The following is a 125,572-nucleotide window of genomic DNA, read 5'->3' on the forward strand; positions in this document are numbered from 1 at the left end:
GGAGGGGGGCAAGATCTTTAGACTAGTATCCTTGGCATGGTGTCCCCACCACCAGGGGCTCACGTAGCCTGGACTGGCAAAGCCCTGGGGCCCACCTGGGTTGAAGGGTAGTGGGAGGCGGCTTGTTCAGTAACTGGCCTGGGTGTGGCAGCCTGCGGGCAGCATTGTCTCCTGGCCATGCCAAGAGCAGGCGCAGCGCTGCTCTGGGTTTAGCGATGGGGGCAGGGAGCGACCCTCCTGCCCCAGGCTGGATGGCTGAGGGAGGGGGGAGGGGCTCCTAGCCCCCTGCCCAGACTGGCTCCAGGGGGTTCATGCCGAGCTGCTCTGCCCAGCTGGTAGGTGGGGCTGTATCTGCCACGCAGGGCCCAAGGGGCCACCTCCTGCTCTGAGCAAAGGCTTTACCTGTCATCTGAGCTGGGAGGGTGGGTGAGCTGGTGGTTGGCCAGGCCAGCCCTGCACCCCAGCAGGGGCGCTGACAGGTTTGGGGGTTTGTTTTTAATTGAACTGGCCCCAGACCTGTGCCCAGCCACCCACAGGGATCAAATTTGCAGACTGAAGACTCCAGCAGCCAGTGGATGAAGTTTATTGGATGCTCCCGAGGAGGGAGCCCTCATTTCTTCCAGCTTTAGGTTGGCTGGGGGAGCCGCTGGCCCCTGCGAACAGCTCTCCCTGCCTGCTCACTCTGACTATGTACACTGCGTGCAGGGCTGGATGGCCATGACGGCGGGGGGGAGGCAGACACAGGGCAGGTTGGGGCCGGGGTCAGCACAGGCGGGGAAAGCAGCGCTCCAGTCACACCACACGTTTCCGAGCAGTCAGTCAAACAAGCCAGCCCCCTGGCAACGCAGTGCTGGGCGGCGTCCGCACGGCGGGGCTTGGCTCTCCGAGGCTGGGTGCGGTGCCAGCCTGCTTCGGAGCCGGCCCAGCCCAAGCGGCGCTCAGGCGGTGGGCAGCTGAATGCAGCAGGGCCAGCTCTGGGCCTCCTGCCACTTCAAGGTGTCGGGGCGGCTCCTCTTCTGTCCGTGCGCCTGGGGGGCTGGGCGCGTGTGGGCCCGGTGCTGGGCCAAGCCTGCTGGGCTGTTCCCTGGCGAGAGAGCACGTTCCTGGCTGAGCCGGCGATGGGACACTACCTTCCCGCCGACCCCAGGGGCAGGCAGCGCCTTGAAGGGCACCGGGCTGGAGGGCGAGCAGGGGCGCGTGGCTGTTAGGCGCTGCCTGCCGGCACGACCCACCTCTGGAGCAGGAGCCCTCCTGCTCTGCCATGTTAGACATGTCAGGCCTACCTCCAGCTTGCAGCAGCTGCGAGGCTGCGCTGGCCTGGTCTGCAGGCATCCCGCCCCCCGGGCACCGGCTAGGCCAGAGGCGCTACCCAGCCAGGGCAGCTCAGCGCTTGTCGTGCCGCGCCCTGCCCTGCCCCCATGGCCCAGCTGGCACCTGCACCCCCCCCAGGCCCTGCAAGGGGGCAGGCCCCTCCGGCCGCCGCAGAGCAGCCGTGCATTACCTGGGCCTGTAGCAGGCGAGCTGGGACAGGAGCTCTGGGGCTTGTTGTTCTGGAGAGGCTCGGGAGAGAGAAATGGGGTGAGAGAAAAGCCACCTGGGGCCAGGGTGCGACTCCCTGGGATGGGGGAGGGACCCACTGCAGGGATGGGGGAAGTATGGGACAGGCTGGGCACCCCCCCCCCCGCCCATGCTCTGCCCCCCCCCAGCCCTGCTGCCCCCGCCCCCACACACAGGATCAGCCCAGGGCTAGGACCCTCCACCTGCCCCGCTCTGCATCCTGGCACTAACTCACCTCCAGGTTTGTCCTGGCTTTTTTCAGCACCGCGTGGGTCTGAGTCACTGCAACAAAGCGGGGTGGGGGGGTCAGGAGGCGTTGCTCACACCCCCCCCCCACACACACACGAAAGGGCCCCAGGGCAGGCACGGCCCCCGCCCACCCCAACCAGGAAAGGGCCCCAGGCCAGGTGCTACTCACCCTCCCCCCGTGGGAAAGGGCCCCAGGCCGGACGCTGCCCCCCCCCACCCCCCCCCAGCAGCAGAGGATGCACCGGAACAAGTGACCTGTGCCAGGCAGCCGGGGGGGGGGCAGGTGCCACCCCCCCAGCCCCAAGGCAGCGCCCGCCCGCCACCTAGTTGGTACCTACAGTGGCTGACGAGGACGAGCTCCATGCTGGCCTTCAGGTGCTGGGCACGCTGCAGGCGCGCGGCTCCGCTTCGGAGCAGCTCCTCCTGCTCCGCTACCCGGGCCCGGAGGGTCTGCAGCTCCTCCTGGCAGAAAGGGCCAGCTCAGCCGGGGCTGGGGGCCTCTGCCAGCCTCACCGGAAGCCCCCACCCACTGCCTGGGGCTGCCGCTCCCTGCCCGAGGGAGGTGGCTTGGGGGAGCCCCAGCTGGAGGACAGGTGGTGCCCTAGGGCACACACAGGGAGCCTCCACAGCAGCCCCCAGCAGTGGGCAGCAGCGGGCTGCAGGCCCATCTGGGGAGGCTTCAGTGTGCGAGAGGGCGGGTGCTACCCATGCCAGGGAACCCACCCAGTCCCCGGGCCCAGGAACACCCTGTCCTCATCCCCCTGGGCTGCCAGGTGCCTGGCTGAGCCCTCCTTGCCCTGCGGGAGAGCAGAGCTGCCTGGGCACCTGCAGGCGGGAGCAGCATGCGCACCGAGGCACCACTCACCGCAGGCTGGCACGGGGCTGTCCTCCAGGTGGCAAGCAGGGCAGCGCTCTGCTCCAGGAGCCGGTGCAGTGTGGCCGTGCCGCTGTGGAGCTGCCGGACGCTGCCTGGCGGCAGGGCCTGCTAGAGGAGAGGAGACGCTGGCCTGTGCCTGGGAGATGGCAGCAATGCACCACCTGGGCATCCCACCTGCTTCCCTGGGAGGGCACTGCCAGCGCCACGGCCCGGGCTCCCGCCTGCCTGCCCCTGGCCTGGCTGGCGCCTGCGCTTGCTCTGCAGTCGGCCCTGGCAGCGATGGGGAGGGGGGGTCCCCACCCAGCACCCTGCAGTGCACCTCCATGCTCCGGCCAGCCAGGCGGGGACAGCCCTGAGCCCCTCAGGCAGGAGCTGGGCTGCCATGCACACAGCTCAGGACAGCCCCCCCGCCCCCCGGGCTCCCCAGGGCCAGCGTACCCCGAACCGCCAGCCTGCCACGCTGGCCCCCGGCTGGGCATTACGCAGCTCTGCCCACAGCGCCCCGCCCTTCCTCCTCGTCAGAGGGCTGGGAGGAGCCTGGGCCAGCCGGGGCTCAGGGGTGATTACCTCTGTGCCATGGGTGGCTAGAGCTGGCCGCAGGGCAGAGGCCATCTGCTGCACCAGCGTTCTGCCCTCCTGGATTTGCTGCTTCAGGGCACGATAGTCATCCAGGTGGCCGATGACCTGGCACCTGCCTTCGCTGGCAGACAGGCTGCTCAGGGGGTCTCCTGCCAACGCAGGGGCGCGTCTCCTTGCCAGGGCATCGGCCGCAGGCAGCTCTGGAGCAAAGAAGGGGCGCACTGTGGGGTGCCTGCGAGCCCAGGAGGGGTTCAGCACCAGCGGGCACCTCCCCTGGGCTGGCGGCTCCCGAGCCCCCCTCCGCCCTGCAACCAACAGCCCGGGCTGGCAGAGCACCAGGCTGGGAGTCCCCAGGCTTGAAGCTCAACGTGAGCCACCTGAGGGGGGCTGAGTGCAGCCAGCGACAGGCCTGGCCCTCCTGAAGCCAGTAGCACCTGCAGGCATGGGAGCCAATCCCCCGCACCCGGGGCCAGCTCCCAGGCCGGCTGGAGGTTTATACTGGATACGGGAGCCGTTTTACGTGCCCAGCGTATCCGTGTAACAAGCAGGGTGAGGTCTAGGAGGCCCTGAAGCTGTTGTTTGTCTGGCTGTGCCATGCGTGTAGGTACAGCCGGCGATTGCAGCTCTGCGACAGTATTAAAACTGGTCAAGCCAAGGGGGCATGAAGAGAGCCGTGGGGGTGACCTCTCCAGCCACCAAAGGGACAGATTCCCAGCTGTCACTACACGTCTCGGGCAGTTGGGACTGTCTCCCGGGATGCATCCAATGGCGGTTTCCACAACAGCCCACCAGCTGGGAGAAACCCGCCGGGCTCCCACACAGCTTGACATGGCTGGCCAGGTCCCCAGGTCCCACTAGTGCCCTGACACCTGGTTCCCAGCTCCCCGCCACTCTGGGAGCCAGGAAAGTGACCAGCCCCGGTGCTGGTCCATGTCCCAGCTCCTGCAAGCCCAAGGGAGCCAGGCACCAGGCTGGAGGGAACACAAGCCCCCCGCAACTCAGGGGTCTACTCTATAGAGTGACCGGGACTGTGGCTGGACCCTTTGGGGCCCGGGTGAATCTGTGGGGAGCTGGTGAAATAGGTTTATGAACCTCTCACCTGAGTTGGGGTTGGGGTTGTTGGTCTGGGCTGGTAGAGCAGCCGGGAAGTCTGGGGGTTTGCCTGTGTGGCTTCTGGCTGCCCAGTGGGGCTGGCAGAGGTGCTTTTGTGGCTGGTTGGACTTGCCTTAGTGAGAAGGAAATCCCAGCCTGGGGCTGTAAGTGGCCCATTGTTATGCAAAGATACCCTGGCTTGATTTCCTTAGCTGTGCCCAGAAACCCCATCCTATCACACTGGCATTGGCCTCTCTACTCCCCACAGAGGCTGCCTAAGGTCCAGGTCACTCTACCTCAGCAGGTTTCAACCCACGGCCCCAGGGAGCCCCAGGCTGGCTATGCCTTCCCAGGTGCCTGGCACCTGCCAGAACTCGGTAGGGGCTCTACCGATGCATGGAGGGGGAAGCCCTAGGCTAGCTCAGGCGGGATCCCCAAGGAGGGACAATATGGTTCCTTCCAGCCTGGCACCTCTGAGTGAGACCCAGCACGTCCCTCTGTGGGCTCCCAGCACCACAGTGCCCTGCCCTGACTGTCCACAGGGCCCCCCTCCCCAGGCTTCCAGACCCCACCCAGAGGGAGGGGCGCATCAGTTACCTCTCATGGGGTGGGCAGGCGAGGCCAGGGCACTGACCGGGGGGAGCGAGGCTGGGCAGCCCATGCCAACATCCCGAACCGGAGGAGACGGGCTGGAGTCTGCAAGGGCGAGAGGTGCTGCAGCCAGACGCGGGGCCCGTGCGGGGTCCATGCAGGGCCCGGGGCGGCGTGGCTGCGCGGCGCTTACCTTGGAAGGGTGCAGAGCTCCCCGGCGGCTGCAGCTGGGGCTGGGGCTGGGTCAGCTGCTGCCTCAGCGTGCTGTTCAGCTGGACGCCGTGCAGCAGCTGCCGGCGCAGGGCTCGCACCTCGGCCAGGAGGGCATCCAGGGCACTGCCGGCGGGCGGCCCAGGAGGCACGGCCCTGCTGCAGGCTGCCAACGTGCACAGACACTCAATTGCCAGCTACCCTGCGCCCTCCACCCCTGGGGCCCCATGGCTGCTCTGGGGGAAGCCCAGGGCCCAGGCAGCGCAGGAAGCATCTTCCCCCCCGACACCCTCTGTGCCTGGTGCCCCTACCTGAGGGCCTGTCTCTGGGGCTCCCCACGGCAGGAGCACACCATGGGAGAGGACACCCCACCCAGGTCTGGTTGGCTGGTGGCCCAGCAGAGCCCAGGGAGGCCTGAGGAGGGCAGCTGGGGATGTTACCCCAGCACCACACCCGGTAGGCCCAAGGGGACAGCGGGCAGGACAGGACGGGCAGACCCACGGACACAGCTGAGGTCCAGGGCAGGCCGTCCATGCGTTCCCAGGACAGGCCAGCCCCGCAGTGCCAGCCCGCGTGCAGCCCTGCTGCTGGGCAAGGCTGGGCCGGTGCCCCTGCCCTCAGCGCTGTGGGGCCGGCCTGGGCTGGGGTAGGGATTGGACAGGCGGCCCGTGCAGCCTGCAGAGACACGGCACCACACTCGAACCAGTAGGAGGCACTGCCCCTGCGGCACTGTGAGGCGCTGGACGGGCTTCCCGGTGCCGGGGGCCTGGGCCCTCAGGAGGGTGGGGCTGCCCCAGCCCAGCAGCTGGCAGGGCCAGGGGGCTGAGGGAGGGACGTACCTGACGGAGCCACCGGGGAGGAGCCGGCGAGGGTCTCCTGGACACGCAGCTCGGTGCACAGGGCTTGGCAGAGCCGTTGGCTCTCCTCACATTGCTGCTCCAGGAGCCGCACCGTGCGCGCCAGCCTGTGCAGACAGACAGACAGACAGACAGATGGGCTGTGGGGCGCGGCCAGGTGACTGACAGGCTGTGGGGCACGGCCAGGTGACTGACAGGCTGTGGGGCATGGCTGGAGGACAGCTGCCCCCTCCTTTGCCGCCCGCCCTCCACTGCTATCCCCCGACTGCCACCCCCCCAGAGCTATCCCCCCTCACTGTGCTGCTCCGCTGCTGCCCCCCAGGATGGCACCCCCAGCCCCACCTGCGGTTGTTCTGCTCCAGATCCAGCTGCTCCTCCTGCAGTCGACGGCTGCTCTGCCGCTGCCCAGCCAGCTCTTCTGCCAGCCTCTGCCTCTCCGCCTCGGCCTCACGCAGCCGCTCCAGCTCTGCGGGGAGACACCTGTTATCCGCCTCCCAGGGAGACCCCATTACCCACCTGGGGGAGCCACACTGGCCAGCGACAGAGCCGAGCTTCCCCTGGTCGGGGGCCAGCGCCGGCACTGAGCGTGTTTCCCCTGGTCGGGGGCCAGCGCCGGCACTGAGCGCACTGCCCATAGGCCACCCCCTTTGACATTACTGGATTTTTTAACTGAATATTAAAGCCATTTCTGTCTCCATTGTCTATAGTGGCACCAAATCTTGTGCCGGGGGCCAAGTGAGAGGTCTGCTGCAAGCTGGCAATGCCCTGAATCTGTTTGTGCTACTTGTATGGCAGTGCCAAGTTTGTGTGTGAAGTTGTAGATTTTGGCTCGATAGCCATGTTAGAAATGTTGTAGAGGTGAAATTCACAACAGGAGGTGTGAGCCCCACCCCAGCCAGGACGATGGAGTAAACAAGGGCTCAGACGTCCAACATGCATCTGAGGAATTTCAGACTTGTCATCTGAAATGCAGCCAATGGCCAAGTCCCGCAGCCGCCCATCTGATCAGGTGACCTGGGCTGAGCCATGGGCCTGAGATCAGATGTCCCGACATCCATTCCACACGCCATGTGAGTTTTTCAAGAATGAGTGTAGAACATCGCTGGCCGTAACTGGCGCATGGACTCCAGCGCTGCAGCAATGTTTCTCCCTAACCCCTTCCCTCCTTCTTAACAACCCTTCACCTTGAGAGCTGCAGGGTTGGTGACCGTGTGGTTTTGGGTAAGATCCAAGTGTAGATTGACCAGGGACTGTGGCTGGACCCTTTGGGGCCCGGGCGAATCTGTGGGGAGCTGGTGAAATAGGTTTTAAGAGCCGCTCACCTGAGCTGGGGTTGTTGGTCTGGGCGGGTAGAGCGGCTGGGAAGTCTGGGGGTTTGCCTGTGTGGCTTCTGGCTGCCCAGTGGGGCTGGCAGAGGTGCTTTTGTGGCTGGTTGGATTTGCCTTAGTGAGAAGGAAATCCCAGCCTGGGGCTGCAAGTGGCCCGGTTTTAAGCCAAGGGGCCCTGGGTTGATTTCTCCAGCTGTGCCCAGAACCCCGTCACATTACACACGCCCCGACCCAGAGAGTCCCACGCAGGGCAGCGTGCTGCCCTACCCCTGGAGAGGCACGTGAGCTGGAGCTGCAGGCTGTGGTTCTCCTCCCGCAGGGCTCGCGTCTCGCTGCTCTGGGCAGGGGCAGCCTCCTGCCCCAGGACACAGAAGTTGCTCGGAGACCCTGGAACAGGAGCAGCCATGAGGGCCGAGGCAATGCCCCCGGGCACATCCCCCCCCACCAGCTGGCCACCTGCCCCCAGCGCTGAGCAAGGACAGCAGACGTGCAGACAGGACTGCTGGGGCCCAAGCTCAGGGCCTGGGAAACGGAATGGCAGTAGTGCCGAGAGCTGAGCCCAGCCTGGCCCTTGCCAGGTGCCCCCACCCTCCCAGAGCTAGAGCAGACAACAGCACCCCCTCTCTGCCCCCAGCTGAGCCCCCTGCCCCAGCACATCTGACCTCCCCAAAGGACGAGGACAGGGCCCCGGCCCTAGCAGCCGTACCCCCAGCAGCTGGGGCATGAGCAGACCGAGGGGCGCCCAGCCCTGCCCCATGGATTGCCAGGCTCCTTGTCCTGTGATTTTGGGACAGAGGGGTCACTGAGTCCCTCCCTGCACCCTCTGGCCATGGGTGATGAGTGCTCTTGGCCGGCTGCCCGCTTGCTGCCCACCCTGGGGCCCCAGACACCCAGCAGCCCCGGCCCGCACCATTGCCCTTGGTGGTGACGGCGAGGCGGTTCTCCAGCTGCACCCGCAGCCGGTCGTTGGTGCCGATGGACTCCTCTAGGCGCTGGCGCAGGCCACGGATTTCTGCCAGGTGTCCTTCCAGCAGATCAGCACCTGCACCCCCGGCCAGGGAACAGAGAGCTGGGTGGGCTGCGGGCTCGGTCCGGTCTGCGCCATGCCCAGTGCCCGGGGCCAGAGCTCCTGCCCTGCTCCGCCCCACCCCCTGGCCCTACCCCTCTCACCTGTCAGCTTGTGGCTGGCTGGACACGCAGAGGGCAGGTGCTGGTCCAGGGCGCTGGGGTGAGGCTGGGCCCAGAGGGGGTGGAAGGCGGCCCCGGCTGTGCTGTCCAGCGGGCCAGGCTGTGGGCCAAGATGGGGAGCATGCAGGCAGTGAGAGGAGGGGGCACTGGCTGCCCTGAAGTCGCTGGCCAGGGGCATGGGCTTGCCCGATGGTGCTGCCAGAGGTCCACCTAGACAGACACGGAAAAGGTGGCTTGGGGGCCCCAGGAGGGCAGAGCCCCAGGAAGCCCCTGAGAGCACAGGCCCAGCTCTGAGTGGCTGGAGGCTCCGCTGAGCGCCAGGTGGCTGGGCACTGGCAGCCCAGAACACGCACCACAGGGCACCCTGGCCCAGGAGCACAGACAGACAGAGCCCCCAGCCCGGCAGTACGGACAGACAGACAGAGCCCCGGGCCCAGCAGCGCAGACAGACAGACAGACAGACAGACAGAGCCCCCAGCTTGGCAGACAGACAGAGCCCCTGCCCAGGCTCACCAGTTTGAAGGCCAGTAAGGATGACTGCCACCCCCCCCGTGCCCCACTCGGTAACCAGGCTGGAGTGCCCCCCTGTCCCCTGGGGTGCCCTGTTTGCAGGACAGCCCACTGGCACTGGAGGGCCGCACCCACGCCCCAGATGGGCAGCCAAGGCCCACGCTGTGGAGCACTGCAAGCAGCACTGAGCCGTGGCACCGAGCCGAGCCGTGGCACCGAGCCGAGCCAAGCCGAGCCGAGCCCAGCCGTGGCGCCGAGTCGAGCCGTGGCACCGAGCCGAGCCGAGCCGAGCCGAGCCGAGCCGTGGCACCGAGCCGAGCCGAGCCGAGCCGAGCCATGCAGCGCGTGCCGGAGCAAGCAGCAGACACAGGCCGGGGACTGGGCCCTCAAGCCACGAGCAGGAAGGAGCCCAGCCCCTTCCCAGGCAGGCGGCAGCGAGCTGCATCAGGGCTGGGCTACGGCAGGGGAAACGAGTCAGGGGGCCTGGATTCCACCAACCCCTGCCAGCCTCACCCGGCCAGCTCAGCGGAGGGGCCAGGCTCCGGCGCATGCCAGGGCTGTCACGCTGCCCCCTGCCTGCGTCCGGGGTACCCCCTCACTCTCTGGGGCTGGGGGATCCCTCGCTCAGCTCCTACCCTCCAGCTCAGCGCTGCAGCTCTGAAAGGGAGGGCCCCCTCTCGAGCGCCACAGGCGGGACCCCCTCCTCCTCGTCCCCAGCCTGCTCCTGCCGTCCGGCAGCCGGGAATGCCTCTGCCGGGCTCGCCGCCCAGCCACCCTCCCATGGCCTTCGCAGCCCTCCCGGGCCTGGGCCTGGCCCCGGCCCCGGCCCCGTGGGGGCAGCAGAGCGGTGTGCAGGACAGACGGCAGGCGGGGGGCTGCGAAAGCCATGCACAGCTGCACGCCGAGCCCCAGGCGCTCACTTTCTCCCAGCTGCCTCTGCAGCATGTGCAGCTCCTGCTGCACCTCGGCCAGGGAGAAGCCGGGCCGCCCGCAGCAGCCCAGAAGTGCCGAGGGGGCAGCAGCGGGAGGGCCACAGGGCAGGAAGGAGCACGGCCCAGGGGCAGGGGGCACAGGGACGCTCAGCGGCTTGGCCAGCGGATCGAACTGTAACCCTGGAGGGGGAGAGAGCGGAGAGAGATTAGCTGGGCTCAGCTCAGCTCAGCAGGGCGGCTGGACAATCCAGCCAGCCGGGCGAGGCCCTACCAGACCCCCACGTCTGCACCGGGTCCCCCATGGCCTCACTGGGTCCCCCACAGCCACACCTGGCCCCCCATGTCTGCACCGGGTCCCCCATGGCCTCACCAGGACCCCATGGACATACCAGCCCCCCCACAGCCACACCTGGCCCCCCATGTCTGCACAGTGTCCCCCATGGCCTCACCAGGCCCCCCACGGACATACCAGACCCCCCCATGTCTGCACCAGGCCCCCCACAGCCACACTGGTCCCTGACAGCTGGGCATGCCTGCACCAGGCTCCCCAGCCACTGCACAGGCGCTTGACATCTGGGCCAGGTCACGCTGGGCCCTGCCCCCTGGGATGAGGCTGTGCCTGACCCCACGGCCTGTGGGCCCCTGAGAGCTGGGGCACGGCCACAGCATGGCTCTTAGGGCTGCACCAGCTCCCCGATACCTGGGGGGAGGCCTCACCATACTGACGGCTGGGGAGGCCACACCAGGTTCCCCCACAGACAGCACAGCCCGCCCAGGGCCAGAGCATACAGCACCACCCCACTCAACAACGGGGAGGCCACGGCACCCCACGGGCATCCCCCTCCCTCCAGCCCAGGAGCCAGGGCACAGCCACACACCCCGGCGGGACGGCCCCAGTGCCGGGGCAAAGCCAAGCTCTGCCTTTGAACCGCTGGGCCCGGGGGCGACTGTCCTCCCCCTCCCACCCGCACCCTGCCAGTGCCTGGCTGTATCTATCCCCTGCCCGCAGCCACGCTGCCCCCCGTCCCTGCCACTTCCCCCACAGCCCCCCCCCTGGCTGCCCCTCCGGCCCCGGGAACCCCTGCAGCACTTGCCCTGCTCCAGGGGTGCCAGGGAGCTGCCTGGGTGGAGCCCCCTCTGCACGCCTGAGGGACCAGCAGCACCCGCCCTCCAGTGCTGGCCCCTGAGCAGCCCACAGCGGCTGTGTCTGCTGCAGCCTGGGCTCCGTACCTGTGCGTGGCTGCCTGTCGTCGGGGGTCTGGTGCTGTGAACACGGCCTGGAGGGGTCGCCTCTGCCAGACTCGGCCGGAGCCGGGGCAGGTGCCAGGGCGGCCGTGCGAGGGAGCACGTCTGGAGAGATAAAGGGTCAGGCCCCGAGCCGAGGTCATGGTGCAGGCACCTGCTGGCGGCTGGGACTGGGGTGCTGCAGCTGAGGCAGGCCCTGGGGTGCTGGAGGGGCAGGGGGGAGGCTCGGGGCAGCCCCAGCGCAGGCAGAGGGCCCATCTTTACCTGCCAGGTGGCAGGCCGGCTGCTCGCTGGGCTCCCCCTGCAGCTGGCTGCACTCGCTGGCCAGGTCCCCGTCGGAGCCGGCCTCCGAGCCGTCGGACAGGAAGGAGGCGCTGCTGGCGGAGCGGGGAGACTCGGAGAGCGCCCGGCTGCTGGCCGGGGTTTCGCAGCGTGCCCGAAGCTTTGCCTCCAGGCTCTCGATCAGCCTCTCCTTCTCCCGGAGCTCCTTGCTCAGCCTGGGGAGAGCAGGCGTCAGCCTCACCCAGCACGCGGACCCCTGGCAGCCATCCCGACAGCCTGGTCCCAGCTTCCCACTCCCCCAGCAGCCAGGCCCTCCGCCCTGCTCCCCACAGCCCGCAGCCAACAGCTTCAGTGCCCTGCCCCAGGCACCATGCCCAGCGCATGGAGGTACTCGCCCACGTTGCCAGCCCGGGGCCAGGAACGGGGTCTGCCAGCCTCTGCTCAGCCGTGCCGGGTCAGGGCCAGAGGGGCAGCCACAGAGCCACCTGACTCCTCCTTGCCAGCAGCCGTTTGGCCAGGGCAGCAGGAGCCCTTTTGCTCTGCCAGGCAGCCTGAGCCCTGGGCCCTGTGGCAGGTATCCCCAGGCCCCTCGGATCACCTGCTTACCTAAGCACCACGGACTCCTGGCCAGCCTTGTCCTCCGAGTCCCAGCCATCCCCTGGGAGTGAAGCACAGGGGCCTGCTCAGGGCGGAGGGCAGCACAGAGCCAGGTCCCCTCAAACCCGTTCCAGACCACAGTGCCCAATGCCAGAGCACAGCCCCCGCCCGGCCCTGCCGCCGACAGACTGTCTGGGGCAGTGGGCGGGTGCGGGATAATCAGCCCCAGGGGGACTCTGCCCTCCCCCTCGCTGCCCCGGGCAGGCCTGCGTCCCGGCCCAGACACACGGAGGAGCCCATGGCTGGGGCTGATCTCTTGCCGTGTGTATGAGCTGTGCCCTTTGGGGACGCTCCTGAGCCATCGGCCGGTGACTTCCACTGGCAGCGCTGCCCTCCGGCCCCTCCCGCCCTGCCCCACGGCCACGCACGGCTGCTCAGCTTGCTGCTCAGCCGCTCGGCCAGCTGGCTGCCCTGGGCCAGGTGCTCCCGGAAGCCTTGGCCCATGTAGTAGTCGATTTCGGTGCCTCGGAGCAGCTCCTCGAAGGACTTGACGGTGTCCCGGAGGTGCTGGGCGAGCAGGTGGCCCACGCCGCGCCCCTCCCGCATCGTCTGGCGCAGGTGGGAGAGCTCCCTGGCTTGGGCCTGGATCAGCGAGTCGTACTTCCTGCGGGGAGAGGGCAGGGTCAGCCACACCCAGAGCCTGAACAGCCAAGGCTGGCCAAGCGAGGTGCCCGGCCCCTCCGCTTCCCGCCGGCCCCTGCTCTCTGACCCCGAGAGACGGGCCCAGCTGGGGTGGCGGTGAAGGACCCAGCACCAGCTGCAGACGGTGCTGTCTCCAGGCACAGGGCCAAGCATGGCACAGGGGGCAGGCTGTGGGGCCCAGAGCCAAGTGCCCACAGAGGGGCTCACTGACCCACTGGCTCTGGCCAGGTTGTGCCCCTCCCCCCCCCACCCTGGGTCTTTCCCTGACCGCCTGCTCCGGGGAAGATGCCAGCATTAACTGGCCCCTGTCCTGGGTGCAGGGCCAACATAAGCAGAGCCTCAGCTGCAGCGTGAGCCACGCAGCCACGGCCATCTCCCCCCCACTGAGGCACTGTACCACAGCCACGCAGCCACGGCCAGCTCCCCCCACTGAGGCACTGTACCACAGCCACGCAGCCACGGCCAGCTCCCCCCCACTGAGGCACTGTACCACAGCCACGCAGCCACGGCCAGCTCCCCCCACTGAGGCACTGTACCACAGCCACGGCCATCTCCCCCCCACTGAGGCACTGTACCGCAGCCACGCAGCCACGGCCAGCTCCCTCACTGAGGCACTGTACCACAGCCACGGCCAGCTCCTCCCCACTGAGGCACTGTACCACAGCCACGGCCAGCTCCCCCCACTGAGGCACTGTACCACAGCCACGCAGCCACGGCCAGCTCCCCCCACTGAGGCACTGAACCGCAGCCACGCAGCCACGGCCAGCTCCCCCCACTGAGGCACTGTACCGCAGCCACGCAGCCACGGCCAGCTCCCCCCCACTGAGGCACTGAACCGCAGCCACGGCCAGCTCCCCCCACTGAGGCACTGTACCGCAGCCACGCAGCCACGGCCAGCTCCCCCCACTGAGGCACTGTACCACAGCCACGGCCATCTCCCCCCCCACTGAGGCACTGTACCGCAGCCACGCAGCCACGGCCAGCTCCCCCCACTGAGGCACTGTACCGCAGCCACGCAGCCACGGCCAGCTCCCCCCACTGAGGCACTGTACCGCAGCCACGCAGCCACAGCCAGCTCCCCCCCACTGAGGCACTGTACCACAGCCACGCAGCCACGGCCAGCTCCCCCCACTGAGGCACTGTACCACAGCCACGGCCATCTCCCCCCCCACTGAGGCACTGTACCGCAGCCACGCAGCCACGGCCAGCTCCCCCCACTGAGGCACTGTACCGCAGCCACGCAGCCACAGCCAGCTCCCCCCCACTGAGGCACTGTACCACAGCCACGCAGCCACGGCCAGCTCCCCCCACTGAGGCACTGTACCGCAGCCACGCAGCCACAGCCAGCTCCCCCCCACTGAGGCACTGAACCGCAGCCACGCAGCCACGGCCAGCTCCCCCCCACTGAGGCACTGAACCGCAGCCACGCAGCCACGGCCAGCTCCCCCCCACTGAGGCACTGTACCGCAGCAACGCAGCCACGTCCAGCTCCCTCCCACTGAGGCACTGTACCGCAGCCACAGCCAGCTCCTCCCCACTGAGGCACTGTACCACAGCCACGCAGCCACGTCCAGCTCCCCCCCACTGAGGCACTCTACCGCAGCCACAGCCAGCTCCTCCCCACTGAGGCACTGTACCACAGCCACACAGCCACGGCCAGCTCCCCCCCACTGAGGCACTGTACCACAGCCACAGCCAGCTCCTCCCCACTGAGGCACTGTACCACAGCCACGCAGCCACGTCCAGCTCCCCCCCACTGAGGCACTCTACCGCAGCCACGGCCAGCTCCTCCCCACTGAGGCACTGTACCACAGCCACACAGCCACGGCCAGCTCCCCCCCACTGAGGCACTGTACCACAGCCACAGCCAGCTCCTCCCCACTGAGGCACTGTACCGCAGCCACAGCCAGCTCCCCCCCACTGAGGCACTCTACCGCAGCCACAGCCAGCTCCTCCCCACTGAGGCACTGTACCGCAGCCACGCAGCCACGGCCAGCTCCCCCCCACTGAGGCACTGAACCGCAGCCACAGCCACGGCCAGCTCCCCCCCACTGAGGCACTGTACCACAGCCACGCAGCCACGGCCAGCTCCCCCCCACTGAGGCACTGTACCGCAGCCACGCAGCCACGGCCAGCTCCCCCCCACTGAGGCACTGAACCGCAGCCACAGCCACGGCCAGCTCCCCCGCACTGAGGCACTGTACCGCAGCCACGCAGCCACGGCCAGCTCCCCCCCACTGAGGCACTGTACCACAGCCACGGCCAGCTCCCCCCCACTGAGGCACTGTACCGCAGCCACAGCCACGGCCAGCTCCCTCCCACTGAGGCACTGTACCACAGCCACGCAGCCACGGCCAGCTCCCTCCCACTGAGGCACTGTACCGCAGCCACAGCCACGGCCAGCTCCCTCCCACTGAGGCACTGAACCGCAGCCACGTCCAGCTCCCCCCCACTGAGGCACTGTACCGCAGCCACAGCCACGGCCAGCTCCCTCCCACTGAGGCACTGAACCGCAGCCACGTCCAGCTCCCCCCCACTGAGGCACTGTACCGCAGCCACAGCCACGGCCAGCTCCCTCCCACTGAGGCACTGAACCGCAGCCACGGCCAGCTCCCTCCCACTGAGGCACTGAACCGCAGCCACGGCCAGCTCCCTCCCACTGAGGCACTGTACCGCAGCCACAGCCACGGCCAGCTCCCTCCCACTGAGGCACTGAACCGCAGCCACGTCCAGCTCCCCCCCACTGAGGCACTGTACCGCAGCCACAGCCACGGCCAGCTCCCCCCCACTGAGGCACTGTACCACAGCCACAGCCAGCTCCCCCCCAACTGAGGCACTGAACCGCAGCCACGCAGCCACAGCCAGCTCCCCCACTGCAGCACTGTACTGCAGCCACGGCCAGCTCCCCCCCACTGAGGCACTGTACCGCAGCCACGTCCAGCTCCCCCCCACTGAGGCACTGAACCGCAGCCACGCAGCCACGGCCATCTCCCCCCCACTGAGGCACTGTACCGCAGCCACGGCCAGCTCCCTCCCACTGAGGCACTGTACCGCAGCCACAGCCAGCTCCCCCCCACTGAGGCACTGTACCGCAGCCACGCAGCCACAGCCAGCTCCCTCCCACTGAGGCACTGTACCGCAGCCACAGCCAGCTCCCCCCCCCACTGAGGCACTGTACCGCAGCCACGCAGCCACGGCCAGCTCCCTCCCACTGAGGCACTGAACCACAGCCACGCAGCCACGACCAGCTCCCCCCCACTGAGGCACTGTACCGCAGCCACGCAGCCACGGCCAGCTCCCTCCCACTGAGGCACTGAACCGCAGCCACAGCCAGTTCCCCCCCACTGAGGCACTGAACCGCAGCCACGGCCAGCTCCCCCCCACTGAGGCACTGAACCGCAGCCACGGCCAGCTCCCCCCCACTGAGGCACTGTACCGCAGCCACAGCCAGCTCCCCCCCACTGAGGCACTGTACCGCAGCCACAGCCAGCTCCCCCCCACTGAGGCACTGTACCGCAGCCACAGCCAGCTCCCCCCCACTGAGGCACTGAACCGCAGCCACGCAGCCACAGCCAGCTCCCCCCCACTGAGGCACTGAACCGCAGCCACGCAGCCACAGCCAGCTCCCCCCCACTGAGGCACTGAACCGCAGCCACGCAGCCACAGCCAGCTCCCCCCCACTGAGGCACTGAACCGCAGCCACGCAGCCACAGCCAGCTCCCCCCCACTGAGGCACTGTACCACAGCCACGCAGCCACAGCCAGCTCCCCCCCACTGAGGCACTGTACCGCAGCCACAGCCACAGCCAGCTCCCCCCCACTGAGGCACTGAACCGCAGCCACGGCCAGCTCCCCCCCACTGAGGCACTGAACCGCAGCCACGGCCAGCTCCCCCCCACTGAGGCACTGTACCGCAGCCACGGCCAGCTCCCTCCCACTGAGGCACTGAACCGCAGCCATGGCCAGCTCCCCACCGCTGAGGCACTGTACCGCAGCCACGCAGCCACGGCCAGCTCCCCCCCACTGAGGCACTGAACCGCAGCCACGGCCAGCTCCCCCCCACTGAGGCACTGTACCGCAGCCACGGCCAGCTCCCTCCCACTGAGGCACTGAACCGCAGCCACGGCCAGCTCCCCCCCTCTGAGGCACTGTACCGCAGCCACACAGCCACGGCCAGCTCCCCCCCACTGAGGCACTGTACCACAGCCACACAGCCACGGCCAGCTCCCTCCCACTGAGGCACTGTACCGCAGCCACGGCCAGCTCCTCCCCACTGAGGCACTGTACCGCAGCCACGCAGCCACGGCCAGCTGCCCCCCACTGAGGCACTGTACCGCAGCCACGGCCAGCTCCCTCCCACTGAGGCACTGAACCGCAGCCACGGCCAGCTCCCTCCCACTGAGGCACTGTACCGCAGCCACGGCCAGCTCCCCACCGCTGAGGCACTGTACCGCAGCCACGCAGCCACGGCCAGCTCCCCCCCTCTGAGGCACTGTACCGCAGCCACGCAGCCACGGCCAGCTCCCCCCCCCTGAGGCACTGTACCGCAGCCACACAGCCACGGCCAGCTCCCCCCCACTGAGGCACTGTACCGCAGCCACGCAGCCACGGCCAGCTCCCCCCCTCTGAGGCACTGTACCGCAGCCACGCAGCCACGGCCAGCTCCCCCCCTCTGAGGCACTGTACCGCAGCCACACAGCCACGGCCAGCTCCCTCCCACTGAGGCACTGAACCGCAGCCACGGCCAGCTCCCCACCGCTGAGGCACTGTACCGCAGCCACGCAGCCACGGCCAGCTCCCCCCCTCTGAGGCACTGTACCACAGCCACACAGCCACGGCCAGCTCCCTCCCACTGAGGCACTGTACCGCAGCCACGCAGCCACAGCCAGCCCCCTGCCCCTGAAGCTCTGCCTCCCACCCCCCTGGCTTTGACTCCCCTGTGCTCCTTACCTCGGCCAGGTGGCAGCCTGCAGCTCCTCGGGCAGCACCGTCCCTGCCCCAGGCCCTGGCAGCTGGGCCTCCAGCAGGGCCACCCGGTGGACGAGGCGCTGGAGGTCGCGGCTGGCCTGCAGAGCAGGCGGGCAGACGGCCCCGACGCTGTCGGACTGCCAGCCCTCGTCCTCCTCGGCCGCGGTCTTGCCAAGCCGCTCGGCGCCCGAGGCGTAGTCGCTGGTGCTGGAGAAGGAGCGGGTGCGGTGCTGCAGCCTGTGGAGTGCCTTGTTCGAGCGCTGCAGCTGCTCCGTCAGCTCCCGTACACGCTGCTGCAGAGCAGCGACCGCGGCCGGCTGGCCCCAGCCCAGGCCCCCCCACGGCCCCGGAGCCTCCAGCAGCCCGGACTTGCTGAACACCTCCAGCTCCTCGCACTCTGGGGAGAGAAGAGAGGGCTCAGGGCTCGCCCGCGCCCGAGGGATCCGGGGAGCAGGCCTGGCCGCAGGCTCTGGCACGGGCCGGCAGCGCTCCAAAGGGCCCCGCTGCAGGCCTGGAAACGAGCAGCTTGCAGCACGAAGGGCCAGTGCTGGGCACGGGATAAGGCCGGGGTAGAGCCCAGAGCCGGCTGCCTCCCCACTTGCTCCTTACCGGGGCTGGGGGTCCCCTCCCGGTCGGCTTCGTTTTCACTCTTCCCACACGTCTCGTAGCCCAGGTCCTGCAGATCCACCTGCACCTGCTTGCTGTGCTGCTGCACCACCGGCTCCCCTGCGGCAAAGAGCCACGGTAACCCCGACGGCCCGAGCCCGAGCCTGAGCCCAGCTGGCGCTCAGCCGCGGCGGCACAGGAGCACCAGTCTCTCCCCGGGCATGGGGCTGGGTGCCGCGCCCAGCAGGTGCGTGGGTCACACCGGCCTGGCGGCCTGGGCATCCGGCAGGTGGGGACCCCACCGGGCAGCAGTGGGGCAGGAGTCGCAACTCAGCTCCCACGGGAGGGGCTGCGTGTGGGTGTTTGCACAGGGACCAGTGCAGCCGGGCCCCCGCCGACACCCGCCCCCACCTCCCTGGGCACAGCAGGGATCCTGCCCGCCCCCACCCCCCGGGTGCAGCCGGGCCCCTGCCCACACCCACCCCCACCCCCACCCCCACCCCTCTTGGGCGCAGCAGGGACCTGGCCCTCCCCCACCCCACCGGGCACAACAGGGTCCCCGCCCATGCCCATGCCCATGCCCACCCCCACCCCACTGGGTGCAGCAGGGACCATGGCCTGGCCCCTCCATCGGCACAGCGGGGCCCCCGCCCAGCACAGTCCCACCAAGCGAGGTTCCCGCCTGGCCTCCCTTGGCCCCAGCCAGGCCAGTGCGGCTCTGCCCACAACAGCTCCCTTCCAAGGTGTGTCTGGCTCTGGAGTCCCCCCCACCTCCTGGTCCTGGGGCCCCAGCCGTCTCCCTTCCCAGCACAGCCCCCGGCTCCCGCGGATGCAAGGGGACTCACCCAGCAGGGTCCTGCACCTCTCCAGCCGCTCTGCCTGGGCCCGCACGGTGGCCTCCGACTCCGCCAGCTTGTTCTGCAGCTCCTGGGAGCACTGCTGGGAGTGAGCCGACGGCCCTGCCCCAGGCTGCTGCCAGCTGCCCCCCGCCTGCGGGAAGGGAGCAGTGACACAGCCCCTCAGCCAGAATAACGAGCCTGGGGGTCACCTCAGGCTGCCAGGGGCAGGGAGAGCCACACACGGCCTCAGCGCCCACCTCCCCTCACCTGCCCAGCTGGGCGGCTCTCTGTGCCAGCCACAGGGGTGTCAGCAGGCAGGGGCAAGCTGTGTCCAGAGCCACCGCGTGAGACGGAGAACCGTGGGCGCAGGCAGACGGCAGGGACGGGCTGGGGCACAGACAGACAGACAGAGGATGGGGCACTGACTGGCAGACGCACACGGGGCAGAGCGCAGACACGGACGCAGGCAGGGCGGGGCGCAGAGAGACGGACACACAGACAGGGCGGGGCGCAGAGAAACAGACAGACACACAGACGAGGTGGGGCGCAGAGACAGACACACAGATGGGGGAGGGTGCAGACAGACACACACACGCACAGACGGGGCGGGGCGCAACGAGACAGGCAGACAGACAGACACACAGACGGGACCAGCCTCCCCGGAAAAGCCTGCTGCCTTGGGGGATGCAGATGGGGAGCCGCCCTGTGGCAGCTCTGAGCTCGACCAGCCAGTGGTGCCCGATAACTGGCAAGGAGCCCAGGCTGTCTCAGGCGCTGCACTGCCCTCCCTTCCCCTAGCTGGGCTGGCCGGGGAAGCTCAGGGGTACACAGGACTGGCTCCATCCCTCTCCCGGCATGGGGAGCCACCAGGCAACCAGGGAAGTCCTGCCCAAGCCAAGGGAGTTACCTGGCTCATGCCCCTTGGATCTTGGGCTGGGCCTAACGTCACCGCCTGGGACCCAGGGCAGGGTCTCTTTGCTGGGTCCTCCTGGAGCTGCCCCTCCAGGGCTGGGCGTTTCCCAGGTGCCAGCCCCACCTCTGCCCGCAGTCGGTCCATCTCCACGGTGGCCGGGCCAGCGACGAGCTGGGGGCGGGATGTGCTCTCGCCCTCTGGGCAGTTCAGCACCAGCTGCTCCTTGAGAAGGGTGGCACCTGCCTGCGAGCTCTGCAGCAACCTGTTCTGGGAGCGCAAGGTCCCCCCGGCCGCCACCTCGGCCTCCCCGCGCTCTGACGATGTGCCTGCTCGCAGCCGCTCCTGCAGCTCCGCGCTCTCCTGGGCTGTCCTGCAGAGGTACAGGGCAGCCGTCAGCGTGGGGAAGCTGCAGCGCCCTGCCCAGGGGCAGCCCCTCGGGCCAGAGGGCTTCTCTCGCCCTGCCCTCCCCAGCCTGTCGACCACCCCCTGCTGCCTCGGAGCAGCTGGCAGGGCCCTGTCCCGACGAACAACGAATACAATTTTGAGTTTAGGTGCTACTGGAAGGCTTGTTCTTCTGCGGCACTCCAGAGTCACACGGCCACCCCTCCCAGACGGCGAGCACAGGGGCAGGCGTGCCAGTCCCAAGCCCCATGAGTTGTCCAGCTGCACCAGAGACTGCCGGCAGGGCAGACCCCCCGGAACCTGGGCATGGCCCCCAGGCTGAGGCCACTGCACTAGCGTGTGGGGGTAACCGGGTCCGGGCTCCCTCCGTGCCTGCAGCCCGATGCCCTCCTGCATGCTCCTGGCCGCAGGCACCGGTCCTGGTCCGTCCTACCTGACAGGGGAGAGAGCCAAGATGCCGGCTTCCTCCGCCAGCACCCGCTGCTCCCCTTCCACGGTCGCCTTCGGCTCCCGGCGCTGCTCCGCCTGCAGGCTGCTCTCCTCCAGTGGGGCTGGGGCCAGGGCCACCGGGCTGTTCTCAGGCAGCCCTGGGCTGGGCTGGGGAAGGGCGGTGCCAAAGAAGAGTTTAGTGCCCAGGGTTAGTGTGTGGTGGCCACCCAGCTGCCCAGGGACGCCACATGGGGACAGCACTTGCAAGGCCAGGGGGAGCAGCGTGCTCCCTGCAAGCAGCACCCACAGGCCTTGGGTTCCTGCTGGGTTTCTCCGCCCGCCTGGTGCTAAGCCCTGGCCAGAGCCGCCAGCCTGCCCCCCACCCCGCTGCTGCACAGGGAGCCACAGGCCAGCGCTGGGATGGTGCTGGGGTTGAGCTGAACATGCAGCCATGTCTGTTTGCCCCAGACCCTGTGCCAAGTGGGCCCAGGGCGCGGTCTCTGGAAAGCTGGCGGTTCACTGAGGCTGGTTAGCACTCCTGTGCCGGGACCATGGCTAGATGGGGAGTGAGAGGCGCTGGCGCTGGGCTGCCGCTGGGCAGTTTCACTCCTGGGGCACCTCGCCAGGAGGCCCAGCGCCTACCGTGAAGGGTTGCTAGCCGGGGAGGCGGCACGCGACCAAGAGCAGCAGCAGGCGCCAATCCAACCCCGGGGGTGGGGGGGACGACTCTTCCGGGTAGGTGCAGCCCAGCAGGGAGGCGATGCGGATTGCCTAGCATGGCCTTGGACAGGCGACCTGCCCATCTGAGGGGCGCCATTGCAGACGTGCTTCCACACAGAACAACGGGCTTTCCTCTGCGTGGCCAGGGGCTCAAGGGGCCCCGAACGCCCCTCCCCTGGCCGGCACGCCAGCCGCTCGCTTCGGAAGTGCCGCGGCTGTGAACTGAGCCCAGGAGCCCAGCTGGCACCAAGCACGGGCTGTCTGGTGGGTGCACTTCCACTGCTGCGGCAATTTCACTCTCGCCCGCCTCTGCCTTTCCGGTGTGCACCTTGAGCTGTTAGTGCTCGCCGGGGTCAGAGCAGAGGGACACGTTGCCCTGGGGCTGGGCTGGGAGCAGAACCACCCGTTTGGAGCTGAGCAGGGCGGCGTGAGGAGGGGGTGGCTGTGGCCCAAGGGAAGCTGGCGTGTCAGAGGGAGCTGCTGGTGTGAGGCTCGGCTGCGCAGTGTGGAACAGCCGTGCTCTGTGTGACGGCTTTGGTGCATGAGGCGCCCCAGCCCGGGGCTGTCAGTAGCCCTGTTTTCAGCCACTTGCCCCGGTTCGGCCAGGAGACCAGGCTGTGCCGGAAATCTCTAATGCTACCGGCGATGCGCCCAGGGCCTTGCAGGCGCTCCTCAGCCCCTGCTGTGCCTCCGGACGAGCTCCGACAGCTCTTGGACTCACCTGCTGGCTGGCGGCTCCAGGTATCGCTCCCCTCTCTGGGCTGGCAGCGCTGGCATCCGCGGTGTTCTCCCACCCAGGCCGACCTGGCAGAGACAGCAGCCATGAAGCACTCGGCGTGTGACCAGCCCGGCTCCCCCAGGCCCGCCGGGGTTCCCTCTAGCCCAGGGTGGGGAACCCGGCCAAGAGACCGGAGTCAGGCACAGCCTGGGGGCAGCACAGTCCCAGCTGGGGCGGCACATGCTACACCTCCCCACTGCTCTGGGCCCAGAGAGGCAGGCAGTGAGACTGGAGAGTACCCAACCAGCAACCCACACCCTGCAGGGCCCTCGCCCAGCCAGAGCTCGGCCCAGTCACCCACTCCCAGGGACACAGGCCCCACAGCTGGGAACCCCCACCCTGCCCTTTCCCAGGGAGAGCTGCACGCGCCTCCCCCCGCCAGGCACAAGGACCGTTTCCGCCTGCTCCCTGGTGCTAGGCTGAGACGCCCACGTGCCCCGTCCTGGTTACGGTGCAGCCCAAACCCCAGCCGAAGGAGGGTGCAACCCCCCAGGCCAGGCTTGGCACTGGCAGCCCTGGTAGATGACAGGTGTGTTATGAGCTCTGCTCCCCTGTGCCCTCGCCTCGGCCATCTCACTGCACAGCCAGGGGCTTCCTTGGCCTCCAAGCACCCACGTCCTGCCCCAGGACCACGGGCTCTGCTACACCTGCCACTGGAGGTGCCCAGAGCTCAGCAAGATCCCACCAGGCAGGACGGGAGAAGCCAGGAGCCGCCAGGTCCCCCAGCCAGTCCCAGGACAGTGCGGAGGCCAGCGATGGGAGTCAGCCGCAGCATACAGCAGCCCTGGGGCCACCCTCAACGGGTGCAAATTAGCAGCCCTCCACTGCCTTCGACACAGCCATGCCAGCTCCCGCCTGACCCATGCCCACAAGCCGCCCTGGCCCCGGCTGGCTAGCAAAGCCAGCAGCCCCTGCGGCCTGACCCGCCACGCTGCTGGCTGCCCACTGGCCACCCTTAACACGCACGGGGCTGTGGGCAGCGCGTGGCAGGGGCACCGATCTCCTTCCCGAGCCGGGGGCTGGATGCTCTGTTAGTCCTGTTGGCTCAGCCCGGCCCAGGACCACGGCAGCCTCAGCTGCTCAAGGGTGTCACTGCCAGGGGCAGGGTCCTCGGCCTCCCCAGGGCCTTGCAAGGTACCAGGTGTACTGGGGCTCCCACCCGGCCTCACCTGGGGGGGCCTTGCTTTTGGGGTGGGGCAGAGCAGGGCAGCTGCTCCAAGGCTGCTGGAGCAGGTTGTGCTCCCACCCGCCTGCCCCTCAGGGGCTGCACCCAGAGCTGAGCACTCAGGTAGTCTGCAGGCTGTCCCCACAACCGTTGCTCTGGCTCCTGGAGGAGGAAGCGGGCCCGAGGCTCCTATGGCCCAGGCAGTGCCGCCTCTCCCCCGGGGGTGCAGGAGGCGGCATGCGGTGTGTCCCACATGGAGGGCCCAGGGGCAGAGCTGAGCCTGGCTGGCGGCTGTGTTAATGCCCAAGAAGAGCCAGCAGCCTGCACTGCCCCGCCCCGCCCCACCTGGGAGAGCACGAAGCACTTCCACTATGGGGAGCAGCTGGGCAGAGCTGCCCCCACTGGCCGCAGCCACCCTTGCTGACCACGGTGTGCCACGCGCTCCCCAGCTGGCCTGCAGACCAAGGCTGGGCTGCACCCTCGGCCATTACCCCCCCACAGGGAACGCCTCTGGGTTAGCGCCGGGCTGACTGCAAAGCCCCACATGGGCAGAACACGTCTGGCCTCAGCAGCGGCCAGCCTGACCCCAGAGGTGTGAGACTGAACGGTGTCCATAAACTGACTCCAGCGCACCAGGGCTGCACCGCTGGCCTCAGCACGGAGCCGGCTCTCTCTCCCCCTGCTCCGTCTGAACGCGGCCGTGGGCAGAGCCCTGCCTGGATGGAGCTTTCCCAGCCCGGGGTAAGTGACACACACTGTTCAGACTTGAGTCCAGCTGCGACTGCGGGAATGAACAGAACAGGGCCGCTTGCGGAGCGGGCCACCCCCAGCGGTCCGGCCCCGCTGCTGGCAGGCAGAGGGGTCAGCAGTCTCTCGGGAGAGCGCGGCTGGTTGGTTTGAAGCAGGCTCCAGCAGCCAGCGCCCAGCTCTGGGCGGCTGACGATGGATGGGCCGTGGGTGCTGCATAGGCTGAGCCTAGTTCTGGGAAGAGCGATGCCAAGACAAGGCGATTTTTATCCTCCTGTGCTGAAGCGCACACCCGTGTCCGCACGGAGCAGCTGACGTGGTTTGGGCAGGGGTCCCTCTGCAGCAGGGCAGGTGCCTGGTGCATTCCAGCTCTCTCCTGCCTCAGGCCTGCTCTGACTTACCCAGCCCCTCGACTGCCTGGGGGCTGCTCTGCTCCCCACTTCCAACCGGCCTGAGCTCAGGGCTCTCTCGCCCCCCGAGCCCCTCATGTTCTTCTCCCTCCCCGAAGCTGGGGGCTGAGGAGGACACAGAGGGGCCCCTGGCTCTGCCTGGAAGGATCCCCTGGGGATGTTCTGCCTGCTTTCAGGCGCAGCAGGGCCCATGGGAGTGCCGCTCCAGGGCTACAGCAGGGGTCCTGAACCAAGCACAGGAGTCCTGCAGCTGTCTCAGGGTGGAGCTGGTACAGAGGGACCATCTTCTCTCGCCCGTGCTACGAGCAGTGCTCTTCGCCAGCTCGAGCCTGTTTAAAACTGGCCGGTCTGCAGTTCAGGCAGCTCTCTGCAGGGCCTTCCACGGCGCAGCTCGAGGCCAGCTCCTTCGTAAAACCAGCCCTGGCCCTGCTCTGACTGCCAGACGACGCCCCGCGCTAGGGTCTGTCTGGCTCAGCAGCTCTCACCCAGGGGAGCGGGAAGCAGCAGGACACTGCTGCGTTCTTTCTGGCACACCCCGCTGCAGGCGGCGGCCCCAGAGCATTCACTCCTTGCAGCGCCTCGGGTGGCTTATTGCACCTGGCTCCAGTTTCCCTTCCGTGTTTACACCCCCCATCCCGCTCGGGCTAGACGCTGAACTTACCGGCTGGTGCTCGGCCAGGCTCTTTCCCTGCCTGGAGCCTGGGTCCAGAGGGGTTTCCCCCATGACTAGGCTGGAGGGGAGCAGGCCTCCCTGGGGTACTCTCCCTGGCAGTGCAGCCATCACTGACTGTCAAAGGGATTCCTGCCCCGCGGCACAGGACAACCGAGCTCGTTGTGAGATTTCAAAGGGCACTTCCCTGGCCCTGACTCGGTGCCTTTGGCTTCTCGGGTCTGGGCTCTGATTTACTTCCCCCCCTCCCCCAGCTGTTAGCAGTGTCCTGCTCTGGCTGGCCTGGCACTGCTCTGCCCTCTGCCAGCTGGGGAGAACCCCGGCTGTCTGAACCTCACTCCTGGTTCCTGTGCCTTGCTGCAGGCTGGCGCTTGGTACGATCCCTGGCAGGTTCCCCGAGCCCCTGCAGCACAGGTAGGTTAGGCTCTACCACTGCCCTGGGCTTGCTGGAGGAGGCCCTATCCCCATGTTTGCGCTCATGCGGAGTGGCTGTCACACATGCACCTAGAGACCTGCCCTTAGGCAGTGCTCCAGGGCCACCCTTGGTTTGCAGCTACGCAGAAATAGAACCTGCCTCTGCCACGGCTCCCATGTCCCCCCAGGAGCAGCTCGAGGTCACTGCCGGCTGCCACGAATTCCAGTTCTGACCAATTCAAAAAATGGGGAGGGACCAGAGAAGTGGAGAAATCAAATGCCCTGCTCCGCCCCCACCAGAAAAAGCAGGGCCCTGGCCCTTCGCCTTCTGCGTGTAGCGTCGGGCAGCCCGCGGGGAACACGGCCCGCCGCCCAGCTAGCGCTGTCAGGACCCAGGAGGGGGCCGGCCCAGGTTTTGCTGCACAAAGCGGCATGCTCCTTCCACTAGGCTCGGTGCCCCAAGGGGACGGAGGGGACATGCGGTGTTCGGGCTTCCTAGAGCGTGGGATATGCAGGCGCCAGGCAGGGCTCCGCCGGGAGAGCTATGCCAGCCCGCAGCAGAGCAGTGGGGGCCGAGGGCGCTGCAGGACTAGCCTTACTCTGGCCTCTCGTGGGTGATGCTGGCGAGGGGGGCGGGCACAGAGCGCACACGAGTGAAATTCAGATGAGACTAACACGGCGGGAGACATGCCGGAGGAGAGAACATGAGGCTCAGAGGATGGACGGCTCACTGGTTAGGGCTGCTCCCCAGTCTGCCTGACCTTGGGCAAACCTCTTCACCCGTCAGTACCCAGCCAAGCGCTGCCGGCCCTTGCAGGGGTTCAGAGGGGAGCTCAGAAGATGACAACCCTTCCCCTCGGGCTGGGGAAGAGCAGGTAACTCAGGTGCCGAAAAGCATCCGAACCCCAGCTCCAGGCAGCCCGAGGCCAGGGTGCTGAAAGCAGCAAATCCAACACAAGCTGCAGCAAGAACACGCTGCACGGACAGCTCCGGCTGGGGCTGTAGAAGCATCACCTGTGCGTTAGGCCAGGCTGACAGGGCTGCAGTCTGGGCTGGGCAGGTTAGCAGATGCTGATGGGGGAGAAGGTCCCAGTCCAATGAACAGGGGACTAGACTTAAAGAAAGATTAAGAGCTCCATCTGCACAGGATGGCTAAGAGGGAAGGCAAGAGGCTAACGGTGCAGTGTGAAGAGCAGCAAGAGGAGACAGTGACAGGTGTGACTAGGTGAGATGAGTGAAATTAAGGGAAGGAAAACCTAGAGCCTACAGCGAAGAGAAACCTGCTGGAAGTGAAATGGCTGAGGCTGCAGAAGCAGCCCTCCGCACACAAAGGGAAGGGCAGGCACTCAGCACCTTCCAGCAGCAGCCCAGGCGCACTGGGAAACAGCCTGCACTGGCTCAAGACGGCCCAGCCACGCCTAGTTAGGGCTGCCCCATCCTTGCCCAGAACTCCAGCACAGAGGAGACAGGAGGGGAGGTTAGGGCACACGAAAGGTTTGGTCTCCTGCTGAGAGATGCCCCCTCCACCCCCGAGGCAGCGTGTGGCCAAACGAGGACGCTGACGTGCCCTGGCTGCCAGCTTCTCACTGTTGAGAGGCTGGGCCAGACAGCAGGTGGGTAAGTGAGGCAGTGGATCTATGTCCCCTCGTCCCCAATGCTCGTAGAGACAGCAAGAAGCGGTAGATTTCCCCTCGGCCACCAAGGGATTCTCAGCAAGAGGCTGGTGAGGCTCTCACACCACAACTGGCAGCAGAACGCCTTTCCGAGAGGGAACCCTGGAGCCCAGCAGGATCCTACAGCCTGGCCTCAAGCATCCAACGGTGTCCTCAGCCTGCCCAGACATGTCCCCCGCCAGCCTGAAAGGAGCATGTGCTGCCGGTCTCTCCTAACCCAGCTCAGCCTGCCTGGCTCTCATCCCAAGGGGGTGGGAACTCTCCCTTCTGCTGCACAGCAGAACCAACGTGCCCATCACTGCAACCCCGTGGCCAAGCTCAGAACACCCCAAGGTGGGCAGAAAAGATCCGAGTCTCAGCTCCTGGAGGAGCTGACTGGGCTGCAGCATGAAAGGGGCCATTTCTTTGGTGGCCAAGAGTAAAAGTTGGTGGTACAACAGCTACTAAAACCACACACTGCCTGGCCAGGGAGCTGGTCACAAAATGACCATCACCTCTCCTGGCTGCCACTGCTCCGGTCAAAGACCACAGCTCTGCCGGCAAGATGGACCCTGCTTTGCCTTCACTGTCACAGAGCCCAGTGCTAAGGGCAGGGCTTCACCGCTGGGACACCCAGGCCTCTGCGAGACAGTACAGAACCTTTAGACTGGCTTTCAAGGGAGGGAGTCTTTATTTGGCCTGAGGGAGAGGAACATGGGGAAGAGGGGCAGGAAGATGGAGGGGGAAAATCAACTAAAATGGAATGACTCGGATGTGCAAATACGTTTCGTAACCTTCACTGCAGCGTGAGAGCTGGGAACGGAGACGAGACACAGGTGGGCAGTACCAATGACCACCTCCGCACTCGCTCGACATGTAGCGCTCCTATCGGATCATTAGTAACGAGTCAGCCCGCCCCAGTCATCAGCCAGGCTTGCTCTGTTAGTGAGCAGATGCGTCCAGGGCAGGTGGCAGGGTGCAGGCCAGAGCTCAGGAGGCATGCTGGGGTAGGACTCTCACACGCTCCTGCTCCCCACCTCCAAAGGCGCCCAGGGTCTCCAGCCTGCGCAAACGTTCCATGCTTCTGCCCAGAGCCTCTTCCAGTCGTCCACGGAGCGCCTGGGCCTCCTCCAGCTCCGCCTGCAGAGACTGGCCTCTCTCAGGGCTAGTTAGATACGTTACACAGAAAGGGAAGAGGTTAGACGGGAACGTCCAGACCAGTAAACACACACAGCTGCATCAGCTCGTGTCCCAGCACAGCTCATCAGTGCTCAAGGGCAGAGCCAGGATCAGCTCCTGCTCCTTCTCCACTAACCCCTACCTCAGGCAGCCGCGGGTGCCAGGCCCAGCACCCACGTGGGTCAGGGAGAGGTGTATGCTCCCAGAGCAGGTCACCAGACTCGCCCCCAGAAGGCGGTGCGGGACAGTGGCTTCCTGGCCATTGCTGGCTATCCCCCCGACCCACTTGGAAACAAAGTCCCCGAGCATGCTCTCCTGCTCAGCTCCCTGACACTGCTGCGGTTGGCCCAGGGGTCACCTGGCAGAGGAGAGCAACACCACCACGCTAGGAGGGAAGGGAATGAACTGAACTGCACAAGCCACTAGCAGCCCCCCTTCCCCGCAAGGGATTGTAAGAGCGATGACTGAACACAGGGACGGCAGCTCGGAGGGGTGGCAGGAGGGGGGTGCGTGGGCCTCCCTACCTGTCAGGGTGAGCGTGGAACTTCACCAGACTGCTGTACAGCTGCCTTTCTGCCTGCAGGGCCTCATTCAGACGGCTCTGCTCTGCCACCAGCCCCTCGAGCAGCAGCAGCAGCTGGGAAGAGCAGAGGCAGAAAGCAAGAGCTGACAAGGCAGGAGCTGAGCAAGGCCTCAGGCCTGGCTAGACGGAGTCCAGCCTGCAGACTGGAGTTGGTCAATCCCCCCATCTCCATGCCCTGACATGGCCTCTGGCCTCCCCGTGCCATACGGAGTCAGAGCCCCTTGCAGGCGCACAGGCCTTCCCTCCCTCCCTCCCATGGGAGCACATTACAGAGCGGAACTGGCAACAGAAGACGATTGTAATGGCAGGAACCGGCCCCAGGCCTGAGCCTGCACCCCACGAGCGATCCCCCAGCAGGAGACTCCCTGGAGCGAGCACTACCTGCTGTCTTGTGCTTTCTGTCGCTTTCTGTCCCCGCGACTCTGCTGCAGTGACTTTCTCCCGAAGCACTAGCACTTCCCGGGTAAGTCGCTCCATGGCTGGGACTTCCTCGGGGTCCACCAGCTGCATCTGCAGGTCCTGAAAGCCAAGGAGAGCGAGGCTGGCTGAAGCCCAGGAACCAGAGGCACATGAAGCTCATACAAACCAGCACCAGCTGGCATTGCAAAGTTCCTCAGACACACACAACGGGTGCATCTGGGCAGAACGCCAGGAGTTGCCTGCCAGATGGAGCCCTGGGTTCCCAACTCTGTGTTTTACAGGAACCACAGCGCAAGGCACAGGGTTCCAGGGCCCAGATGTCACCAGAGCCATTCACAAGGCCTTGAGTACAGCTCAGGCATCTCCACATGCATCCGTCTCATTGCTGAGCTAGATGGACACACAGCTTCCTGCCGCTGACATGATAAGGTTCATTGCAAGCGAAATAGAGGCCTCAAGGCGGGGGGAACCGGAGGTTCTCCGCCAGCATCCCTCGGCAGCGCTTATCACACAGTATGTCAGGAGACGGGCAGGGACCCCACCTTTACAAGGTCCTCTTTGCTCTGGATGTTCCTGGTCAGCGACTCAATATCGGAGGCCCGCACCTGCAGCTCCTTCTCCTGCGCAGCCACCACAGACTGAAGAGCCGAGAGCTGCAACTACAGAGCAGAGGCAACGGGGTCAGCGGAGGCTCGGCACCCCAGACATGTGCCATAAACACTCCACGCCAGCTAGCTGGTGCTGCCCCAGCCATCCCAGCCCACACCCTACGGGGTGCGCTGGCTGGAGTTGGGAGGGGCCTCTTTCACTCAGCAAAGCATGCGGCACACTGCCCCTGTCCGAGGCCAACAGCGGCACTTCCGAGCCCGGCGGAGGAGGGCCAGACGGGGCCCCAGGAAGGAAACTCCTTCAGCCTCGTCAAGGCAGCATGGCAGCTCCACAACCAGACCCTTTGTTTACCTCTCCACCGAGAGAGGCGCTGGCGGAGCTGGTGGCCCCGTTGCCGTAGAGACGAGGGTTGCCAGTTTGACGCCTATGATGCTACCTGGGATCAGCGCTGAGGCATACAGGTCACCGGCCTGGAAACCAGGGCATCCCCAGGTAAAGCGCAGGCCAGTGCTCACCGAGGTCACAACCTAAACGCTTTCCGTTTAGGCAATACGCTGCCACTGGCGGGGAGCGTGGCAGCGAACACAGACCAGCCGCAGGCAGTGCGCTGCTCCGGACAGGACCCGGACAACGAGACCAATCTGCCCCAAGAAAGCAAGAGGCCGTTGAGAGGCTGCATGTCACTGCCAGGACAGGAACCTGAGCAGGACTCCAGGGCTGGCAGCCTCCATCCCCTCACCAGAGAGCAGGCAGTACCAGTGCCTGCAGACTGTGCTGTGCTGGGTCCCGTACAGACTGGGAGGGGTCGGGAACACAGGCTGCTCTGCAGCACGAGTGACGACAGCCTCCCGCTGTGGATGCTCTAGGTCCGGCCACAGACTCACCCTGCTTTCCCTTTCCTTTCTCGTCATTAGCACCAGCTCCTCCTGGGCACTGACGAGCTCCTTCTCCAGCTCCGCCGCCGCCGTCTCCAACAGGCCTGCAGAGGAAGTCACAGCCGCAGGGGCGGGAGTCACTTGCCAGACATGCGCTGGTTGGCCGAGTGCAAGCATCCTCTCTTCCCAAGCTACAGCCTGAACCCTGCACACGCCGACGACATTCGCACCCCATCCCTCCCCTTTCCAAGGCGCCTGTTCCCACAGCAATCCTCAGCTACCAGCCCCGCCAGAGCCCACTGCCAACCCCTCCCCTCCAGAGGCCACAACCAAGCAGCCCCAGCCCTCGGAAGTTGCAGGTATCACCCCTAGCCCCACCCCCAGCTAACTGCACTCCGAGCAGTGGAGGGAGGGCCGGCCATTGGGATTAGCCTGGTGGTCAGCAGACACCAGCTCCCTGTCCTGCACCACCTTCCTCCACTCAGCACCGGAGTCCAGAACCAGTCAGTGACTCCAGAGCACACCTCCCGCGGCCAGTGCATAGAACTGGGGAAGGAGGGCTCTGACCAGCACTCCTGGTTAGCGTTCCCTGGCCCTCCACAGGACGCTTGTCACAGAGACAGCTCTCCGCTGGTGCAACTGGGCGGAAGCTGCCACTGCACTGACCTCTCTCCACCCTGTCTTTGCTGTCCTCTCCCTTGGGGATCTCGCTGGGGGCGATGTCTCCACCACCTCCCGGAAGCAATTCCTGAGAACACAAAGTGATCAGAAATGGCCCTGCACAGCCCAGAGCCACCCACCCAGCTCCAGGGCTCACGGCCCCGTGCCAAGCCTGGACACCTGCCAGCGTTCCACCACAGGCCGAAACGGGGTTTTCAGCGACAGGGAAGCTGAGCAGAGGACAGAACCCAGAGGCGCACACATGGGCTGAGACACAAGCACAGGGAGCCAGGACGGACTCTGAAGAGACGCGCCCAGAGCAGGAAAAGCGGTCCTGGCCCACGTGCCTGGGTTGCACCAAGCGGGACTAAGAAGTGGCGGCAGCAGAGGAGAGACGGTCAGAGACTGGCCTAGGGCTTTGACAGCTAGACCGAAGAGGAGAGGATGAGTGGGAGCAGCTGTCACCAGAGCGCGGCAGGTCTGGGTGCAGGCGGCACCGCCAGGCTGTGTGCATGGGTGACAGCGCCGGGCAGCACCTGCTGTCAGTGCCTCGCCTTCTTCCAGACGCCCGCTGGGGGCAGCAGCGGCGAGCAGGACGGGGAAGGTTACAAAGCTGCTGCCCAGTCAGCCCTGTTGTAACCCGCAGAGCCCCCAGAGGAGCTCAGTGCGCTAGCTAGCCGAGGCAGGTCTCGGATGCCGCTCTGCGTCGACATTCCCGCGCTAATGGGCGCTCAGCCCGACGCTGGACAGCTAAGCAAAGCCTCCCCCGCTCACGGTGAGCGACCTGGACGCGGAGACAAGCTGCTGCCCGTCCAGCCCAGCACCGGGCCACCTTTCAGCTTCAAGTGAAAGCTGGCTGCTTGTTCGCCACGGAAGCGTTAAAATGCTCAGCGACAAAGGGCTTCCAAGCAACGCTTCGCACTCCGCATGAAAGGCAGGTACACGCGACAGGTCAGCTAAGCAGTAACAGTCGCCCTTCCTGCTCCCACCCCAGGCCAGGCCATTCTAGGAGACTGGGTCTCCCTGAGCTCTCTTCCCAGGGCTTCCACACGATCTGCAGAGAAGGAGCCACGGAGCGACTGAGAAAGCTGCTGGGCTCAGAGGAGCATGTTTGGACCCCAGCTGGACTCCCCTGAGCAGGAAGAGTCGTTCTGGCCACGCCTGGGCTCCGAGGCACTGCAGCCACATGACGAGCCGTCTGAACAGCTGTCGAGAGCACCCATGCCCTGAGCCCAACCGTGGTACAGCTGTCCTCACTCCGCTCTCCTCCCCCATCCCCCTCCCGTCTGCAGCAGCACGCGAGTCCTACGGGAAAGGGAGGTTTGTCCTCAGTCGCTGACTTCCTCCTCGGCTCCTTCCCCACCAGCTGCTGGCGCAGGAACTGCACCTCGGCGCTCTTCTCCGTCAGAGCCTGCGCCATCCTCTCAGCAGCCACCTGATGCAGCGGGAGAGCAAGGGAGAAGCAGATGACAAAGTCAGGTCTCCGTTGGCCACTGGCACAAAGGCTGGCCCCGCTCCTTGCTCTGGTGACAAGGACGAGCTGGGGCTGCTGGAGAGGCGATCGGGAGGGCTCCTTTCCAACACCTTGCAGGGCCTTTGCGGCAGTGCACGAGTCAGTCCGTGCTCTAGCTCTGCCATCACAGCCCACGGCTTCTCTTGGCCATCCTTTGCTGAAAGCCTCTTCTGCAGCGCCACAGCTCTCTGGCTGGGACAATGAAACTCGCCTGGGCGTGGGGGCTGCCAAGGACAGCCATGCGGGAGAAGAGGAGCACAGGGACAGGAGCGGGAGGGGAGGGAGGCTGTTCGACCCTGTCAGAAAGGAAAGTGACTGCCAAACCCCAGCGGTTTAAAGCTTCAGTTGCAGCGCACAGGCCATGCAGAGGTAAGACGACTGTGGCGACAGTCAGACAAGAGCCCGCAGTACTGGTCTGTGAAATCCAGCTAGCGTGCCGCAGCCAGGGCTGCCTCCACCCCTCTGATTCTGTGCTGGGGACGCACCTCTACCTGGCTGCGAGGTTTGTGTCACCACAGCGGGGAAGGGCTCCAAGCCTCACCCTCCCCATGGCAGCCGGACAGGCAGCGGTGCAGCGAACCGCCCACGTTCCTCCCCCCACTGCACCCGGGCAAAGCCTGACCAGGTTTGATAACACTGGCCCATGTGACACGCGGACAAGTGAACTGTGCTCTCTCAGCGTATTGCCACAGAGCCTCCCCCAGCCAACGTAACCTTATTCCGCATTAACCCAAGGTGGGAGCTCACCGGCGAGGGGTTCTGAAACGGGAGATGTGTCCTGTGCACACACTGCCCCCCCACCCCCCCCCGGGGCCTTGGAGGCTGGAGACCAGTTTCCATGCTGGCCAGCAGCTGCTCTGAGCACCACTCACTCGGCCTCGCTGCTCCCGGGCGCCCATGGCTTGAAGCAGCTCCCGCAGCTCGGTCTCATGCTGCCCAGCCTGGCTGCTTCTGTCGTTCAGCAGCTCCTGCAGCATCCTCTCCTTCCGCTGGAGGCGCACACACAGCTCCTCCGCGATCTCACTCTGCCCTGGGCCCAGCTTGCAGAGCAAGGTTGCTGTGAGCTCCTGAGGAAAGAGGAGGCGGTTGAGCTGTTCTACTTACATGCTCAGAGAAGTCTGGCAGCTGGGGGTGATGGCTGTGCAGCCTGGGACTGCCCCATGGCCACAGGTAGCCAGTCAGCAGCAGAGATTTCACACACAGCCAGCATTTATGCCACCCAGTGCCACCAGGGCCTGCCAGGACCCCAGGGGGCAGCTCTCCTGGCTCACTCTCCTGTTTCCTGCAACACATATGGAAGGGGCCAGGCCATGCATGTCACTGATGCTGACGCAGGGCTGGCAGTTGGTGCTTCCAAACTCAGGACTAAGCTGGGGAGATATTTTTACAGCCAAGCCTCTGCACAGCATGATGCAGAGGGAGGGTGCGGATGGAGGCACGGCAGCAGGGGGGCATGAGCCTTACTTCCACTTCCTTGTTCCTGTCGTGCAGAGAGGTCTGCAGCTGCTGTATTATCCCCTCCTGCTCCTTCTGCCAGCAGCTGGATTTCACCTCCACTTCCTCTTTCAGCCACTGCAGGTTCTGGCAGGCTGCTGCCGCCTGCTCCAGTTCCAGGGTCTTGGCTTTCAGCAGGCTCTCCATGCTCTAGGGACCAGGAACACACAGAGGCTCATGTGATTTCTTGTGTGCTTATTGAACTCCTCGGTGCAGCCCCAGGCAGCCCTTACCCTCACTCCCTGAGGAAAGTGTCTCCTCCTAGCCCACCCAGCAACGACACACGGAGTGGAGCTATTCCGGACTGGCTGGGCCGGGCGGCTGCCAGCAGAGTGCCTGGTGGGGAGGGGTGAGGATGTACACCAAGTGCCACACCGAGGAAGCACTCGCCAAAGAGCCAAAGACTAAAGAATTGGCAAAGCTGCCTCTCAGAGACGGCCCAAGGAGGTCAGTCTATTCAGCTTAACAAAGAGAAGGACTTGACCACAGTCCGCATGTCCTCCCATGGGCCAAATGCTTAATTCCAACCCAGCTGAGAAAGGTGCACCACCATCCCGCGGCTGGAAGCGGCGCTCCCCTTAATCCTGTCCGTCCACGGGCAGAATAAATTCTGTTACGGGCACCAAGGCCCACATGGCTGTGCATTACCAACAGACACATCGCTGCCTGTGGACGCTCTGCCGGTCAGCTGTGCAGCCCCTGAATTGCTCCTGGGCAGCTCCCAGGGAGCAGTAGCTGGAAGCTAACGCTAGACAAAGTTCAGTCTGGCAATAAGATGTAACAAGGAAGCTAGTTAACCGCTGGAACAACCTCTGCAGGCTCCCGGCAGATTCGCCATCAGCCACCACTCTAAATGAGCATCTTCTCAAAGCCGACTGCAGGGCAGGTCACTGGCCTGTGGCGTACGAGAGGTCAGACCGGGTGATCACCTTGATCCCCTCTGGTGGAGGAAGGGAGCAGACGGCTGAAGCACTAACGAAAAGGCAGGCCCCAGCCACGCTGCCCCACGGTCGGCCGGGTGCTCTGGGGACCACCCACACCACCGGTGCACTCTCACAGGGACGTGAGGCTAGGGAGCGGCTCCCACTTACGTGAACAGTGGCCTCGCTGCTGGACAGGGCGCTGCGCAGTCTCTCCAGGTCGTGCTCCTGCGCTCTCACACCCAGCTGGAGCTGCCGCAGCTCTTGCTCCTTCTCCTCCAGGGCACAGAATTTCTCATCGATTGCTCGCTACCAGCAGAGAAAGGGCAAGGCAGAGGTCACAGACTCTTGTGCAGGGACAGCAGCCAGCGCTATTGGCCCGCAGCCCTCTTCACTCTAGGTGGGACAACTCAGCTCAGCCTGCGGGGAACAGTGGGGACGGCCCCAGGAGGGCAGATATGCCATGGGCAGGGAAGGGCAAGCCAAGCACAAGGGAGCTGTACCTACCAGCCCTGCAGGAGGAAAGGACGGGGAGGCTTTGCTGGAAGGCCCTGCACTTACCTCCAGAGCAGCATCTCGGTCCCTGACTCGCTGTTGCAGCTTCTCCAGCATAGCGTCAGTCAACGCCGGGCTCTTCTCTGAGCTCTGCCAATGGTGAAGAAGCTCCCTGGATTCCTGAAGGGGCCAGAAGCACATGTCAGCACAAACCTGGACATAACCGAGCCAGCGCAGGGAGTTGCGAGGCCAGAGAATGGCGAGGCCAGATACCAGCTCTCTCTGAGCCCTCTCCCGACTCTCCTGCCCCAAAGGATGGCAGAGTCTGACCAGCTCACCAGGAACTACCTCAGGCTGAGCTGTACTGCCATCGGCCACAGCACCAGGGCCCTCCTTGTGGCTGCAGCCTGATGGTCACCAGCAGACTCCAGGCCCCAGAGAGCTGCATGCAGCCGTGTGGTTGCTGGCACCCAAATACCAAGGGAGGTTACTCCCAGACACACATCACTTCTCCTCTCACCTGCAGAAGCTGCTCTTTGTGAGCCAGCCTCTGGCTCAGACGCTGGATACACTGCTCCTGGGTCCGGATCTTCCGGCACCTCTCCCCTTCCAGAGCCTGCAGCCGCTGCACCTTGTCCTGCAGCTCTGCCTGTACCTGCTGCACAACAGCACGCAGCTCCTGAAAGGAAACGCACATCTCGTCTCTTTTCCAAAAGGCTAACAGGAAGCCGGTCAGTCCCTCACATCTGAGACAGACACATCCTTAGAACCGCTGCTACCCTGTGACTCAGAAGGTAACGGGCAGGCTGGGCTGAGAGCCTGACTCCTCCTGCAAGAGAAAGGGGCACGAACCCTTCAGCAAGCACGCAGCTAGCACATGGGGTTCAGCTTACGGAAGCTCAGCTCTGTCCACGTGTGACACACGTATGGACGGAGACAGGCTTCCACAGCTCATGGACGGATGTCCGTAGGCATCTGCTCCCGTTACAAGATACCAGTAAGTGATGCTACTGATCCACTGTGTCCCACCCCAGCGCTGATCGTGTGCCTGCACTTTCCAGCGTAAGCTAAGGGGGACGGCAGAAGGCACAGCACAGAACACACTGGAGACGTTCCGCTAACACAAGTATTATGGAGGTAAATGGGTTGCTTTCGTCGTATGCAGAGAAAACACGCTTCCTATCGCCTGCACATGGCATCAGGCTGTACCTGATTGTGTTTCCATGACATCCCTTTCAGCTGCTGTTCCTCCTCCACAGCTGCCTGTAAGAGCTGAGCAGCTCTCCTGGCTTCCGCTAGCTGGTGCTCCTTCTGCAGCTGAGCCCTCTTCAGCTTCTGCACCTCCAGCTGGGCGCTGAAGAGCGTGTTCTGCAGATCTAGCAGTGCTACCTGCTGCTGCTGGGAAGAGGACGGCACCTCCACGGTCTTACAGGAGAGAAGAGCAGAAACGTGAGCGTTAAGCCTGAGCTCATGAGCGTTGTTCAGAAGGACGCAGAGGACCAAGACACAGAAACATCCAGGGCTTTTCAGTTAAAGGCAAAGGTCCCTCACATCTGCAGGACGGAGGAGCCCAAAGGGACATACCTGCACTTGTCCAAGCTGGCTCCTATTTAACATGTCTTGTAGTTTGGCTATGGTCTCATTCTGCCCTTCAATCACCTGATGCAGCTCCTCTGTCTGCAAGAAGAGAGCCAACTGTCAGCTAGCCCCAGGAGTCTGGGACGCTGCCTGCCTCTGCCTCATTTAAGTGCTTTACGAAGAAACTAGTCACAGGCAAAATTAGCCAAGTTCCCTGTGCTGCGGGCTGGCTGAAGGATTCCCTCCCAGTTGCTGCCTTGAATGGCCTGCTTCCCTGCACCCACATTTCCTATGCAAGGGCACAGCTCCGCCCTCCCCGGCCCAGTTACCTCACTCTCTTTGCTCTTCAAGGCCTCGTTCAGACTCCGGATTGTAGACTCTTGTCTCTGCGATGCTTCCTGGGCTGATTTGAACTCAAAATTCACCTCGTTCAGCTTTTCCTGCAGAAACTGAGCACAGAGCACAACAGTTTAGCTACCCAGCCCATTGCTTCACTGAACTACCCGTAAGAATCCCCCCACTCCATACTGGGTCCACAGGGCCTGGAGGTTCCTCTTTACTTCTCCAGATCAGGACCACTGCTGCTCCAAGGAGCTGGCAAGTGAGGGACAGGCAGAGGGTGGAGCTAGGGAGCACAGGCGTCTTTCCGCCAGTGGCTCTATGGAGGCCCCTGACCCAGGGGAAGGCTTTAGAACTGGCCTAAGGAAGGAAGTGGCACGGTGTAGCTACAAGAAGGAAGCTGTTCCTCGCCTGGTTGTAGGCCAACAGCACCAGCTCAGGCTGAGCAACTTCCAGGCACCTGCAGTGCCACTTCAGGACCATTGCTAATTAAGGGAAACGGGAATCCTCAAGGAGCTGGATGCACTGCTAGGGATCCAATACCCTGTTGGTGGCCTCGTACTGCTGGATTTTGTCCTGCAGCGCAGACGCACGCGACTCAGACACACGCCCTCTTGCTGCAGGGTCGCACTGAGTCAGCTGCTCGTCATCTCCAAGCAGATTCTGGGGACACAGAAGAGAAGACAGGTGGCCTCAGTCCTGGTTCGGTTTCCATTCCGCTCTCAAAGACGTGGTGGCTTCTCTAATGCTGATTTCAAAACCTGGGCTCCTCAGAGCTGCTAGCCACACCTCCAGCCCTTCTTGCTACATGCCTGGCAGAGCCCTCGGGGACCCTCACACCCAAGGCTCTGCTCTTAGCCCACCCTTCCTCCTTTGCACCCGCACACGGGGTGATCTGCCCTATTCTTATCGCGTCTTCCACCTCTCCAGGCCAGCAGCTGATCAACCTACATCCCCTGCGCCAACCCACTCGGCCCATCTGTCCTGGGGTCAGCTTCTTCTGACAACAGCCAAACTCAGCTTCCTTTGGAAACACCCTGCACCTTCCACATTCTAGCCCCGTCATCTACCACCAGTTCCCACCAGCCCCTAATGCAGGACCATTGCTGCCTCGCCGTCGCACCCAGCCTCTACGTCCTTACACTTCTGCCTTCACATCGCCTCCACGGCCCAACCTTTCCATCCTACCCGCCAGAAAACATTCTTCTTCAGCCCTGACCTCCTACCCTAGTACTGCAACCTCGTTCTTGGGGGCCCCCCAGCACCCACATCACCCCCTCCAGTCCACGCAACACACTGCTGCTACAATCACCTTCCCGGCCACAGGACTGGGACACCTTTCCTACCCTCTTGGAATCATTCAGCTGGCTTCATCGCTCTCTGTAACGCATCTAACCTGCTCCTGTGCTGCGCCCTGCTCCTCCCCTCCACCAGCGATGCCCACCGCAGGGCCCTACTTTAGACACAATCATAAGAACATAAGAACGGCCATACTGTGTCAGACCAAAGGTCCATCCAGCCCAGCATCCCATCTGCCGACGGTGGCCAATGCCAGGTGCCCCAGAGAAGGAGAACAGAAGACAATGATCAAGTGGTTTATCTCCTGCCATCCATCTCCTGCCCTTGTTCAGAAGGCTAGGGCACCATACTTTATCCCTGGCTAATAGCCATTTATGGACCTAACCTGCAAAAATTTATCAAGCTCTTTTTTAAACCCTAATAGAGTCCTGGCCTTCACAGCCTCCTCGGGCAAGGAGGTCCACAGGTTGACTGTGCGCTGTGTGAAGAAAAATTTCCTTTTATTAGTTTTGAACCTACTACCCATCAATTTCATTTGGTGTCCCCTAGTTCTTGTATTATGGGAAAAGGTAAATAATTTTTCTATATTCACTTTCTCCACACCATTCATGATTTTATATACCTCTATCATATCGCCCCTCAATCGCCTCTTTTCCAAACTGAAAAGTCCCAGTCTCTCTAGCCTTTCCCCATATGGGACCTGTTCCAAGCCCCTAATCATCTTAGTTGCCCTTTTCTGAACCTTTTCTAATGCCAATATATCTTTTTTGAGGTGAGGAGACCACATCTGCACGCAGTACTCAAGATGTGGGCGTACCATAGTTTTATATAGGGGAAGTATGATATCTTTTGTCTTATTATCGATCCCTTTTTTAATAATTCCTAACATCCTATTTGCCTTACTAACTGCCGCTGCACACTGCGTGGATGTCTTCAGAGAACTATCCACTATAACTCCAAGATCCCTTTCCTGATCTGTCGTAGCTAAATTTGACCCCATCATGTAGTACGTGTAATTTGGGTTATTTTTTCCAACATGCATTACCTTACACTTACCCACATTAAATTTCATATGCCATTTTGCTGCCCAATCACTCAGTTTGCTGAGATCTTTTTGTAGTTCTTCACAATCCCTTTTGGTTTTGACTGTCCTGAACAACTTGGTGTCATCTGCAAACTTTGCCACCTCACTGCTTACCTCATTTTCTAGATCATTGATGAACAAGTTGAACAGGATCGGTCCCAGGACTGACCCCTGGGGAACACCACTAGTTACCCTCCTCCATTGTGAAAATTTACCATTTATTCCCACCCTTTGTTTTCTGTCTTTTAACCAATTCCCGATCCATGAAAGGATCTTTCCTCCTATCCCATGACCACCTAATTTACATAAAAGCCTTTGGTGTGGGACCGTGTCAAAGGCTTTCTGGAAATCTAGGTATATTATGTCCACTGGGTGCCCCTTGTCCGCATGTTTATTAACCCCTTCAAAGAATTCTAATAGATTAGACAGACACGACTTCCCTCTGCAGAAACCATGCTGACTTTTGCCCAACAACTCGTGCTCTTCTACATGCCTTGCAATTTTGTTCTTTACTAGTGTTTCTACTAATTTGCCTGGTACTGATGTTAAACTTATCGGTCTATAATTGCCAGGGTCTCCTCTAGAGCCTTTTTTAAATATTGGCGTTATATTGGCTGTCTTCCAGTCATTTGGTACCAAAGTGGATTTAAAGGATAGGTTACAAACCACTGTTAATAACTCCGCAATTTCACATTTGAGTTCTTTCAGAACCCTTGGGTGAATGCCGTCTGGTCCTGGAGACTTGTTACTATTCAGCTTATCAATTAACTCCAAAACCTCCTCTAATGTCACTTCAATCTGAGTGAGTTCCTCAGATTTGTCACCTAAAAAGGCTGGCTCAAATTTAGGAACCTCTGTAACATCCTCAGCCGTGAAGACTGAAGCAAAGAAATCATTTAATCGCTCCGCAATGGCACTGTCTTCCTTGATCGCTCCTTTTATATCTTTATCGTCCAAGGGCCCCACTGCTTTTTTAGCGGGCTTCCTGCTTCTAATGTATTTAAAAAACATTTTACTATCAGCATATGCCTGCTCCCCCAACATGCATGGAACGCCCTTTGTCAACGCTTCTTGTTCACACACGCTGCCCTCTCCCCCCTCGCTCCGGCACTAGGCCTGAAAAAGTTAGCCAAGACAGACATCTGTTTACCCGGAAAGCAAAGAAACACCACACCTTCCTTGACACAGTAAGCTGTGTGCCAGCACCAGCTGGGTAATCACACAATGCTCTGGTTGAGGTTTCTGGCATCAGCCCCCCTTGGGTCTCTAACTAGGCCCGGCAGCTCTCTGGGGCTGCAAGGTGCGCAGCACTCTTGGGGAGGGGGGAATCAGCAGCGATACTCAGCTGTGGTTCTCAGGGCAATAACACCACCACCCAGCTTCACAACTGGAGGAGCCAGGAGAGAAAGCCTGCTCCAGCATGCCTGGGCACAGCTCAGGCGGCAGCTCACTTTGTTCAGGCCTGTCGCCCCGAGTTCTCCTCTCTTCGACCATAGGAAACGGGTCCCTCTATGCGGCAGGCCTCCCCCCAGCAACAGCAACAGCAACAGCAACAGCAAGGACTTGTGAGCCCTGACTGCCTGGGGGCAGCCCACTGCCCTTCACCCTTCGGAGCCAAGAATCAGCAGAGAGTAAAGAGCCAGCGTTCAGCCTCCTCCTGCTTCCTCATGCTCCCCATCACGGGCAGCTGCAGCAGAGGCCACCTTTGCACAGCTTGGCCACTTTCACCTCTCTTTGCCCCCACGTAGTCTAGGCCTGCTGAGAACAGGTTCACACAGCACAGTGCTGGAAGTCCCACTCCTGTCACCGTCTCCATCTCCATGTTTTGAAGAAGACGCCAGTACCAACCATGGCCAAGCAGTCATCTGCCTCACAAACCATACTGCTCTGAGACATCGTAATCGTCAGGCAGAAGCCTAAAAGGACTGCAGACGCGCACCAGCATTTTATGGAAAGGCAGCACTTTGATCAGCAGATTTCCACGTTAATGGAAAGGGCACATTGCTGTCTGGTTCTTCAAGAGTCGTTTTCGCACTGGGCCAAAAAAGGGCACAAATGTTTCTATAAAAAATATTTACTTAGCTGACAACTGCCTGAGTTTCTGTTTTTAGCATTACAGTGATCTAGAGCGTGATTAAGAGCTTTTCCCTTCTGCCAGATCATCGTGTGCTGGTGAGAACATTTTGATGCCATGGAAAGAAACAGAAAATTGCAAAATCAACACAAATTCATGGCAGAAGCAGACATGTGACAGAGACTGGAGTTTGGAAAAGCCTTTGTAAGTAGCTCTGAGATGCAGCACAGATGGTAAGACACAAGAGAAAGCCAAGGGAATTAAAGCCACTTACAAATTAATGTTGGTTGCACTCTGAAAGACGTGCATCAAGAAAATGAGATCCTCTACCAGGTCCCCAGCAAGGAAAGGAGAGCAGACACACAAACTAGGGCAGAGCACCAGCTGCTGCACTGGCCCTCACTAGAAAGGTTTTCGGAGAACCCACGGTGGCGTCAGCCAATCTTCAAACACAAGCTACAAGTGGACTGGCAGGCTCAGCCCTGAACTTGTTCTTTTGACTGTGCTGTGGAGGAGCACAATTTCTAATGGAACAACAGAGCCACATCAGAGCTGAAGCAGAAAGGGTACACGCCCCTGGAAAACACAGGACTACAGAAACACTCGGCAGTACTCACTCAACAGGAAACATAGCCAATGGCTACGGTTGCCATAGTAATAAACAAGAATCTTTCTAGTCCTGGAGGCTAGCTGGCACGAGACGGCACGAAGACTGCTAATGTGAATGCAGTTAGACTGACACGGATATTCCTGAATTGAAGCTGACTGAAGCTTTCTATTCATTAACAAAAAAGTTACAATAGAGGAAGGTGATGTCTTCTGGCCACAAATTAATCAGGATTTTAAAGCCTGGCAAAGCAGAGAAAATCCGGAGCTATACACGGACTGGAATCTACACCGTGGGGAAGACACCTGGAATTCTTCTGCAAGTCAAATCTCCAACTCGCAAGACCACGTTCACACCTACTCAAGTGGACTTTTTTAGAAGGACTAGGAGGCGACCCATATACCTAGAATGCTAGCCCTAAAATCATCCACTGGAGCAAATCCATCTCCAAAAGGCATCGTCTCTCTCGGTAACATACCCCAGGGTGCCGTGCACACCTAAGAAGTGTTTTACAGAGTGCGGATCAGCTTCGGCCCTGAGAGGAAGAAGGCTACTTCAGAGCAAAGCAGTTAGAAAGGGCAAAAGAAAACAGCATGTGTAACAGCAAACGTCTCTGAGAGCTAAAAATGTTCCTTTTGGTGGAACTTAATTTAAATCAACTCAGACAGTCGCAAGGAAAAATAAAGAAAGAGCATCTGCTTGGTAGGAAACTAGATGCAAACCCAAACTCAGAGCACAGGAGTATACAGCCATAGCGGAGAGAGAAGTGAAGGGTGGGGAGAGAAACGCGAAGGCACAAAACTGCACAAGGCTCCTTTCTTCAAACAGAGCATGAAGACACACCTGGCAAGGGAAAAGGAATGGGCTGCACGGAGGGAGCACAGTTAAAAGGGCGCAACTATGTAGTCCTGATCTGAGTTTGGCTATATTTTAACCACCCATTTCATCTCAGCACATCTGAATCCAAACTGGTCTCTGGGCCAGTATTTGGTTAATCTAACATTGCAAACTGATCTCTACCTGTACCCGAAGTGGCATATAATCTTCACAGAGCTCATCCCATAGCTCCTGCAGGTCACAGAGCTCCACAGGAGAGGGTTTTGTAGCTGCACTGAGGAAGCCAGAATCAGCATTCAGCGAGCCAGGAGGAGCACTTCCATCCACCAGGTGATGGCTAGGCTTGGAACACTGCAGGATGGATTTCACTGGAATAGGTAACCTGCTCCCTTTGGGACTCTGAACTGGCTTGTAGTCAAAGGCTTTGATCAGGCTCAGGGCTAGCTCCACCTTATTCCCACACAAGGATGAGTTTGGAGTGGTACGGTCATCTGAGTAACCATCACACTTCCCACCCCCCGTTACGCTTTTGTCCGCTTCCTCGTCCTTCTGTCGTGGAGGGCTGATCTCCACGGTTTTGTCCAAGGATTCAACAGAGGAGCCAGGAGTCTCCTCTTCCATACTCTCTTCTTCCACAGGCATCTTGGCGCTAGCCAAGTCAACAATTACAGGTTCACACACAGAGGAGTCCTCATTGCATAGGCTAGCAGACCACCTGGTGGAAGGACCACCAGAGATACTCCTGGCCACCTTTCGTGGGACTCTGCAGATTGCTTCATAGTCAGCATCTGCAACACGTAACGCAGTACAGCCATGGCACCGCCTGGGGCGGTGACCCGCACTCTCCGAAGAGTGGCAGCTGTGAGGTTCCAGGGTCAGTTCTTCATGTTCTGTCCAGCATTCAAATCCAGAATAGGCAAAGTCCTCCTGAAGAAGGGCTGTGTATCTGACATCAGGCAGGCCAGACATGTCCACAGTCACATCCCCAGCACCTTTGTCATCACTGGCGGCATCCTCATTATTTCTCCTATACATGCTGGCAATGCAAAACTTGAGGCGATCCTTCTCCAGCAGCAGCTTCTGCAGACGCTCGATGGAGAGGGCTTCGATGCGGGCGATGACCGTGTCGAACCGGTAGACGCGGTCCAGCATGAACGCACACTTGCTGCAGGCAAACTCCGCTTTGCCATCTCGGCAGACCTCCCTGCCCAGGACGTGGGACAGCAGCACCTGCAAGTTCAGCTTGGCAGCGGTGTGGAATATCCAGCGTCTCTGGTTGCCACAGAGCTCCCGGGCACAAATGCGGCAGATCTCCCGCATCTTCCTCTCCTGCGCCCAGACCCACCCTGGGTCTGCTGGGGGAGTCCTCGGAGACGGTGCCCAGACCCTGTTCACTTAGTGTATCTCGTGGGGGTGCTCCCTGGGACCCTGAGGGCTCCCCCTCAACATCCTTCAGTCTGTCCCCTGCCCTACGGCCCCCCCCCCCCACAGGCTCCCACCTGCCCCAGAGGGGTCCCCTCAACTCCTCAGGCTGCCCCTCGCCCTGGGACCCCCGAGTCCTCACAGACAGACCCCCCACTCACCCTGGGACCCCCCAGTCCCTACAGACAGCCCCCCAACTCTGGGACACCACAGACGGACCCCCACTCACCCTGGGACCCCCCAGTCCCTACAGACAGCCCCCCAATTCTGGGACACCACAGACAGCCCCCCACTCACCCTGGGACCCCCCAGTCCTTACAGACAGCCCCCCACTCACCCTGGGACCCCCCAGTCCTTACAGACAGCCCCCCAATTCTGGGACACCACAGACGGACCCCCACTCACCCTGGGACCCCCCGTCCCAACAGACAGCCCCCCACTCACCCTGGGGACCCCCCCGTCCCTACAGACAGCCCCCCAACTCTGGGACACCACAGACGGACCCCCACTCACCCTGGGGACCCCCCCGTCCCTACAGACAGCCCCCCAACTCTGGGACACCACAGACGGACCCCCACTCACCCTGGGGACCCCCCTAGAGGCTGCGGCTGCCCCCGCCCCGGGGCCCCCCACCAGCGGTCACCTCCCCCTCGCCCGCAGAGGGCTCCCAGGGGCCGAGGCCGGGAGCCGCCACGACACGTCGCTCCCGCCGCCCGGGAAGCGCCCGGTGCCTCCGAGGCTTTGATTACGGCTCAGATTGCAAGATGGCCACGCCGCGCATGCGCGCCCGGCCGGGCATTCTGGGAGTTGTAGTTCCCGCCCATCGCCTCGCGGCGCATGCGCGCGGCGCTGGCCCAGGGCCACAGGACGGGGCAGGCCCCTCTCCCAGCTGTCGGGGGCGGCTCAGCACGAGCCCCGCCCGGGCAGCAGCAGCCGCGCTGGGTCCTCAGCGCCATGCAACCTGGCAGCCCGCCTGGGCAATGCCCCGTGCACACCAGTGCCTCCCTCCCACCGACTGCCCTGCACCCGCCACCCCGTTCCGCGCCGCACTGCCCAGCACCAGCCGCATCTGCCCACGGGCTGCGCCCCTGTGCAGCCAGGGCCACCCCACCGCGCTCAGCCCCAGCGCTGCCAACCGCCACCGGCCCCCTCCTCCCAGGGCTGCTGCCAACACATCGCAGGCCCTGTGGCGGCCAGCACCACCCGCCATGCACAATAGCACCCACACAGCTCCCAAGGGTGCTGGTCTGACACTAGTGAGAACAGGAGCGAGCCTCTGCCATGCAAGCTCCTCTCAGATCACAGCTCAGCCCCAGGCTGGGGAGCCCACGCCCAGCTAGGCAAGAGAGGGGTGTTCAACAGCCACAGTCCTTTCAGCCTGCTAGCAAGAGGTGCAGTACTGCCAACAGAAGAGCCAATCAATGCCCATTGTCGTATCGGTGATGACTTGCATTACAGGAGCACTGAGGGGTCAGGGACTCATTCTGTACAACACAGAGACAGTCCTGCCCTGAGATGCTCACAGGAGGGAACAGGCAGATAGACGCAGCAAACAAAGGGGACCGTGTGACCAGGGATCTGTTGATGCCAACTGGCAGCGGGCAGAGGGAACACACTAGACAGGGCACATGCACAACAATTCAGTCGGGGCGGTTCAGGAGCGCTCGCTCGCTCGCTCTCCCCCAAGAGTCATGGCAGAATGTGAGGACGGATGTTTAAGGAGTTTGGTAACTGTACCGAAAACTGTTCTTAAAACGAGGGCGGTGCGGCAGGTCAGCAGAAGGTGACGTGTTTCTCACGAGCAGGAAGTGACACAGGCTGATCTCCGCGTCTGGTCAGGGATGTATGGCGGGTTCCTGGTGTACGCCTGTTCGCCGGCCGAAGCAAATGCCAGCCTACAGCTTGCACAATCTCCGCCAAAGGAGAGCTGCAGGCTGGCAGTGGCTTGTGGGGTACAGCTGAGACACCCGTGGCCTTTCACACCGGAGGCCAGCTGACAAGCGACGTCCTATAAACAGGAGAGCGGGGCCAGCCCCAGCAGTAACAGCAGCGAGGGCTGTGCTCTGCCAGGCATGGCAGCCACTTGCTGCACACACCACAGGGTGTTTTCAGTGGGCAGAGGCACTGACTGCCTGGGGGGCTGGCAGAAGATGTGCAGCCTGTGCCCTGCCGTGGCATCCCAGCTTGGCACTATGACCCAGGCTTTATGCTGCGGCTCTCATAACCCTTTTGCTTGCACAGGAACCCTCCCCACGTAAGCCCAGCGAAGTGGGGCCCCTGAACTGGGCCAGGTTCGTACACAGCCAGCGCCTATCGCCGAGAGGCAGATGCTTTCGGGCTGTAGACAGTGTCGGATCCAGGGCACCCTGGACCCAAAGCTCTCAGTGCAGCAGGCCTCGAGGCATGGCCCTTATCTAGCTAGGGTTTTCCACAGCCCCCATCAGCATCCTAATGCACGCAGCGAACACCCACAGGCTTGGCCCAGAACCTGAAAGGGGCAGGGGACTGGTGCAGAACAAGTCTGCTCTTGAGAGACAAGAAGAAACTACATGGTTCAAATTGAGCCCGGTTGCCGTGGGCCAGTGGTAGCCAATACAGTGGCCCCAGGGAAGCAACTTCCCTGACAGCGATCCATGGGGACAGGCTGCTGCAGCAGCAGGGAAGTGCCAGTGTTGCAGGGCAAGGATTGGCATGAGACCCCCCATCTGCCACCCCACTACGAACCAAAACCGGGAACCTGCTTTGCCTATGTGCAGGAGCCCCAGCCCCCAAAGCAGGGATCTGTTGCAACTAGGATCTCCCCAGAGAATACATCCACTTCCGCGCAAGCACCATTTCAGCTGAGCTTCCAGGTATCCTGACATCAGCAGGAGCACTTCAGACCAAAGGCCACCGGTGGGTCAATTCCCCACAACAGAATCAAGTGTCTCCGCGCTCACCAGTAGATTTCTGGGGACCACCCTCATATCCTGTCCAGGAACACAAGTCAAGCAGGCTGACGAGAGTGCCGCCCTTGCAGGCATTGCAGAGCTCCAAGGGCGTTACGGACTGTCCCTTCAGCTCCAAGTCCGATGTAAAATCTAATCACGTCCTTTCCCCCAGCCACCACCACCAGGAAGCTCTGCCACTTAGCAGCAGCCGTTCTGTGCATGTGCATGTCCACACATCCAGGCTCACCGTCCCGCCACTTTGGTGTCTCTGTGCTCTCCAAAGAGCCTGGACCCTCTTCATCATCACTGGAGCTTATGCTCAGTTCCCACAGTCTCTGCACCACAGGATGCAGGTAGCGAAGCCAGAACTGTGCAGCGTGAGCCTCCAGGAATGTGGCTTTGTGGAGACAGTATATCCAGAGAACCCCCAGCTGCTGGCACTAATCAACCTTGATCCCTCCCTTGATCCCACTGGAAGTCTTACTGACACTTGGAGCTAGATTTTCAGAGGATATTTTAAGACCTCAGTTTACAATTGCACAAGCAGGTGATGGTTAGGAAGAACAAGAACCATTACAAGACTCGCCCACAATTCTCTACATATTGTGGCCTAATTCTGTAATTTTTCCTTTAGCTTTTCCTAACAGCGAATGAGCCACAACACGGCAGGCCAACAAAGATGCCCTAGGGACTGGAAAATGTGCAGGTAGTACCAGCTCATTAGCTGTTTGCAGGCTGGAGTGATTAGCATCAGGGTGGAGAGCCAGGGTTCAGAGACTGAATCCTGCCCTCGGTTACATCTGAGCAGTCGTAGATTTGGGTTCCAAAGGGCAGACGGCATGGCTGGCCTCTGACTGAATTCCCATACTCAGGGGTGAGGCACCGTTTGGTGCCAAGCAGGGGAATCTACAGGCTACATTTGAGGAGGTCACGGAGCAGCTTCCAAGCCGGACAGTTGTGTGCATTTCACTTGTGCACTGGAGGGACGGGGGTCGGTGGGCTGTCACTTATTCGCCAAATCGTCCTCTTTTTCTTTTCTGCTTGTCAGTTTGAATTTTGGGTGGGTGAGTCATTTATTGCCTAAACATGCCTGGCAAAGAGTAACCCTCCAGAAAGCTGATGTCTTTGGAAACTGGGCCCAGCCCTCCTACCAGGAAGTCCCAAAGCATTGCTACCCTAGATCCTGCACCGTGTCTGGAGAGTCACAGGTGTAACCTTTACTCTTACTGCTCTGAATGTTTGTTCATGAAAATACGCCCAGGGCTCCGCCTAGTTCCATCTCCGCCAGGAACTGGGGTCGGCCACTGTGGGGCAATTTTACGGGCTGGTGCAGCACAGAGACAGGGCCTAGCTGGATCCGTCAGAGGCTGGCCTATGTCCCGAGGCAGGAGAGGTTGTGCCCTTTGTACAGTGCATGTCAGGAGAGGTCTGGAGGCAGAGAGGTGCTGCCAGAGCCACACCAGTGTTCTGCTACTTAATCACGCTCAGCTCTGGGCCTGGGTGAGATTCTGAGGCAGTGAGTGGCAGACGTTAACTCTGCAGTCTGCAAAACAGTGTAGCCTCATGTAGGCTTCATTACTGCCTCGGTTGCCCTGAATCCCCTTCAGTCTTGGACGAAAGGAGGCAGGGCTGGGGACAGAAAGGCCAGACTCCTGGGAAAGGTGGGGGCCCAGCTCCAGACCCTGCTGTAGGTAGAGGGGGACAGGCAGAAGGGGCCAGCAGGGGGCTAGCCTCCCCCCGCCAGCCCTTCTGCACTGACTGGTCCGCGTGGCCAGGGGCTCTGGCAGACTAAAAGGCCCCAGAGCCCTGGCTGCCGCTGCGGCTGCAGTAAGGGCTGCCAGGAGCCCCAGGGCCTTTTAAATCGCCGGGCCCTGGGACAGCCACCCCCTTTGTCCTCCTGCCCCCCATTGGCAGCCCTGGCAAGAGATGCACCAGTTTCTCTCCTTCCCCTGCACCCCTCACTTCCAGCCACAGCCCCTGTCCCTTTCTCCGGAGAGTCTCCCTCTACCGTCTATCCCAGGCACCTCCCCAGCACTCAGGAAAGCAGGGAGCTTCCCCTCCAAGGTCCCATCTGGGGCATTATTGGACTAAGGTAGGACCATGCACACCACTGCTGCAAACCTCACTAGCTACTTGCAACAAATCTGGTACAAAATGTGCCCTGGGAGGCGTCAGGGTAATACCTCCGATCATGCTGCTCGTAGGCATGTGGCACTTGCGTGTTTGACATTGTGTGTATTGGCTCTGTACATGGATTGCAAATGTTTGCTTTAGGGAGACACCAGCCGGAGGTGTGGACAACGCATTGTGAAGAGACTACTCAAGCTGAAGGGAAGTACTGGTCTGACCATGGGCCAGGGGAGGTGCCAGTCCACCGCTGATGAGACTTCCTCTGAACGTTCAGACTAGAACAGGAGCAATGGCCTCCACCTGTAAACAGCTGAGTCACACACAGACTGGCGACTTGCCCATGTGACTCCAAACACCATCTCGTTGCTTTACTTTTCCACTGCAACACCCAAGGGATTCTCTGCACGTGGCAGGAGACAGCCCTGAAAACCACTCCCTTTTGTCTTTAATTCTGCTTCTTACCTCTGGAAGATCTTTGCTACTACCTGAAGCTCTAAACCAAAGACTGAACGACCCATCCAAGCTGCAAATGCACTCCAGAGGCTTGACTTAAGCCAGCAGCTTATTCCATCACTGCTACAACCCTGAGCCAAGAACCTGGCAATCCTTGTATGCAGTGCTTTCTTTCTAGGAAAAGAGGTCCCGAAACTCTGCCCCCCACAAGGCTTAAACCCAACTGCGGCCCCAACCTTCCATCATGCTTAACACACCTGCCCCCAACCCACCTTAGCTTTAATTGCCCCCCATCCTCCCATGGCCCCAGCCTGCTGCCAGACTTTAACCCCCCACCACCCTGTGGCCCCAACCCACCACCTGCCTTAATCTCCCACCCTACCCGTAGCCAGGCTTGACCCCCCGCCCCTCCCCCAGCTGCTATGTTCCCTCCTCCAGCCCTCCAGCACCCCCACATACAGCGCAGCGGGGGCAGCTCCCTGGCCTGCCGCGCTGAAAGAGCAGCACCCAACGTAACCGGTGTAACAGCTGGTGCTGGCCGCTAACCCAGTGAAACTGAGCCCTGCCCTTTTTTCGGCAGGCAGGGAGCCAGAGGCGAAGCGGCAGGCGTTGCAAGTGGCCGCTTAAAGAGCCACATGCAGCTTGGAGGGGCCCAGCCACTTTGAAAATGGTGGCCCCAGGGAAAACAGTGGTGGAACACAGCTCCGCTGCAGTGTGCCGGAAAACCAGCCCAGGCGGTATGTACTTGAGTCCTTTAGCACTTTTAAGCTTTCCTCCCTCCCGCCCTACGCGCAGATTTTGGATGCTGACGTATTGGCAAGAGTCTGATTCTAGGGCAAGATCTGAGTTACAGACTGAGGCAGGTGTGTGGTGGTCCTTGGGGACCGGAAGAACTTTTTAGTTGATGAGACCGGCTTTCATAACCGCTCACCTGCACGAGGCAGGTACCGGTGGGGACACAGCAGAACGACTCTCTGCCCTGTGCTCCCCAAAGACCCCTCGGCTACACCATCACAGGCGCTGAACAAAGGCAGCTGGTTGGGTTGGCTTCCAGCTGCCTTCCCATGACCTCCTGCTCATCCGGCTCATCTGGGAGGGGCTAGCACTGGCTCCAGAGGTTTCCCAGCCAGTGCCCCACGCCAGCCCAAGCCCCTATCCCGGAGGCAGGGCCAAGCCCCATTGTCCTCTCTCCGGATGAGTGCTAGACAGTAAATCCTCACAGACTCCTGCCCCAGGCAAGCCCAGGGCAGCCCTGACCAGACACACTGGGCCAGCTCCCTGCTGGTGCCACTCCACTGACTTCTCAGCAGGACACATGGCCCAATGCCCCCACCAAGGTCAAGCTGGTTGTACAGCAGTCTCCTAACGGGTAAAGCCTCAGTGGGGGCAAGGAGAGACTGGGAGAAAAGGCTGCAGAGCTTACTAAACCAGAGCTGCAGCTGCTGCTACTACACCCACCTAGGCCCCCACACCCAGCCTACTGAGTGACTTGCAAATTGGGGCCCCACATGTGACCAGGGCCCCAGTGCCACAAACTCCATTGGGCTCCCATGGGGTGAGAACAATACTACAGAACACAGGGCCACCTGGCCTTCATCAGCCCACAACTGCAATGTTCTTTACACAGGAGGCCCTTACCCCCATTTCACAGATGGGGAAACTGAGGGACTGGGCAGGGAAAGGACTTGCCCCAGTCACCCACCAGCAAAACAGGGACGAGAACCCTAGGAGTGGCCCACCTTCAGATGTACGAGGGGCAAGCTGGGAGGCCTCGGACTACGCTCTGCACAGCTCCTCTCTTACCTTCACCTCCATTTCCCTGGGCCCCTCCTGCCTCTGCAACAGGTTCTGCTTCTCCAGGCCCAGCTGCTCCTGGGCTGGCTCTTCAACCCGTCTGTCAAGGAGAAAATGGCTGGTTACCCTGACGAGAAGAGGAGAATCTCCGCTACAGGGCTCTGTGCTCAGCACAGGACCTAAGATGGCAGCACATCGCCTTTGCAGAACTGATCCTGGGGCCAGCCAGAGCATGGGTCAGTCATCAGGATACATTAGAGCAGCCCTGGGGCTGCTCTAACTTCCAACTTACAGCTCAGAGCAGCTGTTGCTGCAACAGTCCGCAGCACAGCGACCGGCCAGCCACACCCCTTCCCCTCTCACGCCCATGCTGGAGGCGCTGCGAGAGGCTGGGCTGTGCATGATCACCGTGTTGGCTGCACAGAACCCAGGGAGTCCCCTATGTGGCTAATCCCATCCAAGCCACTCTGCAACCACCGCTCCCCAGCAGAATCCTCCCGGGGGCTCCCTGAGCCCTGACACTGCTGGGGGCCAACCCCCCCTGGAAACCGAGGCAGTGGCAGTAGCCAGCAAGCTCCGCTCCAGACTCTCTGTGCCAAGGGCCCCTTTCTGCTCCTGGGGCAAGAGGCCAGCAGCATTGGCATGCCCCTGGCTACCTACCTGTCCTTCGCGGCCTGTGCAGCACAGGGATCGTCACCCAGGGCCTGGGCTCCTCCCTTGGCAGCGAGCTCCTTCAGCTTCTGGGTGAGCACCCGGCAGCGCCCCGCCTCAGCCTCTGCTAGGGCTGCTGCCCTCTCGGCCTCACTCTTCGCCAGCCTGGCCTCCTGGGGAGGGGAGGCGTCAGGAGGCCAGCGTGAGCAAAGGGGGCTGGGGAGCACCTCTGGACGCTTCTCCCCAGGGCCATGCCGCCCAGCCCTGCCCCGCTCACCTCCTGCAGCAGATGAATCTTGTTCTCCAGCAGCTCTGACACATGCTCCGTCTCCTGCTGCCGCTCCTCGTCACGGTGCCGCAGCTCTGCCTCATTGCGGCTGGTCAGGCTCTCTGCAGCCGCCCTGCAAGACACGGCCCCTACCCATCAGAGCAAGGGGCAGCCGCCAGCGCGCACCGGGGCTGTCTCCTCGCGGCTGCCTCGGTATCCGCCGTGCAGGCAGGGTCAGGACCTGGGGTTCGGGCCTGGCTCCCCCAGAATGGAGAGCTGCAGAATGCGGCTGGCTGAGCGTGGCCAGCTGGTCCCAGTACACCCAGAGAAACAGCTGGGGCCACGAAGGCAGCTCTCAAAGGGGCCCCTGCAAAGGCACCTGCCAACCAGGCGGACAGTTTCCCGGCTCAGGGAGCCGGTTCTGCACCGGGTGGTGCAGCTCCCCTCGCGCGGAGGCTCTCCAGGTACTGCATACGCCCAGGCTGCCCACCGCATCCTCCTCCCTGGAGCAGCCGTGCACCCGTGCTCACTGCTCCCACGCCAGAAGGGCCCCCGGCGCGTGGCAGCTGGAGGCTCACCAGGCACTCCAGGGCAAGCTCCCTGGGGAGGGGGCCGCCCGTCCCTTCTGTGATCACACAGGAAACAACGGACCCAACCAGGGCTGCCCTGGTCCCTTCCTCTGCCCAGCTCCTGTGTGGAGATACACATCTCCCAGAGCTGGAAGGGACCTCGGGAGGCCGTCGAGTCCAGACCCCTGCACGCACTGCAGGGCCAAGCACCATACCCGCCACAGATCCCTAAACGGCCCCTCAAGGGCTGAACACACAAGCCTGGGTTTAGCAGGCCAGTGTCAAACCAGGGAGCGGCATCTTCACGTGTACATGCTGCTGTGACATGACTGAACAGGAAAGCCATTTCTGTGAGTACCGTACTGGGTTGCACCAAACCTGGGGCCAGGTGAGGTGTCTACTGAATGCTGGTGATGCGCTGAATCTGGTCACGCAACTTGTGTATCTGCGCCGGGGGTGTGCGCAAGGCTTTAGATATTGGCTGTGTGCCTGTATGAGAGATGTTCTAGTGCTGAGATTCACAGCAGGGGCAGTCGGGCGACATGGGCTAAACAAAGGGACGGATGCCCAGAGGTCGAATCCATCTTTTGTGGAAATGGACCGGGACGTGCTGGCTAACACAGTGGCCAACGGCAAAATGCCATAGCAGGCCACCTGCTCAGGTGCTACTCCGGTGCCTATGGCAGAGGAAGGGGATTTTTCCCTCCACACGGCAAGCTGTAAGACGGCCCTGACGGGACGGGCTTGGTTCTCCAGAATTCACGAACTGAACCTATGTGACCTGGGGTCCCACCCCTCATGGGCTGTATGAGGGGAGACTTTCAGGAAATCAGCATAGAACATGGCCGTGTCCTGCATCGATAGCTGTAACCGATGTGTGTAATGCACCACTTTAACACTGTCTCTCTCACCTTGCTCTTTCTTTCTCTGCTAATAACCCTTTCCATTGCAGACCCTAAGGGACTGGCCCAGCGTGCTGCTTGGGTGAGATCTAAGTATATATTGACCTGGGACTGTGGCTGGACTCTCTGGGGCCTGGACGAATCCCTGTGGAGTTGGTGAAATAGGTTTTCATCGCCCCTCTCCTGAGTAAGGAGAGTTAATGGCCTGGGCAGTAGGAGCGGCTGGAGAATCCAGGGGTTTGCTTGTGCAGCTCCTGGCTGGCCAGTGGGGCTGGCAGAGGTGCTGCTGAGGCTGGTCGGATTTGCCTTTGTGAGAAGGAGACGCCAGGTTGGGCTGTAAGTGGCCTGGTTTTAAGCCGTTTACCCAGCATTGCATCCCTCAGCTGTGCCCAGAACCTGCTTGTACTGTTACAGCAGCACCCAGCCCAACAGGGCCCAGCGACCGCCTGGGTGACTCTGGACGCCACTTGGAGATGGCCATTCCATGGCAACAAAATATTTCCCCCATCTGCCTCGCTCTAAATTCACCATTTCTGGTGCCCGCCGCCCTCTCCATCACCGTCAGAGCCCCCAGCCCGACGTGCCCATTACGTTTTCCCATCCATGTGCAGAAGTCATTCGGTCATGGACACTCAGGCGTGTGTGCCGCCAGTCGTAACACAGGCTGCCGGCTGTGGGCGCTGCGTGGCACCTGCATCTCTCCTGGGCGGTCACCCAAGCACTCAGCTTCCAGGAAATGCTGCTCCACCCTGCTCACAGGGACTGGGACACCAGCCACAGTCCCAGGGCATGCAGCGCCCAGAGCGTGGCAGACCACAGCGGGGAGGGCACATTTCAAACGGGGAAGGCGGCTGTCACGTCAGCAGCTCCTCACCCAGCGGCTCTATTCCTGCTTTCCAGGCTCCTATGACGCCGGCTGTTGTTTTTAATGCGAAAGCTCTGTGAAGGGGCAGGGGTGGGGGAGAGATGGACATGCTGAAAGCCAGGGGGTTCCCTCCTGTTTGCAAACAGACCGCGCCTCCCCTCCGAGCAGTGGGTGACATGGCCCCAGCCAGCACGGGCATCACCCCTCCCTTTGGGAAACAGGTGGGCCCTGTTATTTTTAGCTCACAAACAGCTGCGCTGGCTCATGCTGCGCCTAGAGTGTTCACTGAGATCAGCCCCGAAGCCGGCAGGCTCCCTGCCTCCACTGAGATGCGCAGGTCCTGTTCAGCCGCTTGCCAGCACAGAGACCTCGGGGGGCTGTGGAGGGAGCCGGTGCAGGCAGGACGGAGATGTGTCGTTAAGTCCCAGCTCCTGCAGGAGGGTTGCAGACTTTTTAACAGCACAAAACAACACCCTAGCGCCGCCCCCTTCACTGCCCCTGCCCCAGCCCTTCTTTGAGGCTCACTCCCCCGCCCCCACTGTCACCAGGCTCAGGCAGGAGGTTGGGTGCAGGCTCTGGCAGGGACTCTGGGTGTGGAAGGGGGCTCTGGGCTGGGGCAGGGGGTTGGGGTGCAGCATGCAAGCTCTGGCCAGATGGCGTTAACCTCAGGTGGCTCCCAGAGGCAACCAGCATATCTGGCTCCTAAGCACAGGAGAGGCCGGGAGGCTCTGCCCCCACAGGGACTGCCTTCCCAGTTCCCAGCCAATGGAAGCTGCAGAGCCGGTGCTTAGGGCAGGGGCAGCGTGCAGAGATCCCCTGTGCTTAGGGGCTGGAGAGGCCGCCCATCTCCAGGACCTGCGCGGAGCTGGGGTGGGAGCCTGCCAGCCCTGTTACACCGACACCAGGAGGTTTAACAGCCCAGTTGAAAACCAGACGACCTGCAACCCTATCCCGGAGTCATGTGGCTTCCCGACACCCTCAGCTTTCACACAGATGACAAAGTGTGTTTCACGTGTGCTGGCTTGTGGAGAAAAACACAAGAACATGGCTTGAGTCAACCCTGGAGGCCCAGAGAGTGGAACGGGAAGGAAACCGATCCAATACGTCTCATGAGAACGGCAGTTTTCTGTGCCACCACGGCAGCACCAGGGGTGGGGAGGGGAGGGTTACATGATTTTTCAGTGCCTGGCACTGGCGACACTGCTTTGCTCCACCCGTTCTCCTCGTCCTCCCCGGCAAGCAAGGGGAGCCCTGGGGGACACGCTCTTCCAAGGCCAAAGCCCCGCTCGGCAGGCAGGGCGATTAGCAGGGTGCACTAAAAATCCAACCTCTGTTGACTGAACAGTTTGCACCATGAGCAGGGTCTAAGCCTGGGCGATAGTGCTGGGAGCCCGATGGCCCTTCGTCTGCATTGCTCCAAGAGCCTGGCCTGTGCTGGGGAGGAAAGCTAGAGCTGTGAGTAAGAGCTCTCTGCACAGAGCACCTCCAGCGGAGGCTTAAGAGCTGCTGTCTTCCGGCACACGACCCCTGCGACAGGTCCCAGATCAACAGGGCCCTCGCTAGAGGTGCCCTCCTTCCCCACACACAGCTTTCCTGGCATCGGTAAGTGCCCGTGGATGCCTGAGCTCCTCAGCAGATCTCCCTGGCTGTACAGAAGCATGTGGGCTTCCGCTCAGAGAACCAGAGCCAGCCTCTGGCTGGGGAACAAGCAGGGCCTGAGAAGCTCCTGCCAGGTCTCCCTGGGGCTAAGGCACTTCCACTGGCCAGCCCTTCCAGGCAGCACCTCGCCCTGACCTTCCCTGGACGGAGCCGGGCTCTCAAACAGCAGCTCTCAGCCCTCGGCAGGAGCTGGTGAATCACAGACTCGGAGAAGATGAGAGTTGGAAGGGACCTCAGGAGGTCATCAAGTCTAACCACCAGGTCAGAGCAGGACCAGCCTCCACCACCCCTTCCAGCCAGGGCTTTGTCAAGCTGGGACCTAGAAACTTCCAGGGATGGAGATCCCACCACCTCTGTAGGTAACACATCCCAGTGCCTCACCGCCCTTCTGGGGATACAGTTTTTCCTAATGTCCAACCTAGACCTCCTGCTCTGTAACTTCAGACCATTGCTCCTTGTTCTGCCATCGGTCACCACTGAGAACAGCCTCTCTCCATCCTCTTTAGAGCCTCCTTCAGGAAGCTGACGGCTGCTATCAAATCGCCCCTCACTCTTCTCTTCTGCAAACTAAATAAGCCCAAATCCCTCAGCCTCTCCTCACAGGTGCAGCCCCCTCATCATTTTCATTGCCCTCCGCTGCACCTGCTCCAGTGCGTCCACATCCTTTCTGCACTGGGGGGCCCAGAACTGGATGCGATACTCCAGGTGCGGTGCCTAATGAAGCCCAATACGCCGTTAGCCTTCTTGGCTGCGGAGGGACACTGTCAGTTCACATCCAGCTTCTCATTCACCACAATCCCTGGGTCCTTTTCTGCAGCGGAGCTTGGGATCCTTATGTCCCAAGTGCAGGACTCTGCACTCATCCTCACTGAACCGCATTTGATTTCTTTTGGCCCAGTCCTCCAGTTTGTCTCCCTGGGCCCTATTCCTTCTCTCCCCACAGCTGAGTGTCATCCGTGAACTCACTGCAGGGCAATCCACCCCCTCACCACATCATAAAGGAAGCTGTTGAACCAAACCAGCCCCAGATTCTCCTTCTCCCCTTTGTTTAAAGATGGGCACCACATTTGCCTCCTTCCAATTGTCCGAGACCTCCCACGCTCACCACGACTTCTCAGAGACAACGGCCAATGGCTCTGCAGTCACATCAGCCTCAGCACCCAGGGATCTCTGCTTTTCTGAAGAGTCCTTACCCTGTTCCCTCCCCGCAGGGGCTGCCCTGTGCAGCAGCCTGGGAGCTGACTTGTCTGCAAGGACCGAGGCAAGGAAAGCATGAAGTACCCAGCGTTTTCCACATCCTCTGCCACGAGGCTGCCTCCCCCATTGAGTAATGGCTCCGCACGCTCCCCTTTGTGCCTAGCCACTGCAGAAAAGGCCCCACTCCTCCCAGCTCGTGCCCTGGGCTTCCCACCAGGCAGCTGCCCTTGGCTACCAGCCTGGGCCAGTAGCTGTGGACTTTGGCTGGCAGCCTCTGGTTCAGGTCACACACTGAGATCCAGCCCTGCGTGGTGAACAAGGGGTTAAGAGATGGCTGCGGGGAGGCCTAGGGAGGTGCCCCAGGGATGTTTCTGAGCCATTTGACACCTGCTTCCTGCTGCAGGGGCAGGGCAGGCCCAGAGGGCACCAGAGGAGTCTGCTGGGACGGGTAATGCAGTCGCTAGACACCTGAGCTGGCAATCAAAGAGGGGATCTGGCTGCAGCAGGACAGCTAATGTCAGCTGGGGAAATGAGCAGAGCCTGGTGGAGAGAGACTCCAGGGAGGAGACCAGGCTGAGGCCAGAGCCTCAGGGGGCACTTTGCTATGGCCCCCGAGAAGCCAGTGCTGGAGACAGCCCAGTCCAGCCCATCAGGCTTTGCAGGGCCAGGCCAGTACAGCACACCAGCTTCGGCCCTCGGCATCCGCCACTGCGGGACACGGCTGGGCTGGGCTGGGCGCCACGCAGGGGTCTCTTCGCAGCGCTGGCAGCTGGGATCCAGACATACCCGCGTGGGCTCTGCTCCCGCTAAGGCCTAGGAACAGCAGGGTGGCGGCCTGGGCAGCAGCGTGGGTTGGCCACTTGTGGGCACGCCACTGGCCTCTGACAGCTCAGCAGGGCGCCAGGAGCTGTGTCCTGCCCGCAGCAGGCTCCAGTTCCTCTCCTCCTGTGCCCTGCTCCCCAGCAGCCGGGGGCTGGGGGCCGAGGGTCACAGGGCTGAGAGTTCGCTGAGCAGGCAGCCCACGGGCAGCTGTGGGGAGCGGGAGGCTCTGTCCTGCAGGCGGGAGCCCCGCTCGGGCAGGCTGCTGCTTCACACAGGGAGCGAGCGCTTGGGCTGCACAAGGGCACGGTTCTGTGTTCTGCACAGTGGCACCAAGAGCAGCCAGGCCCCAGCACGGCCCAGCCCGCCCCCCAACACGGAGACCGTGCCCTGCAGCCCACTCCCTTGCACAGGGACGCCCTGAGAACAGGGCTGGGCTGGCTGGAGAAGGGTGGAGTTAGCTCCCCTCTCCGTCCCTGAGCATCACGCCCTGACGGGGACACGTGCAGGGCTGCGGGGATGTGCCGGCTGCCTGCAGACAGCGTCGCTTACCAAGCCTGCTCCAGGGCCTGCTGCTTCTCCTGGAGCTCCCGCTTCAGACTCTCCACTTCCACCTTTAGCTCGATGTTCTGGGGGGAGGACAGACAGGTCTTTAGCCTCCCGCCCTGGTGCCCCAGTCCCTGCCCGCGCATCCGCCGAGCCAGCCGCACGGTGCCCCCATAGGCAGCTCCTCTCAGAGACGCTGCGCCGCCCTGGGCAGGCCGCTGGCTCGCAGCTCCATGTGCCCCTGTTCCCAGCAGCCTGGAGAGAAGCTTCTCACCGTGTGCCCTGGCTGCTGGGCACAGCCTGTAGTAAAGCTACCGCCTTCTCCCTGGCTGCCCTGGGGTACGTCTGAACCCAGCCAACCAGCGAGCCCGCAATGCTGACTTCCCTCATGCCCCAGCGGGCGCGCCAAGCCCAACGCCCCTCAGCGAGTACTTATCCCAGGCTCCACACTGCCACCGCCAACCGGGGCCGGCTCCGGGACAACGCACGGCCCTCGAGAGCCAGCGTGTCCCTGCCTGCGTGCCCACCCTCCGGGCGCTGCTCACAGCAGGGCAGCCGAGCCAGCGCCAAGAGAGGCCCATACACGAGAGAGTTGTTCCTGCGCTAGGGTGGCCGGCCCACGTCCGCATGGGTTGGACATACCCCAGCAGAGAGGCCCCAGGCGGCCAGGGAAGGGGGCAGACCGCGGGAAGGTGGGCTGCTCCTACAGAGCATTGCTTTGTGCTCCGGTTGGCCCCTTCGCTCACAGCCACCGGGGCTGCCTCCGGCTTGTCCCTCCGGGGCGGAACACACGTTGTGCTGCGCACTGAGGCCGGAGCAGTGTGCACCACCCACAGACGCACCCGCTGCCGGCTGTGGATGGGGAGGGTGGATTTGGGGGGCCCGGAAGCGCTGCTGTGAGCCAGGGTGAGACCCGCATGCCCACAGAGCAGCACCACCTGAAGGCACCCAGGGCTCCAGGGCAGGCGGCTGTGGGGGCTCCCCACTGCCCCCCAGCAGGAGCAGCACTCCTGCCAGCAGCGGCAGCGCTATGCCCAAATTTAGGCACCTAACTATGTGGCTGGCTTAAGAGCAGGGCCCAGCCGCCCCCCGTGCAGCAGGTCTCTGATGCAAGTGCCTAAATTTAGCTGCCGCGGCGCTGATCAGCCCCATGGCTCTGGGGCCGGCTGTGAGACAGGCAGGAAGAGAAAAGCTCTCTGGGGAGGTGGGAGAGGGGAGGGGAACAAGAGGCTCTGTGCTCGAGCTGCTTCCTGCCCACTGCCCAGCCAAGCACTCCCCAGCGGGGCTCTGGAGGGGAGACAGGGGACACCCAGGCTGGGGCGATCACCCCCAGCCCCTCCGGCTACGGCTCTCGGGCACAAGCTCCCGTGGCAATGCAGAAGTGCGGCCAGGCACAGACACCTAGGGGTGATGGGGGAGCGACACCCAGTGGGTCCTGCCCCCAGCCCGAGCAAGGCCCCAGCCCCTGGCTTGGACACAGGGCCGGCCTGGGGGCCCTACGCTGGCCCCACATGGCACTGCTGCCTCTAGCCCCGGGGAGCTGCCCGAAGCCTCTGCCGGTGACTCAGGAGCCAGCTAAGCCGAGCTGCGGCGCCAGCAGAGAGGAATGCAGAAAGGGCGGCCGCTGGCAGGAGGGGACGAGGGGGTGGCTCTTCCCAGCCTGTCCCCGGGCTCTGGGGAGGGGAAGTGGCTGGCTCCCTTGCACACACTCAGCACCGGGGGCCAACGAAGGGCTGCGTGCGCCTGAGCAGGAGCATCGACCCCCACCCGCAGCTCCGCACCCCAGCACGACAGTTTGCTCCCTCCTGCCTGTCTCCCCAGCTCTGGCTGAGCCACAGTTTGGTCACGCCCCGCACACACACAGGCCAGCCAGACGTGGGAAGCCAGGACGCAGCACAACCTCACTTCTTGCAATTCAGAAAAAGGACACGTCAGACCACCTCTCTGTACCCCCGTGAGCCCCCACCCCCTCACTGAGGCCCTGCCAGCCGTGCCCTCAGCCCCTCCACTGGCCCACCACCTCCACAGGCCTCCTGCCAGGCCCCACGCTGAGCCTCAGCCAACTTCACCTGGCTCTGCCTGTGGAGTCCCGCCGCCCCGGCACCCTACCAAGGCCTTGTGCATCCAGGTCCCCTGAGACCCGGCCCCCACCAAGCTGCTGCACCCCTCTGCACTGGGATCCTGCCGGGCACGACTCACTGGGGGCCAGGGCAGGTGGCCGGGCACCACTCCGACCCTCTTGCTCGCTAGCTCCATGTCCCTGCTTCAGCTCAGAGCTGGGATCTGCATGGCAGTCTGCCCCGCGGGAGCCAGCTGAGCACCTTGACCCCGGGCGCCTCTTCCCCCCACCCACAGACTCCCTTTCCCAGGGGTTCTCTCAGACCTGGTACCTTCCACTGGGCTTTGGCAAATCCCCACTGACCCGCGAGTGCCATTAAAAGGCTCCTGCCGGTTCCAGGAGCGCTGAGCTTACGCCAGCCCCTTTGGCACAGGGCGGGAGCCCTGCAGCCGGAGGCGGCCCAGGCAGCATGAAGTGCCCCACATTCGCTACAGCACAGTAAAGGTCAGGCCATTTCATCGCATGGGGGACAGCTTGGGGTGCAGGGTCCCCCTGCACAAGGGCACGGCGTGCTTCTCCTCGTGCCCAGGGCACAAGCTGGCTCTGCACACCCAGCATACGGGGTCTGCTGTGCAAGGGAGAACTTGGACCCGTCGTCCGGGCAGGGCAATGCACTGGCATGCGAACCCCAGCTCACGCCGAGCCCTACCAGCTGCCCTGCCGCAGGCTGGGGTAACACACCAGCCCTTCCGCTACAGCTCTATTTATAACGCCAGCTACCTGGGAACAGCAGGAGGCTCCCACCCCATTGGCTGGCAGGGCCCGGCCCCTCTCACCTTCCCTCCGCTGCTCACACACTGGAGGCAGGGAGAGCTGTCAGCACTGGGTCAAGCTGCCCCACTGTGCCGTGCGTACGTGTATGTGCACGTGGGCAGGGGAGTGTGTGTGCGTGTGCGCTTGCAAATCACTGCTCACGGACCACGCGTGGGGGGTTGAGCCAGAGCCAGAGCCGTGCGCGGGTGGTGAGCCGGGTGGTGGGGTGAACCAGGGCCACGCGTGGGGGGTTGAGCTGGAGCCAGAGCCGTGCGCGGGTGGTGAGCCGGGCGGTGGGGTGAACCAGGGCCACACGTGGGGGGTTGAGCTGGAGCCAGAGCCGTGCACGGGTGGTGAGCAGGGTGGTGGGGTGAACCAGGGCCACGCGTGGGGGGTTCAGCCAGAGCCAGAGCCGTGCGCGGGTGGTGAGCAGGGTGGTGGGGTGAACCAGGGCCACGCGTGGGGGGTTGCGCCAGAGCCAGAGCCATGCGTGGGTGGTGAGCAGGGCGGTGGGGTGAACCAGGGCCACGCGTGGGGGGTTGCACCAGAGCCAGAGCCGTGCGTGGGTGGTGAGCCGGGCGGTGGGGTGAACCAGGGCCACGCGTGGGGGGTTGCACCAGAGCCAGAGCCGTGCGTGGGTGGTGAGCCGGGCGGTGGGGTGAACCAGGGCCGGGGGCAGCGGGAGTTTGAGTTGTGTTTAACTCATGCTAATGTGAGTTAAGCACAACTGGAAATAGTGTGTTTTGAGGATTTGCTGTAATAACTTCTGTAGATCTGCTGGAAATGCTTCTCCTAACACACCCCAATACACCATTAGCCTCCTTGGCTACAGGGGCAGGCTGCTGACTCATATCCAGCCTCTCATCCACTGTAATCCCCAAGTCCTTTTCTGCTGCCCTGACACTTAGCCAGTCGGTCCCCAGCCTGTAACAGTGTTTGGGAGTCTTCCATCCCACATGCAAGGATCCCCCTTGCTGCAAGCATGCAAAGACTTAAGGGGACATTTATCTGCACCGGGTGTAGCATACAGACGGGCAGGAGTGCGTGAAGCTGAGTGTGACTGACTGTACTTACACACCTGCACACACTCGAGGGCACATGCACAACAGGGAAGCGTGTGAGCAGACAAACGTGCAAGCGTGTGAAATCAGAACAATTACAGCCGCCACAGCGCCAGCTTTGCTAGCCTGTGTGAGCCGGTCTGCGTTCTCACCCCCTGGTTCCAGGGCGCACACCTCCCTCCACAGAACCGTGTGCCCTGCCCGGGCTCAGACCAGTGGGGAAGGTCCCAGACACCCCTTGCTCTGCTGCTGTGCAAGCGGGGAAAGGAGCCTTCTCCATGTGCCACAGGAGACGGCCCCACTGCAAGCGCCAGGCTGAACCTTTCAAACGCTTTGGGGCTCTGGGAGAGCAGGTGAGACGACCAGTGCTCTCTGAGCCCTTGGGCACTGCCCGCAGCCACTCGGGTGCAGCTCCGCTGCTCACAGCGCCCAGCCGGCAGCGTGTGTGTCTCCTGGGGCGCACGTCCCTGCACGCCGCAGTGCACAGAAGAAAACGCATTCGGCCCCCGGAGGGAAGAACGAGAGGAGCCCGGAACCGACCCCAGCCCAAGGGCAGCCAGAGCCGTTATTTCCACCCCCGGCTCCTCTGAGGTCCCCAGCCCCTTCCCCTGGAGGGTCTGTGCACTGGGCTGGAGCGCACAGGCCTCCCTGAGTACGCTGGCTTGGCAGGGCTGCAGGGGTAGAGGGGAGTCACTGGCTGGTAGCGCCCTGGGCCAGTTACCCTCCCACCCACGGCAGGGATGTGTCTGTGCCACCAGGGGAGGGGAAGGGTCCCTGTGCCAGACTGGGGGATGGATGAGCACCTGCCTCCCACACCTGGGCCCTCCCAGGCCCTAGCCCAGGCAGCGAGAGGCTGAGGAAGCTCTGCCCCAGGAGAGAGGTGGGGGGTCACCGTGTGGAGGAGAGACACCATCCCCTGGCTCGCACCGCGCCTCTCCCTATGGCGTCGGGCGCCCGCAGAGTCCCCTGGCTGGCCAGGGCCCCTCTCCAATGCCCCAGCACTCTGACCCCTGGGGCCAACCCGACTCCAAAGGCGTCTCTCCTGCGCATCGGCCCCCCTTCCCGACCACCCCAACGGCTGGGACAGAGCGGGGGGCGGGGGGCCGGGCGAGGACGAACTCAGCGAGAAAAGGGGGGGCTGGCGCAGAGACACCGACTCGTGCCATAGCTGGGGTTGTTCCTCCAGCCCAGCTCCAGGAGTCCTGTGCTTAGGGCAGACCTCCGCTTCCACTCTCAAACATAAGTGCTCAGCCTCGGCGCTTGTGGCATCAACCCCCCCAGCGCCCCTCCAGGCTTAATCTGGGTTGTTTCTCATTAGCACTGGGATGAGGGGCCTCCCTGGGGGGCCCCTGCCCAGGCGTCCCCTCACCTCAGGTGCTAACTGGAAGCAAATCAGGATTAGGGAACTGCTGGGTGGGGCAGGCTCATGATTTGCCACCCCTTGGGGTGCCCAGTGGCGGCGGAGGATGGCTCGGGGTGGGCAGCCGCACGGGCTGCTGAAAGACACGGGCAGAGAGTCAGTGGGGCGGGGCTGGGGGTCAGTGGGGCAGGCCGTAGTGAGGCTGGGGGAGGGTACGCCTAGGCCTGCCCCCCACCACAGAGACCGCTGAGGGTGGGGCTGAGGAGAGGCTGTGTGGGGAGTCCCGGAGCCACCAGCCCCAGGCCTTATTCACTGGCTGCCCCCCTGCCGGGCCGGGGGATTCCCACAGCAATCCAGACGGAGCCGTGTGGGCGTCAGTGCTGAGTGGCTGACATCTCCGACCCCCACCCGCCGCCCAGGCTGAGACCTGCCCCCCCGGCGCTGGGCCGAGGGCATCGCATGAACCCCCCACAGCAACTGCACTGCCCCTCAGGACACAGCAGCTGAACCCCTACGCACCCCCCAGCCTCAGTGCGGCTCAGCGACGCACCCCCGTCTGCAAGCACCCCAATGCGCCCAGCCCAGCCCCCTCCTCCCTCCGTGCCCGCGGGGGCCAGCCCCTCGCACACACCAACCCCCGCCAGGCCTGCAGCCCCGTAACCAAGAGCCACGCCTGCCCTCCTGCAACCCACTGAGTGACATGCCCTCACCTGGCTCCCGCCACCCCCTGGGACACCCCATCCCCCCACGATGCCCCGGGTGTCCCTCCCCGGCACGGCCAGCCAGCACCTGGCTCCCACCACCCCTGGGACACCCCATCCCCCCGCGATGCCCCGGGTGTCCCTCCCCGGCACGGCCAGCCAGCACCCGGCTCCCACCACAGCCGTGCCCCCCAGCCCGCCGCGCTCACCCTCCCGTAGACGTCGTCCGGGCTGGCCGCATGCTTCTGCTGCACGCGCTCCTCCAGGAAGTAGATGCGCAGCTTGAGGCTGAAGTTCTCCTTCTTCAGGTCGTGGAGGTGCTGGGACAGCGTGCGGTAGCCGTGAGACATGGCGGGCGACCCCGGGATGGGGGCATCTCGACACCGCCCTCACTCGGGGGACATGGGAACGGCGAGCGCACGAGCCTGGCCCCTGGGAAGCTGCCCCAGCCCACGGCGGCCTATGGAGCCATGGCGGGGAGGCAGCTCGCACTGGGCGCAGGCGGGCGGCTGCTTTCCTTTTTTACCTCCAGGAGCTATCTGTGGCATCCCGGGCCGGGCCGGGCTGTCCCGCACGGACAGACACAAGTGGTGTAACCTGAGCCGCCCGCCCGCCCCAGCCACTCTGCAGCCATCGGCGGGCGGCTGGGGCTGGGGCTGGGGCTGGCCGGCAGAGGAGGGGAGGGGAGAGGGCAGCTAGGAACCGGGATGGAGACACAGCTGGGAAGGGAGAAATGAGGATTCCCCTCAGAGCCCTCAGCACCTGCCCCAGATCCAATATCCACCAGCTGAGCCCCTCGGGCTGCCCGGCCCTCTCCAGAGCCCAGGGTGAAGCCCAGGGCAGGTGCTAACTGGTGCCCTGTGACCTCTCTTGTGCGTGGTGCATAGTGGGAGAGGAAGGGGCCATTTACCCCGGCTGACAGCCGTGCACACAACAGCTGCCCGGGGGGCACAAAATGGGCCTGGCCCAGAGAGCGCTCCAGGGCTGAAGGACACAGATCAAGGCCCGTATTCTGAGCCTCCAGTGAAGATGAAGATACCAGCCAGAGGCAGGTAGAGCCAAACCAAAGGGCAGGAGTTTAAAGTTGCCTGTAATCCTGGGTTGGCCCCTAAAATCTGGCGAAAACCCCTTCGTGGAGCTGCAGAGAAGCGGTTCTGAGAGGGACCTGACTCACCTCTCTGCAGTAAGCTGATGACTCGGAGGTTGTTTCTCTGAGGCTAAGAGAGTGATTTGCTGTTTTATTGATGCCTTAGGGGCACACTGGGGGGTTCCGCTTACAACAGCTGAAGTGTGCTAATGCCCTCAGGAAGATACAGCTGACGCAATCCGTCCCCTGTGCTACAGCAGCATTTCTTTGAGCATTCCCACAACACCACATGGGGCGCTGCCAACCTTTCCTTCCGTCTCCCAAGTATCATTTCCTTCAAGCTCCACAGCCCAAGGGACTCAGTGGAAATCTCAGCTGCCTTTTTTTAAGGTAAGTGTCTAGGGCTCCTGGCTGCGGAGAAAATGGGGCCTATATGCTCCCCAAAGGCACAGAAACCAGTTGGCAGAGAAAAATAACTCCATTTTCTTTCTAATTTCTTAAGTTTTTAAGACCGTCTCCACAAAGGAGTGAGGGCCCTGCTGGCAATAGACATCTCCTTGTTTCCTTTTGCCTCCCTTATCGATGTTCTGTAATTTCTAGTTTATGGTTTATATCCATCTCTATCAACTTCCCCTCTAGTCTGGGTAGGACAGAAGCACAGAGCAGCTCTGTGGGAGTTCTGAAAGCTACAGAGAGCACTTAGCTCTGTCCAAGAGGTGTACATTCAACTACATCCATCTCAATTCACTTCTCCCCCATAAGGAAATAACCCTCCTGTAGCCCAGTCTCCTCAGATCAGCTGGAAGCCACAACTCTGCTCTCGGAGCTGGCATTGGCAAAGGCAAAGAAAGGCCACAGACTTCCGAGAAGACCAGGAGCACTAAATGTTGATGCTGCAGTCTCAGCCAGTCCATCACGGCATTCTCCATCTGAGGACTACTTGGCAAGCTGCACGTGAGTCCCGGAGGCACTTCAGTGCAAAACCAAGCTGCTAGGGGCTGGGAGGATAAGGCTTAGTGTGGTTGGGACTCCTCAGAACCACTGTTACAAGATTCTAGCAATGGAGGATGGCAGAAAACAAGAGGGGCTCATGGAGATGCAGAGGGAACTGGGCCAGGCCCTAAACAAATAACCTGAGCGAGCAGACAAAGAGCAAGGAATACGGCCCTCTGAGCTGTTCTGTTTGCACTGGGACTAACCAGGCGGGTCTGCAGTTCCCCACGTTAGCCAGCCCTCGTGCAAGCAAAGTCCCCATTAACCTCAGGACAAGTTTGACCCCAGGGAGGGACTTACCTTCTCAAAGTCTCGGAGGGTTTGGGTCTGCACTGTTGGGCCCCTCTCCAGGCCAGTGAGGGCCTGAGTCTGCATCAGAGGCCTCTGCTCAAGGCCTGGTGGGGTGTGAGTGGGCGCCAGGTGATGGGCCATCTCCAAGTCTCCCAGTGTGGGCACCTGCCTCTGGGGGTCCTCATCAGAGATGTCGAAGGTCCCCGCCCAGGACACTGCAGAGAACAGCTGGAAAGGGGGCACAGAGGAAACGCAGCTCAGGGGCGTGACGGGTCTGGTTCATACACTCGTACGGGCAGCAAAACTCCAGACTGACGCTGCATCAAGCCGGAGTTAAAACATGTATCTCCCTAAGCGACGAGTAACTCGCCCACATCTGAGGTAAGACTGCTGTCCAGGACTGCTGTTGTCATCCCCAGCAACAGCTCAGGAGATTCAGAGTCAAGGGGCAATTACTAAGGCTAACATAGCAAATTATGGAAATGTCCCAGTCGGGGGCCCTGCTCTCCCCAGTAAGCACTGCCAGGACCCCGCACCCTCTCCCCTTCTCTTTGTTACCACACCAATCCTTTGTGCTCCCCACAAAAGTGCCATAATACCATGATTTGGGGCTGGAAGTCCAGTCTCTAGAGAGACAGTATTTGCTGATACCCTGTGTAACTGGGGCCTTAATGAAGAATCGGGAGCTACAGCCTTCAGGGCACTGCTGAGGACAAATCAGGGATTTAGAAAGTAGTGTACAAGTCAGTGTAATTTATTGTAATGCTGGAGGATGCTGGTAACTGCCAGAAAGCAGCTTTTTGCTCTATGGAGTCGCAGAGCTTACCAAACCTGATGGCTATTCTGGCTAAACGACACAATTAAGCTTCTGCCTGGAGTTAAGGCAGCAGAACGAATAAGCGCCATCATCTGAGGAGGAACTAACTCAGGGACCACAAGGCTTTGTCCACACTAGAGCATAAAGTCGCTTTAAAGGCCCTTGGCGCGATTTTGCAAGGTGACTGTCCTCACGGCAGATGCCATTCAAGGGGCACTAAGGTCGACCTTCTCCCCGCGCTCCCCGGCGGCGGCGTAACACCAAGTTGGAACTGAGAAGGTGGAGCTCATGCTAGCGTGTAACTTTCAATCGCTGTTATTGGCCTCTGGGGTATCCGCTGTGGCCACTTTCCCCTCCTCCCGCTCTGCCCGGGGACGCCTGGAGCGCCCAGTCCCTCCCGAGAGAGGGAGGCGCAAACAGCACGGAGCTCCCAGCAGACAACAGCCCCAGCCTGAGCCGGGAGCAGGCCCGTGCTCTTTACCTGTCACCTGATGGGCTCCGGGCAGCAGCTCTTCCCGGTGGCCATGGCAGTGATCCCTGCAGGGAAGGACGTGGGGCAACGTCAATGGACAGCACAGCAGGGCTGGGGCCCAAGGCAGAAGCTTCCCCTCGTGTACTGACAGAGACCCCCCTACTGACCCATGGCCCTGTCCGGTACCACCCAATCCACCCGACATGGAAAGCCCAGCATCAGCCCTCAGTGGCCTTGCCACAGGGCCTCCGTGCGGCCCCCCCAGCGCTAGCAGAGCGGCGCTGCCCCACGGCTCTCTCGAGCACTCAGAGTGGGGAGCTCTGGCTGGGGTCAGGGACACTTACCAGCCACCTCCTCTGGGCCTGTCCCCCTGGGGGCTGGGGGAAGCTCCAGTGGAGCCGTGACGTGGCTGCATTTAATGGTGGATATGGAAGCCGTTTAGGCGTCCAGCCCATCTGTGGGCCCCAAAGATTTTGCTAGGGGGCCGCGGGAGGTGTCTGCTGAAAGCAGAGGTGCCCTGAATCTGTGTGTGCTGCTTACACATCTGCGCTGTGCTTACATATCGCTCTGTAGCTGTGGTAGAAATGTTTCAGGCTAAGATTCCCAGTGGGAGGTGGATCTCCACCCCAGCCAGGACAAGGGACTAAGCGAAGGCCCAGACGGCCAATGCGCATTTCGTGATGGTGGGACTTTCCTTCTGGGGCTGCAGCGAATGGCAACGCAGGGCGATGACCCACTGGGTCAGGTGGCAAGCCAAGACCTAGGGCAGAAGAATGGACTTTTCCCTCCGCATAGAAAAACAATCAGATGGGCCCTGGCAGGGACGTTCTTTGTTCTTCAGTCCTCACAAGCTAAGCCGGTCCAGTCTAGGGGCCCGTCCCTCAAAAGGATGCTAGCAAAGATTTTAAAAGAATCAGCGTAGAACATCGCTGGCTGCATCAGTAGCTGTGATTGATGCATGTAAAGTATCGCTTTAACGATTCTTCTCTCTAACCCTGTTCTTTCCTTTTTGTTAATAGACCTTTAGATATTTAGATCTGAAGGATTGGTGAGCGTGATGATTTGGTTAAGATCCAAGTACAGCGAGAGAGCTGGAGGAGTCCTCTTTCCTCATGGTATCATAAGAATAGCCATACTGGGACAGACCATAGGTTCATCAAGCCCAGTATCCTGTCTGCCAACAGTGGCCAATGGCAGGTGCCCCCGAGGGAAGGCACAGAACAGGGCATCATCAAGTCATCTATTCCCTATCGCCCATTTCCAGCCTCCGGCAAACAGAGACTAGGAACAGCCTCCATGCCCATCCTGGCTAATAGCCATTGATGGACCTATCCCCCATGAATTTATCTAGTTCTTTTTAAACTCTCCTATAGTCTTGGCCTTCACAACATCCTCTGGCAAGGAGTTCCACAGGTTAACTGTGCGTCATGTGAAAAAATATTTCCCATTGTTTGTTTTAAACCTGCTGCCTATTAATTTCATTTGGTGACCTCTAGTTCATGTGTTGTGAGAAGGAGTAAATAACATTTCCTTATTTACTTTCTCCACACCAGTCATGATTTTATATACTTCTATCATATCCCTCCCTAATCCTCTTTTTTCCAAGCTAAAAATTCGGGGTGTGTCTACACTTGCATTCCTCTTTCGAAAGAGGTATGCAAATGAGGGAAATTGAAAATGCAAATGAGGTGCATATTTGCATATCTGGCACCTCATTTGTATGTTCATCTTTCCAAAGAGCTTCTTTCAAAAGAAGAAAACCAGTGTAGACGCGGCTCTTTCGAAAGTAAACCCCATCTTCAAAATAATCCTTCTTCCCATTAAATAAAAGGCAGAAGGATACTTTCGAAGATGGGTTTTACTTTTGAAAGAGCAGCGTCTACACTGGCTTTCATCTTTCGAAAGAAGCTCTTTCAAAATAAGAATATGCAAATGAGGTGTCAACTATGCAAATATACACCTCATTGGCATTTTCAATTTCCCTCATTTGCATGCCTCTTTCGAAAGAGGAATGCAAGTGTAGACACACCCTCCCAGTCTTATTAATCTCTCCTCATATGGCAGATAGTCCGTACCCTTAATCACTTTTGTTGCCCTTTTCTGAACCTTTTCCAATTTCAATATATTTTTTTGAGATGGGGTGACCACATCTGTGCACAGTATTCAGTATTCCAGATGTGGATGTACCATGGATTTATATAGAGGTAATATGACATTTTCTGTCTTATTATCCATTCCTTTCTTAATGATTCCCAACATTTTGTTAGCTTTTTTGACTGCCGCTGAACATCGAGTGGATGTTTTTCAGAGACCTAGCCACAGTGACTCCAAGATCTCTTTCTTGAGTGGTATCAGCTAAGTCAGACCCCATCATTTTATATGTATAGTTGGGATTATATTTTCCAAAGTGCATTACTTTGCATTTATCAACATTGAATTTCATCTGCCACTTTGTTACCCCATCACCCAATTTACTAAGATCCTTTTGTAGCTTTTCACAATCTGCTTGGGACTTAACTATTTGGAGCAGTTTTGCATCATCTGCAAATTTTGCCACCTCAGTGTTCACCCCTTTTTCTAGATCATTTATAAATACGTTGAATAGGACTGGCCCCAGGACAGAGCCCTGGGGAGCAACACTATTTACCTCTCTCCATTCTGAAAACTGACCATTTACTCCTACCCTTTGTTTCCTTCTCTCTTATCCCAGGACAGTTAACTTTGCTTAAGAGCCTTTGGTGAGGGACCTGGTCAAAGGCTTTCTAAAAATCTAAATACACTACATCCAGAAGATCCCCCTTGTCCACATGCTTGTTGACCTTTTCAAAAAATTCTAATAGATTGGCGAGGCATGACTTCCCTTTACAAAAGTCCTGTTGACTCTTCCCCGACAAATTATGTTCATCAACATGTCTGACAATTCTGTTCTTTATACTAGAGTTTCAACCAGTTTGCCCTGTACTGAAGTCAGACTGACTGGCCTGTAGTTGCCAGGATCACCTCTGGAGCCCTTTTTAAATATTGGCATCACATTAGCTATCCTCCAGTCATCTGGAACAGAATCTGATTTAAATGACAGATTACAAAGTACAGCTAGTAGTTCTGCAATTTCACTTTTGAGTTCCTTCAGAACTCTTGGGTGAATGCCATCTGGTCCTGGTGACTTGTTACTATTTAGTTTATCAGTTTGTTCCAATACCTCTTCTCATGACACCTCAATTTGAGACAGTTCATCAGATTTGTTACCTGAAAAGAATTGGTCAGATTTGGGAATCTCACTCACATCCTCAGCCGTGAAGACTGATGCAAAGAAATCTTTTAGTTTCTCTGCAATGGCCTTTTCACCTTCTCCTGCACCCTGACCCCCCACTCCCAGCCCCACCCTCAGCCAGTCCTCACTCCCCGCAACCCCTGTCCAGCCCAGAGCTCACTCCTGCACCCGACCCCCATTCCCAGCCCCACCCACAGCCCACCCCTGCAGCCCAACCCCTGCCCCAGCCCGGCCAAAGCGAGTGGACGTGGAGAAAGGGGGCGGGGGCAGGGCCAAAGGGAAGGGGCTGGCAGTGGGGGTTCAGCTTTGTGTTGTTAGAAAAGTGGAACCCTGTCCCGCAACCCTGCCCTGCGCCCCAGTGGGGAGAGAGAGGTCATACAGCAGATCTGGGGCTGAGGGAGCACCTGCTCCTCCTGGCAAGTGCAGGGTGGGACACGGGGAACGCCAGGCCCGAGAAGACCGGCACACGCCTCTCTGGGCGGCCTGGCTGTGCATCGCCACTCGGAAAGACAGACTGCTGCCCCAGCGCCAGAGACAGCAGCAGCCTGCCGGCGTTGGCGCGAGGCACCCCGGCTGCAGGAGGGAAGGGTGAGGTGGACGCAGTGCCCATGGTTGGCAGGCAGGCTGCAGCCACAACACCTCTGTAAATAGGTCTCTTGTTCAGAGCCTGTTTCGCGTCAGAAACAGGGAGTCCTTTCATGCTGCCCAGCAGGGAGGGTGTCAGACGGACTCCCCCCCGCCACACACACACACACCCTGCTCTGGCTCAGCCCTGCCTTGACCTGCTTTAGCCTTGCAGCCCTCACACTCCGCTATCAGCCTCCCCCAGCTCTGTGGGCCGGCACTGGCCCAGCTGCCCCAGAGAGCCCTTCTCTAGGCAGGCCCAGATCCTCTCCGACTGAGACACTGCCAACACCAACACAGCCTGGGGACGCTGCTCTAGTCCAGTAGCACCTTGACTTGCTTGTGCACAGCTGTCAGTGACTCTGCAGGGCGGGGGCAAGCGGGCCAGGTCAGAACTGCCCCGTGCACCCCCGGAAACCACAGGACAGCTGGTCTCCCACAGGAGTTCGGAGCTGCAAGGCAGGAGCTCAGCTCACGCAGGGCCCTGCTTCCCTTCCCCGCCCCCCGCCCCCCGCCCCTCAGAGCGCAATCTGCCCAAGGGCCTGCACAATTCATGAGCTGAGAAAGCAATCTCCACACCAGGGGAACAGCACAGGCACTATGCTCAGAGAACACACACGGGCTATTGATGTACCCCGTTATTCCCCAGTTCAGTAGCTACACCCGCCGCTCCCCACACAGACGGGAACAGTCACCACTTTGCACAGTAAAAGAGAAGTACAAAGGCAATGAAGTCGCAGCAGGACAAACAGCATCCAACTTACGAAGCTAAAGCACATTAATATGGGAATAAAACAACAGAAGTTTTGGCTTGGCAGCTTCTGAAGGAAGAAACTGGAATGAAACTAAAATGAAATTCACCCTCCTGTTCAAGCAGCCAGACCATGCACCTCCACTCAAGCCAGGGCTGACGTAATGCACGGACCTCATGTGGGGCCCCTGCACTGGGACTGTCTTACTTTCACAGACACAGAGAGAAGTTGGCATATTTTATGCCTTTATCTTTCAGGAAAGCTTCCATGACTTCACTGCTTAGCATCCAGAACCACAACGTGCAAGAACAAAAACAGAGAGAGACAAAGCAGGCTGCTCCCTAAGGCAGAGCTGCACAACTCACCCACCTGGCTCTCCTTGCTCCTTGCAGACAGCCTGCTGATGACCCAGATCACACACTTCTATACAGAGCCCACTACCCTGCAAGCAGGACCTGGAAACCCCTCACATCTCAAAGTGGTAGGCTGCAACTTCAACCCCATTTTCAATGTGCCCTTACTGAACTATTAGATGAATCAAGAAATTAAGACTGCATTTCCCCATGTTGTACTGCACTCTCCAAAGTGCAACACAAGAACTCACAGAGACGCAGAAGATCATACGCCACTGAGACCAGTTCCCATCCAGGGTGAGGGAGAGTAACAGAGGAGGCAAAATGCTAATGTTTGCATGTTTGCAAAGCTACATTCACCCTCACTCAGGGAAGCACCAAATGTCAGGAGCCTCTTAGACCTAGCCCACTGCTGCACTGGCCAGAGCATCGAGCACTGACTGAAAAAGGAAACCACAACGTCAATTTCTGGACAGCAGTTAATAACCTTATCGGAAGATATTTCATTTAAAAATAAAAGTGGATTACAAATTTGCCATTTATTTAAAACTTTTTTTCCTATGATCATTTTTTATTTCCCTTTTATTTTTTTCACAGACCCCAGCAATGCCCTGGCGAACCAGCAGGAGTCCACAGACCCCAGGCTGGGAACCACTGGTCTATGCGCTCAAGCCGAGCCTCATCCAGCCCCTACCAGAACGTGTCCACGCTGGTTCCTCGTGCTGTCTTCACTCCTGCAAATCCACCTTCGCAGGAGCTCTCTCCCCTGTGGCCCCCCTCAGGCCTGCTCCCAGGCTGCCACTCCTCCCGGGAGCACGTAACAGATCAGTGCCAACCTGGGACACCCCATGCAATGCGACAGGTCTCACCAAACCAGAGCAAATGCTTCCCTGGGGCCCTTCCTGTGCCGCCCAACACAGCACAGGCTAACACTGCAGTTACACTGCCGGCCCCTCCCAGGCCAAGAAAACGTCCACAAAATTTACACCAGGGTGGCTACCCCATCACTGAAACCAGCCAGATGTCAGCCAGCCTGGCCCCTCCTGCAGCACCCAGAGCTCCTTAGGTCACCCACCAGCTGAGCCACAGCAGCCCAGAGGGATCTGACTGTCTCACAGCTTGAAATGTGGCTCCAGGTGCCACTGGATCTGGCCTGGGGGAGAAAGGCTGCGTTCGGGGAGAGGAGCTGTGCCAGGCTACGTCTACACGTGAAGCCTACATCGAAGTAGCCTATTTTGATGTGGCAACATCAAAATAGGCTATTTCGATGAATAACGTCTACACGTCCTCCAGGGCTGGCAACGTCGATGTTCAACTTCGACGTTGCGCAGCACCACATCGAAATAGGCGCAGCGAGGGAACGTCTACACGCCAAAGTAGCACACATCGAAATAAGGGTGCCAGGCACAGCTGCAGACAGGGTCACAGGGCGGACTCAACAGCCAGCCGCTCCCTTAAAGGGCCCCTCCCAGACACATTTGCACTAAACAGCACAAGATCCACAGAGCCGACAACGAGTTGCAGACCCTGTGCATGCAGCATGAATCCCCCGCTGCAGCAGCAGCAGCCAGAAGCCCTGGGCTAAGGGCTGCTGCACACGGTGACCATAAAGCCCCGCACAGGCTGGAGAGGCAGCGTCTCTCAACCCCCCAGCTGATGGCTGCCATGGAGGACCCCACAATTTCGAAGTTGCGGGAAGCGGATCGTCTACACGGTCCCTACTTCGACGTTGAACGTCGAAGTAGGGCGCTATTCCGATCCCCTCATGGGGTTAGCGACTTCGACGTCTCGCCGCCTAACGTTGAAGGTAACTTCGAAATAGCGCCCGACGTGTGTAGCCGCGACGGGCGCTATTTCGAAGTTGGCGCCGCTACTTCGGAGTAGCGTGCACGTGTAGACGCGGCTCCAGTGATACGAAGAGGCCTACCCAGCCTGGCATGCTCGCCCTCTGCCTGTGGGCTCAGCTGCCACAGGCCCCGCCTTCCACAGAGGGGCAGTTTAACCTCCTGCAGTCACATTCGAACCCGGCACCTGGGGAACTCAGTGCAGGAACCTCTACAGTCGGAAGGCGAAGGCAGCTGGCTCTCAGCTGAGGCTGCACAGGAGACGCCATCTCTCTCTCTGTGCGTGGCCTGGGTGGCACTGCGAGGGACAGTGACCCACCCCCGGAGGGCAGGGCGAGAGAGGGATCGGTCACTAGGAAGGCCCCGGGCTGGCACAGGACAGTCCCACTTACAGCCGCTCTGTGCTACAGCAGCTCAGCCAGCCAGAGGGAGAAGGGAGACCCCGGCACTTACCACGTCCTGGCCGCAGCCCCTGCGCCTGCTCCTGGGCACAGCCCCTCACCGCCCGTCGACGGCCCCAGCGTCTCCAGAGAAAAGCACAGCCCCTCCCTGCAGAGCAGCCTGTCTCCCGCCTGCCTCCTGCGGCCCAGAGCCTGCGGCTGAGCCGCCGGGCACAGGCTGGCCCAGAGCAGCACACCCCGCAGCCGGCAGGAGGCTCAGCTGACTGGCTCGCACGGGTTCCTCACCACAGGCTGAGCTGTCAGCCCTGCCGGAGGTGGAGCCGGGACAGTCATCACACACCCGCAGCGGCAGGCAGCCTGCTGTGCACGGCAGCCCCTGGCCGGCGCGGCGCAACAAGGGTTCCATTGAGGGGAGCAGGGCCCACCCCGGTGCCTGGAGCCCGCCGCGCGAGGGGAAGGGAGGGGGGGCACAGCCGCCAGGCCCCGCGCGCTGCCAGCTGAGGAGCGAGACAGCCAGCCTATTTCTAAGCCCCCCGGCCCGCACACGTCACACACCAGGAGAGCCGCCCAGTGGGTCCCTGCCTGACCCATCGGCCTCCCAGCCTGTGCTCCGGGGGGCCACGCGCACGCTCGGGTCACACCAGCACCACCGCTCCGTGGAAACCCTTCCGGGGGCTCCACACCTCAACCGTGCAGGGGAGCAGAGCGGGCAGCGTCCCCCCCCCACGCCCCACGCCGCACGTCCCAGCGCTCCGGGTAGCTATTCCTGGCCCGCTCTCGGCCGACGGGCCTGCAGCAGAGTCTGGAATCAGCCCAAGGACGGCTGCAGAAGCTGCCGCCCCCGGGAGGGGCTGTGCAGACGCAGGCAGCGGAGAGCTTTCTCTGCTCCCCCATGTCACGGAGGGGGGTCCCCAGGCCCTGCTATCCATTGTAACCTCGGCAACCAGGGGACACCTTTCTTCCCGCCTGGAAACGGGACCGAGAGGGAGGAGGGGCCTGGCTGGTTTGAACTGGAACAGGACTGTTGGGTGGGGTGGTCTCATCTGGCTGGAGAGGGTGGAGGGCGGGGGGGCCAGGCCCAGGCTTGGGGACCCCTCTGGGCGCCCTCCCCAAAATGGGTTGTACCAACGGCTTCTTGTTCCTGTGCTGCCAATTCTGTTCTACGCTGTGTCCCTGTCACCTAAGAACCCGCCTGCTCTCCCGCATCTGCCTGTGGCTGGGGACAGGGCCTGGGGTCCCCCGCACGCAGTAACACCCCTCAATCTGCCCACGGGCTCAGGCCTGCTGCTCCCAGCTTCACGGGAGGGAGCATCAGCATTCAGCCCTTCCTGGGCCCTGCTGCCAGAGGGGGAGCTCTGGGTTTTGCACCGTGTCTTGGGGCTTCTCCCAGCTGCAGCCCTGCAGGAGGAGTGATGCTGAGGCTTGAGGCACCTGGGTTCGGTCGCAGGGCTCCGGGGCTCCCCTGAAAGGGCTCGCGGACCTGGGGGGACATGGACCCCTTTGGGAACCACAGCTCTGGACTTTTAATCCTTTTTGCTGCTCTACTTTGGACCTTCTCCAGTCTCTCTGCATCTTTCCTGACATGTGGCACCCAGAGCTGGACGCAGTATTCCAGCTGAGGCCGCATCAGCGCTGAGCAGAGCAGGAGAATTTGCCCACAACACTCCTGTGATCACCGCCCAGAATGAGGTTTGCTTTTTTTGCAACAGCATCACACTGTTGACTCATTTACCTTGTGACCCACTGTGAGTCCCAGCTCCCTTTCTGCAGTACTTCTTCCCGGCAGTCACTTCCCATTCTGATTGTTCCTTCCTGGGTGAAGCATTTTGCATTTGTCCTTATTGAATTTCATCCCATTTCCCTCAGACCATTTCTCCAGTTTGTCCAGAGCATTTTGAATTCTAACCCTGTCCTCCAAAGCAGTTGCAACCCCTCCCAGCTTTATGACTAGGACCCACAGTCCATTTGGGTATCTTTCATGTCATAGTCTTTTAAAAAATCTTGAATTTCACAGCTTCAGGTAGTTAAATCGTCTATGACCTGGTGACCTCACAAAGCATGACTATACACTGAAAAATGTAAAGCCCCTAAGTCACCATTTTTCAAATGGGGGTCCTGACCCAAAAGGAGGTCAGCAAGGTCCTTGTGGAGGGGAGCAGTACTGCCATCCTTACTTCCGCACTGCCTTCAGAGCTGGGCAGCCAGAGAGCAGCAGCTGCTGACCAGCCACCCAGCTCTGATGGCAGCACCCTCCCAGCAGTGGTGCGAAGGAAGGGTGGCAATAGTGCGACTCCCTCACAATAGACAGATTTCCCCAGGGATATGAGACGTCACTTCCACAATGCATTGTTCACAGCTATGAGTTTGGCAGGGCCTTTTGACACGTGTCTGATCTGTGGCAAGACTGAAATCCTCAATGACGATATTGAACAGAACCGAACCTGGGCAAGAGCCCTTCGGGACCTGACTTGGTATGCCCTCCCATCTTGACTGTGAGCTCCTGAGAATGACTCTTTGGGAAAGGTTTTCAAACCTGTTACGCACCCACCTCCTAAGACCTCCATATAGGCTGTTTTCCCCTAGTTTGTTCATGAGCTGGTCATGGGAAAAAGTATCAAAAGTCAAGATATTCCACATCTACTGCTGCCCCATGGCCCCCTAGGCTTGTTACCATGTCAAAGAAAGCTCTTAGGCTGGTTTAACATGATTTATTGGTGACAAATCCACACTGTTCCTAATCATCTGATTATCATCGAGGTGTTTGCAAATTCCTTATTTGCTACGGTATCTCTCCGGGTACTGAAGTTGAAGTAATTGGTCTGTAATCCCCAGGTTACCCTTCTCCCCTGTTATATAGATGGGCATTATATTTGCCCTCTTCTAGGCCTCTGGACTCTTACCTGGCTTCCATAACTCAGACATCTCCTCAGTCAGCTCCTTGAGCCGTTGAGGAGGCATTACATCAGGCACTGGTGACTTTTCACTGATTTTCACTATACAAATCACCTCTAACACTTTTTGGTGAAATGTGAAACTAAAAAAGGCCAGTGAGTGCTGCTGCCATTTTCTGTCATTCTCCCATGCCCCCGAATGAATAATGGGCCCACCCTGATCTTGGTCTTCCTCCTGATCTCTTTGTAGACTTGCCCTTTACGTCTCTATGTCCAGTTTAATCTCCCCTTGTGCCTTAGTCTTTCTTGTTTTGCCCCTTCGTGACTGGGTTGTGTGTTTCCATTCATGCTTCAAAATTTGACCTAGTTCCCATTTTTTACAAGATTCTCTTTCGAGTGTCAGATCATTGACGGTGTCCTGGCTAAGCTCGTAGCAGAGAGGTGCTACTTGCCTGCTTTTTTGTCTGGCTAAGCTAGTGTGCTCTGCTGCCACAGAACTACAGAACTGCAAGAACTCTTGAGAGGTTGTTGAGTCTAGCCCCCTGCACTCGAGGTGCGAACGAGCACCATCTAGACACAGCCTCACACAGCTCCCGTTGGCCGTACTTGCAGAGCTGCAGGAAAGCACGGCAGTGGCAGCCCAGCAGGGTAACTCTGGTAAATAGAGCCTGGCTATTGGTGTGGGGGGCTTTTTAATTGTGACCAGGTATTGCCCACCACTGTCTAGACCACCCCTGGCAGGCGTCTGTCTAACCTGCTTTAAATATCTCCAACAATGGAGCTTCCACCACCTCCCCAGGCAATGCGTTCCAGTGTTTGACCACCCTGGCAGTTAGGAGGTTTTTCCTAATGTCCAACCTAAACCTCCCTTGCTGCACTTTAAGCCCATTGCTCCTTGTCCCGTCCTCAGAGGCCCAGAATGATTTTTCTCCCTTCCCTTTGTCACCTTTTAAGTACTCAGAAGCCACGATCATGTCCCCTCTCAGCCTTCTCTCTTCCAGACCAAACAAAGCCAACTTTTTCAAGCCTTCCTTTCTCATGCTGGGCAAGACACTCTGCTAGTTCCCCTTGTTCCAACGACATTTCAGCACGCCCATTTAACTACCCGTGGATCTCCTGAAACGGTTTTCTTCAGTGTTGTCTTGACTCTGCTGCCAGGGAGCCAGCTGCAAAACTCGCCAAGTTCGAAGGAAATGGGCTCAGGAGTTTTGAAGCTCACCAGCCAGTTGTCCTGCTGCCCACAAAAGCACCACCGAGCTGCTTGTAAGTGCACTGCTACTGACAAGCGAAATGTACACGTGGGCTCTGTAAATCACCTTCAAACTGTCACTGGCCCAGCTGCCTCCCCTGTGCCTCCTCACAGCCTAGGTTTTGCTACAGGAGACCTGCCTCAGTTTTCCCCCTTGGACTGTTCAAATAAACTTCACTTGAAGTTTTTGCCTGTTCTGAACATATCCCGCCTTGAGAACCAGGCTTGTGAATATACAATAAACAATAAATAAAACTCAAAACATCAACGCCAAGTCCATGCATAGATGCATACCACCCACGATTTCTCTTCCTCCTCCCACGACTTTCTGTCAGGGGCTTCTGCTCTGCTCTGCTCTGCTCCGCTCTGCTTGGTTGGGGTGGCACACAGAGAGGCGGGACAGAGGCCGGCTGAAGGGAGAACCAACCGGTGGGTCCCAGCAGCCAAGGGCTTGGTCCTGAGCCTGCACACCATGCAGCCGTGTGAGAGGAGTCCCACCCAAGGCTCCCTGTAAGCTGAGCGCTTGGGCAGCCACCTAGGGGAGATTCAGGGGCTGCCCAGCTGATTGGCAGAGCGCCCGCAGCCGGCAGTAGGTGTTTCTATGGGGGGTGCACAACACACATGCCTCGGCGCCCAGAACAAAATGTGTTCTGCGTGTGGTGGGAAGAAATTAGAGGGACGCCGCTCCCAGGGGTACTACATCTGGGCACTTGGCTACTCACCAGCACTCCCCCCCAACTCCTCGCCCTGCTGCATGGCTCAGGCTGGCCCATGCTGCTTAGGGCAAGCCCCGTTGCCACGCCACCTTTGCAGGCTTCCGCCTGGTGTCGTGACACAGGGAGCCCCCAGCACAGGCTAGCACCAACTGGGGAGCAGGGACCCCAGTCTAGGGGGGTCGTGCCAGATCCAGCTGGTGCCAGTGCTGCTGAGAGCAGAGCGGGACTCCAACCAGAAATGGGGCAGGAACGGTGGCCTGGCCTGGCCCCCACTGGCCAGGAGGCCTGAGAGGTGGTGGAAGGACTTCGCCCCTTACCCCAGGGTGCAGGGCAGCAGCAGAGGGCCTGGTGCATGCGGCCCCGGCATCACCCTGCTGGCCGCCTGCCCCGCCACCCCCAGAATGGCCCGGGTGGGAAGGGCTGGCTGGCTCTGCCGACAGGGACTGTCCCAGGAGCAGATACTGCAGCCAGGGACCCCCACGACGCCCCATGCACCCCAGATTACACTGCCCCCGCATCACACCCTGTGAGCCCAGGCTCCTGCCGCAGATTCCTCCAGCATCAGCACCGCCTGCCTGCCTGCGGAAGGGCCCCTCTGCCCCGCTCATGCACAGCCCTGGCTCCAATTGCTGCAGGCCAGGCGCTCGCGGGCTCCCCGGGGCCCATCGCACCCCCCACCGCTGGGTCCCGCTGCCCTGCCCCCATCACACTGCTCCCCGCCCCCCGGATCTCCCTGACCCCATCACCCTGCCCCCATCACACTGCCCCTCGCCCCTCGGATCGCCCTGCCCCCATCACACTGCCCCCCCACCCCCAGGATCTCCCTGACCCCATCACACTGCCCCCCCCGGCTCTCTCTGCCCCCATCACACTGCCCCCTCGCCCCTCGGATCGCCCTGACCCCATCACACTGCCCCCCCGCCCCCCGGATCTCCCTGACCCCATCACACTGCCCCCCCACCCCCCGGATCTCCCTGCCCCCATCACACTGCCCCCTCGCCCCTCGGATCGCCCTGCCCCCATCACACTGCCCCCCCACCCCCAGGATCTCCCTGACCCCATCACGCTGCCCCCCCGGCTCTCTCTGCCCCATCACACTGCCCCCTCGCCCCTCGGATAGCCCTGACCCCATCACACTGCCTCCCCGCCCCCCGGATCTCCCTGACCGCATCACCCTGCCCCCCCACCCTCCGGATCTCCCTGACCCCATCACACTGCCCCCCCACCCCCAGGATCTCCCTGCCCCCATCACACTGCCCCCCCATTGCACTGCCCCCTCGCCCCTCGGATCACCCTGCCCCCATCACACTGCTCCCCCCGCCCCCTGGATCTCCCTGCCCCCATCACACTGCCCCCCATTGCACTGCCCCCTCACCCCTCAGATCGCCCTGTCCCCAGACCCCCCGGATCGCCCTGCCCCCATCACACTGCCCCCTCGCCCCTCGGATCGCCCTGCCCCCATCACACTGCCCTCCCACCCCCAGGATCTCCCTGACCCCATCACACTGCCCCCCCCGGCTCTCTCTGCCCCCATCACACTGCCCCCTCGCCCCTCGGATAGCCCTGACCCCATCACCCTGCCCCCCCACCCCCCCAGATCTCCCTGATCCCATCACACTGCCCCCCCACCCCCAGGATCTCCCTGCCCCCATCACACTGTCCCCCCATTGCACTGCCCCCTCGCCCCTCAGATCGCCCTGTCCCCAGGCCCCCCGGATCGCCCTGCCCCCATCACACTGCCCCCTCGCCCCTCGGATCGCCCTGCCCCCATCACACTGCCCTCCCACCCCCAGGATCTCCCTGACCCCATCACACTGCCCCCCCCGGCTCTCTCTGCCCCCATCACCCTGCCCCCCCACCCCCCGGATCTCCCTGACCCCATCACACTGCCCCCCCATTGCACTGCCCCCTCGCCCCTCGGATCGCCCTGCCCCCATCACACTGCTCCCCCCGGCTCTCCCTGCCCCCATCACACTGCTCCCCCCGCCCCCTGGATCTCCCTGCCCCCATCACACTGCTCCCCCCGCCCCCTGGATCTCCCTGCCCCCATCACACTGCCCCCTCGCCCCTCGGATCTCCCTGCCCCCATCACACTGCCCCCCCCGCCCCCAGGATCTCCCTGCCCCCATCACACTGCCCCCCCGCCCCCCGGATCTCCCTGCCCCCATCACACTGCCCCCCCCGCCCCCAGGATCTCCCTGCCCCCATCACCCTGCCCCCCCACCCCCAGGATCTCCCTGCCCCCATCACCCTGCCCCCTCGCCCCTCGGATCTCCCTGCCCCCATCACACTGCCCCTCCACCCCCCCGATCGCCCTGCCTCCATCACACTGCCCCCCATTGCACTGCCCCCTCGCCCCTCAGATCGCCCTGTCCCCAGGCCCCTCGGATCTCCCTGCCCCCATCACACTGCCCCCCCGCTCCCAATCGAATCATGTCGCTCGGCCCCTCCCCGACCCATCGCTCACCGGCCCGGAGTCCGCGGCTCGGCCAGCTCCAGCGCAGGCGCTTCGCGGGCTGTGCCGGGGCCATGCGGGGAGGGAGGCCGGGCCCGACCCCGCTCCGCCCCGGCAGCCGCGCTCCGCAGCGTCCCGCAGCCCCGGCCTGGCCCCCCCCATCGCCCCCGCATCCCTGTGCACCCCTCCCCCCGCTGCACCCTCCCCCTCCCCCGCAGCCCCCCATCGCCCCCGCATCCCGCATCCCGCATCCCTGTGCACCCCTCCCCCCCGCGTCTCACCCTACCCCTCCCCCGCAGCCCCCCATCGCCCCCGCATCCCGCATCCCTGTGCACCCCTCCCCCCGCCTCACCCTACCCCTCCCCCGCAGCCCCCCATCGCCCCCGCATCCCGCATCCCTGTGCACCCCTCCCCCCCGCCTCACCCTACCCCTCCCCCGCAGCCCCCCATCGCCCCCGCATCCCGCATCCCTGTGCACCCCTCCCCCCGCCTCACCCTACCCCTCCCCCGCAGCCCCCCATCGCCCCCGCATCCCGCATCCCTGTGCACCCCTCCCCCCGCCTCACCCTACCCCTCCCCCGCAGCCCCCCATCGCCCCCGCATCCCGCATCCCTGTGCACACCTCCCCCCGCCTCACCCTACCCCTCCCCCGCAGCCCCCCATCGCCCCCGCATCCCGCATCCCTGTGCACCCCTCCCCCCCGCGTCTCACCCTCCCCCTCCCCCGCAGCCCCCCATCGCCCCCGCATCCCGCATCCCTGTGCACCCCTCCCCCCGCCTCACCCTACCCCTCCCCCGCAGCCCCCCATCGCCCCCGTATCCCGCATCCCTGTGCACACCTCCCCCCGCCTCACCCTACCCCTCCCCCGCAGCCCCCTATCGCCCCCGCATCCCGCATCCCTGTGCACCCCTCCCCCCCGCGTCTCACCCTACCCCTCCCCCGCAGCCCCCCATCGCCCCCGCATCCCGCATCCCTGTGCACCCCTCCCCCCGCCGCACCCTCCCCCTCCCCCGCAGCCCCCCATCGCCCCCGCATCCCGCATCCCTGTGCACCCCTCCCCCCCCGCCTCACCCTACCCCTCCCCCCGCAGCCCCCCATCGCCCCCGCATCCCTGTGCACCCTCCCCCCCGCGTCTCACCCTACCCCACCCCCGCAGCCCCCATCGCCCCCGCACCTCGCATCCCTGTGCACCCCTCCCCCCGCGTCTCACCCTACCCCACCCCCGCAACTCCCATCGCCCCCGCACCTAGCATCCCTGTGCACCCCTCCCCCCGCGTCTCACCCTACCCCACCCCCGCAACCCCCATCGCCCCCGCACCCCGCATCCCTGTGCACTCCTCCCCCCGCATCTCACCCTACCCCTCCCCCGCAACCCCCCATCGCCCCCGCATCTCACCCTACCCCTCCCCCTGCAGCCCCCCCATCGCCCCTGCATCCTGCATCCCTGTGCACCCCTCCCACCGTGTCTCACCCTCTCCCTCCCCCGCAGCCCCCCTCGCCCCCGCATCTCACCCTACCCCTCCCCTCGCAACCCACCATCGCCCCTGCATCCTGCATCCCTGTGCACACCTCCCCCCGCGTCTCACCCTACCCCTCCCCCGCAGCCCCCATCACCCCCGCAGCCCCCCATCGCCCCCTCACCCCGCATCCCTGTGCATCCCCTTGCCCCGCGTCTCACCCTACCCCTCCCCCGCAACCCCCCATCACCCCCGCATCCCTGTGCACCCTTCCCCCCACGTCTCACCCTACCCCTCCCCCACAGCCCCCCATCGCCCCCGCATCCCTGTGCATCCCCTCCCCCCGCTGCACCCTCCCCCTCCCCCGCAGCCCCCCATCGCCCCCGCATCCCGCATCCCGCATCCCTGTGCACCCCTCCCCCCCGCGTCTCACCCTACCCCTCCCCCGCAGCCCCCCATCGCCCCCGCATCCCGCATCCCTGTGCACCCCTCCCCCCGCCTCACCCTACCCCTCCCCCGCAGCCCCCCATCGCCCCCGCATCCCGCATCCCTGTGCACCCCTCCCCCCCGCCTCACCCTACCCCTCCCCCGCAGCCCCCCATCGCCCCCGCATCCCGCATCCCTGTGCACCCCTCCCCCCGCCTCACCCTACCCCTCCCCCGCAGCCCCCCATCGCCCCCGCATCCCGCATCCCTGTGCACCCCTCCCCCCGCCTCACCCTACCCCTCCCCCGCAGCCCCCCATCGCCCCCGCATCCCGCATCCCTGTGCACACCTCCCCCCGCCTCACCCTACCCCTCCCCCGCAGCCCCCCATCGCCCCCGCATCCCGCATCCCTGTGCACCCCTCCCCCCCGCGTCTCACCCTCCCCCTCCCCCGCAGCCCCCCATCGCCCCCGCATCCCGCATCCCTGTGCACCCCTCCCCCCGCCTCACCCTACCCCTCCCCCGCAGCCCCCCATCGCCCCCGTATCCCGCATCCCTGTGCACACCTCCCCCCGCCTCACCCTACCCCTCCCCCGCAGCCCCCTATCGCCCCCGCATCCCGCATCCCTGTGCACCCCTCCCCCCCGCGTCTCACCCTACCCCTCCCCCGCAGCCCCCCATCGCCCCCGCATCCCGCATCCCTGTGCACCCCTCCCCCCGCCGCACCCTCCCCCTCCCCCGCAGCCCCCCATCGCCCCCGCATCCCGCATCCCTGTGCACCCCTCCCCCCCCGCCTCACCCTACCCCTCCCCCCGCAGCCCCCCATCGCCCCCGCATCCCTGTGCACCCTCCCCCCCGCGTCTCACCCTACCCCACCCCCGCAGCCCCCATCGCCCCCGCACCTCGCATCCCTGTGCACCCCTCCCCCCGCGTCTCACCCTACCCCACCCCCGCAACTCCCATCGCCCCCGCACCTAGCATCCCTGTGCACCCCTCCCCCCGCGTCTCACCCTACCCCACCCCCGCAACCCCCATCGCCCCCGCACCCCGCATCCCTGTGCACTCCTCCCCCCGCATCTCACCCTACCCCTCCCCCGCAACCCCCCATCGCCCCCGCATCTCACCCTACCCCTCCCCCTGCAGCCCCCCCATCGCCCCTGCATCCTGCATCCCTGTGCACCCCTCCCACCGTGTCTCACCCTCTCCCTCCCCCGCAGCCCCCCTCGCCCCCGCATCTCACCCTACCCCTCCCCTCGCAACCCACCATCGCCCCTGCATCCTGCATCCCTGTGCACACCTCCCCCCGCGTCTCACCCTACCCCTCCCCCGCAGCCCCCATCACCCCCGCAGCCCCCCATCGCCCCCTCACCCCGCATCCCTGTGCATCCCCTTGCCCCGCGTCTCACCCTACCCCTCCCCCGCAACCCCCCATCACCCCCGCATCCCTGTGCACCCTTCCCCCCACGTCTCACCCTACCCCTCCCCCACAGCCCCCCATCGCCCCCGCATCCCTGTGCATCCCCTCCCCCCCGCGTCTCACCCTACCCCGCCCCCGCATCCCTCCCCCGCAGCCTGCACATCGCATCCGACCCAGCATCCCCCCATTGCCCCTGCATCCCCACCACGTCTCACCCCACCCCCTCCCCCGCAGCCCCCCACATCGCATCCGACCCAGCATCCCCCCCCCACATCGCATCCGACCCAGCATCCCCCCCCCACATCTCACCCCACCCCCTCCCCCGCAGCCCCCCACATCGCATCCGACCCAGCACCCCCCATCACTCCTGCAGCCCTCCTCCCCCCATGTCTCACCATATCCCCTCCCCCACAGCCCCCACATCGCATCTGACCCAGCATCCCTCCCCCATCAGTCCTGCCCACCCCCCTGCATCTCTCCACCCTCCCCATCCCCCACATCCCCTCCCAGCCCCCAGCACTCTTGCACCCCCACTGTCCCTCTCCCTACATCCCCAGCCCCCCAGCCACTGCCCCAACTGTGGTAGCCCAGCCGCCGCAACCCCCCCCCCCGCCTACTGCTCAGGCTTCACGGCCCACAGAGCTGGGCTGTCTGCACTGCCAGTCCAGTCCCAGCCCCAGAGCAGCCACAACAGTCCTCTGGATGGGGGGGACTGGGGGGCCTGGCCCAGGGCTGCAGCTGCGCTCGCCGTCCCCCCACTTGCCACACAGGCAGTGGGAGCCAGAGCAGCCTGGCAGCCTTCCCCACCCCACAGCGCTACCCTCTGCCTCTCAGTGGTGGCAGGAAGCAGAGTGCCCCATGCCTGGCCTGGGGCTCCCGCTGCCCACGTGGACCTTGCCGCTGCCGTGCCCAGCCCCGTAATCCCCTGGGCTGCACAGCTCAGAGGCGGGAAAGGGAGAGGGCAGGGGGAGGGGGGCAGGGCCCCTGGGGCATTCAGGGAGGGTTGTCCCAGGCCTTGCACCTGACTCGGGACGGTCCTACACAACCCCAGGGAATCGGTGCCGGCGCTCACTGGTCTCAGCTCACCCCACGTGAGCATGGCTGCCCCTTTGTGACGGGGCTTATATCCTCCTGGTTCGGTCGCTGTCCTGCAGTAACCCAAGGTGGGTGCCTCAGTTTCCCTAGGCACCGCATCTGTGGTGATGGGAGTGGCAGTGTGATAATTTCTCACACGTAGACAATGGCCCCCCCGGCTCTTTGGGAACTAGGCAACCAGGTGACCCCTTCCTCCCCCACCCCCGGCACACAGGACCAGGGCTGGAGGAGGGGCCTGGCTGGTGTGACTTGGAACTGGGCTGTGGGGTGGGGCAGATTGGTCTGGCTGGAGAAGGTGGAAGGGGGGGGCCAGGCCCTGGCTCAGGGACCCCTCTGGGCTCCTGTCCCCAGGCTGGATTGTACTGACGGCTTCTGGTTTCTGCACTGCCAAGTCTGTTCCACACTGTGTCCCTGGGGCCTGGGAACCCATCTGTGCCCCCTGCTGAGCGAGAGTCACGTCTGCCTGTGGCTGGGGGCAGGGCCTGGGGACCCCGCGCTCCGTGACACCCTTACAACCTTCCTGCACCAGAAGGGTGGCACTCGGGGCCATGGGGGGTGGCACAGGTGGGACGCAGAGCCCTGGACTGCAGAACGCGCAGCTGGACGGGGAGCGAGTTTGCGAGGGCAGTAAACGCACCAGTCAGCGCAGAGCCTCAGCTCTCTGCAAACACGCACACAAGCCCTAGAACCTGGCCTGGCTGTTTCTGCTGCCAGCTGGGACGGCAGAGAAGAGAGTGATGCTGGTACTTCTGTTCTACCAGGCGTGGCTGGTGTCCGGTGCCGGGCAGAGGGCAGGGGCATGACAGAGACAGACGTTGCATCCACAAGCACCAGGCTGTGAATGCAGTCAGCGCCTGGGCAGCCAGCAGGGATCCGTACAGGAACATGGGGTTACAGCCATCATGTTATTTACATCTCATTCCCACCTTTGAGACAGCTGGTCTCAAAGTCCTGCCCGGGGGCTGTGCAGCAGGACCAGCCAGGGAGAAGCCAGCCTCTGCCCCAGCACCCAAGGGCCAGTGGAGCTCGGCTGGGGCATTTCTTCCAAGGTTGCACAGGAGGGAGCTGTTGGCTTCAGAAGTGGCCTGGCCCAGTGGTTAGGCCATGAGCCTGGGACACCAGAGTGCTGGATTCAAGTCCTGTCTCTGCCACAGAGTCCCTGGGCAAGTCAGGTTGCCTGCCCGTGCCTCAGTTTCCCCTGCACCACAGGGCTAATGAGACAGCCCTGCCTCGCTGAGGGGCTGTGCCAGGGATAAGGGCAGTCAGGAGCGTGAGGCACTCACCCGGGTGATGCAGGGGGGCTCATCCCTCAGCCAGAGCCGGGGCACCAGGCCCAGTCCTGCAGCCTGCCCACCCGCTCAGCCCTGCTGGGAAGGGCCCGCTGGGCGCTTGGGCTGCAACATTCCAGCAGCCTGTGCCGCCCTCTAGGGGCTAGACCAGGCAGCGCGCTCCCGACCACAGCGCTGCCGGGCGCTGGACAGGAGGGGAGCAGAGCCCCGCTTGCCCTAGGGAGCCGGCTCCAGAGGAGCAGCCAGGCCCCTGTGGCTCACCCGGCCCTTTGCACAGAGGCGCTCTGGGCTGCTCCCTGGCTGCTGCTGCTGCCCCCAGGGTCGAGCACTTGCATCCTGCCCCTCACACTGTGCACGGCCCACCCTTGGCACAGCTGGGCCGGCTCCCCTCCTGCTGCACCGGTGGGAATTCAGCACGAGGCTGGCTCCTGCTACAGGCCTGGAGGCACTGCAGTCCTGACCCCAGGAGGAGGCTGAGAACTGCAGGGCACTCGCACTTTTCACTACAGACCCTCGTGCGACATTCTGCCTGCACCCTGGGTGAGACAGGGACCTCTGGAAACACTGGCACGAGACACTCGAACTGGGCACCAGGTCCTAAGGTGCAGAAGCGGGGCAGGTGCCATCTAGCTGCAGCATTTCCCAGCCTGGCAAGCTCCCCTCCTCACCCCGGAGGCGCCAGAGAGAGGCTTTTTTAAGCATGCTTTTCTTAACAACCCCTGGCCTGCCCTGGGATGAAAGGCTCCCCCCTCAGGAAGGCCGCACCCCCCCAGAGGCGTGTGCACCTCCAGCACATGCCTGAGCCCACAGGATACTCACCCCTGCAACGGGGATTGGTTGAGGCCACAGCCCTCAGTGAGACCAGGCCCAGGCCAGGAGTCCAGTGTCGGGGGCACCTGTGCAGGATTCCTGCTGAAAAGGAACAGGTGAGACTGGGTTTTTTTCATGAAGAAGGTGGATTCCTGCTCCCTGCCCTGACACGCGTGACCACCTGGGCTCCTTCGCCCCCATGACCAGTGACCAATCGCCCTCCAGTTGCCTGTGAACACCTGCCAAGCCTGCTGCTCTAGCCTTTTCCTGGGGAGTGCCCACGACACCCCAGGGACGTGCGGCTTCAATCCAGGGGAGAGGGAACTTTAAAGGCCAATGCAGGGGGTCTTGCTGGGGAGCCCCACCCCAGCTTTGCCTGAAATTGCCCTAGTTCCTGCTCCTACCCTGATGGGCTAATCTGTGCCCACAGCAGTTCACTGTGGGGCCAGACAATCCCATCAAACCCTGCCACCCCCGTGCACAGCACCTGCTGTAATAAACCTGGCTGGCACCTCTCCTAGGCACCAGCAACTCATCACAAACAGTCTGTGACTGGATCCCATGCATATGAGCGACCTAGTGCTTCGTGACTTCGTTTGGTATTCGGGCATGTGTGGGGCCTCAGGTCTCCAGCCAAGGCCATGCAGTCCCTGAGGCTGGGCCTGTACAGCCCCCACATGGCCCTGCCCTGCCCCCGGCCGCTCAGCGACAGGCCCTGCCTGCAGCTGAAGCAGCGGAGTGAGGGCGGTCAGGCCAGGGACCTTGCCCCCAGCAAGAATTCGCAGGAGTCGCTCTCACAACACACAGGTCAATGACCAAGGGGCTCAGGCATCTCTGACCCCACCTCAGAGGGATCCCCCCACAGCCTCTCTCCTGCACCGAGTCCCCTCTGCACAGGCCAGGTGTGCCTCTGAGCAGCACCCCTTGCACTGAGAGAGAGGCCTTCACCTCTTGCAGCCTCCTGCCCCACAGTCGGAGAGCGGGGCTGATTTCAGCCCTGCAGAGCCCAGCCTCACTCACTGCTTCCCCACACCAATCTCCTGCCCCTGCAGCCAAGGTCCCTTCCTCTGACAGCGCAGGTGCAGGGCCAGACTGCCAGCACGTGGCTGAGGGGGCAGAGTCCAGCGAGCCCTCCCCGCAGGGGGCTATGCTGACAGAGGGTGCCCCTTGAACAGGGTTGCTCAAGATAGAGCCTTTGACATAGTTTATTGTCCCGTTCCCGCTGTCCTGGACTTGTGCCCAGCTCTGAGGTCAGTGCAGGTAGCCCTGGCCATTGCAAAGGGGTCCCAGCAGGGGCTCTGCCTGCCTGCCCACCTTCCTGCCCCAGGGGAAGGGAACCTGCAGTTTGCCCTTCCCTTTGGCAGCCACCTTCCAGCAGGCCTAACAAGCTCAGGCCCGCCCATCTGCCCACCAGGAGCTGACGGCTCCAGGCACCGGGACTCAGGGTTTGCCAGAGCCAGGCCAGGGCCATGGGGAGCCCATAGGGTCTCTGCACCACCTTGTGCAGAAAGGCTGATTCCTGGTATCCATTGCCTGGGCAGGGAAGGTGTTGGGGCTAGAGGCCCAGGTGGACACTGCTCCTTACCCTGCTCTGCACTCAGATCTGGTGAGGCTTGGGCCTTGCTCTGCCCCTGACCCCTGCAGGCACAAATAGCTCAGTTTGGGTGCCCCTTCCCCAAGCAGGATCAGCCCAGGGGGGCCAGCCTCCTCTCCCTGCGGGTAGCCAGCCCACCGCTTCCAAGGCCAGAGAGGGAGGGAGGTGTTCCTCCTGCCCCCTGCTGAATGCCCAGCCCATTCAGGTCAAGGTCCCGGTCCCGGTCCAAGGACTCGCTGCTACTGACTTCTGACCTGTCTGAGTCTTGGGATTGTAAAGTCCTGACCCAGAAAAGAGGGGGAAGGCAGTGTCGTGAAGTTATTGTGTGTGCGTGGTGGGGGAAAGGGTGGCACTGCTAGCTCTACCATGGCACAGCTGCTGGCTGTGGTGCTGCCTTCAGAACTGGCTAGCCCGAGAGTGGTGGCTGCTGGGCTGGAGCCCAGCTCTAAAGGCAGCACCCTGCCAGCAGCGGCGCAGCAGGATGGCAATACTATGCCATGCCACCCTCCGGCATGGGGGCTGCTGGCGCTGAGCATCTCTCCACAAGGCCAGCAACCTCTTTCTGAAAAACAAAAGCCAAGACTCGCTGGCACAGCTCCGGGCTTTCCGACGACCCCAGCGGGGCAGGTGAAACTTGCAATCCGATTCCCAGGCCAGTCACACCCCGTCAGAAGCTGTTTCCACATACAGATGTAAAAACAGACGCACTACGAGCGTCTTTCCTTTAAGGCCCAGATCTGATGGTTAGGAGTGACACTGGGCACAGCAATACCTGCAGCAAGCTGATCTGCGCTCACTTTAAAAGCCAACAGGAACCTGCAGCTGCCTCCCCACCCACAGGTGCTACGCCCCCACTGTCCAGTCAACAAGCCCCAGGCTCTGACCCTGCAAATGCTTTGTGCATGGGAGTAACTGTACAGATGTGGGCGAGCTGCCTTGAGCGGGACTGGGCCCACTAGCTTCCCAGGGGACCTGCTGATGCACAGATGTGGTTGCAGGCTCAGGGCCTGGGCTTCTGGATCTGCTCCTGCTGAAGTCAGTGGTGCCCAGACCAGAGCTCCCTCTAGTTTTTCTCCATCCGTGTGCAGCATAAATCTTGTTCTGTACACTGAGACGTGCCAACATGCACCCCCAGTAGAACCACACGCTGCCGGCTGTGGGCGCTGTGCCGATCAGCTGGGTGGCACCTGAATCTCTCCGGGGGGGGGGGGGCACCCAGGTGCTCCGCTTCCAGGGAGCCCTGCCCCAGACCCTCCTGGGATTTCCACACTGCTGAGGAGCTGAGCCTGGGTGTTTTCACCACTGGTTTCCACGAGGGCAGGACCTGATTTGACATGTAAATAGACATCGTACTTGGTTGCAGTCCAGTTAAAGAAACGGATGCTAATGTTAACCGTCACCAGCAGGGCTCCCGGTAAGATGGTGCTCGGGCAGCCGCCCAGGCGAGGGTCAGGTGCCACCCACCTGATCGGCAGAGCCCCCCCAGCCACCCCCAGCCGGCAGCCTGTGTTTCTGTTGGTGGTGCTCAGCCTCACGTGCCTCGGTGCAGTTCAGATTTACCAGAATTCACCCCAGCGTGTTCTGCACACAGGCGGAAGGAAAACGAGAGGGAACTTTGTGCACCAGTCATGGTTTTGGCTGTTCACAGACTCCGAGGCCGGAAGGGCCCTTTGGGTTCCAGGAGTCCAAGCTCCGGGGGAAGCCTGTTGAAAACCCTCTTTCCTCCCAGCCAGCCCCTCTGGGGCCATAGGGAAGCTCCTGGCCTGGAGCTATCAAAGGGGACTTTGTATTTCCCAGCGCGGTTGCTGGGCGTGACTGGCTGGACATGCGCGCCCTGCCCAGTCGAAGAGGCTCGTGCAGGGAAACAGAAGTGGCCAAGGGCCAGTGGTGAGCAGTGGTGGGTGGGAGGACGAATCGTGTGGATTCTTCTCTGGAAGGCAGCAACTCCCCCGGCCAGTGCTCCCTTTGCAATGGCAGGGACGGCGGACAATGCGCCTGTCCTGGGGATGTCTTCTCACCACTCCCAGCATGTGCCCTGGTCACACGCGCCAGGGGCTGAGCCTGGCGACGGGTGTGGAGGAGAAAGGAGCTTTGGGAACCTGCTCTGGCCCCTGGGAAGCAGAGGAGGACGTCCAACCACCCCTAGAAACGCTCAGCCGTGAGAGGGACACTGGCTGCTAATCCACAGGGACCCCGACCTCAGCTCCACCCAGGCACCCCCCCGACAGAATCTGGCCCTGGGCACCGGCTGTCAGAGCATTCCCCTCTCCCAGGCGGCTTTCCCACTCGCTCGGCAAGAACGGGCAGGTGAGGGGTGTGCCGCAGGTGGAGGGGAGGGGCTGGCTAGTGGGAAGCTGCCCCCCCAGGAGGAGCATTGCATCAGCCCAGTGCCTGCTGGGGCTTGAACCCCGCTGCTGTGCAGGGGCTGGTTTTCAGCCAGGGAAGCCAGTCCTGGGAAGCTCCCTGGGAGCAGGGCTCAGCCAGTAACACTCCCACAGCCCCCGGGCAGTGGCCCTGCCACGGGCACTCCCTACAGGCCCTGGGCCTGTGGGGGAGCAGGGAACCCCACTTTGCGCTGAGACCCACCCAGGGTCTGGAGCTGAGCTGTGGGCTGGGCGCTCCGGGAGCCAGCCCATGGTCGCTGCCGCCCTCCTGCCGCAGGCTGCGCGCCGGGGGAAAGGGAAGGGTCCTGGGGGGAGAAGGGGGGCGGAGCCGAGAAAGTTGCAGCGGGGGGCTGGGGGCGGGACTCGGCGGATGTGCGGCCCAGGGAGCCAATGAGCGGCGCGCAGCCCGCTAGCCGCCCAGCCCGCAGGCGGGCGGCCCCGCAGAGCCCCGCTGGCCGCTCCCGCGCCCCATGGCCTCCGCCGGGCTGGGCAAGGTGCTGCTCAGCGACAGCCTGGACCCCTGCTGCGGGCAGCTGCTGCGGGCCGCCGGCATCCGGGCGCTGGAGCTGCCCGGCCTGAGCCACGAGCAGCTGCTGGCCGAGATCCGGGTGGGCGCTGCTCGGGGGGGCCCCAGCCGGGGGCGCAGCCTGTGCGGGGGGCGCTGCTCCCGGCTGGCGCAGGAGGGGGGAAGGTGGGGGGGCTGCTCCCGGGAGGTGCGGGGAGGGGGCGGGGCTGCTCTGGGGGGGGCGCAGGCAGGGCGGGGGGACGGGGGTCTGTTCCCGGGGGCTCAGGCAGGGCAGGCGGGGCTGCTCCCGGGGGGCGCAGGCGAGGGGGACGGTGAGACGGGGGTCCGTTCCCGGGAGCGCAGGCGGGGGGGCAGGGGAGGCGGGAGGGGTCTGCTCCCGTGGGACGCAGGCGGGGGTGGCGGGAGCTGCAAGCGAGGGGGGCGGGGCTGCTCCCGGGGGCGCAGGCGGGGCGGGGGGAGCTGCTCCCGGGGGGCGCAAGCGAGGGGGGCGGGGGTCTGCTCCCGGGGGGCGCAAGCGAGGGGGGCGGGGGTCTGTTCCCGGGGGGCGCAAGCGAGGGGGGCGGGGGGAGCTGCTCCCGGGGGCGCAGGCAGGGCGGGGGGAGCTGCTCCCGGGGGGCGCAGGCGAGGGGGGCGGGGGCTGCTCCCGGGGGGCGCAGGCAGGGCGAGGGGGGCGGCGCTGCTCTCCTGGGCACCAGCCCATGCCCCGCCGGCTCGCGCCTGATGCAAGAGTGGCGGCCGCTTGCGCTGCGCTGCGCTGCGCGGCCGGGAGGGGCAGGAGCTGAGCCCGGAGCCCGGCCCCGCTGCAGGGTGGGATCGGGTCCAGGCTCCTCTGGGGAGCCCCGTTCCCCAGCCCGCCGCAGCCAGCACCCCGGCCCCCCACCTCCAGCTGGCATGGGCGGGGAGGGGGTGGGGTGGAGGAGGGGGAGCTACCCCCGGGGGGTGGGGGGCGGGTCATGGCCTGCGGAGGCAGCCCCGGTGCTTCCAGGCAGCACCCCATGGCCCCAGCCAACCCTGGGGGCAGAGCCCGGCTGCCCAGGGCCAAGGCTGCCGTTGCTTTGCAGCCGGGCCGGCACGCCGGCTGAGGGCCCCAGTGGCCGTACCCTCCAGCTGGCGTGGGGCAGGCGAGCTCTGACCGCCCCATCCCATCGGTTCTCGCCACCCCAGGACTGCGATGGGCTCATCGTCCGCTCGGCTACCAAGGTGACGGCAGAGGTCATCGAGGCGGCGGGGAGGCTGCGGGTGATCGGGCGGGCCGGCACCGGTGTGGACAATGTGGACGTGGAGGCAGCCACGCGGAAGGGCATCCTGGTGCTGAAGTAAGAGCCGTCTGGCCCCAGGGCAGAGCTGCTACTTTCCCCGCCCCCCACGGCTGCACTGGCCCTGCTGCGTGAGGCCTGGCAATAGGTGGATGCTGGGGGACCGAGGTCAGCACTTGCTGCACCCACACCCACATACAGCAGGCATCTGTGCAGGGCCAGGGTGCACACCTGTGGGGGTGGGTGTGTGGGCCTCTCCTGCCACCCCACTCCTTAGGAAGGGGGCCAGGACTTGGGGGAGGGATTTGCTGGTACAGGACCAGGTCCTGCAGGGTGAAGCGGGCGGGGGACCAGGTCCCGGAGGGTTGGCAGGCACGCAGCCAGGTCCCAGAGGGTTAAGCAGGTGGGGAACCAGGTCCTGGAGGGTTAACCAGGCATAAGACCAGGTCCCGGAGGGTTGGCAGGTGCACTGGGCACCGACGGCGTGCCGGGATGTCCCCACTAGAGCCACGCAAGCTTTGCTGTACTTACAGTTTTTGCGGAAATAATGCAGTCTGACCAACTGCATTCAGCCAGCAATGGAGAGAAAATTCCAAAATGCTTCCCCGGAGAAGCCTTCCGCTCCCTGTCGGAAACGAGCTCCACGTCCGGCTGGAGCACGGCAAAGCGAAGCCTCAACAGACCCTTTCGAATTGAACGATTGGGTTGTTTTTGAGTCAAACACACCATTTGGTTCTTCTGGGGTTCTTGTGTTAGCCACGAAGCCGGCAGGTCTGTTATTCACTTAACTCCTGTGGGGCAGATCCCCTCGTGTGAACAGGCTGCGTGGGTCCCCCAGGAGCCCATCACAGGGGGTGCAGCCAGCAGGGGGGCACTCCTGAGCACACAGGCTGGGCCAGGGGTGCTGCTCCCCAGGAGGTGCTTCTCCAGGGGCTGCAGGCTGGGCTGGGGGGGGGTGCCTCTGAGGGCAGAGGCTGGCCGGTTGGGGGCTGCTCCCAGGGGCCGAAGCTGGGTGTGGGGGGCTGCTCACATCCCTGCTCCCAGGGGCTTCAGGCTGGGCCGGGGGGCTGTTCCTGGGGGCTGCAGGTTGGGTGGGGGGGACTGCTGCTGGGAGGGCAGAGCCTGGGTGGGGGTCTGCTCCCAGGGGGGCAGAGGCTGGGCAGGGGGGGCGCATTTTGAGCTGCAGCAGGGGAAACACAGCTACTGCAGGAGGGGCATGGAATCACCCCAGCCCCTCCCCTGGCTGGCTGGGAGGCAGCGGGAGCAGCGTGGCTGAAGGAGGCCCAGAGCAGCAGGCTCCAAGTTGCAGGCTGACGCGCCAGCAGCAGACGGGGCCAGCGAAGCAGCTCTGGGTCTGTGCCGTGGGCCCTGCCATGGAGAGAAGGCAGAGTCCCTGCAGCCAGCTCAGAACAGCCCAGCCGGGGCGCTGGTGTGGCACAGGCGGGCTAGCAGCAGCCCCGGGGAGCTGGGCGGGGGGTCCTGCCAGATGGCAGAGCTCTGAGAAGGTGGCTGCAAGGAGCACTCGCTCCCAGAGCTCCGCAGGGCTCCCCTGTGCCTGGAGTCTGTGCTAACCCCAGTGCCCTCTGCCCTCAGCACGCCCACTGGGAACAGCCTGAGTGCAGCCGAGCTCACCTGCGGGATGATCCTGAGCCTGGCCAGGTGAGCACGCCTGCCCCACCTGGCTGCCCCAGCTCCTCTGCGCTCTGCCCCAGGCATCCTGCGTGTGCCCAGGCCCCTGCTCTCAGCATCCAGCTCCCCACGGCCCCCTTGCCAGGGCCTCCAGCTCTGACCTGTCCCAGCCTAAAGCCAAGGCCCCAGCCCCGCCACTGACCCATAGCCTCATCCCCCAGTGCCCCCCACACAGGCTCCCACCCATCCCCTGGTACTGGCCACCACCCTGCGCAGAGCCCCCCGACTTCCACCAGCTGCTGCTCCCAGCTGCCTGTGCCCCATGGCCCTGCACTGCTGCTGGCACTGGGCTTGGAGCCCTTCTGCAAGGCCTGCAGAGCTCACGCTGCCCCCAGCGCTGAACCCGCCAACAAACCCACCAACCCCCCAGCACTAAACTCGCCATTCCCGGCACTGAACCCGCCAACAAACCCACCAACCCCCCAGCACTAAACTCGCCATTCCCGGCGCTGAACCCGCCAACAAACCCACCAACCCCCCAGCACTAAACTCGCCATTCCCGGCGCTGAACCCGCCAACAAACCCACCAACCCCCTGGCGCTGAACCCGCCAACAAACCCACCAACCCCCCAGCACTAAACTCGCCAACAAACCCACCAACCCCCCAGCACTAAACTCGCCATTCCCGGCGCTGAACCCGCCAACAAACCCACCAACCCCCTGGCGCTGAACCCGCCAACAAACCCACCAACCCCCCCAGCACTGAACCTGCCAACAAACCCACCAAACCCCCCAGCACTAAACTCGCCAACAAACCCACCAAACCCCCAGCGCTGAACCCGCCAACAAACCCACCAACCCCCCAGCACTAAACTTGCCATTCCCGGCACTGAACCCGCCAACAAACCCACCAACCCCCTGGCGCTGAACCCGCCAACAAACCCACCAACCCCCCCAGCACTAAACTCGCCAACAAACCCACCAACCCCCCAGCACTAAACTCTCCATTCCTGGCACTGAACCCGCCAACAAACCCACCAACCCCCTGGCGCTGAACCCGCCAACAAACCCACCAACCCCCCCAGCACTAAACTCGCCAACAAACCCACCAACCCCCCAGCACTAAACTCTCCATTCCCGGCACTGAACCCGCCAACAAACCCACCAACCCCCTGGCGCTGAACCCGCCAACAAACCCACCAACCCCCTCAGCACTAAACTCGCCAACAAACCCACCAACCCCCCAGCGCTGAACCCGCCAACAAACCCACCAACCCCCCAGTGCTGAACCCGCCATCCCCCAGCACTGAACCCACCATCCCCGGTGCTGCATCTGACCTCCCAGCCAAAGCCCCTCTCTCCCATCCACATAGAGCCCCTGGGGCACTGCCCCCCAGTGCCAGCAGTGACCCTCCCCCACCCACACGGGGCCCCCTCTCCAGGGCCCCTCACCCCCAGTGCTGGCAGTGCCCCTCCCCTGCCCACACAGCCCCCCTGCCCAATCTGTGCAGGGCACTGACCTCCCCGTGAGTATGTCCCAGGCCGAGGGCACTGAGGCCAGGGGCGCCCCTGCCAGGCCCCAGAGGTGCTGGCTGCTGCATGGGGATGGGGCAGCCCCGAGGGGCTCAGCCAGAGGCTCTGCTGACTGCAAGGCTGTTGGTGTTCCAGGCAAATCCCGCAAGCAGCCGCCTCCATGAAAGACAGGAAATGGGACCGCAAGAAGGTGAGAGTCCAGGGCCACCTGCATGCGGCACCGGGGGCTGCTGACAGCCGGAGCCCACGGCCCTGCCTGCCCTCCGCTCCGCGGCGGCGCCCACGGCCCTGCCTGCCCTCCGCTCCGCAGTGGCGCCAGGGGCTGCCTGGCAGCTGGTGCTCACAGCCTTGTCTGCCCTCCACTCTAGTTCCTGGGAATGGAACTGCATGGGAAAACCCTGGGCATCCTGGGCCTGGGCCGCATTGGGCGCGAGGTGGCCACCAGGATGCAGGCCTTCGGGATGAAGGTAGGGAAGGGAAGGGAAGTGGGGGGAGTCAGTTGCCTGGGAGCTCTGTCCCCCAGCATACCCAGGCATGGGGAGCAGGGGGTTAAGCTGCTTCAGGCGGCTGCAGCCCTTAGGCGTGCTGGGGGTCTGCTGTGGAGCCTCAGGGCCCATGGGCGTCTCTTGCGCCCCAGCCTGGCCCAGCAGGAAAGGGGCCCGAGCAGCGGGGAGGGCAGAGGCTGGCCCTACTAGGGAGCAGCTGGGCATTGGTAGCTCCTCCTTCGCCAGCGCACAGATGGGGCCCTGCCCCAGCCCCTTGTTCCGTGCTGCGCCCGGGAGCAGAGGGCTGGGGCTGTGAGCGGCTCTGGCTGTGCTTAGACCATAGGCTACGATCCCATCGTCTCGCCCGAGGACTCGGCTGCCTTCGGCGTGCAGCAGCTGCCCTTGGAGCAGATCTGGCCCCTGTGTGACTTCATCACGGTGCACACCCCACTGCTGCCCTCCACCACGGGTAGGGGGTCCCAGCCCAGAGCCACCCTGCCTGCTCCACAGCTGCTCTCCGCTGGCAGGGGGCCCATAGCAGGAGAGCTGGAGCCAGGGAGGGGAGCTGCCTCTCTCTGTGTCAGTCGGGCTACCTGGGAATGCCTGGCAGCTGGGGGGCAGCCCTGGGAGCAGGGCACCCTAAGCGGACGGGGGTGTGCGAGTGCCACGGGCGGGGCTGTGATGGGCCTCCCCTGCCTTGGGTATGGAGCCAGGACCTGCTTCCCAGAGGTAACTGGGATTCCAGGGGTCCGGGGCAGCCCATGCCGGACGGAGGGGGCAGGGGGTCCGGGGCAGCCCATGCTGGAGGGAGGGGGCTGGGGGTCCGGGGCAGCCCATGCCGGACGGAGGGGGCAGGGGGTCCGGGGCAGACCTTGCCGGAGAGAGGGGGCTGGGGGTCCGGGGCAGCCCTCGCAGGGCGGGGGGCAGGGGCAGGGGCAGGGCTGACAAGCTGGCTTGCCCACATCTCCTCCCCGGTCCCGCTCCCCAGGGTTACTGAATGACAGCACCTTCGCCAAGTGCCGGCCAGGGGTGCAGGTGGTGAACTGTGCCCGCGGGGGCATTGTGGACGAGGGGGCGCTGCTGCGGGCATTGCAGTCCGGCCAGTGCGGGGGGGCTGCCTTGGATGTCTTCACTCAGGCAAGTGAATGGGGCCGGGCAAATGGGGCTCTGGGGAGGCCTCAGAAATGGCACCGCTAGAAACCGCATAATGGTCCCAACTCACCCTTAACTCTGCCCTCGGCGTAGGAGCGAAGCCTCCTCCAGCCCGTGCAGGGCACAGGGCCGGAACCCCTGAGAGCCCCCATGCTGGGCCCCTTGCCTCCTGCTGGGTACCACCTGCCCCCGCCCCATCAGCTGTCCGATGCTGGGGGGGGAGGGGGGCTGGGTGGCCCTGGCTGTGGGACTGAATCTCGGCCCAGGAGCTGCGCCCACCTCTCGGCCGTGCCTGGCTGCCGTGCCCCTTTGGACAGGCCTGCGTCCGGGGGGAGCAGCTCGGGCTGATGGGACAAGCTGTGTCTGCAGGAGCCGCCCCAGGACCGTGCCCTGGTGAACCACCCCAACGTGATCAGCTGCCCCCACCTGGGTGCCAGCACCCGGGAAGCCCAGAGCCGTTGCGGCAGAGAAATCGCCCTCCAGTTTGTGGACCTGGCACAGGGCAAGGCCCCAGCTGGTGTGGTGAGTGAGGCAGGGGACACGCAGGCTGCGGGTGGGGATGGGTGCAGCCCCAGCAGGGCTCCCGGGGAGCGGCCTGCCTGGACAGCCGTGAGCAGCTCCTGCTGCCTCTGCTCTGCAGCTCAGGCTGGGTGGCCTAGTGGCTACAACCCAGGACTGGGCTCCAGCAGATCTGCGCTCAAGTCCTGGCGTGGGGTGACCTTGGGTGAGTCACGGCCTGGCTGGGTGCCTCAGTTTCCCCATCTGCGTGACTAGGGCGATGCTAAACCCTCCTGCTGTGACGGGCTGGGAGCGTGCAGCTGAGGCGCTTCCCAGGAGCCAGCGGGTGGTCCTGTCCGCACCCACCAGCCTCCTCCCTCCCTGTGCCCCCAGGTGAACAGCCAGGCACTCAGCAGTGCCCTGCAACCTCACTGCCAGCCCTGGATTGCCCTGGCGGAAGCCCTCGGCCTGCTGCTGCAGACGTTGGCCGGCCCGGTGAAGGGGAGCGTGCAGGTCTCCACGCTTGGTGAGTTGGCAGGGCTAGGGGCAGCGAACGGGCTGGCTCAGCTGGGCCCTCCAGGAGCTCGGGGCAGAGCGTTGCCCTGGCCATGCCCCTGTGCTCACCCCGCAGCACCGCAGACGGGGCTGTGCAGGGCCGGGGCTGCCTTGGAGGAGGCATGACAAGGCACAGGGCCGGCCCGTGTACGTCCACCCTGCACTCAAGCTGCATGGCCAGCTGCTGGAGCTGGGGATCACACCGAGGCCAACCTGGTCACCCCGCACCCCCCGGCCCAGGCCATGCCCCCACGCCAGCCTGCCCCCCCCGGCCCAGGCCCCTCACCCATGCCAGCCTGGTCACCCCCGCAGCGCCCCCCCCCGCCCAGGCCCCGCACCCACGCCAGCCTGGTCACCCCCGCACTGCCCCCCCCGGCCCAGGCCCCGCACCCACGCCAGCCTGGTCACCCCCGCAGCGCCCCCCCCGCCCACCCGGCCCAGGCCCCGCACCCACGCCAGCCTGGTCGCCCCCACACTGCCCCCCCCAGCCCAGGCCATGCCCCCACGCCAGCCTGGTCACCCCCGCAGCGCCCCCCCCACCCACCCGGCCCAGGCCCCGCACCCATGCCAGCCTGGTCACCCCCGCACTGCCCCCCCCGGCCCAGGCCATGCCCCCACGCCAGCCTGGTCACCCCCGCAGCGCCCCCCCCCCCCCGCCCACCCGGCCCAGGTCACGCACCCACGCCAGCCTGGTCGCCCCCGCACTGCCCCCCCCCAGCCCAGGCCCCGCACCCACGCCAGCCTGCCCCCCCCGGCCCAGGCCCCACACCCATGCCAGCCTGGTCACCCCCGCAGCGCCCCACCCGGCCCAGGCCCCGCACCCACGCCAGCCTGGTCACCCCTGCAGCGCGCCCCCCCACCCACCCGGCCCAGGCCCCGCACCCACGCCAGCCTGGTCACCCCCGCAGCGCCCCCCCTGGCCCAGGCCCCGCACCCACGCCAGCCTGGTCACCCCCGCAGCGCCACCCGGCCCAGGCCCCGCACCCACGCCAGCCTGGTCACCCCCGCAGCGCCCCCCGCCACCCGGCCCAGGCCCCGCACCCACGCCAGCCTGGTCACCCCCGCAGCGCCCCCCGCCACCCGGCCCAGGCCCCGCACCCACGCCAGCCTGGTCACCCCCGCAGCGCCCCCCGCCACCCGGCCCAGGTCACGCACCCACGCCAGCCTGGTCACCCCACCCCCCCCGCCAGCCCAGGCTCAGGCCACACCCCCCCACGCCAGCCTGGTCACCCCGCACGGTGGAAGCGAGTGACCTGTGGCGCTGGCTGCGCCGGTCCATTCCTCACCCTTGTGGAGCTGAGTGGGCATTGCTGACGCGCAGGGCTGGGCCAGGCTGATGGGCGGAGGACTCGTGTTAGAAGGTGCCTGTGGCAGGGATGGGGCCCGCAGCCCCTGGGGGTCAGCTAGCACTGCCCTGAGCCCCTGTCCCCCCCCAGGCGCGCCCCTGCAGAAGGCTGGGACATACCTGAGCCCTGCCGTGGCGACGGGCCTGCTGGACGGAGCAGGGCACAAGCACGTGAACCTGGTGAACGGGCTGCTGCTGGCCCAGGAGGCTGGCGTGCAGGTAGGCGGCTGCCCGGGGCCCTGCTGCAGAGCCAGGAGTCAGTGCACATGGAGGCCTCTTTCTGCGCCACCTGGCCAGGGGCAAATTCTCCTGCCCCCTGCTGGCACCTGAGCTCACCCCTGCCCCCCGCAGGGCAACCCTCGTGCCCCTGACACCTAGGCAGGACCACCGGCATCGGCACGCTGGCTTCGCCCTGCGCCCTAACTCAGGGTAGCACTGGCTGGGGGTCTGCTGAGGGGGAAGGATGGCCCAGTGGCTAGTGCGCCAGAGAGCCAGGTTCAATTCTCTGTGCTGCCACAGACTTACTGGGAGGCCTTGGTCAAGTCCCTTTGCCTCCCAGTGCTCAGTCCCAGCTCTAACCTGGGGATAGGCGTGCCTCCAGGAGGAGGGTCCCCATAGCTGTCATGGGGCTGCTGAGCGGTCATCTCTCCTCCCCCTTGCAGCTCACAGCCACGCACAGCGCCATGGTGCCGGAGTCGTACAGGGGTGCCAGCCTCCTGCAGCTCGCTTTGCCAGGGACCTCCACCAGGCTGGTGGGCTCGGTCCAAGGCAGCACCCCCGTCCTGCAGGAGCTCAACGGAGCCACCTTCCGGCAGCCGGTTCCCCTCACCGGCCCCCTGCTGCTCTACAGAGCCGGAGCCGCTGATGCCAGCCCGCTGCCTGCAGTGCTCGGTGAGGCTGAAGCCCCCAGCCTGGCTGTGCCACCCGACAGCCAGGCCCTGAATGTCCCACCTCAGTGAGGGGTGAGATTCCCCCTCTCGCCGCCGCTGCGCCTCTGGGGCCAGTGTGCTGTGGGCCTCAGGGCAGGGGCTGCCCCCCCAGGAGTCCCGGGTCAGAAAAACCCTCAGCTCTGAGAAGTGGGACACCAGGGGTCTGCAGGGGCAGCCTGGGATGCACCTGCTCCCAGCCGGGCTCCAGCCTGCTTGGGGCCCCATGTGTTCCCGGAGGACCACTTGGTTGGGGAGCTACAGGGGGTTCCCAGTTGTCATTTGGGGGGGGCGCCTGGGGCAGGGTTCTGAGAAGTTGTCCCAAGGGCGTGAGGCTGCCAGGCTCTGGCAACCCAGGGTGGGGGCGTGAAGGTTTCTGATGGCAGGCTGGGCCCAGCTGCTGCTTGGCCATTAAATCACCTTGGGCCCGAAGCAGGGTGGGACAAACGAGGGGCCTGGCAGCCCAGAGGGTCTGCTTACCACAGCCTGGGCTAGCCACAAGGAACCCAACCGGGACCCCCAGCCTCCGCCTGCCTCCCCAGGGCCCGTCAGCGGGGGGCCGAGCCCAGGGCGCGTGTGGCTGGCACCCAGCCTGAGCGCTCTGTGCTCTCTCTCTCTCTGCAGGGCTGCTGGGGAAGGCTGGGGCCGAGCTCCATTCCTACCACGGCTCCTGCCCTGTGGGGGGGAGCGTGTGGAGCGTCCTGGGGCTCTCGGCGGCTGGCGTGGCCCTGGGGGAGGTGAAGCAGCACGTGGCAGAGGCCTTCCAGCTCACGCTCTAACCCCAGGCAGCCGCTCCTGGGGGAGCTGCTCTCCCACGCAGCTGGGCCAGGACGGAGCCCAGCGGGCCCTCTCCCCGGGCAGAGCCGCGCTCATGGGGGCTGGGCACGGGCGGTTGTACCAGCACCATCAATACAGCCTGCAGAGGAGCGCGAGAGCCTGAGTTTGTTCGGGGCAGGAGGGCGCAGGGGCTGTGGGGGAAGCAGGCGTTTTGCCACCGCTGGGAAGCCTTTGCTCCTATTCCCCAGCCAGGTCACCACTGCCTGCCAGGGCGAGGCTGGTCCCTCCGCCCTGCCACGGCACCACGGGCTCGGTGCCCCTCTCCAGCTGCTCACGCGTACCCAGAACCCCTCCAGCGCAGCCCATGCCCCAGCCGTGGGGCTGTATGAGGGGCAGCTGCCGCCCAGGCATCCCCTCCTGGCTGGGTCTCCTTACAGCAGCCGCCCTCTGCCAGGTGCCAGGCTCCCTCCCGAAACGCCCCAGGGCCGGCCCATAACACACAGCCGGCTGACACATCCCCCCCAGCACACAGACAGGGGGGCGCCCAGCTTCCCCTCCTCCTCCCTGCCTGGGGCTGGAGTGCTGGGCCCCTGCAGCTTCCCTTCCTGCTGGCGCAGGCCCCGGGTGGCCAGCAGGGGCTCAGCCCCTGGCACAGGACCCTGCCCCCTCCCGCTGCCCTGCAACAAGGCCTTGCAGCCACCAGTCCAGCCCTGGCACCGCTGCTCAGCCTGTGGGACGCGCTGCTCAGGCGGGGGCTGAGCTCTGGCTGGTGCTGCTGGCTGGCTGGTTCCAGGCCCTGTCAAGGCCGGGGCGGCCAGAGGGAGCGCCCGGTGCTAGCGGCCAAGGCAGGAAGGTTCGTTCCCCTGCACGCCCAGCGCGCACAGCTGGCAGAGCCCAGAAGCCGCCACTTAGCCCCACTGTCTTCCAGAGCGTGCGCGGCGCGGCCGGCAGTAGCCCAACTCCCGCGTCTCCGGCTGCACAATGGGGCGCAGTTAACCAGCACTCAGAGGCCGTGTCTAACCACTAGGCACCCCCCCAGCACCAGCGATTCCGCTTCCCCATCCTGCTGCTCAGCGCAGAGCCCTGCGCCCCTGGGGCCAGGCTCACGCACACGACTCAAGCTTGCCAATGCTGGGGGGCGAGCAGCCTGCCCCAGGGCCATGACACCCCGGGGACTGCCATGCCCGGCGCACACACGGGAACCGGGCACCGCCCTCATTGCAGCTTCACGGCACGTTTATTGCCCCGACCGGTTCCGCAGCGCCGTCCCTGCCAAAGCAGCGGGGTGAGCGGGGCTCGCAGAGCTGCAGCCGAGTGCCGGGCTCACCCCCGCCGTGCACACTGGCTTTATTTCGGCATAGGCCAGGGAACGCCTGGGCCACAGCGCAGTCCACAGGCCAGGGCCGGCCCTGGGGGGAGCCCCGAGGAACAGAGGGGAAGGGCTCTCGCCCGGAGTGCGGAAAGGAGAATTTCAGCCACGAGCTGCTCAGTGATGTGCTGGGGGCCGAGGAGGTTCCTTTGCTCTCCCGCCCTTGCGGCGTGAGCCCCCCGGAGGTCTCCTGGAGGGGCCACCAGTCCTCCCACCCCACATCTCCCCCCGGGGCTGTCACCGTGATGGGAGGGGACGGAACCAGGGCTGGCAGCAGGGAGCGGCCTAGGCCCAGCCCCACAAGGCAGGCGGGGGCTCGCAGCCAGGCACACGGGGCTGCGGGGTCCGTTGGCCCGGTGTGCACCAAGTCTCTGCGTTGCTGTTTGCGGCCGGGGCGAGGGGGGCGCGTTGCCTCTGCGTCGGCGGTTCGGCAGGCACCTCAGGGCTGCAGGGACAGAGCCAGGGGCTGGATGAGGGCGCTGGTCCCTACAGGCCCCGCCAGCCAGGCTGCTTGCTCGGACAGGAAGGGCAGCCTGGGTAGCGCTCCCAGCTCCCCACCCGGGCAGCAGCCCGTAAGTGCAGGCCCTGGCTGGCAGCAGCCACCACCAGAGGGGAGCCAACCCCTCGGGAAACCTGCCAGTCCCCTCGCCCCGGCGGCGCTCCTGCAGCAGGGTGGGGGACCCCAGGGCGCCTGCAGCTGGGCAGCACTCGAGGGACCGAGCCCAGGCTCCACGTACTGAGCAAGGCAGCAGGGGAGCCAAAGCCAGCAATGACAGCGAGGGGTCAGCGCCCCGAGGCCTGGACGTAGGCGTGCAGCCGGGGAGAAGAACCCACAGCGCCCCAGGGCCGGTCCCCCTCTGTGCCTCTTGCCAAGGCCATGGCCGGACTCGGGCGGGACTGGAGCGGGCGCTGGCTAGGGGGTAACCAGATTCAGGAAGCAGGGCCAAGCCGCCTGCCTCGGGCTGCAGGCCAGGAGGGGACCCGTCCAGCAGGGAGGCTGCACCAGCCCTGCCTGGCCCGAGGGTCTGACACCCTCCGAGCCCCGGGCTCTGGCTGCTGTGCGAGCAGGAGGCTGGACCAGGGCTCCAGCCGTTCCAGTCCTCCTCCCAGGTGCTGGCTGGCCCCAGAGCCCCCGAGCCCAGCGGAACTGCCCTTCCCCTGCGGGCATCCCCCACGCGCCCGCTCTGCCCAAGAGCCGGGGGAAGGGGCACAGGCAGGCAGCCCCTCCCCGCCCTGCCCTGCCATCCCAGGCCCCAGGGAGGGTCAGACCCACCTGGCACCTGTGCCCCTAGAGCGGCCTCCTGGCGTAGCGCCGGCGGTGCTTGTCATCCACGTGCTCCAGGTACCAGGTGCCTGGGAAGAGGTCCTCCTTGGAGCCCTGGGGCGAGTGGTTCACTGCAGAGAGGAGCGGGGCTGAGGGGGGCTGCTCCCGGGCTCTGCAGCGGGGGGGGGGGGGTGCGCGGTCCCCTGGCAACTGGCGAGCCCGCGACACGTCTCTGCAGCACCCGGGGGAGGGGGTGGCTGCTGGAGGTCTGACCCTGAGGTCAGGCCAGCACCGGGAGCTGCAGGCAGCAGCTAGGACAAGATCCCAGGTCACCCGAGCGCCAGGCCTGGGCTGCCGCCACCGCCCTGCACATGTGCCACGGGGAGCCCGAAGGCTCTGGCCTGGCCAGACCAGCTCTGCGGCGCCCCCGGAAAAGACACCCGGAAGGGACACGGCCCCTCCGAGCTCCAAGGGGCCCCAGCAGGGGAGGACCCCTTCCCACGCTGGGCTGGTCTCAGCTCGGCGGCGGTGGTGGAGAGGGGTCCCGTGCAGCGGGGGAGATGGGACCTTCTTTCCCCAGACTGGGGGCCCGCGGAACGGGTGCACTGGCAGGGAGTTAGCAAAGGGGCCTGCCCGGGACACCGAGACACCAGCAGGCTGGGCAGGGGCCTGCCCTTCTCCGACCGGCCCGGGTGTGGCTCTGTGGCTGGGATGCCAACTGCCACTGGGGGCGTTTGCTGACTGGCCGCCATGCAGACCCCACTCGGATACACCCCCAGAGCAGGGGCGCCCCAGTGGTTGGTGCCAGGGGCCCGATCCTGCACCCTCCTCCTCTCCCACCCCCGGCGAGAGGCGCTGGGTGTGCGCTGTGACTGAGGTGCCCGCACGAGGCGCTGGCCCTGTTCCCGCGCTCCCTCACCCAGGTGATGAGTTTCCTCCCTCTGCTTCATGATCGCCGCAAACTCCTCGGGGGGGACGCGCTTCCGGGCAGCCAGGCGCAGCGGCAGGTCAGAGAGGCTGGAGACCAGCTTATCCAGGGGGGAGCCTGGCAAGGCAGGACCCGCCCAGTGAATGAGGGAGCGGTCAGGGCCAGGGGAGCAGCAGCCTGCGGACACGACCCCACCAGCTCGGGGGGCCGGGGCAGGCCCAGCGCTGGCACATCCTCTGCCTCCATCCCCACATGGCAGCGCCATTCAGTGCCACGGGTAGCACTTCCCAGAGCTGCCCAGGAGGCCGGCAGCCAGTGAGCGAGGGGGCCCGAGGAAGAGACTCACCTGGGGCTGCATCCTGCGCGACGCGCATGGAAAACAAGCTTGCCGCCAATCCCGAGCCATAGGAGAAGGCCCCGATCCTGGAGCCAGCCAGCTGCTGAGCCGAGTGCCTGCAATTCAAACCAAGCTGTCAGGCTGGAGCGTCCATGCCAAAGGCCGGCCAGCCCAAAGCCTGGGAGCTGCCCATACCTCCTGGCAAGCTGACACCCCAGGGCTGGGGGGCTGTAGGTGAGCTGCTCTGAGCCGGGCCAGGCTGGGAATCGGAGATCTTAGTGCACGTTACTGGGAGTGACCAGAAACGGCCAGGCACAGGCAGGCTGCCCAAAGCCCCACTAACCCGGGAGTCCTTGCCGTGCCCCCACCCCAGGCTCAGCCCCCAGCCGCTGGCCAGCTCAGTGCAGGAGGGCGCCCTTGGCTCCTTCTCTGTGGCAGGGCCAAGGCCTGGGAGGCGGGCTGGGCAGAACGGGGGGTGCGGGGCCAGGACTCACTGTGCCAGGAGAGAGGCGAGGCAGCCGTACATCGAGGGGGCGTACATGTTGCCGTTGCGTGAGGACAGGAGCAGGGAGGGCTGGGTTTTCTGGTTGAACAGCTCCAGGCTGGCTTTCTGAAAGGCCTTCTCCACCTCCTTGTCTGAGTAGGTGTCTTCCAGCTTCACCCCCCTGCGAGGAGGCGGTTCCCATGGGAGTGAGTTAACCGCCCTCAAACCAGTCCAAAAACGCACCAGCTGCCCTGCCCTACCCAGCCCCCTGGGGTGACCGTGAGCCCGAAGCGGGCGGCCCCCGGGCGTGACGTGGGCAGAACGCGGCTCCATGCTGCTCTGCAGACGAGAAGTGCTAATCGGAGGCTGGGCGCTGCTCGCGACAGACATGGGAAACAACCCGGCCCTGACCCCTGACCCCACACGGGCCCAGTGGGGGACATGCCAGCGCCGTGTGGCCCCAGCTCCCACTTCCTGCCGCCCCCGCTGGCGGATCGGCCCAGAGACTCCCGCCCCAGTGCCGCAGCGCTCACCCACCTGAAGGCCTGCAGCCCTTTGTAGAGGCCGCTCTGCGTGTCAGGGTTGGGAGCCGCCAGGAAGTCGTTGAGCAGCAGCCGCCCCACGGACTTCTGCACCAGTTTGCAGAAGGGCGTGTGGAAGATCATGAACTGGAAGTCGTCCAGGGTGAAGGGCTTGTCCACCCCCACTGCCACAGAACAGGGAGCCCGTCAGCAGGCCGTGAAGGCAGACCCCAGCCCTGCCCCACCCAGGGCAGCGGGAGAGCCCCCCAGCCGTCCCGTAGCACAAGGAGACATCGATGACCCCACGGGTGCCCAAAGCGAGGAGACGTATTCGCCTGGCACCGGGTTGCCCACCCTGCGGCAGCAGTGACCCTGACAAGGGACTGGTCCCTGGAGCTGGAAGGGCTCCCTGGGCCCTGCATGCCCCCAGCTCCAGGCTGTGCAGCACGTGGCCATACACACACCGGTGTCCGATGGGACTGCCTCGTGGCTCCGGTCAGCGGCCAGCTCCCTGGGCACAGAGCCCCAGCGGGAGGGGGCGCAGCAGGGAAAGGCGGCGTGTGGAACCGCCCCAGTGGAGGAAATGGCCCCCACAAGGCTGAGTGGGCTGTCTGTCCACCCACCCAGCCGGGGGGGCCCCAGCCCAGCCTTGGCCACCTCCCCCACACCCCTCTTCTGCCCTTTGCCAACCAGCCTGGGCAGAGGCCAACAAGTTACAGCTTTGTGGAGTCCTCACCTCTTACCCCCAGCCCTCCGGTGCCACTGCTCTATGGGCCCTCTGTCCTCTCACCCAGAAGCCCACAGGCCCTACGGCGGGGGGGCGGGGGGGGCACCGCAAGGACAGAGCCCAGAGGGAAAGGCGGTGGGGTCCCACAGAGGAGCCGGTAACCCAGCTGACACAGAACGACTAACGCCCCACCAGAAAGGACCTGGAGAGCTCCTCTAGGCCCGGCCCCTGCACTGGGCAGGGCCGAGGGACCCTAGACCATCCCGGCGGGTTTGTCTCTAACCTGTGGGGCGCACGCGCCCCCCCCCCCACACTCATGGAGCCGGTACCTTTCTGCCACTGGCTCTGGATTTTCTTGCGGAAGACGGAATAGCATTGATCCAGGGCCTGTAAGTAGCACTGAATAGAGAGTTTCCCATCCACCACCGGGTACTCAGAAGCCAGGTCTGGCTTGTAGAAATCGTAGGCATGTTCCATGTGGGTTGCCCGGACGCCTGGGTGGAGAGAAAAGAGACTCACTACTGTGCGTTGCAGGCAGCTGGGGAGTGGAGCCCCTCCCCAGGCCAGCCCCACCTGCCCCCCAACACGCACTGCAGCCCTTTGCGGGCCTGTCAGCCGGAACACTCACAAGCCGACTTGCTGCCGCCTCCTCCTCCTCCTGCTGCCACCCACGCGAGAGCTTTCCTAGGCAGCGACCGTCACTGGCCTCCCTGGGACCCCCGCTCGGTTCTTGTACCGCCTGAATGTGCAGGGTGATCACACGCCAGTTGTGCGTAACGCGACAGGTCTAATAGCCAGGTCGCTCAGCCTCCCTCCCGAGGGGACATCCAGTACGTGCTGGGCTGATACTGGACAAGGCAGGTCCTGGAGACAGGCCAGGCACTGGGGGAGGCGAGGGGATAACGGGTGGGATGGCCTGAGGTTCCCAGGGGAGTTGGATCCAGCCCATCCCCTCCCACCCCCCTGCAAGTTTCCCCTTAGAGTGGAGAGGTCCCTTGTGCCTGAGCAGCAAAGCTGTCAGCCTCAGCCCTCGTCCGGAGCTCTGGCTCCCCTCGGATGCCCTGGGCCGAGGCTGGGCTGGTGAGGACTGAGGCCGTGAACGTGACCAGACAGCCCACGGGACGCCTGTTGGGCTCATGGCATCTCATGTGGCTGAGATGTGCTGTCCCAGGCGTGTTTCCGCGGTGCTGATGGCTGCGTGCTCAGGCACACACCACTGCTGCTGCCTGCCAAGTGGGGAGACAGGTGCACACAGCTGAGGGGGGGGCCCAGCTGCAGAGCGCTCACGGATGCTGCCCGGCCAGAGCGCGGGGCTGGCGAGGAATCCAGGTGCCTCCGACGCCGTGGACTGAGCGGCCCAGCCGGGTCACGTGGCCGCCAGCCCCAGAGCGCAGGCAGATGGGGGAGCCCACTGGCCACGCTGGCGCTGCAGGGGAGGCCGAGTGCCACGTCAGCCAGGTAGCGCTGTGCGGGAGCTGGCTGAGCAGCGCCCCTGGGGCTGCATGCAGAAGCTGAGTCGGATGGAGGGAGCCAGTCCCCGGGGGTCCCTGCCAGCCCCAGGCTCAGAGCCAGCAGTGCAGTCACTGTCACCGTCCCTTGCGTGTCCGGCCGGGTTTAAGCCCTATAGCGCACCCCTGGGCGGGACGGCAGCATGGGGAATGCCACAGGGAGGCCCAGGGGGCTGCCCCTCTCCCACCAGCGCAGGAGGCCTTCTAGCCATGCTGATGACGCAGCTCCAGGCCCATGTCCTGCCGCAAACCCGGAGCGTGCGGGGCAGGTGGTGGGGCCGCAGCGAGCAGCCCTGTGAGCTCGCCCAGGAATGGGGGGCTCATACCACGCAGCGCCTCGCTAGAACCGCCGGGGCCGGGGCCGGCTTGGCCAGCACTGGTCTGGCAGCAGCGTGTTCCAAGAGGGAGGGAGGATCCCTTCCCCAGCCGAGGCAGCGGCTGCTTGCTCAGGACTCTCCTTCACAAGCGGGGGAGGCCCTGGGTGGACCCCAGGTCTTGGCTCCAGCCTCCGTGGGGCTGCCCCATCTGCTCTGAGGAGTGGCTGCCCGGAGCTGCAGGACTGGGATGGGCAGAGCGGGCCGGTTCGGAGCCCTCCTGCACGGGCTTTGTCCTGGCAGCACAGCAGGATGGTGGTGGTTCTCAGCGCAGCGCCTGGCGCTGGGCTCTGGGGAGGGCAGCTGGCGCTCAGGGCTGAGGAAGCTGTTTATTCTCTGGGGCGCTCCTGGGGGCAGCTCCTACGGAGGCAGACAGGCCGGTTCAGGCCTGTAACGCCGCCTCGGCCCAGAGAAGCTCCGTGGCTGCAGCCTCCTTTTCCTGCTGCCAGGGCTTGAGTTTTCGATGCCCATCCGGCTCAGAGCTGAGAACAGCCGGGGCTGAGGGACCACGTGCCCGCGGTCGAGGCAGAAGTGCCAGGACAATGATTCTCCAGCCCCTCAACCCCCCGTTCAGCACTGGGCCTGCGGCTGGGCTGGAAGTCGTTGGCATCGAAGGGGCAGTGTGTTCGCGCTCGGGGCGAGGTCACCACCCGAGAGACATGGCAGCCCGGCCCAGCAGTGACTGGGCTGCGATGTGTTCAGCCGTGAATCGACTCCAAAGACTGGGGTGTGACCAGCTGCGTGAGCAGGACCAGAGGTGGCTTGTGAGAGCCATAGGGGGCAAGCGAGGAGCTCAGGCTTTAGCATCGGTGCTTTGTCAGGGGCACGTTAACATCTCCCAGGGCCCATGCCAGCAGCTCCAGCCGGGTCAGCGAGCACCTTCAGGACCTGCAGGCTGTCAGCAAGTGGGAGCTCCTCCTTAGCACTGGCCCCGGTGGCCCAAGGTCCTCTGAGGCCATGCATCCGAGACGTCTCGTCCAGACTGGACCTCGGCAGAGAAGACACACACAGTGCCACCGGGCTCCTGGCCCAGAGATGGGCTGCAGAGACAGTGAACCGGCACTCCCACTGAGCCGGGGCTGCATCGCTCACAAGGGCACGTATTGTTTGCTGGCAGTGAATCTGTCTGGGTTCCTGTAGCTTTGCGTTGCCAGCTCTGGGCCGGTTTTCCTGAGCCGTGCATGGGCGAAAGGAGTCTGGTTCCCACGCTCACAGATTGCCGGCTTCTTGCACGGGTCAGGCCAGCTTGGACAGTGACAGGGAAGACAGGACTGCGCAGCGATACGCCTGAGTCTCACACCCAGAGCAGCCTATTCCTGCACCAATCCTGCCGGCCAAATTATGAAAGACCTCAGCTTCCCTGGAGCTCTCATGAGCTGTGTGTACTTCCACTCCTTTGTCATTGCGCAGGGTCAAGCCACACATCTACTGGGCCTGGGACAATGGCGCCTGCAGCCGGTAATTTGTCAAGATCTTCCAAAACCCCTGTAGTTGCTTTCCCAAATTTAGTGCCTCCAAGCACAACCCTTAGTTGCCTGCCCTGCTCTGTTCCTTTCATGGTCCTTGTGCTCACTGCAAGGTGCACCCCGCTTGTGCTAGCTGGCTGGAAATGCACAGACACAGGGCCAGCATCTCCACTGGTGAAAGCCAACATGGCTACTCTGAGCACCATGCAGCCGGGCCAATTCACATTCGAGGTGTCGTTTCGCTGAGCGTCACCTTCCAGCCCCTATTGCTGCGGCTGGGGCATCCATCATTCGCTCTGTGCTTAGCCGAGCACGAGGCCAACGCTGGCTGCGGCAATGCAGCCATTTTGCAGTGAGCTTTTGGACAATCTTAGATGGCGTGTGTTGACCCTGGCAACCAAGGCGTCAATGCAGGAGCTGCCAGCCAGCCTTGCTTGGCAGCCTCACAGCTGCTGGGGGAGGAGGGGGCGGGTGGTAAAAGAGTTGAAGAGCACAGGGCTAGAGGAGCAAACGGGCCAGGGACAGAAGGTCCTGCCAGGAAGCTGCTGAGAAGCTGCCCCAGAACAACAATGGCCCGAGGAAGAGCTGGCCAGAGCCGCAGGAACCTACAGAGCCAAGGGAGGTAGGAAGGTGCTCGGGGCAGCAGGAAGATTGTGGAGGGCTGTGCCCGCCTGCTTGGGTTCAGGGCCCTGAGCTGGCCCCAGAGGAGTTCACGGGCCAGTTCCCCCTACGTGCCGCAGGGGATTCCTGGCCCCGGATGACATGGCCTCACTAACACCTGCCGACCGGGAGGGGAACTCTGCCAGCCCTGGTGGGGTGGGAATTAACATGCTACAAGCCAGCAGTGGACATCAGAGATCAGAGAAGGGCAGGCTGCCCACCGTGGATGCAGGGCTACGGCGCAGTGCCCTGACCAGCCTAAGGGAGGCTCTGGGGCCAGAGGATGCCAGTCCAGACGTCTCGTCCCTGGAGGTGCAGACACCGTGCAGAGCAGCCAGACCGCAGACATGGCAAATGACAGCCCCGGAGAAGTTCCCTCCTCTTTTCCCAAAGGCCTCCTTTGCACCCCTCCCCTCGGCGTCCCTAGAGGCTGACGGTGGCAGCTGGGATGCGGAGCTCCACCATATTCTGTTCAGACACGCTCGGTGGCCAAGATTTGGAAAAATCCAGGAGTCCAGAATTTGGGTCTTAAGCGTCTAAACACGAATGACCCCGAGAGAGCGGTGGGCTGGGTGGGCGCGCAGCAGGCCAAAACTGCAGCCCTGACTCACTCCTGTTCGCCTCAGGCACCTCGGTCAGAGCCCCGTGTCCCTTCCCCGCCCAAAACACAAATTCCACAGGAGCACCCACTGCTTCAGGACGCACGGCCAGGGACCAGGCCTTTCCAGTGTGTGCTGCTCCCAGCCAGCAGCCCATTCCCAAGAGCCAGGGCAGCTCTGGGCAAGCTCCAGACACTCCTAGGGCAGACAGAGTCCTTCTGTTGATGGTACCAACCTCTCTCCAGCGCCAGAGGGGCGTTGGGTCCAACCAGCATTGCTACAGCTCCTGCCCCTCCTGTGGGCCGGGCATTGCCAGTGGCATAGACCGCAATGTCTCCACAGACCACCATCGCATAGCGCCCTGAGGGGGGACAAGGACAGAGTACGTTAGACATACGCACAAAGGCTCAGGCACAGACGCGTTGAAATCTCCATCCACCCCCCTACCAAACGTTACACTGGCGCTGAGTTTGCACACGTGGAAGGGGGGCGGGGACACCCCTCGGGACCTGCAAAGGGAACCAGATTGGCCATGTGTCCTTTCCCTCGCCACGCCTCCGCCACCTGGCAGACGCTCCAGTGGCTAAAAGGGGCTGGATACATTTCCTGGTTTGCCCCCTTGTTACAAAGTCAGGCGTGGTCCAGCCTGGAAGCTGGAGCGGTGCCGGAGAACCCAGGCAGCCAGAGCATCACAGGAGTCCAGCTAGTGGTACCCATGGGGAGATGAAGAGTTGAGTCCATTTCAAAGCTGTTCGGCTTTGTTAGCATCTACTTCACCCCAGCGACTAAGCTCGTGGTGGGGGAAGGAAGAGCCCCATGGAGGCGGCTGGCCAGGGCATCCCCTCCACCAGAGGGGGATGGACCTCTGATCTCTGCAGACGCTTCCCACATCCTACATAGAAGCAGCTGCTGCACAGCCAGGCAGCAGATGCGCCGGCAAGCCCTGCTGGGGGTCCCCCGGCCAGGAGGAGGGTCCCCCAGGGAGCGTAGCTAGCTCTGGTGCAGCCCAACTCCCACGCGTTCTCCCCGCAGCGCCAAGGCAGCCGCACTGCGCCCAGAGCTGCTCTCCTCCCCGCCAGGAAGCTGCTTAACAGCTGCACCCGGTGAGGCCCAGGGGCCGCTCCAGGGGCTCCCCGCAGAGCTGCTCTAGTGGAAGCCAGGCAGAGCACCAGGCCTGGGCCAGACAATGCAGCTCCAGCAGAAAGGGCCGGCCCAGGGAACACGCTGCCAGGTCCAACTCAGCCCCACACGATGGTCTTAACGCTGCTGCCGTCAGGACACCAGTCACCGCCTGCGGGTGGGGCAGCCGTTCCCTCCTGCCCCGAGAGCTGCCCTCTCCTGGGCGGCCCCGGCCCAGGCTGGCCACCACTCACCATCCCAGGAGCTGGACTCCACCCAGTCGGCGGAGTTGAAGAGGGAGGCCGTGCCGCCATAGCAGGCGTTGGTGGTGTCGATGCCCTCGACGTCCGTGTTCCCCGAGTCCTGGAAAAGCTGCATGAGGACGGTCTTGACGGCCTTGGACTTGTCGATGATGGTCTCCGTGCCAACCTCCAGGCGGCCGATGGCGTCCCAGGAGAGGTGGCCGCGCTCCACCAGGCGCTGCACCACGGTCAGGCACAGGGAATTGATGTCCTCGTGGGCCGAGCAGAAGCCCATCTGCTTCTGGCCCAGGCCCAGCGTGTACTTCCCGGCCTCCACGCCGTCGTACTTCTCCAGCTCCGCCTGCTCCACGTACTGCGAGGGGAAGTAAACCTCCAGCGCCAGGATGCCCACGTCCTTCGGCCACGAGTCCGACCGCGACAAGTGCTCCACGGAGGCAGCGGAAGAGCTGGGAGACGAGGCGAGAGCTGAGCGCTGCCCCACGCGGGCCGGCAGTGGCTGGCAGGCGCTCCGCGGCTCAGCCAGCTGCAGGCTGGCACACGCAGGCCAAGCCAGGCACCGGCCCCAGAGGAGACAGCCGCACCCTCGTGAGCCGGCGGGGACAGCTGTGTGCACTCCCTCACCCCACGCGTGCCGCAGCGCCAGGCAAGAGCACAGGCAGCAGCTGGTTAACTCCACCGCCGGCTCAGAGACGCCCCCCTGCAGAGCTCTGCAAAGCAGCAGCGACTGGCCGCACCGCGTGCGTGCCTGGAGCATGGCGGCTTTGCTCTGCCGCCTGGACGGAGCCACCCCAGGGGTGGGTGTCGCTCCAGGTCCCTGCCGATCGCCGGCAGCTGTGCTTGTTCAGCTGAGAAGGAGGCAGCTTTTTGCAGCCCTGGGCCCTCATCTCCACAGCTGGCGAGGGACTTCTCCCTCCAGGGACCCCTCCAGGCCTGTGCTAAATGGGCAGACTCCGGGTGGGCTCATTCTGGGCCAGTGGGTGGGGCATGGCTCCCTACCGCTGCCCCGGCTCTCCGGCCCTGCGTACAACCGGGCTCAATTCACAGGCCCCGGACAATGGAGAGGCTCCCAGTGCCTCCACTGGGCCCAGCCCCGAGCTCTGCGCAGCGGGTGCCACCAATTACTGACTGTTCACATCACGTCACCGGCGCCACCCGGCACAGCCTGCTCTTCACCACCCCCAGCACCAGCCCTTCTCCCCACGCCGCCGACCGCGGTCGCCGGTCCCCACCCGGCACAGCCTGCTCTTCACCACCCCCAGCACCAGCCCTTCTCCCCACGCCGCCGACCGCGGTCGCCGGTCCCCTCCCGGCACAGAGCTGGGTGGGCCCCAACTGCCAGCACGCCGGGAGCCTGCCAGCTGGGTCGCGCCCATCTCCCCCAGCCTCGCGCCCCACAGTGCCCCTCACCTGGCCTGCGGCCCAGCGGCCGCGAGGTGCACCGGCCAAAGGGGCCGTGCCTGGCGCTTCAGCATGCACTTCAGCCGCAAGCCGCGCCTGGTGGGACCGAAGAGACGGAACATGGTGGTGGGCCAGTGGGCAGGTTGCAGCTGGAGCCCCCTGCCCCAGCCTGGCCAGCGCTTATATAGATCTCCTGCAGCAGGGCCGGCCAAGTCCCACCCTGCACTTATCAGGAGGGCAATGTGTGTGCGCCTGCACCATTGCTCAACCAAAGGTCACTGCACACTGGCCAACACGACAGAACAGCAGCACCCTCTCCCCACGGCCCTGGGGCTGCCTTCGCCGCTGCTGCCTGTGGGGCCCTGCTCCCCACTCGGCTCCGTCCCCGGAGCTGCATCTCCGTCGCCCTCGCCCCGTGTGCTGGGGCCTGCCCCTGCTGCCTGGCCACCCTGCGCTGCGAGGCAGGAGCGCTGCAGGTCACAGCCTGCACCTGTCACCTTCCCAGCGCTCCCCACAGCACCAGGGGGAGGGGCGGGGGGGATGCACTAGAGACAGCCCCAGTTCTAGTCCAGTTCCAAGGCGGCCAGCTGACCATTGGCCAGACGGGCACTTCCCCAGTATGTTTTCTGGGGCACAGGAGGGCCCAGGGCAGCAGCAGCGGGGGGACAAAGCTGGACACTTCCAGAAGGAAAAACTTGTCAGCTGGCTCCTCCCTGGCCTGAGAACCAGCTTGTCAAGCCCCACACCGCCTGCAGCTGGGTCTGCAGAGGAAACAGGCTTAGGGCTCCAGCCCCCGGGGGCAGCTTGAATCCCCTTTGTGCTCTACGCGGCAGCTTAACTAGGGCCTGCCCTCCAGGGGGATTCAGGCTCCTACTCCAGCAGGCATTGGGCGCTGGATTTCAATGGGAGACGGGCCCGGCTCTGGGCTCCGTGTGGGCTGGCTAAGAGCCTCCTGCTCCCCCACACAGGTGCACCCCCAGCAAGTGCCTGCCGGCTCCAGCTCCCTACAGCCAGCCAGGGGCTCCCTGCGGTGGGTGGGTGACAGCAGGGTGCAAGTGGTGCCTGTGGAACTGCCCAGCAGTGCCATGCGGGCGCCTTGACAGCCTGAGCCGGAGGCCAGGTGGTGCTCAGCCACAGCTGCAGAGACTGTCTCTCTCTGGAGGGGTCTGGGTGCCCCGGCATGGGCCAGTGACCCACGCCCAGCAGACATGTGGGCTACACTTGCTCCAGGGCTCTCCCCAAGGCCCCTCAGGGCGGGCAGTGGCCAACTCAGGAGGCTGGGTAGCCCAGGGGTCTACGTGTGAAAGGGCAGCTGGGGCCATGAGCTGGCAGAAGCGGCTGGCCCGGGGCTTGGCCACGCTCCTCACCTCTTGTCTGCTAGGGCAGCGCCGCCCCAGGTTAGGGCCCTGCCCCGAAGGCCCTGCAGTGCTTGAGGTCCGGGGACGGGTGGAGGGGGGGGTCCACCGGCAGGGCACACGCAGGGCTGGCAGAGTGCCCCACCCGAGCACTGGACACGGCTGGTCCAAGCAGTCGTCCCCACCGGGGAGCAGGGAGGAGCGTGGGCTTTAGGCTCACGTTCTGGGTCAGACATCCTGGTTAACGCGCTGCTGCTGCTCCCCGCCCTGCACTTTCCGGCCCTCTGCTGGGGGCCTCTCCGTGCTTGGCCCAGGCCCGGGCTGCCTTGGAGAGAGCCCAGGCAGCCCATTGCTCCATGGGCGCTGGGTCCTCAGGGCACGGCCCTTAGCCAGGCTGGGGCTGCGTCCGCAGTGCTTGTCCTGCGCACTTCCCGCAAGCAGGCCGTCTGCCGCCCCTTCGACTGCCTCCACCACGGGGACGCTCCCGAGGCGACGGGCTGCTCGTCTCAGCTCCCGGCGTGGCATGGCGGGGTTCTGGGTGCGTGCCGTGCCGTGCCGTGCCGTGCCGTGCCGTGCCGTGCCGTGATGCCCCGCCGCATGCCAGGCTGCAAAGGAAGGGCTGCCCCACCCCCGCCCGGGGGGGTGTTTTGCAACGGGGGTTGTGTTGGCAGCAGAGCTCAGGCCAAAGGTCTCCTTCTGGTGTCTGCCAGTCCCCAACGGCTGCTTGCAGCAGGCAGCCCCAGCACGAGCGTTTCTGAACCTTGGCGGGCATGGCCTGGTGTTACTGCGGGCTGGGGGCCCCGACACGGACGGAGACACCTACCACAGCTGCAGAACCACTGTCAGAGAACATTGTTCCCTTTGCAAAGCCAAGCGGGCAAGTTAGCAAAGGCCACGGGGGGCGGGTACTTGTGCGACCTTCGGTCAGCCCCCGCGTGTGCAGGCGCTAGGAGACAGCCGGTCGTTACACAGCCCCACCCTGCGGGGCAGTTACTCCCCATCTCCTTAGTGTCTCCTCAGGCTTTATTTACCGTGAACCATCCCCGCCTTGCTCAGACCCAGGCTTACTCCATTCCTTGCTGGGCCCTCCCCAGAGCTGCTGTGTGCCTCGCAGACTGAAAGAGATCTCAGAGGCACACAGAAAGCAAAGCCAGAATTGCTCAGAGGGGCCACTAAAGTTTGGTTCCCCAGGGGGACTGGAGATTCCCCAGGGGCCTTAGCAGTTTGCGAGCACTTTATCCGTTCAAAGTGCAGCTGCCAGTGCCACCAGTGAGTGCCCAGCGTGTCTGCAAACCAGGCCTCAGGGGCACACGCTGAGCACCGGGAAATGAGGAACCCCCAGCGTGGACATTTCAGTTTGAGTGACTCGCCCAGCACCACCCAGGAAGGCAGTGGCAGAGGCAGGGGCAGAAGCCAGCTCTCCAGGGCGGCATTCAACTGCTGGCAAGCCCGGCCTTCTACATGGCACACCTGCCAAATTCTGCACCAAATGACGCAGGGTGCTGCAGACAGCTGCCCCCTTGCACAACACAGCCCCAGGTCGTTCCCAGAGCACGTCCATACCGGGCATGAGCAAGATGCTCAGCTGCAGGGAAGAGAGCATGAGACCCTGCAATTACAGGCTGAATTAATGCATACGTACGAGGGGTCAGATCAAGGGCACAGGGGCATCCTTAGTCCCGGCACTCCCTTACTTCTGCGTGCGCGGGCTTTGCAACCGTGGCAGATTTTTTTACTATCATCTCCTGATTGCGAAAGCCTGAATTCCTGAGAGTCTGCTGACCGACCGACCTGAGCACAGCCCTGAGGCTTTGCCGACGTCCATAACTGGGCCACCTGTGGAAGGGCTTTTCCTGGGAACAGCAGACAGCAGACCCACCGGCCACCCTCTGCGAGATCTAACAAGAAACCAAAACAAGAGTCTCACCTCTCCTGCCCCTGGGAAATGGCTGAACCTTTGAACCTTTCCCAAACCACTCGCCTTGAGGCAGGCACCTGGCCCAGGGACATCAGCTTAGGTCTGGCCAAGTTATAAGCAACTGAAAACAGGGGCTCCTACTAGGCACATGCAAATATCTGGATGGGCAATGCCTACACCACCACCTGTGTCACCAGACGGAGCCCTCAGACACGGACGCTGATGGGACCCCGGCCTGACGAGCGGGGTGCACCACCTTCAACCTGCAGGGCCCAGTCTGGATCCAGAGGAGATGGCTGGTGGCTCCCACGTCACCAATTCACCCCTGTGCCCGGCCCTCATTGGCAGCCTCCGTGAAGTGGCCAAGAACAGCGCCGCCTGTGAGCACAAGCCTCCCCGTTCCCAGAATGGCTGCTCAGATGAGGACCTGGCCTGCCGGCAAGGCAGCTTATGGGGGACGCTGGCTGTGCAGCTCAGCCTCTGCTTAACGCTGCTGGGACAGACCTCAGCACCAGTCCAGCTACACCGATTACTGACTTGGGGCTCGTCCCCTGCCTCGGCAAGAGCATCAGCATTCCACTGTGGCACGTGCCAGCCGGCCGGCCGGGAGAGAAACCAGCAGCAAGCGGGTCCATTCCATAGCTATCGCATTTGTTTGTGCTACTAAATACATGGCTCAGGCACACCTCAAGAGAGCAGCAGATCACAGTGCCACTCGGCAACCACATTTTGTGGCATATTGAAGAGTGCGTTAGAAGTGCGACGTGCCACCTTGGGGGATTCTTCTGGCAGTGCCCTGAAAGGGACTTTGCAGGGAATTTTACTGCATATTGGGGAGAACCGGAGGGGACCTTGAGAAGTCATTGAGTCCAGACCCCTGCACTCACAGCAGGACCCACCACCATCCCTGACACGCTTTTTTTTTTTTGTTAAATCTGCTTGCCCCAGATCCCTAAATGGCCCCCTCAGGGACTGAGCTCATAACCCTGGCATTAGCAGGCCAGTGCTCAAACTACTGAGCTATCCCTCCCAAAGGGAAACAAGCCACCAGGTTTTGAGCAGCCATTCTGGAAAGAGCCAGTCTGGAGCAAAGGGTGGTGAGTTGTGCCTGTCTGCCTGGAGAAGCAGCCTGTTTTGTCTCTCGCTGCTTTCAGTTCTGAATGCTAAGAAATAGATGTGTGGTTTGGATGTCTGGTCAGCACCTCCCAAAAGAGGTATTGTTTTCTGAGTTGCAGGAAGGACGAAAGAGTGTTGGGAGCCAGAGGAAGCCATATAAGGACTGAAAGCCCACACGAAAAAGTGCAGCACTGGTGTCAACACTTGGGAGAACATAGCCCAGGACCATCCCCGTGGAGATCAGTCATCCGTGAGGGGTTATGCAATTTGAGAGGTCCCACTGCAGTGCAGATGAGGAGAGGTGGAGGAGAAGAATAGAGCAGCAAAAACTGTCCCACACCCCTCCAACAGCTACCAACACCTGCCTCCTCTGCAACAAGAGCTGCCACTCCAGAATTGGGTTGGTCAGCCATCAACGGACTCACAAATAGGAGGGTGATATGAAGACGTCCTACTCTTTTTCGAGCAACCACCACAAGCACGACCCCTGCATGCTGGGGTGAGTTCAGCAGATGCTGCAGCCGGGGTTTGCTCTGCAGAGAGAGTGTATCCATAGAGACAGGAAACAGGCCATGCAAAGGCTTCTGGAGCACCTGAACCAGACAGATGTGACTCGGCTGGGGGGCAGAGTTGCAAAGGCTCTGGGCTGAACACAGGGACAGCCCACTGGGAAAGTCACCAGCCCCGTGCCAGGGAGCTAGTTCAGTTCAGTGGCCAACACAGGGGGGAGCATCTCCTACTTCCAAAACCAGCTGCCACAACAGGTGCCTCTGGCAGGGTACTGCTAAGCGCCCCCTCATCCCGTCCTGGCCCCAGCTCCTCATGTTTCACTTCCCAGAGACCTTGGAGAACCGTCACTTTCCCAGGGAGCTGTTTTCCCAAGGTCAGAGCTACAGGCCTGCCCGTGAATGGACAGGGCTCACTCTGCCGCCAGTGAGCCAACAAATTGCCATAGAAACCGCGGCTGGGCTCTGACACAAGCCACGCTGGCATGGCCACGGAAGCGTTGAAAGGTTCTCAACTGCTTTGGAGCGTGCCTAAGTTCCCTGAGCCAGAGTGCAAACTTGGCTGGCGGTGCTCAGCCTGGTGTGCCTGGGCCTTGGAAGCACACTTACCCTCATGGAGAGTGTGCATTTTGCATACACCCACGCACACAGCCCTCCCTGAGATGCACCAGTTATTTCAGACCTGCAGCTTCCAATGCTCAGAGCTGCAGAACCCCGCAGCCCAGGTCAAGGAGCAAGTTACAATCCCCTGTCTGGGCCGTTCCCTGATGAGCCGATTGAATGCCTTGGGTTTGGCTCTTGGAAAATCTTCAACCCTTTGCAGGTTAAGAGCCACAAATGCCCGAGGTTGGGCTGGGCTCTGTAATGCGCCCAGCACTGGTAAAGTCAGCCAGCTTGGCCCCCAAACTGCACAGCACAGCCACTCTGTGCTCTCTGCAGCTCCCTGTGACCCCGTTCAGCCACAGGATGGCGTGGGCTTAACAAAACCAGCGCCAAGCAAAGGGGCGTTCGCGCCCTAAGGCAGCCGACTGTTCATTTCACGACTTCCCTCCCCAGCACTCCCAGCCCCACTGCAGCCTGGCTTGTGCCCCCTGATGTGTGCGAAGGGTCTAGGCTCTCAGCCTGGTGGAAGGAGCCAAGCCAAGCTCCCTGCAGAGCAGGGACGAGGCTGGATTACTGAGAGCTCGGAGCAGCTCTTTGTGTGCATACGCCACCCACAAGGCTTGCGAGCACTCATACGGCTTCCAGGCTAAGCCAGGTGGGAAGATGCAGTTCTGGGGGCCCTCCCACCCCATTTCCACCCAGCCAAGAGATGCAGCCGGGAGAAGGGCACAAACCCGCCTGCATTTGCTCTGTAGGCCCCCACAGTCCCGGGTCCCACAGATCAGGGGCTTTTTAACCCTTCCAATGCCAGCGCCAGCACCACTCAGAGAGAGCGCGCAAGAGAACAAGACAGAGCCAGTGCAGTCCCCACCCCAGCAGGCTCTGACCTCAGCGCCAAGTGCCTGCATGCTGGGGCATCTCAGAGGGTTCCTCGTAGAGGATCCGAGTCCACTGTTGCTCCGCGCCCAGGACTGTTCTTTCAGCTCTGCAGGCCCTGGTCTAATCCCTGGTGCGCGGGCTGGGCAGGGAGGGCTGGTGCAGACGGGGGCTCCCTTCCCACAAGGGGTAGCTGTGCCTGGAGTCTCCTCTCCAAACGACTCCAAGTCACGCCGGCTGACGAGGGGCCAGTCTGTACAGCTCTGAGCCCTCTTCAGTGTAGGTGAGAGGCTGCAGAGGAATGTGGGCGAAAGGGCAAGGCCAAAGGGCCAGACTAACAGGAAGCCTTGGGAAGCGACCAAGCTGGGGCCTGGAGGGCTCAGAGGAGTAGAGAGCAGACTGGCTGCTGTAGTCCTGGAATTGCAGAGTCGCACCCAGACCCAGCAGGCAGAGACTGGCCCAGCTGAAAGCAGGGAAGCAAGGCAGGCATTACTGCTCATTTCCCTGAGAACATCGACTGGGGCAGGTTGCACCTCTGGG

At 63.3% G+C, this 125,572-nt stretch overlaps 3 protein-coding genes across 10 annotated transcripts; 1 reads left to right on the top strand and 2 right to left on the bottom strand.

Annotated features, from left to right (window-relative positions):
- Positions 1–567: 567 nt before the first annotated feature.
- PDE4DIP (phosphodiesterase 4D interacting protein) lies at positions 568–66,811 on the bottom strand. 7 transcript variants are annotated; one of them, XM_075003197.1, is made up of 45 exons: positions 66,483–66,811; positions 60,286–60,362; positions 53,732–53,855; positions 53,464–53,627; positions 52,813–52,903; positions 38,717–38,836; positions 38,164–38,283; positions 37,841–37,933; positions 37,466–37,681; positions 36,777–36,935; positions 36,323–36,436; positions 35,933–36,070; positions 34,812–34,991; positions 34,220–34,414; positions 33,144–33,269; positions 31,841–31,922; positions 31,184–31,278; positions 30,233–30,349; positions 29,652–29,789; positions 29,212–29,324; positions 28,546–28,673; positions 22,394–22,476; positions 20,957–21,120; positions 20,116–20,491; positions 19,215–19,359; positions 18,373–18,489; positions 17,746–18,160; positions 12,523–12,758; positions 12,104–12,155; positions 11,480–11,712; positions 11,201–11,320; positions 9,959–10,150; positions 8,511–8,738; positions 8,251–8,382; positions 7,608–7,727; positions 6,355–6,478; positions 5,995–6,119; positions 5,139–5,321; positions 4,952–5,050; positions 3,251–3,462; positions 2,672–2,791; positions 2,145–2,268; positions 1,793–1,839; positions 1,502–1,559; positions 568–1,084 (listed from the first exon to the last, which is right to left on the bottom strand). In XM_075003197.1, the coding sequence occupies exons 1-45, from the start codon at positions 66,621–66,623 to the stop codon at positions 939–941; spliced, it is 6,582 nt and encodes a 2,193-aa protein (XP_074859298.1). In that variant the 5' UTR covers positions 66,624–66,811; the 3' UTR covers positions 568–938. The 7 variants fall into 7 exon arrangements, with proteins under 7 accessions (XP_074859298.1, XP_074859295.1, XP_074859294.1 ...); XM_075003194.1 differs by lacking the exons at positions 52,813–52,903; positions 53,464–53,627; positions 53,732–53,855; positions 60,286–60,362; positions 66,483–66,811 and adding an exon at positions 44,258–45,499 and having other exon boundaries at positions 2,145–2,265; positions 2,672–2,788; XM_075003193.1 differs by lacking the exons at positions 52,813–52,903; positions 53,464–53,627; positions 53,732–53,855; positions 60,286–60,362; positions 66,483–66,811 and adding an exon at positions 44,258–45,499 and having other exon boundaries at positions 2,145–2,265.
- A 28,565-nt stretch (positions 66,812–95,376) lies between these two features.
- On the top strand, positions 95,377–105,790 carry PHGDH (phosphoglycerate dehydrogenase). Of its 2 annotated transcripts, none has more exons than XM_075002606.1 (12): positions 95,377–95,567; positions 96,650–96,801; positions 98,335–98,400; positions 100,039–100,093; positions 100,272–100,370; positions 100,725–100,857; positions 101,377–101,525; positions 101,910–102,062; positions 102,432–102,564; positions 104,030–104,157; positions 104,601–104,829; positions 105,489–105,790. In XM_075002606.1, the coding sequence occupies exons 1-12, from the start codon at positions 95,430–95,432 to the stop codon at positions 105,641–105,643; spliced, it is 1,590 nt and encodes a 529-aa protein (XP_074858707.1). In that variant the 5' UTR covers positions 95,377–95,429; the 3' UTR covers positions 105,644–105,790. The 2 variants fall into 2 exon arrangements, with proteins under 2 accessions (XP_074858707.1, XP_074858708.1); XM_075002607.1 differs by having other exon boundaries at positions 95,430–95,567; positions 96,650–96,685.
- A 1,066-nt stretch (positions 105,791–106,856) lies between these two features.
- On the bottom strand, positions 106,857–118,794 carry HMGCS2 (3-hydroxy-3-methylglutaryl-CoA synthase 2). Its single transcript, XM_075002715.1, has 10 exons — positions 118,668–118,794; positions 117,252–117,706; positions 116,114–116,239; positions 111,601–111,765; positions 110,561–110,729; positions 110,034–110,204; positions 109,549–109,655; positions 109,194–109,319; positions 108,284–108,405; positions 106,857–107,455 (listed from the first exon to the last, which is right to left on the bottom strand). Exons 1-9 carry the CDS (start codon positions 118,778–118,780, stop codon positions 108,299–108,301), a joined length of 1,539 nt encoding a protein of 512 aa, XP_074858816.1. The 5' UTR covers positions 118,781–118,794; the 3' UTR covers positions 106,857–107,455; positions 108,284–108,298.
- Between the last annotated feature and the right edge of the window lie 6,778 nt (positions 118,795–125,572).

This window comes from Carettochelys insculpta, chromosome 9 (genome assembly GCF_033958435.1).
Source record: "Carettochelys insculpta isolate YL-2023 chromosome 9, ASM3395843v1, whole genome shotgun sequence".
NCBI lineage: Eukaryota > Metazoa > Chordata > Testudines > Carettochelyidae > Carettochelys > Carettochelys insculpta.

Excerpts from the sequence above, each read along its gene's own strand:
- PDE4DIP (XM_075003191.1), bottom strand. The coding sequence starts at position 45,394 with ATGCGGGAGATCTGCCGCATTTGTGCCCGGGAGCTCTGTGGCAACCAG. Across the intron at positions 33,270-34,219 it reads CCCGGGAGCAGCGAGGCCGA|GTGGCTGCTGAGAGGATGGC; the intron begins GTGAGTGGTGCT and ends CCGCTGCATCAG. Across the intron at positions 10,151-11,200 it reads CGACAGGCAGCCACGCACAG|GGTTACAGTTCGATCCGCTG; the intron begins GTACGGAGCCCA and ends CTCCCCCTCCAG.
- PHGDH (XM_075002606.1), top strand. The coding sequence starts at position 95,430 with ATGGCCTCCGCCGGGCTGGGCAAGGTGCTGCTCAGCGACAGCCTGGAC. Across the intron at positions 100,371-100,724 it reads TGCAGGCCTTCGGGATGAAG|ACCATAGGCTACGATCCCAT; the intron begins GTAGGGAAGGGA and ends GGCTGTGCTTAG. Across the intron at positions 104,830-105,488 it reads CCCGCTGCCTGCAGTGCTCG|GGCTGCTGGGGAAGGCTGGG; the intron begins GTGAGGCTGAAG and ends CTCTCTCTGCAG.
- HMGCS2 (XM_075002715.1), bottom strand. The coding sequence starts at position 118,780 with ATGTTCCGTCTCTTCGGTCCCACCAGGCGCGGCTTGCGGCTGAAGTGC. Across the intron at positions 111,766-116,113 it reads CCCTCTGGCGCTGGAGAGAG|GCGTCCGGGCAACCCACATG; the intron begins GTTGGTACCATC and ends CTCTCCACCCAG. Across the intron at positions 109,320-109,548 it reads CGCGCAGGATGCAGCCCCAG|GCTCCCCCCTGGATAAGCTG; the intron begins GTGAGTCTCTTC and ends CTGCCTTGCCAG.